The sequence below is a fragment of the Epinephelus lanceolatus genome, chromosome 9 (genome assembly GCF_041903045.1).
Source record: "Epinephelus lanceolatus isolate andai-2023 chromosome 9, ASM4190304v1, whole genome shotgun sequence".
NCBI classification, from domain to species: Eukaryota; Metazoa; Chordata; class Actinopteri; order Perciformes; family Serranidae; genus Epinephelus; species Epinephelus lanceolatus.
The window spans coordinates 32,548,082-32,692,260 of record NC_135742.1 but is presented as its reverse complement, the minus strand read 5'-3'; the positions used below and the strand labels follow the sequence as shown (position 1 = coordinate 32,692,260).

General features: G+C 41.5%; 3 protein-coding genes across 3 annotated transcripts in view; 2 read left to right on the top strand and 1 right to left on the bottom strand.

The window, feature by feature from the left end:
- The window catches only part of hmcn2 (hemicentin 2), a 58,189-nt gene extending 18,168 nt beyond the window's left edge, over window positions 1-40,021 (top strand). Inside the window, exons 21-81 of the mRNA XM_033619789.2 lie at window positions 97-256; window positions 433-592; window positions 3,152-3,279; window positions 3,441-3,692; window positions 4,899-4,982; window positions 6,784-6,975; window positions 7,074-7,204; window positions 7,367-7,511; window positions 8,700-8,826; window positions 8,917-9,074; window positions 9,572-9,850; window positions 9,938-10,080; window positions 10,944-11,094; window positions 11,203-11,418; window positions 11,521-11,634; window positions 11,720-11,907; window positions 12,008-12,104; window positions 12,236-12,397; window positions 12,524-12,637; window positions 12,833-13,029; window positions 13,443-13,524; window positions 13,629-13,760; window positions 13,845-13,988; window positions 14,101-14,260; window positions 14,774-14,898; window positions 15,970-16,153; window positions 16,248-16,345; window positions 16,448-16,726; window positions 16,843-17,033; window positions 19,001-19,082; window positions 19,849-19,985; window positions 20,083-20,224; window positions 20,328-20,472; window positions 20,782-20,909; window positions 21,120-21,276; window positions 21,364-21,485; window positions 21,567-21,731; window positions 21,869-21,976; window positions 22,075-22,209; window positions 22,833-22,967; window positions 23,121-23,390; window positions 23,472-23,662; window positions 23,759-23,972; window positions 24,545-24,679; window positions 24,771-24,961; window positions 25,638-25,719; window positions 25,954-26,124; window positions 30,652-30,804; window positions 31,319-31,456; window positions 32,015-32,136; window positions 32,263-32,503; window positions 32,627-32,686; window positions 32,779-32,898; window positions 33,836-33,970; window positions 34,883-35,002; window positions 35,140-35,265; window positions 35,992-36,120; window positions 36,207-36,500; window positions 36,603-36,722; window positions 37,411-37,537; window positions 37,671-40,021. Of these exons, the coding sequence (XP_033475680.1) occupies window positions 97-256; window positions 433-592; window positions 3,152-3,279; window positions 3,441-3,692; window positions 4,899-4,982; window positions 6,784-6,975; window positions 7,074-7,204; window positions 7,367-7,511; window positions 8,700-8,826; window positions 8,917-9,074; window positions 9,572-9,850; window positions 9,938-10,080; window positions 10,944-11,094; window positions 11,203-11,418; window positions 11,521-11,634; window positions 11,720-11,907; window positions 12,008-12,104; window positions 12,236-12,397; window positions 12,524-12,637; window positions 12,833-13,029; window positions 13,443-13,524; window positions 13,629-13,760; window positions 13,845-13,988; window positions 14,101-14,260; window positions 14,774-14,898; window positions 15,970-16,153; window positions 16,248-16,345; window positions 16,448-16,726; window positions 16,843-17,033; window positions 19,001-19,082; window positions 19,849-19,985; window positions 20,083-20,224; window positions 20,328-20,472; window positions 20,782-20,909; window positions 21,120-21,276; window positions 21,364-21,485; window positions 21,567-21,731; window positions 21,869-21,976; window positions 22,075-22,209; window positions 22,833-22,967; window positions 23,121-23,390; window positions 23,472-23,662; window positions 23,759-23,972; window positions 24,545-24,679; window positions 24,771-24,961; window positions 25,638-25,719; window positions 25,954-26,124; window positions 30,652-30,804; window positions 31,319-31,456; window positions 32,015-32,136; window positions 32,263-32,503; window positions 32,627-32,686; window positions 32,779-32,898; window positions 33,836-33,970; window positions 34,883-35,002; window positions 35,140-35,265; window positions 35,992-36,120; window positions 36,207-36,500; window positions 36,603-36,722; window positions 37,411-37,537; window positions 37,671-38,049 (9,567 nt within the window). The 3' untranslated portion in view covers window positions 38,050-40,021. The remainder of the gene's footprint in view (window positions 1-96; window positions 257-432; window positions 593-3,151; window positions 3,280-3,440; window positions 3,693-4,898; window positions 4,983-6,783; window positions 6,976-7,073; window positions 7,205-7,366; window positions 7,512-8,699; window positions 8,827-8,916; window positions 9,075-9,571; window positions 9,851-9,937; window positions 10,081-10,943; window positions 11,095-11,202; window positions 11,419-11,520; window positions 11,635-11,719; window positions 11,908-12,007; window positions 12,105-12,235; window positions 12,398-12,523; window positions 12,638-12,832; window positions 13,030-13,442; window positions 13,525-13,628; window positions 13,761-13,844; window positions 13,989-14,100; window positions 14,261-14,773; window positions 14,899-15,969; window positions 16,154-16,247; window positions 16,346-16,447; window positions 16,727-16,842; window positions 17,034-19,000; window positions 19,083-19,848; window positions 19,986-20,082; window positions 20,225-20,327; window positions 20,473-20,781; window positions 20,910-21,119; window positions 21,277-21,363; window positions 21,486-21,566; window positions 21,732-21,868; window positions 21,977-22,074; window positions 22,210-22,832; window positions 22,968-23,120; window positions 23,391-23,471; window positions 23,663-23,758; window positions 23,973-24,544; window positions 24,680-24,770; window positions 24,962-25,637; window positions 25,720-25,953; window positions 26,125-30,651; window positions 30,805-31,318; window positions 31,457-32,014; window positions 32,137-32,262; window positions 32,504-32,626; window positions 32,687-32,778; window positions 32,899-33,835; window positions 33,971-34,882; window positions 35,003-35,139; window positions 35,266-35,991; window positions 36,121-36,206; window positions 36,501-36,602; window positions 36,723-37,410; window positions 37,538-37,670) is intronic.
- A 37,710-nt stretch (window positions 40,022-77,731) lies between these two features.
- On the top strand, window positions 77,732-89,572 carry angptl2b (angiopoietin-like 2b). Its single transcript, XM_033620301.2, has 5 exons — window positions 77,732-78,146; window positions 83,689-84,584; window positions 86,777-86,970; window positions 87,921-88,191; window positions 88,338-89,572. Exons 2-5 carry the CDS (start codon window positions 83,708-83,710, stop codon window positions 88,535-88,537), a joined length of 1,542 nt encoding a protein of 513 aa, XP_033476192.1. The 5' UTR covers window positions 77,732-78,146; window positions 83,689-83,707; the 3' UTR covers window positions 88,538-89,572.
- A 19,695-nt stretch (window positions 89,573-109,267) lies between these two features.
- Window positions 109,268-123,547, bottom strand: zbtb34 (zinc finger and BTB domain containing 34). Its single transcript, XM_033619836.2, has 2 exons — window positions 123,392-123,547; window positions 109,268-115,934 (listed from the first exon to the last, which is right to left on the bottom strand). Exons 1-2 carry the CDS (start codon window positions 123,407-123,409, stop codon window positions 114,372-114,374), a joined length of 1,581 nt encoding a protein of 526 aa, XP_033475727.1. The 5' UTR covers window positions 123,410-123,547; the 3' UTR covers window positions 109,268-114,371.
- Between the last annotated feature and the right edge of the window lie 20,632 nt (window positions 123,548-144,179).

Here is a 144,179-nt window from a genome sequence, read left to right as displayed (position 1 = left end):
AAACCTTAAACCAAGCTTAGTTTCCCCCGCGCTGTTGTGTGGACAGCTTTTATCCACGGTATATTGTGTCTGGTCTTACGCCTGCTGTTCCTCCAGGGGAGGCAGCCTCTGCCAAGAGACCACTCCTCTCTGCAGTCTGACCCTGATGGATACCTCCACATCCCCCACCCCACCACTGACGATGCAGGCATCTACATCTGCACCGCCACCAGTCCTGTGGGCTACGCAAGCCGAGAAATCCAGCTCAGTGTCAACAGTAAGGCAAATAAATGTTCCACCGCAGTCACCCAAACATAGCAGTGTTTGATTTAACAAAGGCTGACCTCTGTCGACAGACTGTATGATGTTTCACTGCATGAACATTTTTAGAAATACAAAGCAGGTCAAGCGTAGAAACTACATTGCATTCTTACTTCTCTTTCTCTTTTACAGCCACACCTAAGATAGTGGGTGTGAGTGGCCATGACAACATAGTGAAAATGGCTGCAGAAGTGGGGACAGAGATTGTTCTCCCATGTGAGGCCCAGGGGAGTCCCTCTCCACTAGTCACATGGAGCAGAAATGGGCATCCCATCCCCCCCGTCACAGCTGGGTAAGTCTTATCTCACTCTGGCAGTGATGCAGTTAAATTAGTAAAATGTAATGTAACAAAAGTTCTCACCATACCTCTCATCTGACTTAGCTAACATCTGACTCAGCTCTTTACAAGGGTCTCTGACTGATGCTGGCTGTCATTCACAGCAGCTGTTTATGTTTGGAGTCCATTTAGTGATGAGTTTTGAAGGGCAGCAAGGCGGAGGCTGCAACAGTCTGCTGGAGAGCTGTGTGCGGGCTTCACTCATTGGCTAAAGTGAGGAGGAACATCTGGTCCCACATGGTTCGCTGCTTTCTGGCTTTCATGTGTGGTCACTCTGGGTGCAGACAAGGCTGGCTGACTGGGGACACAGACTGCATAGATGACAGATAGATTCTCCGGGCCAGACACCATGCCGAATGGTTTTCGGGGGTAGATAGAAGAATGACGAAGTGGGTTGAAAGCTGCAGTGACTCAGATACAGTATGACTTGTGTGGGGCCAGGAAGAAGAGAAAGGTGGGGGTGGATGGAGTGGGGGGTGCCAGGAAGAGGGGAGGAAAACGAACTGACAGAGGAAGAGATACAAGCCCTGTCTGCCTGATGTTCGGATTCCCTGGGGTGCTTCAGCAGTAAAACAACATGCTGACTCTTTACTAGTCCTGTCTGATGAGAATAACACATCTCTGTGAACAACCCCCACAACAGGCCATGCTTTGCATATGCAGGACCTGCGGAAACAAGCACACTGTGAGGGAGGGAGATTCATTCTCTCTTACTACGCCGTGGGGTCAAAGGAAATAGCCAGGGGGTGCGGATTGGTGAAATAGCTTAAATCAGTGGGCGGAAAGATTTCTGCTGTAGCTATGTAAAAGGTTAGTGCTCGCAAAAAGACAGAAAGGGGGATGGATCGCAGAGCTGTTTAACACTCAGTCAGTGGATTTTTTCGCTCCAGAACCTAATCCTGACTAGACCAATTTGTCCCAGTTAGTCTTTGTGTCAGACTGTGTACACAGATGACTTGACACCAGTGTGGGGAGTGATGGATGGGGGAGAGGGGTGGTTCATGTCCTATGTGCTCGAGCTTGTGTCAGCCTTCACTGTGGCATTGCCGGGCTGCAGCGCTGCAGTGTGAGCCGCTCAGACCACTGCAGAGGCAGTCATTTGGTTCCAATGTAGCTGCCTCTCCTAAGGCTGTTTGAGGAGGTGGGGGAGTGACATTACACCATATGTGCAGCTGAAATAGAGAGCCCTTTGTGCCTCAAACCCATTTCTACTTACATGAACGTGTTATTGTTAGAATTCAGTTGCTTAGCAGACACACTTATCTCAGATAAATCACAGAGGTGTGTTTATATTTGCATGTATTATGCATTTATACAGCTGGATAGCTTCTGGTGCAATTCAGGTTACTACACACCCCTATAAAGTTGCTGACCTACATTTGCGTACTTTTAACCTACATTTAACTCCTGCTTTTGTTTTTGCTGCAAAGTATGTTTTTGGAGTGGAGGGTGGCGCATGTGATTGCCTCCATCTGTCCACTTGTTTGTCTGTGACAAACATCTATAAAAGGAAAAGATGGTCTGGCCTAAACTTTGCTTTCCACATGGTTGTTCTCAGGAGGATGAAACATATTGACAATGGAGGTCTGTGTGACCCTCCATCCAGCGCTGCCATCAGGCTCAGCTTTTGATTTCAAATAATCTGTAGCCTGACCCTTAGTGATAAACACACAATAACTGCTGTGCACATTACTGTTTCCAACACAAAGAAATACATTGATTTTTGTGAGCCTATCACTTTTCCCATGGCGATGTCACCAGGTCAAGCTTTGGCTACCCTTTGACAGTAAAATTTCCCTGGACAACGGTAACTGTGAAACTAACAACTCACTAGAGATTACTAGGCCCTGGCTAAGGTCCACGCTCCACTTAGTGCTTTCTTGTTTATAACTGTCATCCATCACTGGATCCATTTTTCTTTCCTGCAACTAAACCACGCAAATGCAGGGACGCCATTAACAGATTTACAATTTATCTCAACTCTGTATTGCTGTCACTTTCTTCCATGCTTTGTTTTGTATTTAGAGCTCAGAGATCAGTTTAAAGTGAAGCAAATCCAGTACAATGGACACTGTAGCATTATGCTCCATTCTTTTCACAAATTGCTCAAAATGTGCACATATTATATAATAAATTTGCATACTAATGAACCATTTTATCAGTGTGCTTTTGGCAGTAGCTGTACTGGGAATACACTGTCTGATTCTGTTTACAGGAACTGTTTTCATCGACTCATCTACTAAAAAAAAACCGAAGCAAAGCTATATCTTGAAATGTGTCTTCACAGACACACAACTATCAAGGTTTACCAATACTATAAACACTGGGCAGCCTTTATAAATATTTCACTATTTATGTGCTCATATAGATGTATTGAAGACAAAATAAGACACTAGAGGAAAATATAAATAATACACGTCCTTTCCCAAAACTCAGCGGCTGTAGATCTTCAGTGACTCATAAAGTGTTGTGTGTTCTCCATCCCTTTGTCCTTGACCCCTAACCACTCCCCAGGTTCACTGTTTTGCCTTCAGGCTCTCTGAGGATCACTGATGTGCGCCTGATTGATAGTAAACTGTACACTTGCACTGCAGAAAACCCAGCAGGAAACGTGTCCCTAAGCTACAATTTACACATTCAAGGTAACTCTGTGCGGCTTTATTAGAAAGTTGAACTAGCATAAACTTGCATTTCATTGTGAACACATCACCTCTTACATATGTAAAATATATGGGATATAAGTAAATAGGTGTGTAACTGATCGGGTGAGACACGCATTTAGGATATTTGTTTTTGTCCTCAGCTAAGCCCAGAATTCAGCCAGCACCCTCCCTCCTGAAAGCCCTGATTGGCCAAAGGGTGACTCTGCCATGTGTGGTCCAGGGAGAGCCAAGCCCTGAGGTCAGTTGGTTTCACAATGGACTTCCTGTTGGGGTCAAGAACACCACACCCCTCAGGATTCAGCAGGTTGGCCTGGCTGACCAGGGCACTTACCAGTGTGTGGCCAGAAACAGCGCTGGACAGGAGACTTTGGAGATCAAGCTGGAAGTTCTTGGTGAATATCTGCAGTTCAATTCTTAAAACCCTGTTTGTTGATTTTGAGAACAAGCAGAAATTAACACAACTTTGCACTATATACAGCATTACAGCATTGTGAATCATGTAAGACATATTAAAAGAAAACATTTCCTAGCTCTGGCAATATAAGGATTTATATACACTGACAGTGTCCCAGTTTTAGCTCTCCCAGTCTTTAGAGGTGTATTCTCTTGAGGCACAGTAGCTCCATGCTGCAAGAGGATAAGGGCCCTATTATAAGTCAGAAGTATCTGTAGTTGGCCATTCTTGAAGGAGGAGTGAAAAGCAAGCCATCATAGAGAGGAGGGATACGTGATACGGTTAAAATACGGGCATAGTGGCACACATTTTCAGACAGTCTCTCCTGAAAGACATTTGTATAGTTGAATCCAGTTGTCCACAGAAAAGTGACAGAAAGTAAAAGTAGCAGAATTAGAGAAGCTGAAACCTTGGCTCCTGTGGATGTGACTATGGGATTGTCAGTGGGGGTGTCCGAGGCTACTCTGTTGTACGACAAGCACTTCTGACAGAGTATACAGATCCCTTAAGCAGAACTCACTGTTGTGGCTGATTGTACTAAATCATGCCTTTTACCAGAGGTGATGGGGTGCCGCAGGGGTCTATTTTTGGTCCATTACTATTTACATTATGCATAAATCACATTATTCTTCTTGGGCAGTACTCCAATTCCTACTTTTATGCAAATTACACATTTATCTGCCCCTTGCTCCACTCCCAGGCTCCTGGTCATCTTCAGTCTGACTTTGATGCGTTCCTGAAATCCCTGCCCTTAAGACCAAGTACATGTGTATATACTAACCTTGGCAGAACTAGTTTGCACCTTTTAAATTTAATGAACTATAAACTTCAGTCAAGAGTTTTTCTTTCCCCTTAGAGGTTTTTAAGCTGTGCCATCTGATGTTTTTAATCACTCTTTTCATTACTTTTATTAATTCCATTTGCCACTTGATTGTTAGTTATCTGGCTTCAGAAGTGTTGTTTTTGTATGCTGTTTGTGCAGTCGTCTGGTGAGTGTTTTCAGGCTCCTGAAAAACAGATTTTGATCTCAATGAGACTACCTGATTAAATACATTGGAACATCTTTTAATCATCCGACTAATACTCATTACACTTTCAATTTACTATTCACTGTGAACCAGCACTTGTTTTTCTGTTCTCACAGAGGCCCCGTCCTTTGCCGAACCTGGAGATGCCATCATGGAGAAAGTAGCAAACAGCAAGGTCATCATCCCTTGCCCTGCTGAAGGTATGAAATGATTCACGCGAGTCAGCCTGAGAAAACTGAACTCAATCAAAGGTCTGGTGTTTAGAAGAGACACAAGCTTAAAATGGATGCGTCTTTTCTCAGTTGTTTTTAGGAATGAGAGAAAATTCCACTTTAAATGTAGGACAGATATGTGTGTTCATGCACCATCAAAGGAAGATCTGCTGTCAGTGTGAACTTTTAGTTGTCAAACCAGAAAAAAAATCCCCTTGCCATCTTAAAAGGTGCATCCTCTTTTTATCGCCACACCCAAAGGCACGCTGTTGTCTCTATATTTTACTATCTCTGACTGTGTGAACAAGGTAGCGTCCTGGAGGGCTTGCTATTTTATGGAGACACATTGAGTGTCTGCCGATGCGCTGATGGATACTTACTCTCTGACAGCCCCTGCGAACAGGTATTGTTTGTGTGGAGCTGTCTCATGGTTACCAGCACGGTAAGAGAAGGTGAGGACTGTGTCCAATGTGGAGCAACAGCTGGAACATCAGTCTGCCTGCTGCCTCAGTGAGCTACATCTGCTTTCCTCTGCGTCGGGGCCTGCTGGGAGAGGAATCCTAATTACAGGCTGCTGCTGGCAGATGAAGGACAGAGATGTCTGAGGTGCACCGTGAAGCACAGGAAGAGGAAGATGAAGCCACACTAGCCCACCTTCCATCCAAGTCATACCAGCAGGCAGGCAGGCAGGCTGTACCAGGCCACAGAGGGCTTTCACAGAAATGCTTGATGCTCTTGACACCCCAGAGAGGCAGCCAGCGGCAGGAAATACAGATCCCCTCATTGTTCTCTTGAGATCTATCTGTATGAGGGAGATAAAGCACAGTCTCTGCCAGAAGGATATTATTAATTCACCAACAAGCGCATTGCATTTGATAGAGGTAATTATTGAGAAACACATGGAAGAGATAATCTCCAACTTCGTCAGCCCCAGCAAGTAAATTCAAAGTCTACTAATGAGATCTGTTAACATCTAAAGCAGAACATCTGTATGCATTTCCTCCCAGCAATGAGATAATGAATTTGCTTAGAGCTCCTTAACTGTAAACATGTGTTCGGAGAGGCAACGGACGATAACTTCACCTTTGCTGGTGCTGCGTGTCCTGCGGTTAGTATTTTTTTGGATTGAGGAAGGGCACAGTGTTTGATTTCCCTTCCTCGTCCATGGTGTTTGTATATGTAACACCTCTGTAAATAGACAGAGCCGTGGCATTTAGATCCCCTACACTCCACTGCTCTTTTATCATAGTTTGCTTCTCTGTCCTTGTCCTGGCGAGTCTGTCGTGTTGACTACAAAATCCTCCACCTTTTCCCCATTCCACCTTTCTCCTCTTGACCATTTCCACCTCTTTTCTACCCAGCAATCCACAGAACACATCTGTTTCAGGCTCCTTAATGTACACACCAGTGCCTTTGAACTGCTCCTTCGACCACTCCTATTCTTACTGCTTAAGACTCTCAGTGTCTGGTAATAAATCTTGATGCTCGTGTTTTAAACGGCACATCTTACATCTTGCCAGCATACTGTGTCTTACTTTTTTTATGTGACTCTGACCTTGAAATCTTAAGCTCGCAGGCTACAAGGACCCATTTTGGCAATGTCTCCCCTGCTGTCCCGCTGTCCAACAGATAAATGTAGTACTGGCTTTTTCTAGTCTGGGCTGCCTGCCCATTAAGTTCCCCCGTAGAGGAGCAGAGAGATGGAAGTAACTTTTCTTTCTGTCAGACGTGATCAGTAAAGCTCAGTTCATACTCGCTCACAATCCTTCTCTTGTCTCCGCACCTGCAGGTTCACCTCATCCCAAGGTGCGCTGGTTCAAGAACGGCCTGGAGATACACCCCGAACAATCAGAGCTTTCTGTGGCGAGGGATGGAGCTCTCATAATTAGCACAGCGTCTGCCAGCCACAGCGGGGACTTCAAGTGTGTGGCAACCAATGAGGCAGGCTCTGTGGAGAGAAAGACAAGGCTGAAAGTGAATGGTGAGAAGTCAGTTATCTCTATTTCTCTCCAGCCTAACATAAATACCTTAAACTGAACAGAAACATTGTGCTAACACAAATCTTTTGCACTTCTACAGTTCCCCCAGAGATCCAAGATGATGGGCAGCCACTGAACCTCACTGTCACCTTGAAGCAGCCTCTCACTCTGGGCTGCGATGCTTTTGGGATCCCCTCCCCAACAATCACCTGGACTAAAGATGGTCATCCTGTGAGTGCTTTCACCCTGAATTCCCATTTACAGTTAACGTAAAATGTGGGCTGCATGTTAATATACCTTGCTGATACCTAGTTGTACAATGCCACCAAGTGGTCATTGTTCTAATTACAATTAAAAACAAAGGATGCACTCAACTGATCTCTGTATGTCCAGGTGGACAGTCCTGGGGTCTATCTGCAGAACGGGAACAGGCTGCTGAGAATGTACAGAGTTCAGCCAGAACATGCAGGAAGATTTGCATGCACAGTTCAAAACTCAGCTGGGGAGGCCCGCAGAGAATATCACATTGTGGTGCAAGGTGAGCTCATAAACCAGCTGTCACTGGCTGACACTGATATTTAGTACATAAAAGAAGAGAGTGGAGGAAGAAACAGATGTACGGAAACTAACTACATTAAGTAGTAAAATCTCCTGGAGAAGCAGTCTAAAGCCCCCAGAGCAGTTTAACTGTTTAATTAAATTTTAAAGATCCCCTCCACTAAAAAATGTCTGACCTTGATTAAACGGACTCGTGCCTGTGCAGAGTTTGTCACTAGAGAGGTGTTTTCACATTCCTCTACTAAAGGGGGCGATGTCTGTGCACTGCCCTAAAATCTGAGATTCAAACATACGCCGGGCAAGTGAGGTTTGGTACGCCACTAATACGAAAGCTAGTCACTGTCTAATAGTCATTTTTATTCAACGAGGGAACAGACATCAACACAACACTGGCAAAGAAAACTGAAGCCTCCAGCTCAAAGTGGACTTATTACACATAATATAAAATTCTCAGCCAGACAGAATATATCTTTCTGCAAACTTTTATTACACCTCTGGTTCTTAATTACATAATAACAGTGTGAACACAGTGTAACTTCGTAGCAGATATTATTGTGTTTTACAACCATTAAAGCTGTGTCAGTCACTGCCAGTTAACCAACAATCTAACAAACAACGTAAACAAATAAAAAATGCTCATCTGAGTCTGAATCTGATCGAGGCCCAAACATGTATGGCTGATCGCTCCTATGTCACCCCTGACGCTAACGCTAGCTTTCTTGACGCACACTGCTCTTTCACCAGTCAACCTGGTGCTAGTCTCCCATAGCCAAACCTATCTCCACATTTCATTTTAGCACTGGAGACAGCACACAGTGAAACCTAGCATAAGCAACGGGGATGGAGGCCAGATCCAGAATTTCTTAATGAGGTTTTTTTTTTTTTTATATGGGAAAACCATATAAAACAAAATATTAATCATAGCAGAGTGTTTTTACATATTTAAAAATGTATCTGTAGGGGAACTTTAATACTCCACTTAATGTAGCATACGTTCTTAAAGTTGTCAGTAACCATTAAAGTCAATTCTAATAACCTCATTAACTGATGTCCCTCCGTAATCTGAATGATTTTAAACTAATGTAAATACTATCTTGCTCCGATCCCATAAATACTTAAAACTACGTGAACTAACTGATGTATGACTGGTGTGTTTACTCCGTTACAGCTCCGCCAGTGATCTCAGGAGCATCCCGACTGCAGGAATTAACTGCGGAACTGGGCCAGGAGGTGGAGTTTCAGTGTCGCGTTAGTGGACGACCAGCACCCAGAGTGGAATGGAGCCGCGATGGAGAGTGAGCATCACTCCAACTGTTTATTGACGTGACATTCAGCGCCACACACCCATAGTATTGATCTGATTCTCCGTTCCTTCCTCTCTCCAGGGTTCTGTCCCGTGATGGAGACCCACATGTGGAGTTTCTGGAAGATGGCCAGGTGCTGAAGGTGAAGTCAGTGAGACTGAGGGACCAGGGGCTTTACCAGTGTCTGGCCAGAAACAACGCAGGAACTCAGATGCGCCAGTTCAGACTCACAGTGCAAGGTCTCTACTCTAAGACACATACACTCAGAAAACACACTTTCCTGAATTCAGCTTATACTCCAATCTGTTTTATTTCTCCACAGACAGAAATAAAACAAAGATGACTAAATATCCTTAAAAAGTTATCAGAACATTAAGCTGATTTCTTTTACAAAGCTGCTGTGGTAGCAGTGTTGTTTTAACAAAGAAAGTAACTGAACATAATATTTAATTCATGTGTAGACCCTGCCTTAACGGTTTTATAATTTGACTTGCACCACACTACCTGGTCTATGAGCACAGACTGAATTCTCTTCATGCAGGGCTCGGGGGATTTCTGTGTCACCTACAGAGCCTGTGCTGTAATTGCTCAGAGTATTGCACACTGCATTTCTGTTTTAGAAGGTTTCCTGCACAAAACAGGCCAATCCCCTGAGGATCTATTCATCCTGTGCTATGTGCCAGTAAAAATCTTACTAGCTCTTAAACATTAACATATTGTTGGTATTTCTCTCCAGCTCCCCCCACCATCAAGGGCCCAAATGAGACCTCAGAGGTGTCAGTGGTGCTGGGTTTCCCCATAGTCCTCCCCTGTGATGTTGAGGGCTCACCCACACCCAGCATCACCTGGCTAAAGGACAACCAGCCTATCGTGTCCAGCCCCCAGTCGACATACACCCGTGGCGGGCAAGCGCTGCGACTGGGTTCAGCACAGGGAGACAGCACTGGCCTCTACACATGCAGAGCCACGAATCCAGCCGGCACCGCCATCAAACACTATTCCCTGAACGTTCTAGGTAAGAGACTTCTACGCGACTTACATGTTAAAGTGGCTGAGACAGAACTTTTAATGAAACACCTGTTTTTTTTTCCCCTCTCATCAGTCCCACCACAGATAGAAGGCGACCCTATGTCCTTAACGTTTGGTGGTAAGGAAGAGAAAGTACGGATCAATGGGACTTTGACTCTCTCCTGCCTGACCAAAGGTTTCCCTGAACCCAAGGTTAATTGGTTCAAAGATGGACAGGTTAGTTTGTCCTCCCAAGCTCTGCATTTCTTAAAACCACAAACATGTACTTCTAAGGTGATTTAAACTGAACAAGTTTACCTCTATCAGCCTCTACTGGCAAGCAGAGCAAATTGCAACAGCCTCAACAGAATTTACATCCTCTTGCACAAGCCGCCTCCACAGATTTTCTGCTATGAATAATTATAGCAAAGATGTACAGGAAGAATGCAGTGACTAAATGTCATGACGTATAATACTGTAATAATTTTTTCTTTACCTACATATACTTTAATGTGTAGCTTGTTGTTTTTTGTTTTTGCAACATCAACCATTCAGTATGTACGTGTGCTTGTGTGCATGTTCAGCAGGGCCTCCAATAGGGAGCAGCAGAAAATGCATAAGGATTAGGTGAATTTTAAAAATATACAGGCCTGAAATTGTTTTAAAAGCCAGACACCTGCTAAATGTTTGTTGTCCCAGTAGTACGTATTATCCAACTACTGATACCTACACTAACTTTTGAGGTGAGGCAGGAAAGTGTTAAAGAGTACTCCACCAATTTAGGATTGCACTCCTTTAACATTGTTAGCAACTGTCATTTAAAAAAAGGATCAACATCAGTGCAGCAGATTAGAGATATCATCTTTTTCGTTCCCTGCATTCTTCTTCAAGTCAAAACCTGGCTCCAACAGACAATGCAATGCAACCCCCAACAGTTTAGTCAGAGTTTCAGGTGTGTTTTCTAAGTCCTGTAAACAGACTTTGATGTGTGAGATCATTGGTGTTCCCCTTTAATAATTAATAAATAGCATTCACACAGATTGCTATTAGGAGGAATATTCCACTTTGACTATACCATCTTATGTATTTTCTTTCCTTAGTTGCTGACTGGAACCTTCCATGCCGGCATTCAGGAGAGTGGCCACATCCTCGTCATAGAGAACGCAATGCTGTCCCATGAGGGACAGTACACCTGCGTGGTCACCAACTCTGCAGGAGAGGACAAGAGAGACTTTCATGTCACCATTCAGGGTGTGTTCAAGTTTGGTGTCAGTTCAAATTAAAATGCAAATTTATTTTCTTATGCTACTGGAATACTGTTGGAAGTGACCTGACACAAACATGCTCTCATCTCGCCAGTTCCTCCGATCTTTCACCGGGTGACAAATAGAGAAGCATCCTGGGGTTTAGGACACGAGGGTGATGATAACGAGGACATGATAGAGAAGAGGGAGGTGGTCCTGGGCCATCCAATCAGCCTGTCCTGTGAGAGTAATGCCATCCCTCCTCCCAAGCTCAGCTGGTACAAAGATGGACGGAAACTCACGCCTGCTGATGGAGTGGTGCTGCTTCCAGGTCAGAAGGAGCTCCTTCCTGTGTGATCTCAGTAGAAAGCATGACTGGCTCTTCATGTGCATTGATAAATCTGCTGCTGTGTGTTGGGCTTTGTCCTTTCAGGTGGACAGGTGCTACAAATCGCCCGAGTGCAAGAAGAAGATGCTGGAAGGTATACATGTCAGGCTGTTAATGAGGCTGGAGAGGACCGCATGCACTTCGAGCTGGAGATCCTAAGTAAGCAGGCACAAAATTAGGTAGTAATTAAATGTGTGTAACTGGAAATGATGCAACATCATTTCTGTTGTCTTTTCCTCCTCAGTCCCGCCTGTGATCATGGGAGCATCTGAGGAGTTTATGGAGGAAATGGGAGCAGTGGTCAACAGCTCTGTGGTCCTTCACTGCGATGTGACCGGACACCCTGTTCCAGTCATCTCCTGGCTGAGAGATGGGCAGCCGGTGCACACAGACACACAGCACCACATCAGTGAGGATGGGACTCAGCTGCAGGTTAGTCAGTGCTGACTTTTAGACAAACACCAGCTTGTAAACAGATTCATCTGTTACTGTGTTGTATTGAGGATTAACAGGATTAATCCCACTCTTTCAGCTCCTCAGTGTCCAGGTGTCAGACATGGCTGGGTATTTGTGTGTGGCTGAGAACAAGGTTGGAACAGTTGAGAAGCTCTTTAGTCTGACAGTGCAAGGTGAGAAAAGTCCATTGTTTTACATGTAATCAGAGGGACCAGTATATGTCTTTTACATATTTTATAATGGATGTTCTTTTATGACTCAGTGTCCTCTAAGTGTGCAAAAACAACTGTTGTATCTCTTTCAGTGCCTCCAAGAATAATTGGCGTGAAGGAGGAAGAGGTTAGTGTAATTGAAGGCCACATGGTGTCGATGCTGTGTGATGTCCAGGCGTACCCTCCTCCAGAGATCACCTGGACCAGAGATGGGCAGATCCTCCACTTCAGCACGGGCATCCACATTCTACCAGGTCAGACCTCAGCCACCAGCAACCCCCAAATAATTCTTATGTCAAAAGCATTTCCTTTGTTTGAATCTAATAATGGCACAGATATTACATTTGATACTATTGTATATATATATATTTATATTATAGGTGGCCAGATGCTACAGTTGCCCCGGGCAAAGCTGGAAGATGTAGGGCAATATGTATGCACAGCCACCAACTCAGCCGGCCAAGACCAGAAGAGTATTGTCCTCAGTGTTTATGGTGAGAAAACACATGGTGACACCATCTGCACAATTCAGCTACATATACAGATGATCAAATCTCAAAACATTGTCTAGGCTAAAAAATGTGTTTACTGCAAGCCAGCTGTGACCGAGGATAGTTCAGGAGTGAATCATAGCCAGCCTGAGTGAATCAAACTGAGATCATGCCCTGTCTTCATGTGCAAACCATCAGTCCTGCCCACCCTGAAGCCTCGTCTGGATGCTGAGTCAGACTTGGTCACCCCGCAAGTTGGCTCCTCGGTCACACTCAGATGTGAAGCACACGGTGTTCCTGAGCCCGAGGTCACGTGGTACAAGAATGGGCTGCAACTGGCCGCAGGGAACGGGCTAAAGATGGATCCTCATCAGCTGGAGATCATAGGAGTTCAGGTCAGGAAAGAATTGTTTTACGTCACCCATGTTTGAGGCTACAAACAAAACACTGCAAGAGGTCTTTCAAGGACTTAAAGTGGCTCACAGATATTTCCAGATATTCACAGATATTTCTTTACACGCTAACATATTAAATATATGTCATAAATATTAAATTTTCACAGACTTATTCCATCACAGACACAGACTGGATGAGACTAGGACAACTGGAGACATACAGTAGCTGCATATGTGACAAGATACAGCACTCGCCCTTTCTCTGACCGTGTCTATTCTAACTTAATTTACCTGATTCAGAGCACAGGCACCAGCTAGCAGAGGAGCAAGGAGACAAGTCCCGTCTTTGCTTATAGCCTGTGCTCAAAATGCCCCCTCCCTCACTACGACGACCTTCTTTTTTTGGATCCTAGATGGCAGATGGTGGCACTTACACCTGCAAAGTATCCAATGTGGCTGGACAGGTGGACAGGACATTCAGACTGACTGTTCATGGTGAGAATACCTCTGTTGTCTTTTCAAACCAACACCGTAAACAACTATTTTCAAAAGGGAGCAATCAGGATGTTTGAAATGATAATGCAAATGTATATCTACAGTTCCACCTGTCCTGGACGGGCCTCTGCACGAGTCCCTAAACTACACCCTTGGCTCACATGTGGCTCTGCTGTGTGAGGCCTCGGGGGTCCCTGTGCCCAGCATCACTTGGCTCAAGGATGGAACTCCTATTGGTAAGACGCAGGCCATGATAGGGAAATTGGAATAGTACACGTCACGTGTGAAAGCTAGTGTAAATGAATGTGTTTGCTGTATAGAGAGCAGTCTGCAGTGGCAGTGGTCCGTTCGCGGGAACAGGTTGGAGCTGGGGCCCCTCACTCTTTCTCATAGTGGCACATACACCTGTGTGGCCAAGAACGGCGAGGGACACACACAGAAAGACTACACACTCACAGTGCAGGGTAAACTAGAAATTTGAGCAAAATGACATACACTCACCCAGAAAATTATACATATTACTCATGAAAGGAATGATTTTCAGTGGCATTTAGCTGTAATCTTTGTCCCACTCAGTATCGCCTACGATCCTGGACTCTGAACACCCATCTGATGTAAGTGCACCCTTGGGAGAGGAGCTGACCCTGGAGTGCAGAGCAACTGGAATCCCCACACCACGCCTTAGCTGGCTGAAAGATGGAGTGACTTTAGAGGGATCAGACGCCCGTCACATCGCGTAAGTCATTCACATTCCCCTTTTACTGCCCAGGCTTTAAATGTACACAGAGTATGATGGTAATATTAATACATTTTATGTAGCTTGTTCAACGCTGCTGAATTTGTTCCACAAGCAGCACAGGAATCGATCAACACCATTCCCTAGAGGTTTTGGAAAATGAAATATTAATCATCTTTGTCAGAGATAATGTGCATGACAGAGGGATGTGTGAACGGACAAATGGAGTCATTTATAGTCCCTTGCCTAATTTCATCATGGGGAATAGTAAGCGCAGCTGTTTTACAGCTGTTCAGCAGCTTCTGTGGTCATTGCAACTGCATCAGCCAGGGAAAGCAAATTTCTGTGTGCGTGTGTATGTGTGTGAGAAAACCGTGGGTCGATGATGATAATGATGATGGGAAAGTAATACTTATGTTCAGAGGTGGGGAGGACAAATAGTTTAGACAGGAAAAATGGATAAAGTGTCATGGTGTTAATATGAAAACATAATGAGTATTTGTAACCTGGCAGTGTGACCCCTGATGGCAGCACGCTAACATTACTGAGGCTGAGTCCCGAGGATTCTGGGACATACACTTGTTTGGCTGCCAGCCCAGCTGGACAGGAGAGCAAAATCTATACCCTCTTCGTCCTAGGTCAGTATGAACATTTCCAGGGGTTAAAGCAAGAAAAAATTTTGTGCCTGAAATGTGGAGCATGGAGGATTTGTGAGCCTGAAATCTGAAATCTTTTCCGGAGCAGGGGGCTTGGTGTTGCGGTCACAAAATGAAGAAATAGAAATGTATGTGTTGCAAAGGAACGTGTTTATTATCAAAATGAACAAAAAGATTATAGCGTTAGTCGTTACTTTTCAGATTAAACTTTTATAGCATAATGAGTTTATAAATAAAGATTAAGCTTTAAGTGGTTACCAGACTTTTTGACTTATAGCTCCTACATCTCTTTTTTGCCTTTGTGCTATTTATTTTTAGAAGCTAAATCATTTAGGCTGTTTGCAAAATTGTATCGCGCTTGATGTGAATTAAACAGGCAGTTACGTCGAAATTTCGCCTCTGGGCAAGCATGTCATCATTGAAATGGATCATATAATGTTGTGGTGGTGACTTTAAAACTTCAGCATAGAGGATTTTTATTGCAGCTTTCGTTTCTGTCTGGTTTCTGTTACCTTACCTTCAAAATTACCGCTGGCTTACCGGAGCACCTCCCGCTCCATCTGTGCTCTGTGTCTCAATGTGACATGATGTGAAAGCATGCACAGGCGTCAGTGTTGATTGGCTATCACTTGTGCCGTGTAACCAATCAGAGGGGGCTGTAGGTGGGACATTGTTACAAAGCCCAGTGGAGTGGTGACTGTAGGCAGGGAGGGCAACAGCTGTATCCGAGCCAAAGTTTTAAAATAAATTTATTTGATCAATTATTGATGAAAAAACGTCCGATGCCGATTATGGTAAACAGTAGGTTGTGTTTACTTGCACACTGTGTGCCTAAATCATTTTCCCAGTTCGCACATATATATATATATTTTTAGGGGCAAATGCGAGTGAAATGCTCGCACTGCAGAGCACTTCTGCCCGTGCCAGACAGAAACTTAGCCATGCCAGAAATCCGGCGCTGTGCCGGAGAACTTTAACCCCTGCATTTCATATGTTTGTGTGTGTTGGTGCTTAAGTTTCTAAGTGATGGTGTTTTCATTTGACCTGTCACAGTCCCACCATCCATCTCTGGTGAGACAACTGCCCCCAGAGAGGTGCAGGTGACACAGGACAGTGTTGTGACTCTGGAGTGTCAGACGACAGGAAACCCTCCACCTCAGATCAGCTGGCTGAGGAACGGGCGACCTCTGCTTCTCTCTCCTCGCACACGCCTCCTATCTGGTGACTCTGTGCTGAGGTCAGTTTAGATGAATATAAACATGATCTATTGTAAACAGATTACGTGGTTATAGGTGAGGTAATGCTAAGTGTTCCCTTTCTTTCTGAAAAAGGATTTCTCCTGTGCAGCTGTCTGACTCTGGACTTTACACATGCGTGGCGCGCAGTCGGGCAGGTCTTGCTGAGCTCAGCTATGATGTCCAGGTCCAAGGTACACTCATAACAAACCACCTACTGATTTTTCCCCTAAACTGTTTTTTTTGGGATCTGAGGGTTTCACACAGATGTGTGTTTGTGTGTGTGTGGCCCACAGTGCCCCCTGGTGTGGATCATGTTGAACCAGTGGAGCCAGTCACAGTAGTCCAGGGGTCCTTGGTGACATTAACTTGCGAAGCACGTGGCATACCCCCTCCAACACTGACTTGGATGAAAGACAGCCAGCCACTGTCCCTTCACCGCAACCTGCTGCTGGACGGACAGGAGACACGGCTGCAGCTGCCTGACGTGGCGCCTTCAGATGCAGGCCTCTACAGCTGTGTGGCTAGTAATCAGGCTGGAAGCAGCACAAAGAGCTTTAACCTCACTGTACTCGGTAATCCCAACCCAAGCTGTATATTTAATTTAATTTAATTATTACTTTATTAAGTTAAAGTCATGATGTAAACTCCTTCAACAACTGAGCCAAAAACATTCTGCTTTCTAATCTAGAGCCTCCAAAGATATCCAGCTCAAGCTCTCCAGAGGAGCTGACCATAGCAGTGAATAGTCCACTGGAGCTGGAGTGCTTTGCTGTGGGGGTCCCACCTCCCACCCTCAGCTGGCTCAAAGATGGTCGCCCATTAGAAGGAACTGATATTGTCCAGCAGGATGGGCACTTTATCAGAATTAGCAAAGTTCAGGTAAATTTTAAATGGACAGTATCTGATAGTTTTGCAAAGAATTTACTGTAAAACATGCACACAGTAGCTGTGAGCACTGTTGGGGAAGTTACTTTTAAAAAGTAGTGTTTGCTCGTTACTCGTTACTTCTTAAAAAAGTAATCCCTTACTTTACTTAGTTACCCTCTGTGAAAAGTAACTTTTTACGTTACTCGTTACTTTTACGTTACTTTTATGGTGCTTGACTTTGGGTAGAACCCCATCTCATTTCCTAAATGTGAAAAAATCTAAGTTTCCCACTGGTATTTACCACTTTGGTGATAAAGATTAAAGAGTGACAGTTAATTTGTGTTAACTAGGCTACATGAATTTGTTACATGACAGATTACTACTACTAATAGCCTATTTGCCAGACCTGCTACATCACTGAATGAGGAAAATATTAATATTCACAGACACTATCTTTGAACAAATAGTGTCATATTCATGAATAAATCATTTTCTGTTCTGTTATTATGTGTGTAACTGTGAGACTGTGTTTGTGTAACAGACTCATACTTTGCAGTAAGCTACAGACCTGCACGAATAAATTAATTCATTTTCTCTTCTGGTATGGTATGGTAGCTACTTTATTAACCCCTCAGGGGGAAATTTCAATGTCACAGCAGCAATTTAAAATACACAAAATAGGAGCTGCTGCAACAGGCTGCCGTTCACACAGCGCCAGGAAGGTAGGCAGGTTATGATTGTTCTGTTTTCTGTTAACACAATGCTGCATTTTATTGATGTTTTGGGGGTCGTTTTGATTTCCTTTGAGGTTCTGGGGTCGTATGTTGTCCATGTCTGAGGTCTGACTAGCGAGGTTAACATTACATTAAACAACACTAACCCAGCCATACAAGTGCAGTTCGCTGTCAGTATATAGTTGGTCGACTTGTTCAGAATCGCCCAGGTCTTGTACATTAGTTAACGTTCATGTTTTGTGTCCTTGTCGCTGGGTCGGCAGTACTTTGGTCCGTCGAGCACAAAAACCATCAGATAAATCCCGGTATTCATTATCTTGGACATGACCACAAAGTACAAAATTATACACATCAAGGGATTTATATGCCTTGAGTTTTTCATGCGTATAAACGCTGGGTTTCTCCACAAGATATAAAAAAAATGTCCGGCCACTGTAGCTTAGGCCATTTCGTTGGGTTGGTGACCCACTGACCCGACATTAAGTACGGGTCAGGAAACCTCACTCCGTTGCTAATTGTTAGCTTATTACAATAAGCTAACCTGTCTTCGGTTGACAAACCATTAAAATAATCAGAGGAGGCGTGTGTATCTTCCATATTCCTCATACGATTCTTGATTTTGGCGCTCCTGTCTGTACTGTTGACATGGCAACTGTCACAGTTCCTGCCTAGTGCGCAGCTGAGGCAAACAGGCAGTGTCACCGTCAAATCTGTCCCCAGAAAAAGTAACGTTGTGCCCAACTGACAAAGTAACTACGTTCCGTTACCATATTTTCAGTAGTAACGCGTTACACTACTTTTTACCTAATAAAAGTAGTTACGTTACTGTAACGCGTTACTTTGTAACGTGTTACACACAACGCTGGCTGTGAGTACATGCACTATTTAAAATGGGTGATTATGGTTTAACTTAAGGAAAGTGCAATTTGAGGTTTTTGCAAAGTTCATCTTGTTAAAAAAGGCACTTTAACATTTTAAGTCTTTTCATACAAAAACAAAAGCACATGAAACAAAGCTGGAAAAAAATGGGTTTACCTGTAATTCAGTCTTCTTAGTAGGTTGTTTACATTTGTGATGTGCATCATAGATATAAATAAAGAGTTGAAAAAACACTTTAACTCTTATCTGTAAACCCAAAATTAAATCGACAAACAACCTGATGCTGTTTAACCAGGATAAATCCAGGCAAATACAACATGGTTATGCAAGAACCACTCAAGCTAATTAGTGTTGTCTCTCTAAAAGGTCGAGGATGCAGGTCTGTACACCTGCTTGGCCAGCAGCCTGGCTGGAGAGGATGGGAAAAACCACTGGGTCCGAGTCCAAGGTGACATAAGCTATTCTTTTATGTTGTATAAATTAGAAGAAATATATCATGTCCACCCCCCTGTCTTTACTTCCTCTCTTACTTGCACCTGGGACTTGATGGATAAAGCTCTGTGTACACTCTGGAGTAAAAAACCTGTGTTTGCACAACACACTTGGTCTTGCATTAGCGTTTTCCTGCTACGGTCACACAAAGTTGTTAAGCATGCAATATGACGTATATGCAGTTATCAGGACATTTTCATGTTTTGATTGATGATACATTGTGCAGCATCCTTATCCCACTTTGTCATTTGTTCTACCTTTTTGTTCATGTTGGAATAAAAAAGTTTCTATAAATATAATAACACGCAATGCTGTTGAGACATATTAAGCTGTTGAGATTAATGCTCTGAGTAAGATTTTCCAAAGTCCTGATAAACCTTTCTTTGATTCCCAGCTCAGCCGACTGTAAATCATGTGTGGTGAAACACACATTTTTACAGCACACCCTCTTTTATAAATGTTATGCTCTGTATGGAAAGCTGTATTTTTTTTAGTGCAAACACATGATTTTTACATCTGACCCCTGATCTACCTCCTGACTTTATCTGTTCCACATGGCCACACATTTTTAACTAACTCATCTCTGTTTAAAAGGAGTGCTTCAGTCATATAGGAACTGTCACGTTTGTCAGTCTGGGTGCTTAAGTGTGCGTCGCCTCCGGAAACTTTTTGTAATTTGTACATTTGTGTCTACAGTTTAATAATCAGTGGTTGTGTTTCAGTCCCACCAACCCTCCTTGGCTCTGGTGATGTGAGGACAGTGACAGTACCAGTTAATGGACATCTGACCTTGGAGTGCCTGGCTGACAGTGACCCCCCTCCTGATATAGAGTGGTACAAGGATGAGGCCAAACTGCAGGTACAGAGTCATAAAACAAAGCAGGTACTGGACTAGAAGCAATCTCCTCTGACTCACACACTGTCTTTGTTTTCATACCCTCCTCCTGTTATATTAGCTGGGTAGTCATATCCAGCGGCTGGCTGGCGGTCAGTACCTGGAGATACAGGAAGTCAGGCCTGAGGACAGCGGCCAGTACAACTGCGTGGTCACCAACATGGCTGGAAGCACCAGTCTGTTTTTTACAGTGGAGATTCTCTGTAAGTCACACCCTCAATGATAAGATGGTTTAAATACATTTTAAATTGTTCTACAAACTAAACCCAAGTCACTACCTTAATATGTCACTTTTTATTTCCCTAGTACCACCTGTAATAAAGGAGAGTAGCTCAGTGGTGACCGCACATGTCGGCCAAGATGCAGTTTTACCTTGTGAGGTTGAAGGTGACTCTTCAGTGACAGTCATGTGGAGGAAAGATGGCTTCCCTGTAACTCAAGATAACAAAAAGTAAGTCCAAAGCTTTTGTTTTGTTGTAACATAACTCGAGAAATCTGTCCTTGTTGTATTTACTTTTCCAAGTGCCGACAAAAACAGACACAGCTACACACAGTGGTGTCGATCCATAAATTAAAGGGACAGTCCACCCTCAAATCAAAATAAAGATTTTTCCTCTTACCTGTAGTGCTTTTTATCAGTCTAGATTGTTATGGTGTGAGATGCCAAGCATTGGATATAGAGATGTCTGCTTTCTCTCGAATATAATGGAACTCGATGGCACTCAGCGCCTTTAATCTTTTGTGATGTGATGTGTTTCAGGTTCACCATGTTGTCAGAGGGCTCCTTGCGTGTACATGGGGTTCAGCTGAGTGATGCTGGTCGCTACTACTGCACTGTGTCCAATCAGGCTGGCTCAGATCACAGAGGAGTGGATCTACGAGTGTTTGGTAATTATAGAAAAGGAGACTTAAAAGTGAATTATGACTCTGGTGGTGCTTTTTCTGTAATTCTATTATCAGTCATAGGTTCAAATGTTGGTTCTGGTTGTGATTATCATCAGTTGTCATGCTTCAATGCTTTTTAGGATATCTTATTGTAAAAACACAGTGAAATACAGTTCTGTGGTCAACACCTGACTCTGTTCTGTCTCCTATCAGTGGGTCCTTCAATTAGTCCGGGTCCCTTCAATGTGACAGTAACCACAGGGATTAGAGCTGTGCTGAGCTGTGAGACAACAGGTATACCCCCACCTTCAGTATCCTGGAAGAGGAATGGCACGCCACTCGATATCAGCCAGCAGCCTGGTGCATACAGGTACATACAGGACTGTCTCTGAATACACAGTATGCATACATTATAGATCATACGGCCAGTAAAACATAAGTGTGCTGTTCTGTTCAGGTTACTGGCCTCTGGGTCCCTGGTCCTTTTAACACCGTCCACTGAGGATGAAGGTTACTTTGAGTGCACTGCTGTTAATGATGTAGGAGAGGAACGCAGGGTCATTGAGGTCATCCTGCAAGGTATTGACTTTCAGCTCTGTACAATAAGCACACAGCAGACAGCCATTTCAGGTGCTTGAAATGATGACTTTGCTCTTTTAGTCCCCCCGTCTATTGAAGATGATGTCACGACGGTCACGGCTGTGAAAATGTCTCCTGTGGTGTTGCCTTGTCACGTACAAGGACGCCCTGAGCCCACTGTCACCTGGACCAAGGGTGGAGCCAAACTGGGTGCCAGAGGAGGAAGTTATCGTGTCCTTCCCACTGGTAAGACGTCATGTCTAAAGGCTCTTTATATTAATATGCCATGGTCTACTGGAACAATAATGCTGCAGGGAAATTAATATGTGTGCTCATTACATGTGACATTAAACTATGTATCTTTGCACTTCATTACAATGCAGGAGTGTTGGAGATAACTGCTGTTTTGCCAAGCCATGCTGGCAGGTACACATGCTCAGCCCGCAACCCAGCTGGAGTGGCTCACAAACACATCTCTCTCTCTGTGCAAGGTGGGTCATAGATAGCTGCATATTGCTGCAAAAATACTATGTGTTGCAACACATGATGAAACATGTAAACACATATCACATTTTGTTCCCTATGTTAGAGCCCCCAGAGATTAGGCCAATGGCAGAGGAGGTACAAGTGGTGTTGCATCATGGGACCATTCTGCCCTGTGAGGTTCAAGGATTTCCCAGACCGTCCATAACCTGGCAAAGAGAGGGAGTTCCCATAGCAACAGGTAATGATGTATAAAATACAAGCACAACTTTGAGTTTATAAACACATTGTTACTTTATGTTATTACATGGCTTTGTTGAACACTTAAGGCATTCTACGGTCTGTTATTTCTGAGGTGCATACTGTTGCTATGAATAATAGGCTGTTGCTGTGGACACAGTTCTGAGCATAAACGCTTAGCGGAAGAAATCAAATCATTTTGAAAGACATATTTTGTGCCAAATTATTGATGTCTTTAGTAGGTAGTGGTATAATAACCAGGATTCAAGATCCCTTTGCTTCACGTCAGCATCCTGTATCACTCTCTCGGGTCATCACGTAATAATGATCCGCTTGCTGTACATTATCCTTTACATAGATGCTGGCACTGGTGCTCACATAGGCATTTAGCATCAGTCATATTCATGGAAAAATTCATGTTGAAGCGACCTATATTGCTGTTTTTAATATTAATATTCACTACATAAAATGAGGTCCATGACTCCTCCCTGTGAGGACTTTGCTAAATACATACTTTTAACATTTTTACAGACTGGATAGCAATCTGTCAAGCCAAGTAGCTCTCACTGGAATTCATGGGACAGGGTCTGATTTTCTGGCTGATGTGATTATATTTGACTACAGGTCACAGGCTTGCTGTTCTTTCAAATGGAGCTCTGAAGTTTTCTCGTGTGACGCTGGGTGATGCAGGGACCTACCAGTGCCTGGCAAAGAGTGATGCTGGTGTGGCTGTGGGTAGGACCAAGCTAGTCCTCCAAGGTAACGTGCTTTTGATCTCAAAGTTTGGAAGAAAATGATGGTTTATCTGTGATTATTCCTCATAGGCAAAGTGGTTACTCCTAATTCCTAAAAAAATAACTTTGTTAGACATTTATAAATGGATTAATATTTCCTCATCTCATGTTTCCACAGTTCCACCCGTGCTGAGTGTGCCTCGTGTAGAGTACTCTGCAGTGCTTGGCCAGCCAGTCAGTCTGGAGTGTGCGGCTGATGGACAACCTCAACCTGAAGTAACTTGGCACAAGGAGAGGAGGCCTGTGGTTGACGGCGCTCATATACATATCTTTGCCAATGGAACCTTGGCAATAATTTCTACCCAACGAAGTGATGCAGGCCTCTACACATGTACTGCCAAAAATCTCGCCGGCAGAGCCAGCCACGACATGAGGCTGGTTATTCAAGGTGAGCACCATTTCACACTCTGTTAAGACTGAATGTAGCTGCTTTAATGGTTCTATTGATAAAAATTTTGCTTATTTTCAGTGCCACCCATGATTCCTCCTGGTCAGACAGACCTGTCAGTCATTCAAGGATTTCAGGCACTGCTGCCGTGTGCTGCTCAGGGCTCACCAGAGCCCAGAGTCACATGGGAGAAGGATGGGGCCGTTGTGCCTAACCTTCCAGGCAAATTCACTGTCCTGAGATCAGGAGAGCTGATCATCGAGAGGGCTGAGGTTAGCCAGCCGCCCCATATTCTTCACTACATTATGAACTACATCTCTGTCTCAATCTGATCGTAATAATAAGTCATGCTTGATTTCTTTTCACAGCCAGGGGATGCTGGCGTGTTTACATGCGTAGCCACTAATGCAGCAGGCTCTGTAAGACAAGACATTCGCCTGTCCATCAACATGAGGCCTGCCTTCAAGGAGCTGCCAGGTGATGTAACCCTGAACAAAGGGCAGAGTCTGGCCTTGTCTTGCCATGCTCAGGGGACACCTTCTCCTGTCATCTCCTGGACTGTCAACAACAGTCCTTACTCAGGTATGAACTTCCTCACATAGTGAGCTGCACAGCAAGTCAGTACTACCAAAGTATTATAGTGTCATTGTGACAAAAATTATATTCAAGATAACCCCTTCTGATCAACAGGGTAGCTTTAAATAGCAATTGAAACATGTTTTGCACTGACTGATCAAACTGGGGTGTCTACAGGTTATAACAAGGTAAATTCAAGACTTTTAAAAACCTTGTATTAAGGGCAAACTTGCAATGGAAATACAAACTAAAAGTGAAAATATACTCTTTCATGTCAGTTCAAAATGAACAGTGAGCTAAAATGACTCATGATTCTCTGTGCTTAGAAAAAGTACACTAACAAGCAGGCTGGCTACCAAGGCCTCAGTTTAATGATGCAGACTCATCGGTGATCTAATTGCACAGAGTGGCGAAGATGTTTCCTGTAGTTCAAACACTGGAAATTCTTGTGGTGACATGACTAAAAAACATTTGAGACCCACCCAATCTTGAATTCATACTTTTTTAAAGGCCTTTTATCTGTAAATGTGTATTTAAGACTTTTTAAGGACCTGCTGCCACCCTTTAACATGTTCCAGGTTCCACTACTGATGAGGCTGGCAGGAGCTCCGTGCTCATTGACAACATAACCACGAGTGACGCAGGGACCTACGTGTGCATAGCAGAAAACAGCGTGGGGTCCATCCGAGCGCTCTCATTTGTCCGTATCAGAGGTGAGCTTCTTAAGGATTAGTCGGGGCAACTAACTTTCTTCAGATACTGATAACACTTTGATGACCTTGTAAAACCATGCTGCGTCTCCAGAGCCTCCCGTGTTGAAGGGTGAAGCCCATATGTCTCAGACGGTCATCCAGGGTGGCTCTGCTATGCTCGACTGTCCAGTCCATGGAGACCCCAGCCCAGTCCTCCGCTGGCTCCGGGATGGAAAACCACTGCTCCGCTCCCTCAGGATGCAAGCACTTCACAATGGATCTCTGGTCATTTACAGCATCAGTGTAAATACAGAGCTCCTTTTTTGTTTTGCCCTTTATTTGTTCCATTTTAGAGCAGTGACCCTCTCTCTAGGCAAGTTTAGTGAAACCAAGTTTGAGTGATTAAGCCCTTTGAGCTACTTACATCTATAAATGTTTTATGTGTTGGAGGACAATAGAGCAGTATTCATCCGACCCTAGCTCCATCTGCAGTCCCCTTGGGTGGAGGAACAGTGTGTGACTGTCCCGCAGCGTCCTGTTCCCACCTAAATCAGATTCACTTCAGTCAGAGAGGCTAACAGCATTAGCAACAGAGGGAGGAGATGAACAGAGAGCTGGATGTTCCCAGACTCTGCCCCTCTTTCTTTAGCCTGTAACCTTGTTAGGTCTCTAACTGCAGCTGTAATTGCACAGCCTGCAGTTGAGACTTTTTCACAGATGGATGACTGTCCTTCCCACAGAGCACTCTAATGTGAAATTTCCTCTCTCTGGTCCAATAATATCTATTATGACAAAGAATTCAATGGAACTGCCCAGTGGAAGATGCTGGCTTTCTTTGCTGTAATGTCAGCGTTCTTTCAACATAAAACTGTATGTGATCTCAGTTTTGTCCTGGAGGTTTGTGGCCACATCAGAGGAAAATTGTTCCTCACAGTGTCAATTAAGCCAAACTCTCCTCCTCTACCCGTTTGATGTACAGGCTGCAGATGAAGGGGAGTACCAGTGTGTTGCTGAGAGTGAGGCTGGAACAGCTGAAAGGACCATTGCTCTCAAAGTTCAGAGTGAGTTCTGTGTTTATAATTATACACATTGTCACAGGATATCAAATTAATCAGAAAAATACAACCACGCATGCCAGTAATAACACATTTTTGTACATCTCAGAATCCGGCTTCCCTTTCTGAGAACTATTTCAAATAACTAGTTTATATAACTTTTCTGTAAGCTCCTTGTTTTTTTGCAAATAATCTAGACTCACAGCTCTACTGTCCTCTCTTCCTCTTTCTCTAACACAGTCAATGGAGGCTACTCGACCTGGGAGGAATGGGGTCCATGCAGTAGCACCTGTGGACAAGGCTTTCAAGAACGAATCAGGCTGTGCAACAACCCGGAACCAGCCAATGGTGGTCGATCATGCAGCGGTCCCAGTATCGACTCTAGGAAATGTCAAGCTGGTCTCTGTCCAGGTGCTAATTATTTTTTTCTGGACCTTCCTTTACTTTACCTTTTTACACGTTTCAGCGTCATTACATATTGCAACTACTACGGACATAATCTCATATGGTCGTAACATATGCATCATACTCAATGCCTGTGAGTACGAGCTCTTGACTGTAGGCAAAGGACAGTTATCTTGGTGCTCTTCACCAAGGTGCCACACATGCTGAAAGAGCACCAAGACAACTGTCCCTTGCCTACAGTCAAGTATAGTGGTGGCAACATCATGGTTTGGGGCTGCATGAGTGCTGCTGGCTCTGGGGAGCTCGGTTCATTTAGGGAAACATGAATTCCAAGCAGAGCATGATCGCCCCTCTTCAGAAACTGAGCTGCAATGCAGTTTTCCAACATGATAATGACCTAAAACACACCTAGAAGATGACAACCGCCTTGCTGAGGAAGCTGAAGGTGAAGGTGATGGACTGGCCAAGTATGTATCCAGCCCTAAACTCACCTGTGCACCTGTGGGGCATCCTCAAGCTGATGGTGGAGGAGCGCAAGGTGTCTTCACATCCATCTGCTCCATGATGTCATCATGGAGCAGATTAAATTTTTGTGGAAACAGCTAAGAATAGTTTGGGAAAAACAAATTATACCAAGAGCATGGCGTAGGGCAGGGGGTGTCCTCATTCCTAAGGAGAAGGAGTCTGTGGACCTTAGCCAGTTCCGGATGATTTCTCTCTTGAATGTGGAGGGGAAGATTTTCTTTAGTGTAGTAGCACAGAGACTAGCTAGCTACTTAGAAAGGAATAGCTTAATAGATACCATGGTGCAGAAGGCAGGAATACCAGGTTTTTCAGGGTGTTTAGAGCATACTAGCATGATCTGGCACCAGATTCAGGCAGCGAAGATTAACAAAAGGGACCTACATGTAATATTTTTAGATCTTGCAAATGCGTTTGGTTCAGTACCGCACAGCCTCATTTGGAGTGCGTTTGACTACTTCAGAGTGCCACAGGTAGTTGTTAACTTAGTGAAAGCATATTTTCGGGATATTAGGTTGTGTCTAAGTACAGCAGGTTTCACAACAGGTTGGCAGAGGCTAGAAATAGGCATCATGGCAGGGTGTACAATTTCTCCATTAGCATTTACTATGGCAATGGAAGTAATCATCAGGGCTTCTAAGTGGGTGGTAGGTGGGGAGAGACGGCAGAATGGGTTGCATCTTCCACCAGTTAGGGCTTACATGGATGACATGACACTGGTGACCACAACAATGCCATGTACAAAGAGGCTACTAGAGAAGGTAAATAAGAACCTCAAGTGGGCCAGCATGAAAATCAAGCCTAGTAAATCTAGAAGCATCTCGATATGTAGAGGGAAGTTAAGTGATAGGAAGTTTGTCATAGATGATGAGGAAATCCCAACAATTAGGGAAAAGTCAGTAAAGAGCTTAGGTAGGTGGTACAATGTAGAGTTGAATGATAAGGAACAGGTGGTGAAATTTAGAAAAGATGTGGCTGAAGGATTGGATAGAATAGATAAATCAGAACTTCCAGGAAAGTTGAAGTTGTGGTGTTTGCAATTTGGGCTATATCCTAGGTTAATGTGGCCATTGTCAGTTTATGAAATTCCAATATCTGTTGTGGAGAGAATGGAAAGGTCGGTTAGCTCCTACATTAGGAAGTGGTTGGGCGCTCCTAGGTGCCTAAGTAGTGTTGCATTGTATGGAAAAGGGATACTTCAGCTGCCAGTATCTAGTTTAACAGAGGAATTTAAATGTACCAAGGTCAGGACAGAGCTCTTGTTATCTGGGAGTAAGGATGTGGTAGTTAGGAGTGTGGTTCCAAATCCAACCAAGGGGAGGAAGTGGAACCCAAGATCGGCAGTTCAGGAGGCAGAGGCAGCTCTTAGACATGCAGAGATTGTAGGTAATGTTCAGTTTGGCCGGGGAGGCCTGGGGCTTGGCTCAGGTAAACCGGTATGGAATACAGCAGGCCTCAAAGATAAAAGAAAGTTGGTTGCAGAACAGATACGCAGACAGAAAGAGATAGTAAGGGGTGCAAAGGTAGTGGCCCAGGCTAAACAGGGACAGTGGTTGAATTGGGAAAGTGTAGAGAAGAGGAAGCTTAGTTGGAGGGACCTGTGGAGTATGGAGGAGAATCGTATTAGATTCCTGGTAGGGGCTACATACGATGTGTTACCAACCCCCCAGAACCTAAAACTGTGGGTAAATGAGGACCCATCATGCCCATTGTGTTCACGTACCGCAACTTTAAAGCATATTTTGTCAGGCTGTAAAGTTAGCTTGTCACAAGGCCGGTATACATGGCGACATAATCAGGTGTTGAAATGTTTAGCTGCAGGCATCGAAGGGAAACGAAGACAGGTGAATTCAGAAGGTGTTAAGGATAGGGGCTTAGTAATTCAGTTTGTCCGTGAGGGAGAGAAATACAGAAGGGATAAGTTAGTGAGGAGGCAAGGGTGTGGCCGCCTAGAAGGTGCTTGTGATTGGGAAATGCAAGTAGATTTAGGGGGAAAGCCTGTTGTTCCTCAGGAAATAGTCTGTACCAGGCAGAGGCCTGACTTAGTGTTGTGGTCAGTGAGTCAACAGATAGTTTATTTCATTGAGCTGACAGTTCCTTGGGAAGACTCAGTGGAAGAAGCCTATGAAAGAAAAAAGCTTAGATATGCAGACTTAGGAGCAGAAGCTGAGCAGCGAGGATGGAAGACTAGGATTTGTCCAGTGGAAGTGGGGTGTAGGGGATTCATAGCAAGATCAACTGTCTCACTCCTGGGGGAACTCGGAGTGCGGGGACAGAATTTGAGGAAGACAGTGAGGGAAATGTCAGATGAAGCAATTAAATGCAGCCAGTTTATCTATTACAGAAGAAATAATGTCAGCTGGGGGCCAGCAGGGGGAACTACTAAGCAGGGCACATAACTCCTTGAGATCAGGTGGAGAGATCCACTTCCTGTCAGGAGAAATCCAGGAAGAGGAAGTATTTAAGTGTGGGAGTGGCCTATTGGAATCCATTTTGTTTGAGGCCATGCGGCAAGGTGAGTGTGCTTGCTGATCCTGTAAGTCCAGTTAGCTCCTTTAACTTTAGCTTATATTGTAGTTATGCTATGTAGTGTGTGAAATAGAGTATGGTGAATGTGACAGGAAAGCTAGTATCAGCATTGCTTCTGCCTGGAGCTCGCATGTATGGAGCCTGGGTTTGGTTGAAGATGGCAGTGCTGTTTGGGCTGAGAAAGCCATGTGTAAGTAAGAAGGAAATCCAGGAAGAGGAAGGTTATTTAAGTGTGGGAGTGGCCTATTTGAATCCATTTTGTTTGAGACCATGCTGCAAAGTGAGTGTGTTTGCTGATCCTGTGAGTTCATTTATCTCCTTTAACTTTAGCTTACATTGTAGTTATGCTATGTAGCGTGTGAAATAGAGTATGGTGAATGTGCTAGTAAAGGTAGTATCAGCATTGCTTCTGCCTGGAGCTCGCATAAACGGAGCCTGGGCTTGGTTGAAGTTGGCAGTGCTGTTTGGGCTGAGATCACTGTCCAGCCTCCTGGAGGTGTCATTGTTGTGAGGGCTCGTCCTGGGGAGGTAGACTGTACAGCCTAACCCGGCGGGGGAGTGTGATAGCCTAACAAGGCTTCCTTCCCTGGGTCTACCTCCTCTGTGGTAGTATAGGTAAGGTAAAGGAGGTTGTTCGGTTAGTGCGGGGAGCAGTGAGACCTGGCATTAGGGGAGTGTCTCTGGGACGCCAGAGATCACTGTCTAGCCTCCTGGAGGTGTCGTGGGACTAACTAGACGAAACACCGGTGAAAGGAGGTTCCCACCCGATGACCCCAAAGACATGTTAGTTATCACTGCTCACGGGTCTCTATAGTTAAGCCTTGCCATAATAGCTTATCGTAGGGCTTAGGAGGATTATTCACTGAGTGCTGATCCCTTTTTTTTTGTTTTTTATTAGAGCACAAACTTCTTGTGTTTATTTGAATTCATGGAGGAGTGGGAGAGGATTCCTGAACCAACCTGTGAGCTCTGGTGAATTCCATGCCCAAAAGGGTTAAGGCAGTGCTAGATAATAATGGTTGGCACACAAAATATTGACACTTTAGGCACAATTTGGACATGTTCACTGTGGGGTGTACTCACGTATGTTGCCAGCTGTTTAGATGTTGATGGCTGTGTTTTGAGTAATTTTCAGAGGAAGGTAAATCTATACTACTATACAAGCTGTACACTGACTACTTTAAGTTATATCAAAGTGTCATTTCTATAGTGTTGTCCCATGAAAAGATATAATGAAATATTTGCAAAAATGGGAGGGGTGTACTCACTCATGTGAGATACTGTATGTGTGTACAAGTGAACAGAATATTATGAAGGTTACCTCACAGATGGGGTAAACATGCCAAAAGGACATTTCCATCTGTAAGCTATATGTGTTCTAAAAGTATTTGGAAAGGGATACCTATAGATGAGACGTATCCAAAAATGTCAGTATGTTATGAGTAATTACAAATTATTCATGTGCATGTCTGATAATAAAAGGAGAAACTCCCCGCAAGACCAGAGGCAGCCTGATAGGCATGGTGAACGAGAGAGAGTTTGGCGTGTCCTACCTAGAGGCCAACATCACAGACAGTATTGAGGATGGGAGCAGCACTATGCAGGCACGCCTGGACAACATCCCTCCCAGTGTGGGTGAGTGATTGCATGTTATATTCCCCTGGGGTGATGTCACATGTTTGGAGATAAAGACCTTCATTTTAGCACCTGTTGTTGTACAACAGTCTTTGGTTGGACACAAGCGTATAAACAAAACTGTTGGTCAGTCCAACATGTTATTGAAATAGACTCCAAGGTTTAGTTAAAGTTGCTAACTTTTTGAAATTTGCACAGTATGGGTTCAGAAAGCTTTTTAAGACAAACCTTTCAGATTTAAATTCATAGGATGCAACATAGGAAATGCATCCAATCTAACTTTAAAATATAGGCTTCTTTTAAATGGAAAAAGTATGTATCAATTATTTTTTTGAGAAAAACAATATATTTTATTTTACTCAGTAATGACCTGCAGTTTCATGGAAAGTTTTTGGAATATGTTCTGTTCTTTAAGAGCTAATTTTTGGGATGTGGTCCTTATCCTGTGTAGGCTGTACGCACTGTTTTTCTGTGGTTCTGTAAGAGGCCAGGAGTTGATGCTGTTTCATTGTAGGTCCCTTGTTGCGGGTGTTGGTGTCTGCTTTTGCTCCCATCTATTGGACCACTGTGCTGCAGAGCGGAGACACCAGAAACGGCTACTCCTTCACTGAGGGCCAGTTTAGACAGGAGTCTCAGCTAGAGTTTGAGACTGGTAAGTTTTGCCCCACATGAGTTTTATTATGTAAGCATGTCAAGAATGAGTGTTAGCTAAAGGATATTAAAAGCTGTTGATTTATTTAAGACACCATTTATATGAGTCCTGCATCAGGTCAGGTACCCGGCAGGTGACCATGAAAAGGTGACTTGCGGTTGGGATTTTGTCCTAATTTGTATAAGATTTATTATTATGACAGTTATTGAAACACATGATTATTATAGGATCTGCGGTTTCAGGTCGGGCCACAGATCTTGTGTTGACAGGTCACGTTGCAGAACTCATTGGTCATATGTGTCAGTGGCAGGACAGATGCAGTATTGCACATCATGGTGCCGGGGAGGATTTTATCCTCAGCGGCAACACACACAAAAATGTAGACATAAGTTTTCAATTCATCAGTGTTTTTTCTGTTGTTTACAAAACAACCAGCAGATGGCACCACTCACTATCACTGACATTCATGAGTTTACACAGGAAGGCTGTTAATTCAAAACAGTATCATCATGCTTCCTTGTGCTTGTAAATGAGTGTTTTCTAAATCTCTCTAAACAGGGGAGATCCTCCGTTTGACCCATGTTGCCAGAGGTCTGGATTCTGAAGGAGTTTTACTGATTGACATTGTAATTAACGGATTTGTGCCTCCTTCATTAACATCATCTCATCTGACCCTACAGGTGTGTTCACTTCTGTCATTACATTGTGTATTTAAAGACCTCTGTATCTCACTTGAGAATATACTGAATATACTGTACGTGAGTTCCTCTTCATTTCTTTGACCCAATTTCTTGTGCGTCCCACAGGAGTTTGATGAGTCATATGTGCAGACGGGCCAGGGGCAGCTGTACTCGTGGTCATCACAGACCCACCAGAGAGGAGGAAACCCCATGGTGCTGCGCTGTAATCACACTATTATTTATGAGGGCCAGGAGGAGCGCCAGGGCCCTCTGCTCCAGCTGCTCAAGGTCTCCGGGTTGAACAGCGTGTACAACATGTTTACTCTCACTTTGGACTTCCATATCACTGCCAATCTTCTCATACCAGGTCTGGAGAAAACATACAGTGATTTAGAGATTTGAAACTTATCACTGAAAGTATCACAACGTCACATAAAAATACTGGATCTGAATGTTCAAACAGCTATGAACTGAACTTTTCTGCTTGCAGATGGTTATGGAGACACATGCCCAAAGGGTTTCGTTCTTGACACAGCCTCCTACTGTGCTGGTATGCTGCTTTCCCTTTTTTATGCCTCATTTCTCTTTGAACATTTGTCACTGTACAGTTTTATTATCATGACTCAATGTGTCTTTTATTAGATGAAGACGAGTGTGTGCTCCAGTCTCCCTGTTCTCACTCATGCAACAACATCATGGGAGGCTTTTCCTGTGCCTGTCCCTCTGGCTTCACCATCTCTACAGAGACCAACACATGCCAAGGTGAGACAAAAAACAACATAACATGCTAAGGTATTTGATTTATTACCATATATACAATGGTAATATCCTAGTTAAAGGGACAGTTCACTCCAAAATCAAAGATACATATTTTTCCTCTAACCTGTAGTGTTGTTTATCAATCTAGATTGTTTGTGTGAGTTGCCAAGTGTTAGAGATATCTGCCATAGGGATGTCTGCTTTCTCTCAAATATAATGGAACTAGATGTTACTCAGCTTTTGCTGCTCAAAGCGCCAAAAAATACATCTGAAAAAATTCAACAGCAATATCTCTTTCCAAAAATTATGACGCAGTTACTAAAGATAATACACAGACCTTGTTGTGAGCAGTTTTATGTAGGAACTATTTTCTGTCTACCAAACTACACCTCCCAAGCCTATCATTACGCAGAGGGAAGCTTGCATCTACTGCTACCTCACCTGGCACCACTAAGCCAGCTAACGTTACAGCTCAGCCAAGGAGCACTGTCACAAGCATGAGCCTCTTGCCCATGTGTAGATGCACACTTCCTTCTGCGTGGTAATATGGTCGGTGGGTCGATTTTGGTAAAAGGAAAATAGTTCCTAGATGAAACTGCTCACAACAAGGTCTGTGGATTTTCTAAAGTAACCAGGACATGATTTCTGGAAGAGACATTGCTGCTGAGTTTTTCAAATGTATTTTATTTGGCGCTTTGAGCACCACAAACAGTGCCATCTAGTTACATCATATTTGAGAGAAGGCAGACATCTCTACAGCCAATATCTCCAACACTCTGCAACTCACATCAAAATAATCAAGATTGATAACTAGCACTACAGGTAAGAGGAAAAACGTGTATATTTGATTTGGAGATGAACTGTAGCTTTAAGTAAAGGAAAAACCATCTGTTGTGGTAACTGTAGTATTTGGCCTTATACTTGTTTCACTTCATACCAGATATTGATGAGTGTTCCCAGGGCTCACACATGTGCCACTACAACCAGCAGTGTGTCAATACAGTGGGCACATATAGCTGCCAGGCCAAGTGTGGACCAGGATTTAAGCCCAGCATCACAGGAACCAGCTGTGAAGGCAAGTCACTGTTAAATTGTCTACACGTTTCACAAGGAGGCATAACAACTTATCCTCTACTGTAGTTGTAGGCTGGGTAACGTTTTAAAAACTTACTAATACCAGCACTAATACCAGTGCTCTTAAAGTGATACTGCTACCCACAGAGTATTTCATTCAATAGCCATAATGTGAATGGATTGGTATGTAGTATAGCCATACTATTGGACATTTTGGTGGCATCTCAGCACACTGGACTGTCAGTGCCTTCAAATACGCTGCACTTAACTTCACCACACAACAGACTATATGGGTTGTAGCTGCTTCTACTGGAGGTGTCTGTGAGCTCTGCACTGGGGACAGTTGGTGAAAGTCCACCCACCAACACACAGTGACAGAGCTAACTGTTAGCCACCACATGGCTAAGGTTACTTAATGGTTATATGACAGAGTCGAACCATGTCAGTGTCAGTGTGAGTTTGTTGGAACCATTTAATGGCTTTTGTTAGCCGAATGTTAGCTGCTGCTGCTGCTGTGTTAGCTCAGGCTAACCAGGTAGACGTTGAGCTGACCATTTGCCAGAGGAAGGCAGCTCTGGAGACAACAGCAATAGAAAGTTTGCTGATACAGAAGGGAGGCAGGATGGTCAGGGATCAGATCCCCAGCATAAAAAGGACTAAATGCAAATATTGTCTGACTGAAGATGTTTCAATGCTACTTGGTTATTTTAGTTGATACCTTAAAGGTATCAAGTACTGATACCCAGCCCTAGTACTTGTTGTCACCATACCTTTTCGTTGTTTAATTCAATTTAATTTGTTACTGCAATAATCAATAAAGACAGATCTCATTTTCTACACACTCCAGCTCATACAATATGCTGGATGTCTGCCGAAGATTAATATAACCAGATGTGTCAATTGTGTGTTTCAGATGTGGATGAGTGCCAAGAGTCTGCTCTCTCCCCATGCCAGCATCAGTGTCTCAATTCCCTGGGCTCCTTCCGCTGTCTCTGTCACCCTGGATACCAGCTATCAGGACATCGTTGCATTGGTCAGTCACTTAAACTTGGTGGTACTCCCACACGTTATTCAGAGCTTAGGAAAGTCTTGGAAATTAAGTAATTTCAAATCAAGACATGTTAGAAAAGGATAACTTACAGCTCTGTTGTAATGATTGCATTTTTCCAGACATCAATGAGTGCATGAGAAACGTCTGCCCGGCTCACAAGGAGTGCCGCAACACAGAGGGAGGATACCAGTGTTTCGACAGCTGCCCAGCTGGCATGACCAAATCAGAGAATGGAGCCTGCATGGGTTAGTGGCTATCATACTTTGTTTTGTATCCACCTTTTCTAAGTGCTAAATGGAGCATTTGACTATGCATTAATCATGACTTTAGTCATTTGGAGACACAGTGTCGACCTATTTATACTTTGAAGGGCTCATAGAAGACAACACCTGTGATTTCACTGATTAATTAATCCTCAGACACGTGACAGTTTGTCAAATGACCCAGCATTGCCTGCACGAGTATAATAAACAGGGCTGTTGCTAATAATGCTGGCAGCTTCAGCAGAGCTCTGCACTGCATTTTACATTGCGTAACACCCGGTCAGATTTCACAGGATTGCTTTAGGGCACATGGAGCAAGAGTTCACAGCTTGTTCTTCACAAAAAAGCTGAAGTGTTTTAAAAGTCTATGAATTGGTAATCAGAGAAAACCTTTGACCAAAGAGCAATAAAGATCCTCTTTATAACAGGATGCAACACAGTTTATGATAGTGAGGGCTCCTAATTATAGAAAGTCTATGGTCCGAATAGCATCACAGGTGTGAGACAGAGGCTACCAGTCATCTCAACAATAAATTACTGTTGTGTGTGTTTCTTTTTTTAATTTTACCAAAGGTATCACGGCTATCATATTTTTTTTAACTAAGATTTTTTTCTTTCATTTTGATACTGTTCATCAGAAGAATTACAGCAGATGCAAATGTAATGATGAGATTTGTGCTGATGCATTGTTAACTTCACACTTTTCAGATATTGATGAGTGCCAGGATGGAAGTCACATGTGTCGCTACACCCAGATCTGTCAAAACACAATCGGAGGTTACGGATGTGTGTGTCCCAGAGGTTACCGATCTCAGGGAGTGGGCCTGCCATGTCTGGGTACGACTGCTGCGTCAGTGTTGTTATATAACTCTTCAATGACACTTACACATGAGAATTTATCTGAGCCTTGTTATACCTCTCAGACATCGACGAATGCCAGCAGACGCCAAACCCTTGTGCCTACCAGTGCCGCAATGTGCCTGGCAGCTTTAGATGCCTGTGCCCTCCTGGCACTGTGCTGCTTGGAGACGGGCGCTCCTGTGCGGGGCTGGAGAGACGGCAGACTTTCACCAACGGTACCAGAGTCAGGGCAAGGCTCCGCCCACAGCTGGTGTCGTCTCTCGGCAGGCCGATCCTCTCCCGTACTCACGGAGTATCTCGCACCACCAGACAGAGCTGTCCTGTGGGGTACACCAACAGAGACGGCACATGTGTTGGTTAGTGTGCATCAAAACTATTAGATACAGCATTCAAAACAAAAAAGTACATCCACATCATATCATGTGGTTAACCTCGATTGTCAAATGTTCTCGGTATAGATGTAGATGAGTGTCTGCTCAGGAAGCCATGTCAACACAAGTGCAGAAACACCATTGGCAGTTTCCAGTGCTCATGTCCCCCTGGTTACCAGCTCTTACCCAATGGCAGGAGCTGTAAAGGTAAGATGTTAACTGTAATTGCATAACTGTCATCCTCCCCATAAGAGCCCTGAACACCAGGCCAATCAGTTGTTGGTCAATGTCGGGCCATCTGTGAGCATCTGTCACCCTTGTTTTTGCTGTGTGTCTCGCACCATTGGTCCCTGTCAGGTTTTTTTCAGCTGATTCAGCATGTTGAATCTGCATTGGAGTGAATTAACTGATAGGCAGTTCAGCTCTGTGCACTAGAAGAGAAATAGAAGTGAGGAAAGTAAACAAGAGACTAAAGTCAAGAGGGAGTGAGATGGAAACAAACTTCTTATATTAGGTAAGATTATTTGTTTAGTCACTGGGCTCTTCAGTAGAAATGGAACGGAAAATAAGCTTTGTTATGTCAACGTTGGGTTGTTAATGTTGTAACTGGCTAAACAGCGTCTTGAATCTGTCCTGTTGGTCTTCCAGTTTCCCTTTTTGAATGACAAATACAGACTACTGCTGCCTGCTGGTACGAAGAGTTATTTCCTCTCATGCAGGCGCAGAACATACGTGGTAGTTGGTTAGTTTGGGGTATGTTCAGTGTAACTCTTCAGCCGAGACACAGCCAACATGAGGCACTGCAACAGTTGGCCTTTGTCGCCCCTAGTTCTTTGAAGGTTTGATGTGTCTGGTCCTTAAATGATCACAGCTAATCTCCTTTCTCTACCTCTAGACATCGATGAATGTGTGGAACAAGGTATCCAGTGTGGACACAATCAGATGTGTTTTAATACCAGAGGGGGATACCAGTGCCTGGATACACCCTGCCCTGCATCCTATCAGACTGGACGAAGCCCTGGGTAAATTGCAGTGTTTTAAATGCAATAATCAGGCTGTAGATACTGTACACGTGCATGCATATTTTTGTGGCTATAAAATTTCTTAGTGCTAATGTGTCAGTGACACTTTCCTCTTTCCTGTTGACCTTTAAAGGACGTGCTACAGGCCTTGCTCTCTGGACTGTGCCACGGGAGGCTCTCCTCTGCTCCTACAGTACAAACTGCTCACACTCCCCTCTGGCATTCCAGCCAGTCACAATGTGGTACGACTGTCAGCTTTCTCCGAGTCAGGCGTCCTGCAAGAGCGTACATCTTTTACCATACTTGAGCAGGAATCAGTGACGGGTGCACTGGGCCGAATGTTTGGCATCAGAGACGAGGCAGGCAGGGGGATCATCTTCACCCTGAGAGCTCTTAACAGACCAGGACTAGTGCGCCTCAAGGTGCAGGCTACCACCATCTCGCTGCAGGGCCGCATTACCTACCAGAGCATCTTCATCATCTACATCTCCATCTCAACGTACCCCTACTGAGCCTCTATGCTGCTTTACAAATGACTTTGCTGCCCAGTGGCCTCTGGATGCCTCTTACTCACAAGGCAACTGCCCCAAAACCCTGTGCCTTGGACACATTAGGCCATGCAAATAAGCTCTAATATACAAGAGAGGGTGGACATGGTTAGTAAGTGGATCGCTTGAAGATATGTACCCCCCTCTGTGACTGAAATGTCAAAGTGAGAAAAGTCCTGTAAGAGAAAAGACCTTTTTTTTCCCCAAATGCTGATTAGATTTTGTTGCGTTAAAGTATTAAAGTGGAAACAGACAACACCCCCATGTTTTCAAGTATTATTGGTGCCTGTGCTGCTGTCACAAAGACAACTAGATTGCTTTCTGTTTTCTCAGAGTCTAATAACTTCCAACGACACAGGAGACACTACATTTTGTTTTCCCACAGTTATTTTGGTATTTCCATTGTCCGCCATTTCCGCTACTGAGAACAGTAGCTGCAAAGATACTCACTGGGGAAATCACTGATAGCTACCAGGGAAAACAAAAGTGCTATCTTCTTCTTGTTTTGGTTGCACAATCGAGAAGGTATAACTGCAGCTGAAGCAGCTACATGACCCACCCCATCTACATGTCAGTCCACAATCAGCCCCTTCGCTCTTTGGCCTGGAAGCGGAAGTCCTAACAATTTGCTAAGTTAGTGATTGGCTAGCTATGAAGTATTACTTAAAAAAAAAAGGAAGCTGAGGTTAGGGTAAGGGGAGAGATTGCATCTCCTTACTTATAAAGTAAATCACGTTTTCATGTGGATAATTGCTGCATTTAGTCTCATTCATTACAGTGTAGTGGGCGTGGCTCGTAGGGGGCGTGTAGGGGTGTGTCATGTATGCTGTAAACGAAATGTGTCTGCAGCTATACATGTCTCTGCAATGGAGCTGTAAATTGAGCCTTCGTTTTTTTCAGGAGATTGTACCCTGTGGCAGACAGGACCGCAAAGTGAAAAAGAGGCTAACAGGGAACCAATCTAAACACACATGGTGTCATTGTTCCATAGGCATTACATTGTGCAATCAACATTTACTTCATAATAAGTTAAAGCAAAAAACTTGTCTGTTTCCACTTTAAGCAGAACCTACTCTGGTGAAAAAAATCTGAACTGACGAACATGCTGGATGAACAATTATTTTGTTCATTTATTTACTATTTGGGGAAAATCTTTCTTATCAAGATCTGAAAATGCAGCATGGAAAAAAATGTAATGTCAATCAAGCACTGAAGTTATTTTGTATCCATCAGGAACTACCACAACTTTTTTTATGTTCTGCTATCTATCATTTTGTTTGTTTAAATTTCTATCTAATTCTGGGACAGATTTATTCTCATATGAAAATATGTTTGCAGCCCACACTTGAAAATATAAGTCTTTCAACAGTTATGAAATTGTACAATGTTTTCCCTACTATTTTAATTTATTTAAGTCATTTGAACATATGAATGGTTCAAACAACCTCCAGTCCTAGAAGGTTTTAATTAATAAGGATCTACTAGCTTTGTGATGACAAACCTTCAATGGCACACTGTAACAATGGCTTATAGCTAGCGACATTGTTTCATCTATCGTCTGTTTTTATACTCTTTTTATAACACTTTTTATCACGTTTAAAGTTTAAAGGTGCTAATCTGAATGTACTTGAGTGTTTTAAATACTCACCACAGAGTTGGACTGCACAGTTTCTGCAGTGTGACATTAGCTACACAATGTCATGTCTTTCCTGCATTCATGACACATTTTAGTACTCATTTCAACAAAAAGTTGGTGTTCAGTAATCAAACATGTGTCATTAATGTACAAATCTGAGAAGGGACATTATATTACAACTATAAAATGCCACAAATTGCAGTAAAAATGTTTGCTCTACTCCTGCAGATTAAACACACGTTTCCTTGTTGCTGTAAATGAGTGTCAAATATTTGTAGAAATAAAATGGACAACACTTTTGTTATTGTCTGTTATTACCATAGCATAGCATAGCCTCAGTCAAGCTTGATCCTATCCTGCCATAGACTCTAGATTAACATTTTATAAATGGCATATTGCAGCTGACAAAGAAAACTGCTGCAGACAGTTATTAATCGAGAGAGGAGCTGATGCACAACAACTCAGGAAAAGCAATTTGGCCATCAAGTTAACAAATGATGCATTAACCCTGAGAACTGACAATCTGGCTTTTAGATCATTTCTCCTCTGCCCTACTCTGACCCGAACCCTCAGTTAACCTTAAATCATTTCCTTCCTACTCTGTTCTGAGAACGCAGTAAAGTGGTTGATGGTGTAGTCTCTCTGACCTGTGTCTTGTCAATCAGTCTTTGTAGTTAAATGTATAAAATGTTCAGTGTTTGAAATAGTTGTTTGCTCACTCAAAAGTGCTTAGCATCAAAGCCAAAAGCAGACTGATTTCTGATCTTATAATGCACTTAAAAATAAAGATTTTGGCATTTACATTGATACAATGCCAGAAAGTCATATCACCGGTTGGCTTGTTTACTTTGGAAACATCTGTAATACATGGTCTTTGGCTCAGGTAGTACCTCAGCTGCTCAGTAGATGGAGCAGGGTTTAGGTTGTTGTCAAAATGTCTCAAGACTGACTAGAAGATCAACTGTTGGGCCCTCAGTGCTCTGGGTGTATTGTTGGTCTCTTAGCTGTCATCACTGTCATATGTCGAGCTGCTGTTTGTAATAACTGTCAACGCTGAGTAGATCGATGTCCACAGGAGGGAGTTTCAACAACATTCCACTTAAGGCTCAACTATACTCATTTTAGGTCCTACAGTTGATAAGTCCATTTCAAACATTGTGACTGTCACTGCCCACATACTGCCATGCCTCCTTTACGTTGGCATGGACACATCCACTAGACACTGACTAAAGGGAACTGGAGGACAGCGGTCTCACATGGACCTCCACTTTTCCTTTGCCACCTTCCAATTCACATCTAATTTCCATCCAATCTCCTCCCAGCTGTTCCGCAGTAACTGTTTGTCCCTGTGTCCAACAAAGTAACATCATGTCTAAATGTTTAAAGGAATACTTTGACCCCCAAATTACCTTTCGTATATCAGTTACTTACTTACCCCGTGTTACATTTAATACGTAAAGAAGACTTGTTCTTCCATACCTTCACAGTGAATATAATAAGGAATCCAAAAATGAAGAAAATCTTGATTAATCAAAGTTACGGGGATCCACGTTTAACAAAAGCAAAACTATATCAAAACATCTGTTTAAAAACTCACATTACTCATACAGTATCATCCAAGTCTCATTTGTCCAGTCACATGCTCAGTGCTTTCCAGACAGATGACGCTTTCTGCCAGGAAAGTGAATGGAAAATTGAAACTTAATCTATGTTAAGCAGTATCTTTACCATGACAACATGAGTTGCTGGCCAACCGTTGCCTTGGTCAGTTAATTTGTCTGTGTTATTGTGTGACTTTGGTGTTTCAAAGGGCAAATTAAGACTTGAAGTCACACAGTGACATAAACAAACTTCTGATCGAGGCAGTGGTAGACCAGCAGCTCCTGTGTTTAGCAAGGTAAAATGACTTTGGCGCAATCCCAATACCCCCTCTTGTCCACTACCCCTCGCCCTTGCCCACTACCCCTTGGCCCTCAAATGAAGCAACGAGAGGTAGGGGTTGGAATCTTTCCCTAGGAACTGGGACACCACTCACTACGTCACTGCGTCGGTTACGTTCACACATACGTAACTATTTTAAACAGGAAGCTGCGAGCCATCTACATTTCCAACCAGCATCTACAATGGAGTCTCCAGTTGAGTTCATCCTACCGATCGCGTTTGCTGTATTCATCATGCTTCGTTTGATGACACAACAGGGGACTTCTGCTAGCTAGCTAGCTAACCAGCTAACATTACGAGGCAGCATAGTTAAACTAGCTGGCGTGTTATCGTAATGTGAAAAATCCGACAATTTTGCAGAACAGGACAGATGACAGACGCCAGATAGTGCGAGCTAGCTAGCTAGCTAACAAGCAACCTGACGACGGTAATGTTAGCAAGGTATGAACTTTTTTCCCCGTCTCTTGCTCGGTGGTAGCCATGGCGACGTCTACCCCTCGCTGGCAAGTCAGCATCTGAAATCCCTCGCTCCGAAGGGCTAGTTTCATACCCACTACCCCTCGTTATGCCCCCTACCCCTACATGCAAAAAGGAATTGGGACACCCCTACCCCTCGCGGGAACATGCAAATCTAGGGGTATGGCTAAGGGGGGGGTATTGGGACGGGCCCTTTGTCAGTGGAGTCTGGCTTTGAAGTGAGCGTAGATAAGTTTCACTTTCTGCCCAGCTTCCTTTCACAGAGGGCGATCTGTTTGGGAGGTACTGAGCATATGACTGGATAAATGAGACTTGGATTGTAATGCACGAGTTGTGTAAAAGGTTTTCAAACTGATTGATATTGATATACTTTGCTTGTCATTAAACGCAGTTGCGGGTGAATTCAGTTTAAAAATTTTCTCAGTTTTTGAATTCTTCAAATCACCGTAGGCTTGTGGATACAAACAGTTTCCTTTACGAATTCAACGTAATACGAGGTGATTAATTCATGTATAATGATCATTTGGAGGGTGAAGTATTCCTTTAACATTTCTGACCAACTTGCATAATCTCCTAAAAAAGTTCTGCCATTTTTAAAATGTCTTCGTCTTGTTCTGTGCTTGTGTCGCCCTTTAACTACTGGCTACACTGCCCCCATGATTTTTTGTGGTACTGCTCCATTTCATCTGCACTGTAAGCTTTCATAAAACATGCTCAAATATGGAGAACATGAATGCAGAGTACGGACAGAAGTCTGTGTCTGTATACCTCTCTAATGTTGAACATTAATGAGCCTTAATGTTTGTTACCTGACAAAACTGTTCACTCACATAAACACCATTATTTGAGATTAGGTTATTTTTGGACTCCAGTGCCACGTAACTGACAAGGTTAAAGAGCTTGTACAGTTTGGCATCTGTAAAACAGGATTCTTTTTTTTTGCTGTTCACTTCCCTGAAATGACTAATAGAGAGGGTCATGGAAAGCTGACCTGAGCTGAGTTGAGGGAGTGTGTTTGTTGATGCTTCACTGTTGTGCGAGTGCATGTGTGGGGGACGTTGCCTGCAGTTGTTTTGATTTTTGCTGTTTCTGTGATGTGGTCATTAGCTTAGCTTGGATGTTAGGAATTACCAGGGATTGTGAAAGAACAGTTTATAATACTGTATGTGGCTTTAATACTTGTTGTTAGTGAGTTACTACTCTAAGTTGTGAATAAAAAGTCAGCTTACTTAGGTTTTACTCAATTTTATGATTAAAGTATCCATCAAACAATACCATAAAATTATTACAATCGTGAAATATATATAGATCTGTGGCAGAGAAAATAAGTCATGCTGTGGCTGTCCAACTGTGGCCTTGAATTCAATATGGGTTCAATGTAAGTAAAAAACACAAAGGATTTCTGAGCTACTTCCTGATGACTGTGTTTCTAAACAAACAGCCATTAAACGTAATTCTTTTTGACTATGGTACATGTGAGGCTAATTAAAACAGTCTGTGCTGCGTATTTAATATCTCTGAACCATACGCACTGACTGAAGCAGCCAATATAACTTTAACAGATACATGTGAATAATAAGCAGTGCTTGCAAATAATTAGAATTGGCATTAAAAAGAAAAAAAGAAAAAGAAACAAGCATTACTTTCCGAGAAAAACAGCAGGACAACACACCAAACTGGAAGCTAGTCAGTCATTACGGTTTCATAAAGCTTCCCAAATTCCCTGTAACACATGAAGTACACTGTGGGGCAGACTGCAGGCCTTTTCCTCTTTTCTATAAAACACAAAGTATTAGTGGAAATGAATGCTTAAGGCTGAGAGATGGCTACCAGTAACATCTCCCCTACTGCTTTACACAGTCAGGATGTCAGGGGAATTGGGGACTTACTGTGCTCCACTCACTAATGAGCACAACACTGCTGCCTATTAGTAGGTATAAGCAATGGAGCAAAGAGCGTCACCATTATTACCAAATTAAACCTTCAAACAAAAGAATTCTTCAAGTTTAAGTCTTGTCAAACATTTCACTGTGTCCCAGATTGTGTCTGAGATCTAATGCCCTTTCATATGCCACACCAGGTATTGTTTGATGTCAGCATTCTTTCACAGCATCACAAAACATTTGAAACTCATAGCTGCACCAAGCACGCATTTTCATGCAAAATCATTTTGTATGAAGTTTTTTTTTTTTTTTTAATTAATTTTGTGAGCTCTTATGAAAGCCTGCACACTCTATTTGGACAGACCTCCATTTCAGCTGTTTCTGCCTGCAAAAATATGAAATCCTTTGTTCCAACTGATGTCATAACTCCAGTGCATAGCTAGCTTGCTGCCAAAATGGGAGAATGTCATATCAAACAGGTTTCTCAACACTGAGTATTGTATGACTAACATTGCGACTGACACATCAACAACCAAATAAAGAACAATACGGCTTGAGACTGCCTTTAAACTGGGATATGATGAAGATGGTAGCTTATATGCACTTGCTAACACTTTATACAGCTAGTGTTAGCATCAAATTTGGGGTGTGATTAGTTTATGTACTGTGTAGTTAAAGAGACAGGCCTACTGTGCAGGAGTTTCCTAAAAATATAGCCTCATACAGAAGTAACCCCTTTCAATCATCACTTATGACCCATTAGAAGTGTGTGGAGGTACATTTATCTGCAGAGACTCTGCCTGTAGTTTCTTATTTTCTTCTTATGTTTTGTATTTGGGACGTTTAGTAGCGTGTAACCCACAGCACTCAAGTGAGGTGACGGTTTTCTAAAAAGGAAGCGGCCAGGTACAAGATCTTGAGCAGCAGGCATCCAAGAGACACAGCACCAAAAAAACAAAAACAAAACCCAAACAAATATAGCAAGGTAAAACGCCAAACACTAGTGAACCTGAGGTTGGCTTTCACTTTTGCAGACGAGCACTTCTACAAACAGTAACCAGCAATCCTGCATAGAATGGGCTCTAGTTTCCCGGCGCAGCGCAGGGCGGTGCAGGGTGGTGAACCCCGCGCAGAGCTAGTTTCGAGCAGCGCAACCCGAGGCTCGCTCAGTTTGGTAGTTTGGCAGACCGAGGTGCGCTGAGATGGGTGTGCTGCGCCTCCGCCGCGCCCAGTCTGCGAAACTAGAGCCCTATATCTTTAAAGTTAGCCCCTTAAACGTCCAGTCTGGATGGGTTTTTGTTGTGTTAATATTTCTGCACCACATTTTTGTATCGCACTGGTAAGTAACAGCTTTCGCTGATACTTTTTACATGAACAACTGGTCAAATGATGATGTGTAATATGAACAGTGTCCTTATTTATCACTAATTCAACTCACTCAATTTCCCCTTAGCTCTATGGATGATACTATCCCCTTCTGAGCACACTGCTTTGGTTTTGCAGCTGATTTTGCTTCACACTAATGCTCTCATCAGAATTGTATCCACATGCAGGGAGCTGTGAATATACCGTAAATTACCTGTCCAGCACTTAACAGCACAGAGCTAGAGTTAGCAACTAGCAGGTGATGATAGTGAAGTATTTAGCTACTAAAGAGCCATATGTTTCCTTCAGGAGTTGGTGAAAACCAAAACATCTGTGTGAGTACAAGAGACCCTCAGAAAGAGGAGAAATCAGGGGCACCTGGATGATGGACAGTTCAAGGCTTATTTGCATTGAGGACAGTTTAATAGTCTGCTGTCAATCATTGGGCCTAATAACGGTTGGTAAAATAAAGGTAATTACAAGGCTACAACAAAGGCTACGATCTGTTCAGATATGTCTTGCAGCTTGCCTAGGGCGACATTGAAAGTGAGCGCACATCAGAGAAGTTTGCCTTTAGACTTGTCTTTTCAATTTAACCCAAACCATGACCGTTTTCCTAAACATAACCATAAAAGGGCAAATTCCAAACAGCAAAGAGGCCAAAGTTGGCTTTACACGAACCATCAACAGTGAGCAACCATTTGTTGTCATCATCACCACAGAAGGCCTGCCTCTTAATTCTCCTGATTGGACAATGGAATAAAACGGCAGTGATTGGGCACTCTTTGGCTCTGAGTTGAAGTTTTTCCAACTCAAGCCCAGCGAGCAAAATGTTTCACAAAACGCTGCCCTGGGCTGCTAAAGAACACTCTGTCTGACTGGGGCCTATATATTAAACTTATATCTGTCAGATGGTCTGAAACCCGACACCAAATAAATGTTAATGTTGCTTTTCATCTGCTGGATGTGTACATGGGCGCCTGTTTGCTAACACTTAACAAGTAGCTCAGCTGCCCACAAATGGGTCTCCGTCTTAGCTCTGGCAGTTAGCAGCTACGCTCTTCAAAGTGGTTGCTTTTTAAGATCTGGGGAAAACTGCATTTTCCTATTATACATCTTGGGCTTGGAGTAAACTGCAAAGAAAAAAAACCTTTTATATCCATTAATGCATTTAGAGCACCATAAAGAATGTGGTTATGGAAGCAAGTGGTTGTTTTTCTTGCGAGACCACTGTGTTAAATCGCTGTTCCACTGCTTTAATGTGAAATTTTGGATGTCATGTTATATATGTTGTGTTTTAATATGCTGTGATTTTGCACAGCTACTTGGCCAGATCTGTCTCGTAAAAGAGATTTTTGATCTTAAAGGGCCAGTGTGTAATATTTGGCATGGTTTATTGTCAATCTGAATCTGAATCTGAATATTCTACCCATTAATATGTTTATATAAGTGTATGATCGCTATAAAATAAGATTCGTTTGGTTTTCGTAGCCTTATAATTATGCTTATATATATATATATATACAGTACAGGCCAAAAGTTTGGACACACCTTCTCATTCAATGCGTTTTCTTTATTTTCATGACTATTTACATTGTAGATTCTCACTGAAGGCATCAAAACTATGAATGAACACATGTGGAGTTATGTACTTAACAAAAAAAGGTGAAATAACTGAAAACATGTTTTATATTCTAGTTTCTTCAAAATAGCCACCCTTTGCTCTGATTACTGCTTTGCACACTCTTGGCATTCTCTCCATGAGCTTCAAGAGGTAGTCACCTGAAATGGTTTTCCAACAGTCTTGAAGGAGTTCCCAGAGGTGTTTAGCACTTGTTGGCCCCTTTGCCTTCACTCTGCGGTCCAGCTCACCCCAAACCATCTCGATTGGGTTCAGGTCCGGTGACTGTGGAGGCCAGGTCATCTGCCGCAGCACTCCATCACTCTCCTTCTTGGTCAAATAGCCCTTACACAGCCTGGAGGTGTGTTTGGGGTCATTGTCCTGTTGAAAAATAAATGATCGTCCAACTAAACGCAAACCGGATGGGATGGCATGTCGCTGCAGGATGCTGTGGTAGCCATGCTGGTTCAGTGTGCCTTCAATTTTGAATAAATCCCCAACAGTGTCACCAGCAAAACACCCCCACACCATCACACCTCCTCCTCCATGCTTCACAGTGGGAACCAGGCATGTGGAATCCATCCGTTCACCTTTTCTCCGTCTCACAAAGACACGGCGGTTGGAACCAAAGATCTCAAATTTGGACTCATCAGACCAAAGCACAGATTTCCACTGGTCTAATGTCCATTCCTTGTGTTTCTTGGCCCAAACAAATCTCTTCTGCTTGTTGCCTCTCCTTAGCAGTGGTTTCCTAGCAGCTATTTGACCATGAAGGCCTGATTGGCGCAGTCTCCTCTTAACAGTTGTTCTAGAGATGGGTCTGCTGCTAGAACTCTGTGTGGCATTCATCTGGTCTCTGATCTGAGCTGCTGTTAACTTGCGATTTCTGAGGCTGGTGACTCGGATGAACTTATCCTCAGAAGCAGAGGTGACTCTTGGTCTTCCTTTCCTGGGTCGGTCCTCATGTGTGCCAGTTTCGTTGTAGCGCTTGATGGTTTTTGCGACTCCACTTGGGGACACATTTAAAGTTTTTGCAATTTTCCGGACTGACTGACCTTCATTTCTTAAAGTAATGATGGCCACTCGTTTTTCTTTAGATAGCTGATTGGTTCTTGCCATAATATGAATTTTAACAGTTGTCCAATAGGGCTGTCGGCTGTGTATTAACCTGACTTCTGCACAACACAACTGATGGTCCCAACCCCATTGATAAAGCAAGAAATTCCACTAATTAACCCTGATAAGGCACACCTGTGAAGTGGAAAACCATTTCAGGTGACTACCTCTTGAAGCTCATGGAGAGAATGCCAAGAGTGTGCAAAGCAGTAATCAGAGCAAAGGGTGGCTATTTTGAAGAAACTAGAATATAAAACATGTTTTCAGTTATTTCACCTTTTTTTGTTAAGTACATAACTCCACATGTGTTCATTCATAGTTTTGATGCCTTCAGTGAGAATCTACAATGTAAATAGTCATGAAAATAAAGAAAACGCATTGAATGAGAAGGTGTGTCCAAACTTTTGGCCTGTACTGTATATATATATATATATATAGCAAGGGCCTTGCTTTAGAGAGATCGCCATCTTGCGCCGCCATGTATGTACGGCAGACCGAGTGGACAATCCAGCCAGCCAGAGAACACGTTTCGCATGTATAAATGAACCAATGAAGACAGCGGAAGGAAGGAAGAAGGAGGAGGAAACAGCAGAGAGTGTTAGTAGTTCGTCGATAGAGAGTAGTGAAAAGTTTTTTTAGTTATAAAGTTTGCGAATGGACCACACTTACCACGCAACAGGAGAGAATGAACCCGAACTGTCATCTGCGAGGAAAAGAGGACGCAACTTCACTCCTTGTGATGCACTCTCTGCGGCGCTTTTCCTCCTGGTGATATATCTCTGCAGCGATGGCAGCAGTAGCACCGAATCCCATTCTGTGCATTCAGCCTCTCTTCTCGCCCGCTCAGCATCAAACACATGGAGTTCCTCATCTGTATGCTCCGGCTCAAACAGGTATGGCTCTGGGTCTGTGTCTGCTACGAGAAACTCTTCAAAATCGCGTTCAAAGTCATCCATTGCAGCTACTATAGTCCGGAGATATTGCTAGGCTAAATAAACAGCTGAGCACTGTTTACCAGCTACGCTGTCAGTCAGTGTGCGGGCTGGAGATTGGTGGAGCAGAGAGGGGAGGGGGGTCCCCACTTAGTATGGTAAATGAGTATGTGTGTAAAGTTAGAAGTGTGTCTGTTACGCCAGAAGAGTCAGAGTTTGGGACGGAGTGGAGTGTTACCGGAGTTTCTGGAGTGCTCAAATAAACGGGCCTTTTTCCCGAACGCTCCTCTGGTCTCCTGCTCGTGAGGGATTCATTACAATATCGTAACATGGTTTAGATTTCTAAATAAACATTCACCTTGTCGCTAGATAGACCTACTCCTGAAAAAGTCGTGCGCAAGGCTTTTTGTCCCTACAAGGCCACCGTCATTTACCCGACGGGAGGGGTGAGCAAGTGAGCCCTGCAATCTAGAATTTGACCACTGATGTCACTGTTTCCAACAGTTTTCAACCCATTTTACACACTGGCCCTTTAATTGGATTTCCTGGTAAAATAAGGTAAAAATAAAAGAGTAGCTGATGCAGCTTTTGTTGCATTGTCTTGGTTACTGTTTTAGAAGTCAATGAATTTGGAAATGAATGGCGCAGTTGAGTGTTGTTTGGGTTGTGGGGCTTTTAAAACATTGTCTCGCTTTTCCAATATCTGCTGTCAAAGAGCAGATTAAGATATGCCATGTAAAATAGGAGCATGAAAAAAGTTACTTTAAAAAAAGGAAAAAAAATTAACATGATGTCAGTTTTTGTTCACCCAACAAGTTGGATTCGGTTTCCCAGACATTTTTCTTTGACACTGCACAAAAGGGCTGTCACTGAGAACGGCTGACGCAAACCCTTTTTCAATCCAAACCAGTAATGAACATGAGTAATGCCTCAGCTTCAGACTGTCATAACTCTACAGTCTGTAACTAAGTGTGGTGAGATTGAGTAATACTATGATGTGGTGACTAAGAAGTGATGGTAAAAGTGTAGTTGAGGATGTGGAGAGCCTGTCAAAGACTCCATGTGCAAGGTCAAAAGTACGAGATACACAAGACACGAGACAGCGAGTGTACCTGTGTTTGCATCATAGAGATGGTCAGTGTTTTACTTCATTGCCAGATCATTACAAATGTCTGTGTCAAGTTCAGAATTGGCTCTGAAGTTAAAGTGAGCTTTGAGTACTTGTTCCACCGGCTGTAGTAACAATCACAGGCCCTTGTCCAGTCCTATGTCCCCTCTATGTGTGTGTGTGTGTATGTGTGTGTGTGTGTGTGTGTGTGTGTGTGTGGAAGCATAAGTCCTGCCTCCGTATTAACTCACATAGGATGAGGCCAAATATGTAAATGTAATCAGAGTGCACACTGCAGTGACTTGTGTATGAATATAAAGATCTTGGCAGCGTGTTTTAAAGCCATTAATAGAATTCGCTAGCACACACTTAGTCAACATAGCACTTCAGTGTGGAGACAAATTTATGAAAGTGAAGTATATTTTTCCAGATGACATATTAGGTTTCTTGCTTCATACAGTTGCACTGCCAATAAACGTGATAATCAACGTACATATGTGGCGTGCTCTTACCCAGAGCATTACCCCATGCCCTGCTGGAAATAACGTGTGCACAGATGAAAAGGATGCGATGGTAATATTTATTTGTCGCCATGGCAGCAGTGAAATATACAATATATAAAAGTCTTGAGAAAAGTAGGCCAGTGGAAAAAATATAAGTGTTGAATGAATGCAATGCGATGTAATTTGTGTGGTAAAAGCTGGTTTATTTACGATGCATGTGCGCTAATTTTTCACCTTGGTGTTGCAGTTTTGTATCCATGTTGTTTCTCTGATACAGGCTGATCGCTGGGGCAGTGACAGAGTGTGCATGAGCTCATGGAGATATGCATTACAAATATGAAATAGTGCTTCAATGAAGAACTGCTCTCAAGGCTATCACCCCTCTCAGTAGGGCAATAAAAAACAAGCACACTGTGTGGTATACTACTTGACATCATTCTCTTCAGCCGGCTTGACAATATTTCCTGCACACGTAAGGGAACAGCTTGCCAAGAACATCAATGAGTTTTGGACCAGTGTTTACCCTTTACGGGCCCGTATAAGACTTCATATGGCTGTCTGTAGAATGTGCAGCCAATGATATCATTACTATCTGCTGCTGGGACAGTCGTGCTCCGCCAACCACCCACAGTGCTCCCTCACTCTAATAACTGCCATCAGGAAATGCGGGAAGTCACCAGCCTGTCGATATGTGGGATAACACTTTCATGTGTTCTAAACATGTTGGCTGGAATGTAGCTGTTGTGTGTGTGCATGCGCCTGCTTGACTTTTAATGTGGGCCAGACGCTGACTTCATCGCCACAATGCTTACCACAGTAGTTCCATCCATCCTGCTTCCCCATCCGTCAGCCAAGCTCTGCTTCCTACCATTACTCCCTGGGACTGCAGATGAGGGGAAAAAGGGACGGGTATCAAATCCTACCATTTTGTAGCTACGGGTGGAAAAGAGGTAAAAGAGACCACCACATGTTGAAACTGAGAGAGCCCGCACAGTTCTTTGGTTGCATTCCATACAAAGTCTCAAAGCTACTGTTTTGGGTTCGATTCTGCGGTTAATATCATTCACATCGGCCCAGGCACTACGGCACAACTACAGACGCCAGGTTTGCTTGTTCCTCACACACATTTTTTCCAAGCAAATTGACTTTCCAGGCCCCAATGAATAAAAACTATTATGTAAGCCTTCAGAGACAATAAGACAATCATAGCAAACTGGTAGCATCGGGTAGATGCGGAGACTGAACTATAAAGTAAGCGTGCATAATTCAAAACAACTGTGCAAACTGAGTCTTATGTTACAGTTGGCAACTTTTATGAAAGTAACTTTCTGTCACATTTGCTGAACCTGACACTATTTCCTGACAGTAGTACACAAGAATGTCTGTGGAAATAATCATGTGTCTCCTCCTACTGCTTCTGAGGACATTTTGTATAATCCACAGCAGCTGAAAGAAAACAACCTATCAGAGCAGATGAGTCTCTGATGCAGCTGATAATTGTGCCAAGTCTTGCTCATGAACTGCAGTCAAACTGTCAAACCAGGCAGCACTGATCAAATATGAATCAAGATTCTGTTACTGCAAGGTGACCTCTAGCTCACCTGGTAGAATGTGCGTCCCTTATAGACTGAGTCCTTGCAGCGGCCCGGATTTAAAAATAAATAAAAAAAATTGTGTTACTGCATTGCTTATTTCTCACCTCAAATGTAAAATATTTTAGTGTACTGTTTACTAGAGTTGGGACGATTTTCCATTTTTGCCGGTCTGGATTGATGTACGTGCTTAAAGCTGTTTGTTTTAATGTATACTAGCTGAACCAGCATTTGTCTTTATGACACGCTCTAGCAAAATAAAAGGTAGCCTACATCACTAATCCGTACTGACAGCGTCACAGTGCTAAAGCCAACTTGTATTGCATTAGTAATAAGCAATATGACAAGGTGATGAACATAATATTATGTTTGTTTATAAATGGACCAACAGAGACAACAGTGTGTGACAGGCCATAAGCCAAGCACAGCAACATAAAATGAGATCAAGTTTGAGCAGAGATGGGAGAGGAAGAGCTGCACCTACTGTTTGTTTACTATAACATTCATGTGTTTTTTGGGCTGATGAGACAAGACACGGCAAAGTTAGTCTCTCAAGAAAATTAAAATATGGCAACACTTTGGATTTGAGGCAGACAAAAGAGGTGTTCTACCTGGCTGCAGGCAACATGGTGCATTGTTTAGCACTGAACATTTTTCGGACACCCTTCTCTTTATAGGCTACCTGCCACTCACACTGAAAGCTCCGCTATGGACGAAGAACGGCTGATTCATGAAGGTAAATTGAAGAATTATCAACACTTATTTCACTATAAAAACCTAAAAAAAAGGTGGCAGCTGACTGGAGGGAGTTTGCCAGGGAGCTGAAAGTTTCTGATAAGGTAAATGGCCATCGTTACACCAAGCTGGGATACTTGCTGGTGGCTATATTGAGTGTCATTTCTAGTAAATGTCACAGTATAAAACACTTTTTGTTTTGAAATGTAACGTTATAAATTTAGGAAGATAGCAAGTAGGCTACTCACCCACCTTTTTAGTGGTTACATATCCAGTCTGATCTGGAGCACACAGTTGATAGGCCTACGTGGTTTATTTACATGATGTGACAGAAGTGCATATTTAATTATTCAATGTGGACAGAGAGCTCTGATGTGCGATGCAAAGTGATAACAGCACATTTGCTGTTGGGGCATAGCGTCATTATGTTTCAATCGGGAGCGACTCCTGAGTCAATGTGTAAATTCTGGTATATCTGGTCCGGCTCATAATATCAAAACAATTTTTAAAAAATTTACACATGCCCAACCCTACTGTAAATTCAGAAAATTTGCTCTGGCTTGACAGTTTTCAGCAGTGGCCAGGCTACAACCGTCCTCTTTTTATAGTTACACAGTAAACTGCGTTTGAGACTCCTCAGTTCTGATTGTTTTTTTCATCCAGCCACTGTAGATACTAGCAAATGCCATTTGAAACACTATGAGGAGGCGGAGGAACATTTGTATGTTTGTTAGTTATTTTTTTTTGTCTAATATACTACTGTCAGGATACTGTGACATTTTCAATAAATTAACTTTTTTTTTTTTTTTTTTTTTTTTTTAAATAAAAGTCACCAACTACAGCTTTAAGACTTGCATGTTACATACAACTATCAACACAGTTAAAGCTGCTATAATCAATAACTGGTTCACCCTCACCGCTCTCCACTCAGCAGCAGCAGGCAGCTGTTTTCAGCAAAGGTCTTCCTCAGCACCAAACAGCACACATAGGGGAGCATTTAGCACCTAAAGAGCCAAACATATCCCTCAGGAGGTAATCAAGAACAAAAGAGAGCTAGATGGAAAGTGAATATTGGACCTGGCCTGAACAACACAACACTAAATGAATGCTAAAGCTGCTCCGTGTCTGTGAGATGTGTACTGTCCTCACGTGGCACATAAATCTCTTAATGCAGGTTTAAGTAAACAAGAAGCCCCTAACAATATGACTATTGCATCAGCAACTCTGCAACTTTCCCCTTCACCACCATGATTAACAGTTGACAAAGGAAGCATGTTTGCTGCCCCCTCAGGATATTTTGCATCTGCTCCATTAGTGAAGCCAAAGCCTCCATTTTCCAGACCCGCAGTTGTTCACTAATCACTCTGCTGAGATTTACTGCCCTGTTGGACAGGTAATTGTCAATCCTGCTCCAGTGATTACTCTCAGACACAACCCATGGACTGGTGGTAAAGAAGTACTTTCTCACGCCAAAGCTGGAGCACCTTAGGCTATCTACAAAAATACCACTGCGGCAAATAGTCATATGCTACACCGGTAGTTAAAGAAAGACAGTGTTTTGCAGGTAAACTGTTAATGTCTGTCCATAATGTTCCCCATTTTAAACTATTTGGTCAGTTCTGTGTTACAAAAATGTATGTAAAAATTAAGAGTACAAATCAAGAACTGTTTGTATTATATATACTGTATATTTCAGGTTCTCCTATACATGCTGCTTTAAAAGAATGCACATACAACATGTGTGTAAGACAGGGACAAGATGGAAATCATCCTCCAAACGTGAAAAAAGGGACACCTTACCACACTTGTGTTTCCTGTTTGCAACCAGATGCCCCACCAGCCTCTGTCTGTAATCACACACTTGTAAAAATGACTTTTTAAGTCCAAGTTGTTCTTTTTGAGTGTTTTTCGACAGCTGTTCTCCAATCTGCAGACGTTTACGTGACGAGTGTTTCTCAACTTCAAGATAAGCCTTAATATGCAAATACCTTTGGTGCATCAAAACCAGCAAGTCGCAACTGGCAGAGTGCAACACTCCTGACACTCCATTCACAGGTCTGGAACGGGATGAGATGGAAATATCATGGTCATAAATAGTTTTGCAAAGCAGAGGTAAAGGGAAAGCCAAAAACAGCCCTGCAACTGTCTTGATCCACACACACAGCGGCTGTGGAGTAACTGTGGTCATGACTTTGAATGACCTGTTGCATAATGATTTGACTCGACAGAGTAAAACTCAGATCTCATCACTGGGAGGCCACGTTGTAGACAACACTTTTAAATCATTGATGGCAGGTCCTCTTATTTCCAAAAGTAACAACTGATAAAAAACACTGCAGTCATGTCGGCTTTTCCAAGGAATCTTCAAGGACCCTACTTAAGCAGCAACAGTTGTAGCTGTAACCGATTTCCCGCCTGCGATAAGAAGTCAGACATTACACAGATCATCAACAAATCTGTGAAGCGAACATAGAGAGTTAATTGCAGGCTGACATCACTGAATACACCCCTTATATAACTGCAAACACAAAATTACCTCACAAGAAAAGAATGGGCCTTTATAGTGAAACTGAAACAGTGCAATAAAGCCACGTTATACCACTTCTAAGAGTCAGTCAGTGCAGTATAGTTTTTAGCAGAAAACTTTTGGTTTCCTAAAACACATCATCCCACGCTACGAGCGCTGTTTGTCTTGGCGGAATCATCATTTTATCGCCTGTCCAACGTTCACATTTTCTGCTCTGGCTCCATTTGAAAGTTTATGAGTGTCTAGGACGTATTGGATCAAGACTTTTTCTTCCTGGAACTGAGAGCGCTGGTGGCTGACTTCCAAAACGATGTGACCTCCAGCAGTGTGACCCCAGGAAATGGGGTGGTACTGGAGGGGCTGACAGCCATCAATCAGAGCCAGGGACACACCGCGGAGCACAACTGCAGCGTGCTCTCTGGCTTTCCTCTCAGCACTGACTATTTCATGCTTCTTGAAATCCAATACACACTTATATTTAGCTTGTCCTCCCAACATTTTACAACACGGACAGGGCCAACAAAATGCCCGTGACTTTAGTATGAGACATTAAAGTTTGTTTGTGAAATAATACAGTCCATAGCAACAAACTGTAGCTGCTTTGCAGTTTCTTTGTTGCAAATAACATGCGTTGGCACATTTAGTGACCACAGATATGATGAACTAAAAAAGACTGACAGATGAAAGTCAGCTGTAGATGATAAATAAAGACACTCGAGTAATGATGTTGGAATTTTATACTTTAAAAGAACCAGCTAATATAGCTTGTGCCTAGAACCTCTCATCAACTCTATCATATATCGAGGTCAGCTCACCAGTTGTAAGCACCAGAATATCTCCTGAAAACAGAGAAGCTCTGCGTTGTACAATGTGTGTATGCATGCTTTTTTCAGCAACACACAATGCATTATCCTCTTCTGCATATCAAGACTGCATGCTCCCAGCAAAACCATTCCTTTGATCATTGCTCATTGAGTAGCCACTGGAGCAGCTGAGGATCAAGCACTACAGTAAATCACACCTCTACAGTAGAGGAACATTTGGCATGAAGAGTGTTTGATCTAACAGACTATTCATGTCTACTGATAAAATCTTAACTTTGATATTTAGCTCAGCTGCATTCCTCCAAAACAGCAATGATCAGAAATGAGCTGCAATTTTGGTTTATGTCATACACTCAGTTACTCAGGGCAGTACAGTGATTTGTGATTCTCATTCAAATAAATGTCTGTTAAGTCACAATCTATCTCCGCACGAGGTAACACAATGGGGATTGAGCCTATGGCCCACTGATGAGAGCCCATGCCTTTGCAGTATTACAAACTGGGTATCGAGGGTGACATTCCCAGGAAAAACGTAAGAGGTAGACAATCATTAGTAAAAAAAAAAGATAACATACATGCACACACACATCTACACTGTGGTAACCCTTTCATTTTACCAGTTGAAGGGCTCATAAAACAAGCAGATATAAATTAGGGATGGGCATGAGTATTCAAGTACTCGTTTGGACATCAGTATTTGTTCGAGTACTCGCTGCCGCCCCTCCCACATGTGAACATGACTTACACACACACACATATATATATATACACACACTATATATAAATGGGTAAAATCTTATTTCATGGTAGAACTGCCTGAAGCATATCATTGCCTCCTTGCCCTGCTGTCGCTCTCTCTTTCTCTGTTTATTATCATAAGACTACTGCAGTAGTGTGAGCTCCAAACCGGGCCACAGCTGGTGAGAGTCTGCCAACACACATACAAACACAGTGATAGGGCTAACTGTTAGCATCACAAGGCTAACATTACCTTGCGGTTATTAACAGGTTTACATTAGAGTCGAGCCAATTCGGTGTTGGTTTAAGTTTATTGGGACCGTTAGACGGCTTGGTGTCAGATGTTAGCCTCTGCTACTGTGTTAGGTCATGCTTACCAGGCAGAAGTTAAACTGTTAGTGAGGAGAGAGGCTCAGGAGATGGTCCTTCAGTGCTGCAAAAACAGCAGTGACGAGAAAAAAAAGGCAGATTTTTCCCATGTCAGCTTTTAATGGGTGTAATAGACATATTGAAGCCTGATAGTTTAGTAAAAGAATTTCAAATTGCACTTGTTTTCTGTTTTTGGCCAATTTACACTCCTTTTCTATTTTTTTTTTTTTTTTTGTATTTTTTTCGAGTACTTGAGTACTCTATAATGATTTAACGTGAGTACTCGAATATGGAAGTTAGTTAAAAGGCCCATCCCTAATAAAATGTTATGAATCAATCAGCACAACCCAAGCAGCAAAAATATGCGTTAATCAACCATTCAAGCCCGACTCGCAAAGCGCCAATTTAATGCACTATTGTGGCACAATTGTCAGGACTGAGGACTGAGACAAGGACAGAGACAAGAATTAAGTGCCACAGCGCAGTCAAGTGGAAGGTGGACTGTTGCACACTGTATCTCTAACTTCTTAATAACTTACTCAAAACGCTGATTGGTCACTTTTTGACCCGCCTGCTTGAACCCGTAATATTTTCTAGTAAGCTTACGTGGACCTGATTGTTTCTTTAAATACTAGCGCTAGCTAAGTACTAGCAAATCTTAAAATCCTAAAGCCAATACCACTTCCTACTTTGTAATGATACATTCAATTTAATTCTATCAACACTGGACAATATGTTGAATGAATTCATACAGCTTATCATCCCTTATATGAATAACAGATTTATATCATATTTCTCAAGTAGATTGACTGTAAACACTGCTGTAAGAAAATTATTTTTAAAAAGACATCATCCTGCCCTCAAGTATCCTCCTCCCCTCCTTTGTGGGTATACTATTCAACTCTAACCTCTCTCCCTCTGTTTATAGAGAGCAACAACAGAAAACTGATGCATGACCAACTAAAACAAATGGCCCAATGAGCTGAATTTACCTGATAACAACTATTGGATTGATTAGAAAATCCAGTTACCAATGATGCCTCTTAGCACCAGTGGCCTTGTAATTACTATGTCTATGGTATACTGTATATTTGAACTTGACACTGTAGAAAACTGGACCCCAGTCAACATATTTCAAAAGTTCTTGATACAATTTAGAATCCTTTAGGCACACTAAAAAAAGAAAAGGAAAAAAAGAGGCTGTTATGATTTTCTAAAGCCAAATGTAACACTGCAAATATCTTGTTTACTCTTACCTACAGTCCAAAACCCAAACATATTCAGTTTACTGTTGCTAAACCAGCAAAAAAAAAACATTTGAGAATCTGAAAATATTGAATTTTGGGCAATTTAACCTAAAAAAAATGCTTAAACAATTCATCTATTATCAAAATCGGAGCTGATTAATTTTCCGTTCCAGCTCTAGTGCACTCCACTGCAAACCTAACCTTTGATCAGCCAGTTCAGTAAACGCAGCCCAAGCTCCTCATGAGGACACTTGTAAGGCCCCAGAGCAACACTGTTTCCCATTTTACTCATTACTGAAAACAAAACAAAAATTTAAACTGATTGGCATTTTAAGCCAAATAGATTAGCCCAAAGCCAAACTTTTATACTTCAAAGAATCACAAAAACTGGCAGACTTAGATCAGTCTGTAAAACCTGATACCAAACTGTTTTAGCCAAGGCTGACTGTACAATCCCGACAAGCCTATGACTCAATTTTACTACTCTAATTGCTTTTCACTTTTGCGACGAAGGCTTCCCCGAAGCTAGTTCTTCTACAGTCATTTAATATTCACCGCAGGCGCTGACACAAGCTCTGCTCTTTTACAAGCTCCATGCTGGTTGGGACTGAGCTGCAGTAAGACTGAAAGTGAAGAAATCCAAGCTGCTTTTCTGTATGTTTAAAGAAATGGAAAGTTTTAGGTGTAAGACTGAAAACAAACAGGTCAAGTACTCTGACCCGACTTTTACTTTGCTCTCTGGGACATTCCTCCAAAATGACCTCATAGGGGACAGCAGGCCTGGAAAGCAATAAAACCAGTCTCAGTGGAGATGGCTTTTCCATCAGCTCTCCAGCTTTCAGTGTTCAGCGCCGTGGTTTAAACCTGCAGTCTGGGACCCCCTGTGGCAGCTTCAAGGATGGGGGGAATGGGTTGTAACAACTTAAACTACTCAAGTATAAACTCTCACATTTTAAACTTTAACTCTCTATTATAGTCACTACGGGCTGACTTTATATCCATCGGTAGCTAAGAGGTTAGCTACTGCAGGCAAACTGTGTCAGCACACAGCAAAAGTGAGCTGATCTGAAAACATTGAGGCTCCTATGTATCAGATGAACAGGGAGAACTGGAATAAAGGAGTCACTCCAAACAAAAATTATTCCTACAAAATGCACTTTTTTGTTTACTTAGGTCAGAAAAAAAACATTAAAGGAAGAATTAAAATCAAGTCTGTGGCACAGAACATTTCTGGGACCAGCCTCTGATAAATGCAATTAACTTTGCACAGATGAGTGCAATATTCTGTCCTTGAGCATTTTTAAACACTTCAAACTTTTTTTCTTTTTTTTTTTTGGCAAAAATGTCTGTATATCTTTGTAATCTACTGCAAGGATATCCACAGTCATGACCAAAACTAATATCTTTAAAGCATGGAGCACAACTGTGCTTGTTTTCCAGCCTTCTCTGAAACAAATAAGAGATAGAATCATAGAATGGTTCTTTGCATGTTTGCTTAGTTAGTCATAAACAGTTAGTTATAAACAGCTGCTCCTGACGTGCGTCCAGTGCAAGGCATTTTGGTCTGGTTTCAGATTGGGGTGGAGTGGTGGTTTGGTTCTTCAACCACAGGATGACATTTTTAATAATAACAATGTTAGTTTCACAGAAGAATTTAGTGCTTATTCCTATATTACTAATGCATTATTCCAACTGCACATTCACTTTCACTGATCGAGACCTAAAAGAGAAACCACTTAAGAAACAACTTGAGATTGGAAAAAGATAGGTCCTGTTATATTTGCAACTTAAACCAATTCTTGTATCGAGAACACTGTTCTTATTACCGAGCTTTAAAATGACATTCAGTGTTTTTATGAATACATTTTTAACCGAACACATGAAGTGAAGGGAATAGTAGTTTATTTTTTTTCTGTCAGGAGCAGTTTTTTCTTCTGCCCTGAGTGTGTCTGCAAAGCTTCCTTCACCAGGGTTTGCTTTGCCTTGCACTGGTGATGTCAGGACATGGTGGTTTGCTTGTGGAAGAAGAAAGGACATGATGCATGCAAAATTAAGGAAACATTCAGCTACAAGGATGAAATCACAGAATCACTTGGCTGAACAGTCATTCAAACAGCTCTCTCTCTCTCTCTCATCGACTTCCTCTGACTTCAGCTCAACATGCTGAATTGGTTAAACAGCCACTGATAGCGGCCATCCGAAGCCAATGGTGCTGTACACACTGGAAAAACTACAAGTGATGGTTAGCAAAACAGGGCCCGACTGTCAGCTTGTTGTTCCTGGGTACTTTTCTTAAAGGACAAAAACAGGAACTGGGTTTAAGAATATTTAATAAATCAGTTTACTGTAGATAGCTGGCAGTACATTATTTAAGTGCCTCTATATACACTGACGGTGGTTTTGTAACACAGCTATACTACATACAGTAAATAATAATTCATATATGTCACAATGAGGATATTCAGTCAGAATAGGACCTCACCATGAGGTTTATTGGCACATGTCCAACATTACCTGTGTAATATATAAATATACACTGAGAGGATGCAGACTTTGGATTTCATCCAGAGTCAGTAAATCAGCAGAACCAGCCCTGAGCCTAATCGCACTGATGATAAAGCGGATATAAACATTCAAGGTTATATGTTGACATAACACTCGACACTGTAACGCACAGAGTTTACATCATCTGGGAACACTGACTGGACAGACTGGTGTAATAATGTCTGTCTGGAGCTCCGGCCATTTAATGGCAATGCTTTGCCTGGCCAGTGGAAATAGCTGACTAAATATTGGCTCAAAGTACATGGAAGCTATGACCGACAAACATTAGGTAACTGTGGTTCTTCTCTTTCAGTTTAAGGTATTTAGACAGAGAGGCAACATAATACAAGCATAATGCTCAACATTTAAAATAATCTTTAAAGCAGCACGTCCCTAGCTTATTTTTCTGTAATGCAGTAACCCAGTAATTAAAATACTGTGTTCTTATCTTCAAATAGGGCTGTAATCAAGTATGGTATCTACCATAAATAGCCAGGCAAATGAGAGCTTAGGTTTGATTAACTGTCTGACTAGAGCAATGTGCTAAACCTGTGCAGAACAATAAAGCTTTTGAGTGAATACTTAGCAAATTGCTACCTTAAGATCATCCAAGCAGGGATACAAGAACAGGGTGCTTGGAAAAGAAACCTGACGCGTTGCTCTGGAGGAACAGCGAATGTTATAAAGTTTTACTTATGAGACAAGTCAATTGACAGGCACCCTATTGTTCCAAAGTGAAACTGGCTGCCAGTTTTGCAAAGGGAACTTAATAAAATGTTTCATTTGATTGCTGTTACCAGATGATTGTAACTTTTGAGTTGTTTCAGCAGGCATTTTATGTCCCAACATCGAGTCCTCTGCAATGAAATGTGACATTTACAACGATCTGTCAAATGGACAATAATTATGACTACGTGCTCTGCCATTTGGAGGAAATTAAACACTTGGCGCTCTAAAGTGTGCACTGTTCGCATTTATCAGCAGGGAGCCAGTGACACACAGTGGGGTAGCATTTCTTTAGTGGACAGTGACCCTGGTTTCACATCATGTCTCACTCCAGTGAACGTGTGTTGGCCTCGGGCTGCTGCAGGGAGGGCGGGGGACAATCAAGATAGGTTTCCCAGGCCTTGATTCAAGTGGGGCCCAATGATCAGTTACTGTTGCAGTAAATTGCAGAAATGAGACAAAATTTTGTCCATGTTTGTTCAGGTCAAATGTTCTAACCAAAACAAAATCTGAGGGTCATCTCTTTCATAAACATAGCTGCAACTGAAGAAGTGAAGGAACTAAAAGACTGAGCTTACACATTCAGCAATGTTTCCAAGGTGAGTTTCCAAACTAAACACAAAAAGATTGCTGGTGTCCAAAGTAGAAGTGCAGGACTGGTTGTCTGTTGTAGTCTGACCATACAGTACAAAGAGCCTGCAGATGCTCAGCCAACTCATGAGCTCAACACTGGCCTCTGAGAGCAGCCTGCGCTGCGAGGATACTAAGTGCATGCATGTGTTTGTTCAGAAGTGTGGGGTTATTAAGCTTGTCTCGTTTTCTGATGTGGTTCAGGAAATGGCTCGCTGCTCCACTTAAGCCATGTTTAGGTTTTAGCAGTAAACATTTTGTAGCCAGATTTCTCCACGCTTTGAGACTCATGGTATAAGACTCTTGTAAAGGTTCCGACAGCATGTACTCACCATAAAACTTTCACATTACGTCACTGCAAGCTGCTGAATCCAATAAACTACAGCAGGATATCACCATTTCTTCATCAGTAGATCATGTCTGAAAGCTTCATGATATGAAACTATTATTTACGTCTCAAGCAGACATTTGTGCTCTAAATAATGGACCTGTGAAAAATGGAAATAATGCTCTAGTTTGGCAGCTGAACACAGGCAGGCGCAACACGATTCGCAACACATTATCTCATGTGCAGTGGAAAAAGCAATTCCCACCTTGTGGTTCCTTTGGTTTTCTCCTGTGAAATTGGGGTCTGTCTTTAGAGCAAGGGCAAGGAGCATGCTTTAATCTGGAAAATATTACTGGGGGTGGAAGAACATGGGAAACAATAACACTAGGAGGAATCCTCTTCCATCCTCTGGGCTCTGCGATTTAAAGATATGCTTTAGTCTGCAATTTTAGCTCACCACAGCTACCCGCTTGGCCCCCTTCCTTTGCTACTCTTTTTCCACCTCCCTCTAAAGTGGGCTTTTGTCTTGGCTGTTCCATGAAGTAGAATGGCTGGAGAGTAGCTCAGGAAGTGAACAACTCCCTCAGGTAACAGTTTGGGTTAAGTCAGTCTGCACTACAATAAGCTGGCCTCGCTCCAGATCATTTTAAAGATGAATGTTCACTCAACTTTGAGCTTTCAGGTGACTCCACCATGCTCCTGCCAGTAGAGTCGTAACAGAAGACACTACTGTGTTATGAGATCTTGCTGCTCTTTGTGGAAAGCTTCCCGCGCTCAGTCAAGGACTTCCTCTTCACACATGGAGAAGTAATCAAAACATGGAGGCAAATGGAGCAAGTAGGTCTTCCTTCAAAGCAGAATGATTCCCCTCTGTTTTTGACATTGAGACAGCCAAAGCCTTCCGGCAACTGATTAACTACTGTTTTCACAGAGGAAACCATAACAAATGATTTGTAAGCTGTTGTCTAACAAAAATCACCACAGGGACAGTAAACGGAAAATCTAATCTACATTTGCTTCCTGCTGGGATGAGTTGTGGAAAATACCTCATAAAAAGGTAATGCTACTGAGAGAGTAGAAGATGCAATACTAAACAGCTGTAAACTAAAACAATCCTCTTTTTGATTTGTTCACGTAAATTATGGACTGTTAACTGATAGTTAGGATATCTGTAGATGTGGTGCACTCATGAAGGTCCATACGGGATTTACCAGAGGTGATTTATGCTGCAAATCTGCATTTGAAGAGAGTGATAATACTTGGGTCTGTTTTGAGAAGCTACTGTGTACTGAAAGGTGGCAGAAAAGTCCTCAAACACAACTTTGGCTGTTTATTTGACCCAGAGTGATCCAAGAAAAACAGTCTGCAGCTTCAAAGTATAGCTACCCTGACTGTGTGGTCTGTTTCCATCTATGGGACCGTATTGTACTCATAAAAACTCACATACCAGCTTCTAATGCACCCTGAACACAAAGGGCAAAAAAACAACAAACATGCCTAATACTGGTACAACTTCACTGATCATACTCAAGCTCATTAATTATCACCAAATAATCACTAATAAACTGGCTGCCCACAGAACAACCAACAGCATGACATAGTGCACTGCCTAATCCATATGTCATACAAGAGTCTATGTCTCGAAGTCTCGAAGAAAAAAATTATACCAGACACTAGTCTAAAATGAGTCGCTGGCATGAAAGAGGGTATCAATTAGAACTTTGATATTGTACTTAGGCCTGTCAGGATAGTAACTTTTGTTGAACCATATATTGTCCAACAAATAATTTCAATATATAATTGTTATTTTGAGACCATTTTATGCCACTGATATAATGATAATATAACAGCATTAAAATACATTACAGCCTTTCACAGTGCCTTGTACTTTTAATTCGTAAGAATGTTCAGACACTGGAAATGGAATGCAAAAAAATATATATATTTAACATATTTTTAAAAAGTAATTAACACCTGTTAAGTGCATGTAACATTATAGTACCTTTACAGGAGTAGCCCAGAGTTACTCAGTTTAAGACATAATTCAAAAATTTGGCCAACAAAACCAAAACCAAGTGATGCCTATTGTGACTTAGACAAGCTTAGCCAAGTTCCAGGAACACCACAGTTACCTCCATAATTCGGCTGGTGCACTGCAGGGGATGGACGGTCTGGAGCCAAGCAGTTTGCTGGTAGATTTACAAATGAAGTTGTTGGAGGGTAATGCTACAGACTTTTTGGCTTGTTGCCAGGGGTTGGCAAGCTAACAGGACTAAGCTATCAGGATTGTGCATCTTCTACTCCAAAAGTGGACCAACAGCACAGAGCTAAGCTACGCTGTGTTGTCTCTGAAATGTTTTATCTTTCTTTGGACTACTGGCAATTAGGTGGGGGTGATGGAGAGAAAAAAAGGGAGAATCAGTTCACCCAAGGCTTATAATGGTTGAGAAAACCCTGCTGTTTATTCTGGCATCACGCTGACTAAAATGATGGTCACACTTTTATGTAAACAAACACTCATGTAAAGACAACGGCCATATCGAGGTCAGCAAAATTACTGAGATTATGTCTATATATCATATGATGTGTCATTAATTATTGTCACAGGTCTAATTGTATTCCCTGTTGGCTTCCTTACACAAAAATGATCAAACAAAACTCCTCTGACAGGCTCAAGACTCAATATAAGCAATAAAGACACACCTTATGATAGGGTTGGGCGATATGATGGTATACATGCGATGGTAGACATGTGTCCACTGAAGGAGCAAAAATGATTCAGCAAAAATGTTTCGACAGAGGGAGCTAAACAGGGCTGGACTCTCTCTCTCTTGATCTTGTGATTCTTGCATGAGCTCATGATCTAGCAAATCTAGGGTTTTCCCTGCATAGAAAATATTTTGGTGGCCGCCAAAGCCGTTTAGCCCTCCGCCAATGGAAAATCCCCTCCGCCAAAGAGGGGTGTGGGAGTGGGGAAGGAAGGAAAAAAAAAATTCAAATCTCAGTGCAACCACTCATAGTTCAATCACCACGGTTCAGACCAATAACGAGAGCCTGGTGACGCGACGTTAGACCAATAATAATCGAGTTCTTTGATTCATCAAAGATCAAAGTAACGTGTTGAGCTACTTACAGTAACATAATGAGTTTATATAACTTTTTATTCATTGGATTAAAATGTGCTATATCGTGATATGTATCGTTATCGGGATATGAAATGACCTACATCGGGATATGAGATTTTGGTCATATCGCCAAGCCCTAATGTACTGTATTATTTGGACCTCTCTCATCTAATAGAGAAGATATGGCATCACTTAATACATTTGCATGATCTGTAAATGCAAATGCAAAGCGCGCGCCGCAGACATCACCACCAAAGCCCCTATCTGAGCCAGGGAAAACCCTTAAGGTGACATGATTTAGGCTGACATGGAGGAGGGGAGTGAAGCTGTAAATACAGAAAACTGTAACACTTTAAATTATTGTACCCGGGAACCCTAAAGCTTTCACTTTGAAAGGATTCATTGTTTTGAGTCTGTTGTTTTCAACTTATGGTGTCCTATGTAAGGCAGACGATTTTTATTTGTATGAAAGTTCCAAATAAAAGAAGGAAATTATCAAATGTGATAAAGTAGGGTGGGGTTATTTTAAACCATTTGTTGTTTGAATTGGGATGTCCTATTAAACACCATTTCAATTTTGCAGGCTATTCATGATTTCTTCCACATGATGCTTGTCTTATGCTATGTAGGTCAGTGTCAGGCAGAATAGTAGAGCAGTATTTTAACTGTGTTTACAGCCAGGCTGTGCTGGGAGTTTGGGGGTGTCACTGCTGCCATCAGTAATTCCATAAACAGCAAAGAAATGAGCTATGGTCTACCTTGAGCCAGGGTGCCGTTCTGATCATTCCCCAGGCGGCTCTTTCTGCATCAGTCATTACAGCCAGCAGACCTGAAAGTAAATACACACAAACATAATGCATCTTCTTTTCCACAGCTCAGTGTTAACATGTCATTACCACATTATATCTCATTTGTGTAATCCCTACAAAACCAGTCATATTACAATAAATGTTCATCATACAATTGATGCTCTAGAAATGCGGCTCTCTGTTGCTAAAACTATACACATATGGTCAGTGTATTCCGTGCAGCCCCGACTAACACAAAATCCACAGCTTGCCAGACACTTTTTTGATGGTGTGTTTTACGAGATCCCATCAGCGTGTTAAATCTTAAAATATCAGTGACCATCTGCCAGGTGTTTGCATTCAGCTGGTCAACAATCACTGGTAAATCGATGAGATAAAAAACACCAATAAAACAACTCAGTGAGGTGTAAATGATGGAGGCCAGGCATGACAGCACTGATATTATTCACAGCCTGGACATGTTGTCATCATTTAAACAGATAATGACATGAAAATGTAAGTTATTCCTTTCTTACTCTGAACAATATTTTCATACTACTGTGTAATGTATTATTTTCCTTGTATAATAATTACCATCATATCATATTAGGTGGGGATTGTGGAATTTGCCCTCATTTACCAATGGTATTCAGCCTTTTGCCAGCTGTTCAAGGTCAACTATCCACAGTTGTTAACATGTAAATTTCTGATTTCACGAGTTGTCAAGGCCCTCTAAATGCAACATTAGTCCTGGTCTGTGAGGAGACAGGAACTCACTGCGATGATGGATTCTCTGTAGACCGCATTATTTGGGTACCAGGCACTGTTTCAGCCAGCATTCAGTCCTCTGTAGGGTTCAAGAAGATAGTTTGTGAAATGGAGCAGCTGTTCTACAGGCACACCTTACTAAGACACTTTATGTTGATTTCTCCTTCTATTTGTCATCTAATGTCAATACACTAAGCCTAAGAATAATATAAAAGGGTGTGTTGTAACTTTTCATTCAAAATAAATTAGAGTCCACTGGCCGAGTTACTGATTAGCCTAATAAATCTTCATTCTTGGCAAAATTATTTCAATATTTATGGTGGGGTCAAGCAAACACACATGCTTTGTTGGAACACAGGGATGGAAAAAGGCCACACTTGACTGGATTTAGTCACATAAACTGGAGCGAGTACTCCCTGGGAGTTTCAGGTCAATGGCTTTCACTTGGAAAGCTGCTCATTAAGTGAGAAGTTTGCAATAAAATGCAAAGATGGCTAAAATTGAAAACAAAAGACACAGCACATGGGTCACTTTTGATTTGGCCGTTTTGCTTGTTTGTTTGTTTCATAAAATACGCACTCAGAAATCAGTAAACAGATTTTGATGAAGGCAACACAAAAGATGCATCCCACCATGCGGTTCATAAGACTCATACTGAATGGGGTGCTGTTATTTCAAGTCAAACAGGGTGGCCTAATTGGTGTAGGGACTGATTGAATTATTTGTATGGGATGCTTACAGCTGCCTTTAATTTATGGGATATTATTTAAAGGACATCAATTAACATAGAATTTTGTTGTTGTTGCATTAAGCATACATTTAGGTTGGTACCTGTAAACTCAGTTTAGAAAATTAAATATTCAGGTCTGTGATAGCAGGTTTATTTTTTCAAGTCAAAACAGTTACTCCTAAGAATACTCTTTACCTGTAATGACCATTTTTGTTTTAATTCCTTGCTTTCACATTTATTTTCACAAGCTTATTTTTGTGAGGACAGAACAGTGTCTCTAGGAGACATGGCTGAACTGGTTTTCAATATTTACATTTTTGTCTTCCAGTACCAGAGCTCTAAAAGACTTCCAGTCAACAGACCTACGCTTCTTCCAGTCAAGCATCAGTATATAAGGATTGTTCTGTGTCAGAACAACCATGAAGACAACCCAGCTCAAGATCAGGGTCAGACCTGCATGTGTAATGCTGGATGTTTGGTGAAGAAGAGGTAACACAAGGACAAGAAGAACTGGTTGGTTGCAAAACATACAAATACTGCCTGTCAGCCCCAAATTTAGTTATACCAAAGATAAGTCAGGAGAAATGGTTTTCTGGTTTTCAGTTCTGCCTCTTTGATTCCTGAGTGCAAAGTCTGGATGTACTGCTCTTATAAAGGAACCTTATATGTATGGCTGTACATGATTTAGAATTACGCCAGCTGAATCAGATTTGGCCGCTAAATTCAAATATTCGATGACTTGATTTTTTTGTTTTTGTTGTTGTTTTATTCACATAAAGTTTGAACGAGGCTCAGTCGGGCATTCAGTATGACAGCAGCATTCATGTAATATAGAAAACAAGCTAACTATGCTAACAATGGATCGGAAATGTGCAACAACATTTTGTTAGAGACACTGGATGTCAAACAAAAGCTAGAAAATGTGTCATCTTAAGTATCTGAAAGCTGGAAATTCACCAATTCTCAGCAGAAGAAGGTAATGTTTTCTCTGAACCTTACAGTGCAAAGCCTCTCCTGCTCTGTGGCGCTGCATCATGTCCGCAGCTCTGTACCAAACAGTAGCATGAAAGTCAAGAGCACTCACTCCCCAGGAAAATTTGGGGACCAGAACGTCCCCAGCAGTATACTACACAATGACTAGCAATTAGGGATGGAGGAAAAATTTGATTTCTCAGATGCATTGCGATGCAGAACTTTCACTAGTCAATTCACAAATGTCATAAAATCGATTTTCTAAATGTAGGTTAAAACATGGTGTTGACAGAATGAAAAAGTTGGAACTCAAACATGAGGGCAGTGCACCACTCGGCGGACAATCTACAGTGCTCACACACTAGAGTCAACCTATCTTGTTATTGACCTCAACAAACAGCAGTGGTTGCAATTTTAAACTAATACCTCATTACATTTGCAAGATAAACATGAGGTAAAATATGAATACTTTCTGGCCATCACTTACATGAATGCAGTGGAGCAGCGATGAGCAGTAACATTAACAAACCAGACCGGCTGACCAACACATGCTGCAGCACTAAACAACCTAAACCAACTCTGTGGTGAAGAAAATAACTATGCTCAGTCTGTTTCACCTCAAAAACCCTGTGCCCACTCAGTGTCTTGGCTTTCCCTGGAGCCAACCGTGCAGCACAGAGGCAGCTCTCCACTGCTAGAGACATGACATCAATAACAACACAGTGGAGCTCTCTGCTCTGCACTCACCCCTCATTTTGTCATTCTCGTACAGGTATGAAACTGTAAGATCATTTTCAAATTAACTGATTAATTAATTAATGAGTGAGATTAACTTTTTACAATGGAAAGGCTGTGGACCATTTATCTTAATTGCCAGTTATGTTTCATATTGCATTTCAGTGGAATAAGGACACCTGTGAATGGTTTGGCACACACTATAGCCTAATGGAGCAAGACGTTGAAAATGGTGCCTCTTTTTCTCTTCATATAATTGAAGATGAAATTTAAATCAAATCAGACATTTGTGAGGTTCCCAAAGAATCCTTGCTCTAATAGACAAACAAATAGAAGTACAAACACAAGTCTTTGGCATTAAAGGGGGTATTATTTTAGCACTGCTGTATTGTACTTCCTGTCGGTTCCCTTACACAGGAAATGATCAGACAAAACTTCTCTGACAGGCTCAAGACCCTTAATAAGGAATAAAGAAACACTCCAAGATTACATGTTTGCACCCAAATTTCTCAGTTTGGGATATCCTATTTAACATCCTTTAAATCTTGAAGGCAATGTGTGATTTATTCCACACAATGCTTCCTTAATGCTACTTAGGCCAGTATCGGGCAGTATAGTAACAGTGTTTGATGTCGGGCTGAGCTGGGAGTTTTGGGGGTGTCACTGCTGCCATCAGTAGTTCCATAAACAGCAGGGAAATGAGCTATGGTCTACCTTGAGCCAGGGTGCCGTTCCAATCATTCCCCAGGCGGCTCTTTCCGCAGGACATCAGTCATTAAAACTAGCAGACCTGAACCTAAATACACAGCTACAGAATACACCGTGTTCTCTTCAGTCCAGCAGCTTAAACCACAGAGAAACAAGCTACGAGTCCTGCTTTACTCCATGTCACACCTGGCTTGGAGGCTGGTTTGTTCAAAACTGATTCTGTTGCCAAATAAATGTCCAATAAGACTAATCAGAGCCAAGATGGTGACATTTAAAGAGTGATCACCGCAGCTATAAAACAAACCTGTCACATAAACACGTGGGATGACCATATTAACAGAACTGGTATCCAAGATTCATGATTTGCTCCTAGTGTGACTTGAAGATGCTAGCTTTCACTGCTATATATGTCTATGCCTGTCACAACTGCAAAACATACAGTACAATGGACGCTATATATAGTACATACGTATTATGTTGTATGTGTAATAAACTCTATTTTCTACACTAGGACAGTTTTGTAGGGAATTCTTTGTATTTGCACAAGCTATGGTCAATGGGCTGAGAAAGTAGGTCAAATATGCTGCTGACATAATCCACACAGAGTCATAAACTTCACTGAGAGCCAAGCTTTGTGCAACCTTAACTCTACTACTGACAGCCTCCCCTGACGACAGAACTATATGTGTTTACCATGAAAACGTCAGGACTTACTGCTGTCCTCATGAGTCTATCACAGGCCATTAGACTGCTCCCTTGAAATTCACTCACACATACAACCCAGACAGACCAACTGCCATTGCTTTTCACCAGCATATTAGGTCACACGTCATTATATTTTCAAGTTGCTCTTATGTGGCACAGGCCTTTATTTGTTGTTCAGTCCTGCTTCCATGGATCCCAAATCACAACAGCTGTTAAAAAGCCTTAAACATACTGAGTGTGTTCCTTTGGATTCTTTCCAAATGATGTAAAGACGGCCCTCTTGTAAAACATGTCTGGAAACCATACGTTAAACCTTTAGCACCCATGAGAAATAGGTACCGTAACCCTGATCTTTAAATTCCATGCTACAACGCATGATGTCAAACCTAATATATGTAAGATACTGAGCTGCTTTAGGGTTTAATGCTTGTTAATAAACAGGCTGTAAAGGGATGAACACTGAAATTTAGTAACTTCTAAATTGAATCTAACACAAATAAAAAAAGTTGGTCACTTGCTACATATGTACCCAGATCTAATGTGTTTTGCAGCTTCAGCATTGTTAGCAATATACTGTTAAATCCCTCAATGAGTTATGTCGAGTGAATTTCAGACAAGGCCACACAGGCCGCTCATGCTTTCAACATCAGACTAATGAAGTCTGAATGAAATCCTTTTCCTCAGAATTCTCACACGTTCCATATTTACTGGTCCCATTCAGTGGTTTTTGCAACAGTTGGGGTGAGCCTGACAAAATCCTGAGCCAGTCCCATTCTTTCCACTCAGATCATAAAACTCTAAATTTTCCTCCCAACAGAACGGTCCTTGTAGGTCTAGCCACCAGGCACAGTGAGTCCTACACAGTAAGGCCATGGAATAATTAAGCAAACTCTTTCCACGCCACATCACAGAGGAAAATTTTAATATTTCTATTTTGATAAATGTGTTACATGACCATCTGATTCATAATATCGCCTCAGAGAATAAACATGGCAAAAAAACAGCATATTACAGCAACAGTTTACTAAAGAGAATTCTCAGTTGTAATAGGCTTGTCACTCAAAAATGCACAACAAACAGCGAGCAACAGTAGACCAGGGGTGCCAAGGTCGATACAGGTCACCCGAGAACCATCCATCATGGCTGGCAGACAGGAACACATGCTGGCCTTGTACATAGCCATGTTTAAACAAAGCTCACTGTGGTGGCCTCACACAGCAAGCTGCTCATATTGGGTACATACACTGAGCAAAATACAACCTCATTACACGTGATATCACTCATGAAAAATATAACATGAATAAAGTTGAATATTATAACAGATTCCACACACACTGTTGGTAGTGTTGATAGTTTGTACTGAACTATGGACAAATGGGAGCTGTGCTGCTTGACTTTCTTCCGTTCAGCTAACATGTTTATGTTGATGTCAACCAAGACTGGGAGTAAGGCAACTGCATTCACGTCCGTTAGTGGAGCTAAGTAGCTTTTTGGTGCATTTGTGGCTTTTTAAATGTGTCAGTCATTTATGTCTTTCCTCTAAAAGTATTTGACACTGGACAACTTTAGAGCCTTCTGCAGACAACAGCCAGTCAGTGAACACAAACATATTTGTTTCCAAAGAAAACAATCAAGGGCAACACTGTTCTCTATCAATATTTACTTTTAGGGCTGATGACAAGGGCTGGGTATCCGTACTCAATACTTTTAAGGTATCAACTGAAATAAACCATCAAGTAGTATCAAAAAGTCTCTGGTCAAAGGATACATGCATTCGATCCTTTTTGCGCTGGGGGCCTGATCTTGGACCATTCCGACACCCCGCCAGGTCAACAAATAAGGCACTGAAATAGATCGAATGTACAAAATAGGATCACTATTGACGCACTGTTACTGTTGGGTCCCGCCCATGTTTTTTGTATATTTTAGACGCTGTTTTGTGTATGTGTTTTTTGTGGCCACAGCAGGGGTGGAAGCCCAAGCCAAATTTCCCTTATGGACAATAAACAATTTACCTTGACCTTGAAATACTTTCTGTTGCAGCCAGCTCTAGAGACACACTCCCTGGGGAGTGTTCAACATCCTCTCAGTTAACAAGAGCTAACACAGCAGCAGCAGCTTACATCAAACACCGAGCTGTTTAACAGTCCCAACAAATTCACACCGACATAGCTCAATTCTGTCGTTAGGCCTATTAACAACTGTTAGGTAACATCAGCCATGTGATGCTAACAGTTAGCCCTGTCACTGTGTGTGTCTGGCCAGTCGGATTCTCACTGCTGTCCCCAGCGAAGAGCTCACACTTCTGCAGCAGCAGCTACAACCCATACAATCGGTGGTGCAATGAAGTCGAGCCCGGTGTATTTGACAGAGCTGGCAGTTCAGCGTGCCGAGATGCCTCTAAAACATTCATCAGTATGACTATGCTACATGCTACTCTATTCACATGAGGAGTATCAAATGAAGTACTCTTTTGGTATCAGTATTACTTTAAAAACTAGAACAGTCTGGAAGATGAAAATTACATCAATTCATTGTAATTCAGCTTTTAAAAACCAGGTAAAGACAACACAATATTACAATATCCAAACTCTAAGACAATAAAGCCTTGTATCATGATATTGTTATTATGTCAATATATTGCCCAGCCCACCTCCAGTTCATAAAAGACACGTCTACCCTCTCACCTTAGATCAGTCCTTTACAGAAGTAGGGGCATTTCACGTTTAGTAGATTGCACTTAATTACTCTAGTGCTACTTCACTGACACTTCATATGGGTTTCTAGCCTAAAGGACTGCATGAATCCTATTGCGGATTTTTGGGTTTTAAGAAATGAGATTAACACATATTTTTGCACTAATATACGAATAGTTTTTATTCAGTTACTTATTTTGTAAATAAAACCTCATTAATCCAGTTGCATCAAAACATAAGTTAATGGGAGGCCTATGCTGTATACTTGTGATTCCACTTTATTTGCAACTATTACATTTGTTTTCTACCCAACAGTGTTTCTACTTATGCAGGGCACTGAAGTACTTTTCCAACCAAAGCTGTCATAATGAACAACATGAGCACCAGGACAGATCATTAGATGCAGGTTAAACAGCCTTTTTCAATAAATATTTGAACATTTAAAAACATGAATACAAATTTAAAAAGCTGTTCTGATCTAACAAAGATGTGTTTTAAAAAACAAAAATGCTTCAGGCTCTCTGCTCTTTCTTCACTTCCTCATCTGTGAGAGCTTGTTTAGTTTTAACTCCCATGCAAGTCGCTCTGGGAAGATACATAACACGATTCACTAATTTACCAGCTGTTGCCTGTATGTGAATTTTATTTTACATGGATATTAATTTTTATTGAATCTGACATTTACTTGACAATTTGGCCTGTTTATCATCTAATGGATGAGAGCAAAGAGAGCATTAACGTAGTTAATATAATTTAGAAGCAATTATCCCGTCTTAAACTCATTTTTATTTGACTGGTCACTAATTGTACTCATAAACAGAAGCTTCCCTCCTGCTAATCCCAGATGAACTGGTAAGAAATCAGAGAACTCTCTAAACATGCTCATTCATTCACCAACATAGAAGCCCATCTGTGAAACATTTCCAACGTGAAGCCACTTTCCATGATCCCCTCCCATGTGGTGCTCGCAGCTTTAAAATGCATTGATTGGTTACTATTTCAATATGGGACTAACATTTTCCCCCTGACATTTTTATGATCCGTTGTTCCTCCACCTGCTGAGGATTAGAGATGGAAAGAGAACTAATCACTGCACCAACACCGTGGTTTTGGATGACGTCCAATGAGTCACTCAAAGCACTCGACATTGAAAAGCAGCTCAGCTTCCCCGCCACTGAGTAAGAGTGCCATTCACCAGTTAGCCACAAAGTCAGCTGCAGTTTTCATTTAGGAGAGGAAAAAGATGGGTATAAACAATATAATAATACCAGCTCAGCATAACATGTGACGCATGAATCACATTTTCTTTGATCCAAAATCTCTTTAAGGGATTAACGTGTCAACTGTGTGTCCGGCCCTTCAGTCTGGCTCAATCTTGAATGTTATGAAATGAATTTGTACACTTCTAGCTGGTCCAAAATCTTCTGCCAGGAACTTTGTCTCATAAAGCCAGTTGTACATTCTCACTGTGTCATCAGGGGAAACATTTAAACGCTTCCATTCACACAAGGAAGAAATTGAATCGACCGTGGAAGAAATCAACGGCCGTCTGCCTTTAAATACTGAACCTCACATGATCTGAGCAAGGAAATTATACATGACTGTGAAACTAATATAATCCTATAATATAAACAAGGACCCTGCTCATTGCACTGATGACGTCCTTTATTATAAATATTTAGTTCTTGAAAACTACAGTCAATAGTTGCTTTCTCTTCTGCTGCTTGCATCTTTGTAGTACAATATTTTCTTTCACTTGCTACTAAATAATGCCCCATGGACATTACAGCAGCTGACATCAGAAAGGTTAAATGCTACCTATTGCAAATAGCTTTTCCAGTCTTACTACATTTGGTTAATAGTGCATGGGAACATTTCCCCAAAGCTGAAGTATGACTGTTTTATGAGACTGCCTGATAGAAAACACATGAATGCAAACTGTACGAGAGCATGATTTCAGAGACGCACCGAGGCCAATATTTAATCTATAGGCTTAAAGGGAATGGTCGATGGAAATTTAAAACAATGCAATGGAAAATGCTGATTGTACAGTATACAAAAAGAAGGAGCACGTGAGTAGCTGCACACATAGTAGAAAACAAATTGCCTTTTAAACATGTACTACCACTTATGTAACTGCCTGATATTTAAAAACTAAATTAAAGCGATGTAGCTCAAACTTTGGTACTAGAGAGAGACATGCAACTTTTCTCATGTCTTGTTAATTTTTTTTACCCCTTCCTTTCCTATTTTATACGCATCCCAACACTTTCAGAGTTTATAGTTGACACACATAAAAGTTAGTTACCATCTGTAGCATATTAGATGTTTAAACTCTAAAGGGGAGAATCACACATCTTATGTTGTAAAATAAACTCCACAGCCAAACTTAGAAATTTTATTTAACACATAGCTACAATAAAACAACGAAGAACTGTAGCTCAAGGCTAAAAACAATGTAACAAGTGATGAACATAGTTGCCATCTGGTGCTACTACAAGTTGGGGTTTAGACAATTACATTTCAATAGCTGACAAAGCAGTTAATACCAGATTAAGAAATACTTTTATTGTCTGCTTGAAAAGTGTGAAATAAAACTCCTAGGAAATGTTACTCTGAAGTTTCTCTGTGCACTGAATAGGAAACTATTAAAAACTAATCATCTTAGCAGAAACAGGAAACCCAATGACAACATCATTGGCTGGGGCGAAAACTTCTAATGTTATTGAAAACAGGAAGACAACACAGAAACAACAGACAGCCAGGGCAACAGTATCCAAAGCCAAGGCTTTGCTTGAGAAATTTATAGAGCATTGGCAGTACTGTCCACACTCTGACATGACGTGTTTCATATCCTTTTGTCTACCAAAACACATGGACAAGTAAGCACAGCTCTGCTTTTGAAGCCATTACGTAATTATGCCCAAGTGAGAGGCAGTTCAAGTGTGCTGTTTTGTACGCAGATCCAGCCCGATTAAGACATCTCACCTCCAGGCTATAAACCAGGGACAGCAACCGCTCACCCAAGACCTGGTTTAGGTCAAACACCTGGATCTGCTTCCTATCTGTCAGCCTCTTCCCATCTCTCGGGGAAAGCTTTCATTCACGGCCAATTAGGATCTGATGGGTGTAACAACGTGGCTGTCCACCACCACAAGAGCCATGCAGTCCAAGCCAGGAATAGTGGTGGTGGTGGTGAACCAGCTGCCAGGGGGCAGGGGGTTGGAAATTTGAGTAGTGTGTGTGCGTGTGTGTGTGTGTGTCTTGTGTTGTGTTGTGCATGCTTGTGGATCTCTTTTGTGACATGGGGAGGAGGGGTGAAGAAAGAAGGCTGTTGCTTTAAACAAGAATGTGTTCATTTTTAAGGGAGAGGGGGAGGCTCTGAGCTCAATTTGTCTGCCTACTGAAACACTGCAAGAGGATTTTTCATCATTTAAAAGCACCAAGGAGGGAGAGAGAGGGAGCGAGGGAGAGAGAGAGTGAGAGAGGTGCAGTTGAGAGAGACAGCCTCTTAGAGCTGTGAGGCAGAAGTGATGGATTCAGCCCACAGAAAAGTGACAGTCTTCTCCTAACGGGCCACAGGCAGTACACAACTTGCCCTGGACTCTCACCATTTATCAGGAAAACTACCTCCACCATCCAACTAAAGTTACCAGTTGTGTCTTGAAAGTGCTCCAACTTTTTCAAGTGGATTTTGGAACAATCTGCTCAATGTTTGCTGAAGAGTTTTTGGCAAGTTCACCTTCTGTTGGGCTAATGACGGTCTTTTAATAATAGGCTTTAAAAAAACCACCACCCTCCACGGTTGGATTGGACTGAGGTGACAAAGAGTAAGTAACTATACAGGCAGAGCGCAGAGAAGGAGGGGAGAGGAGGACGCAGGGGTGCAGCTTTCACACTTGGGATGACTTTCTACCAGGAGGAACTTCAATCAGCTCTGCCAGGAGGGCAAGGCAACTGAGGGAGCCTCGTCAATACTCTACAGTCATCTTGTAAGCATTGTGTAACTTTTCACATATTTATCTTATTTATTGTTTTGTTTATTTTTAATCTAATGAAGATGGTGCACATGTACATTACATTCACTCAAACATTTCTTCAACTTGCTGCACTGATAAATTGTCCACGCTTGTAATAAGTACTCTCAAGGGAGAATGATGACTTTTCTTGGTGTGGGAGAAGTTGTAAGTAAGCTCTGAATCAGTCAGCCTGGTTACATTTCACAATAGTGAAGCAATTGTTTTGTTATTTTGTTAGGCTGACTGATGTCAGACTGTGTTCACTCTGAGGCTGCTGCACCTTACATAATGATTTAGTTTGATCTGTAGTTCAGCAGACATCATTCAGCATCTGTTGTCTGACTCACAGTTTGGTGCCAAAGGGTAATTCTACTTTCTGATGACTAACTGGACAGATGACTCTGATAGACTGGGTGGAGGGGGGTTAATTCAGCGCAGGGGGATGCTGGAGACTGGGCACTCTCAGCTAAGTGCTTCTTCAGTACTGTTAAAACAATTGTCAAAACACAGGATCCAAAATGGGGTAAAATAAAGTAAATGAAGATGGTGAAGTAGATGCTACACAGCCAGAGCCTTGGATAATACCTGCTGGCAGATTTCTATTCTAATATCTAAATAGTACCATTCACGTCTTTAAAAAATAAATAAATAATAAAAAAAAAAGACTATGTCAAGCGCTCTGCAGCTTCAGGATGTTCCCCTGGGCTCAAGAGGACAGGGAAGCAAGCAGTTGAATCCCTTCTTTGTTTCTGTTGCCAGGGTAGTGTTTGGATAAGGGGGCTTTGAGGTAGAATGCAGGAACTTATCGAAACAATCCCCGAGACCCCCTGCCTCCCTGTCTGACTCAGATCACAAGTGAGGTACGGAAGAACACACCAAGCGGCATTAGACACAGAACAAAACCTGAATTTGAACAAAAACCTGAACTCCCCTACTCCATGGAGGGTCCAAACAAATACTGTCCTACACCATCAAACTGAGCAGGTAGTTGGGGTTAATCATGTTCCAAATGTCATGTTACGCGCTTACATGGATTACATGCTTGAGGTAAGAATGAGGTCACCCTCAAGGTAATGTAATAGTGCAGATTACCATGAGCAAATTGAATTTGACTCTGATCCAACACATATTGGGTGTCATGCAGGAGACTGCCAGTTCTCAGCAGAGTCGGCGCTAATTTGAACATGCAGCACAAAGCCGCCCTGCAAAGTGTCCGCTTTTTTTTCGGCTACTGACAAATTAGGTGCTGCGTAGTTGTGTTGTGATCTCCTGCTGTGGATGATGATGATGTGATTATGAAGCATTCATATAGAAAGTAGGACACTGGGAATGAATCAGGTCAGTAGATACAGTATGTCTTATAGGTGATAAGGGGAGTAGTGGTCCTGCGTCTAGAGGGTCTAGCTCTTCCCGTCTGCCACCACCATTGACTCTCCATGTGTGTATGGCAGCTCACTCTAATGAGGTGACGAAGAATGTGAGGAATGCCATGCTCACGGTGAAATGAGAGGGGCTAGGGTGAGAGACATCAGCTAGTCTGAGCGAGGCTGCCCACCTTCTAATTAATATGTGCTGAGCATGACCAAAAAGGCTGGAGCACAGTGCTGGTCAGAGACACAGTGACCTACCCGCTGCACTCACCTATCACACTTGATTTAACATTGAGTAAAGTCCACAAGGAGGAGTCGTGTAAACACAGACTTACCACCTGAAGACAGTAAAACCAAAACATTTGGTGTGAAGCAGACTTGAAGAAATCACCCAAGAGGAGCTGCCAATCAAATTAGGAAGAGAGTAGTTACTCACTGTATACTGCACACTACGCTCAGTCGTCTCTAGGCCCTGAGCAGAGAGGATGTATATGACACTTCTCAACACCAGTTAATCATTGCAGCGATTTGCCAGTCAATAGCAGCTTGTTAAAGTGTACTGATGTTGGGACAATGATGAGCTGCGGGGGCTGTTAACAGTGAAGGAAGAGGAGGAGGCTTTCTGTTGTTCCCTCTGGCAGACTGGGGATGGGTTAATAACAGGCTGTCTCTGCCGGGGCAGATGGGACTCTCTCAGGTCCCTGGGATACTGAGCACAGCAAGTGTTGTTATTTGAAGACGCACATTAACGGAACAACACTCGCAGACACGCACATTCACTCACTCGCACACAAGCACATATTTCATCACAAGCTGCAAACATTTTCCCCCGCAGCTTTGAAGTGTAGTGAAGCCTAGAGCGGGCGATTCCGGGCTAACGACATCCAACATGGGACTCCTCTGCAGCAGGGGCAAATCACACGGCATTTCTCAGAGACAGAGCTCATGTTCCAGGGGGGAGAAACCGCAGGAGCCACTGGCCAAATACAGTCATCAGCACATTGCAAGGGACAGGCTCTGGGCTGCTCTTTTATCTTGGTATGGGCTTGCTTGGAAGCTATTATTAGTAATTTCTTTAGAGCTTTATCTCTAAGACTATGAGATAATTTCAGTGTTAATAGATAATGAGTATCTCTTTACGTAATGTGAAAAATATTTATGACACTACCATTTCTGAATTAGTCAGCATTTGCTGAGGTGACGCCATATAGCCCGGCTTTGTTAGCAGGATTAATAAAATGAAAACCCTCCTACTGTGCTGACACAAGATAGTTTCATAGTAAATTTGAAACAGAAGCTACACTCGAGTTTTTTTATATTCATATCCACCATGTTTCAACCGAGGACCTGCTACTTTCATCGTTTAACAAAATCCATGTGAGAAGCAGACCGCACATTCTTCTGTACTGTAGGTGATTTTTTGTCTGGCCAGGTAAACTATAATATCAAAAGGACAGACAGGTTACAGAAGAGTACAGTGTGCAAAACCCCTTTTTCTACACAGGTTTTCTTCCAGTGAGGATAAGTGTTTACACATTCTACTCTAGACAGATAAAGCCAAAAGGGTCGAATATGCCAAGGGTCATGTTCTTGGAGAGCGCTGCATTTCTCTTCTCCATGTCTCCAACCTAATGTGCTGGCAGCACGCCCGGATTAACAAGACAAAAACATTTCTGCTCTCTACCCACTTTTGTGCCGATTGTTATATGGTAGATTATCTTTCACACCAGGATAGGCTATAACAATTGTTTGAGGACTTGTTAGACTGGCAATCCCGGCGCGGTTCTTCAAAACCATGCCAATGTAGGCACTCTCTGTAATGCTTTCTGATTAGACAGGCCCCCTTCGACTCTGGGGAGGTGTTACACAGGACCCCTCTGTAATCCAATATGCAGCAGCTTTCAATTAAGGTGCCCCAGGAGTTCAAGGCCTTGTTATCCTTACACAGGAGTTACATTCTCCTCAGAACTCGGTGGCATCTCCTAATAACACCACATCATCTACAAAAACTGCCTCCACTCATTTTTCTAATAAAAAAGTCTACACTTTGAATTAGGGGGTGACACTAAAGACTCACCATAACTTTTGAGGAAAATAATGAGTTGTGCCACCTGGTCCAGTATGGAGGACACAGAATTTAAGAGAGACTTATCTTTAATCAAATAAGGATAACATTATGTAACATCCCCTAATTAGACACTTAAGCATGCTTGATGGTTAAAGTAAGCTCAAAAGAGAAACACACATGCTTAAAGTGCATACAAACATTTCTAAAACATAAATAATATAAATGTATTGCCTTTCACTGTCTGAACACACCTTATTTTCCTGGTTTGGTAAAGGCTATGGACAGAACTGATGCAACACGATCAATATTTAAAACAGCTCCATGAATAGCATCATCTGGTAGTGTCTCAAATTTTCCATAAGCAAAGATGTCCAGGCTTGCAGAGGGGAGCAGATAGAATAGGAGTTTTTCTGTGTGTCAAGGACAAGCAGTGGCAGTGGCCCAAACCGAACCTGAGCCAGCACAGCAAACTAAACTAAACACACTCCCCTAACAGCAATGTAACTGACTAAAGAGATCAGCACATCATTAGGCAAAAGAAATATTTTTCTTAGGGGCAGCGAGGTGATTAGTAACTTTCAAACAGCAAGTACTGCATACTTTTGATAGTGGAAAGCTGATTTAAACAAACCAGGATCAAGGCCAGATGTATTTAATGAGTCACACTTTAAAGCCATGGGGAAAACAGCAGTGTGTGCTCATGCCAGTAGTGATGTGCACAGTGTATCAACCATGAGAGTCTTGATTTATGTATTACACATGAATGTAATGCGTTTCTTGTTATGGAAAGGCACAGCAGCTACTGGGGTGCTCAGCGTGACAAGTGAGCGATTTTCTTTCAGATCTAATCTTTTTCGGTAGCCCGTATTCTTAAGAGCTGTAATGACCTCCAGCCCTGTCTGGGTTGAGATGTGTATGCACAGGGTGTCTGTGCCTGTCTGCTCCTGGCAGGTAATGGACGATAGGACCAGTGGAACCTGACGGGCAGTCTTTTTCTGGTCTCAATAAGTCTAGCTGTGAAGGACTTCATTGATGCCTTGTCTAAATGAGTAAGGGAAACAGTTTCAGAATATGTACGCTTATACAGTTTCCTGCTAACCAACTACAAAAGTGAGTCAGTTATGATGTTATTTTTCTAGAGATGCATGCGAGATGCTGGTAACCATAATCTGCCGATTTTCAGCTTGATCGGCCATGACCGGTGACCAGCTGATCAGACTAAGACAGAGTCAGTCCTGTGGCGATCAAATTTACATGCAAGCATGGCGAAATGTTTCATGACGCACAGTCGCACACAGCTACGCAGACAGCAACTATTGTCAGAGCCACTGCAACCCGTTCTCAAAAGTTGTAGGCTACTTTATTGTAATGCATGTTGCATATGTTTTTATGCTACTGTGTTAAGCTAACTAGCAAACTGGGGTATACCATCCAAATCTATATTAATCACAGAGTTAATAAGTTGCTTAAAAGTGTAGTATAACAAGGCTAAAACCAACTGTTTCATATATGTGGATGGAAGATCCTAAAACACTTAGCTTTATAGTCCAGGAGGTAAAGTTATATAAAAACACAGAAATGGGTGGTCTAACCTAGTTTGCTAGCTAGTCTAGTTAGCTTTCTTACCAAGTAGGGTCCACTTGATAGATTTGGTAGTTTATCATGTGGCAGCAAAACGTTTCAACACTAGCGAATGAAGGAAAATGAAATGGTGACATTACTTGAGTTTAAAGTAAGCTGTCAATCAAGCGTGACCTGATCACACTCCCACTATCCTACGAAATGGTTCAGCAGCCAAATAAGCGGTCTTTGAACTGTTAAATTATGAACGTATCTATTTTCACTCAGATTTTAGTGAAAGCTTAACGAAACACTCAACTTTGATATCGTATGCATTTTTACTATTTCAAGCCAAGTTTCCAGAGGCTTTGACAAAGTTCTAATATGTTTGAGTACACTGTCAATCATAGTTATTAGAAAGGAAGAAAATCTGAATTGGCAGGCCAGACTTCTTGCATCTCTAGTTTTCCCACTACAACACAATTATGTTCTCCATTTTCTTCCCCATTCTCTTCAGGGTTTGGTGAGTTGGACACATGGAGCCCCCTTCAATGGTCCTGCTGGGGCTCCTTCTTGTTTATGGACTAGCCATTGGTGTTCAGCAGACTCAGGGAAGTCTGTCGGGCAGCAGCCATGGAAGGGACAGGACCCAAGAATTTGAGAGTAGTGAGGATTTAGAGAGGGAGTTTTTCTATGCTGGAAGGAGCAAGCGTGCTCCAGCTGACCAGCAGCAGGACAAATGCTCCTACACATTCATTGTGCCTCAGCAAAAAGTGACTGGAGCCATCTGTGTCAACTCCAAGGAGCCGGAGGCCATGCTGGAGAATCGGGTCAACAAACAAGAGTTGGAGCTGCTAAATGTGGAGCTACAGAAACAGAAGAGGCAGATTGAGACCCTGCAGCAACTGGTAGAGGTAGATGGGGGTATTGTCAATGAGGTCAAGCTTCTGAGGAAGGAGAGCAGAAACATGAACTCCAGAGTCACCCAGCTGTACATGCAGCTGCTCCATGAGATCATCAGGAAGAGGGACAATGCCCTCGAATTGGCTCAGATGGAGAACAAGATCCTGAACCAAACCTCTGAGATGCAACAGCTCACCAGTCGATACAAAGACCTCGAGCACAAATACCAGCACTTGGCTTCTTTGGCCACTAACCAATCAACTCTCATTGCCCTGTTGGAGGAGCAGTGTCAGAATCGCCCTCCCCCTCGTCATGTGCCCGTCCCTCAACCACGACCTCAGCCACCTCCACCTTCACCACCTCTCAACAAGCCTTACCAGCCACCTGTCCTTCCACGAATTAACAACCCAATCAGCAACGAGATCCAGAGTGACCAAAAATCTCTACCGCCTCTTCTTCCAACGATGCCCACTGGCACACACAGCCCTTCCACCACTGACAAGCCCTCTGGTAAGTCCAACAAAGTCAAATATGAACTTTTAAGTAACAACTTAATTTAAGCCCTATTTATCATGCATTCTTACCAAACACACCAGTTGCCATCACAAAAAGTGGTCACAAACAAAGGACTGTGTGTCTGACTGCACCATGTTGTGAACCTCTTCATCATTTAATCACAAGACAACAGCAAGTACCCACTCTTCCAGTCAAAGCCAATTTAAATACGGCCCACACATTCCCAGGGCAAAGGGCTCTCAGTGAGAACAGAAATGCTGTTGTCTACAGCCTTTTCAGATGCATATCATCTAATTGCCATGATTTAACCCACACAAAACACAAAGATATTAGCAGGGTAAATACATGTGCCTAAATGGATAGCTGGATGCAAGCCCATGGGACTCCTGAACATATGTTAGGATGATAAAGCTTTAGAATCGATGTGAAGGGTGTTTTGTGCTATCAGTTCCAGTGAATAGTCTGTCGCCGTTCCCTCTCATTAGGAGGCTTCGGTTTTAAAATGGTGGAAAAAGAACAAACCATTCCCAACATGACTACTGGGAGCTTTTTTCCATTGACATTTTATGCTAGCACTTGCCATTTTCAATAGGCTGTATGTGAACGGTAGCCTTTGTGTGGAATGTTTGAAAGGAGGCAAGTAATTTCCTGCCCATAGCCATACAACTAACACCCCAAAAAGTTACATAAACCCTTAACACGGACAGAGAGCTGCACACAATGTAGAAATAGAGGGAGGGAGAGAGAGAGAGACCTGACAGAGCAACTGAGAGAAACAGAGGGATGGAGTTGAAAAAAAAGGGGAGGGGGGGGTGAAGTACGAACAGCAAGAGATACCGGGAGTCAGTGATGTCATTTGTTCCAGTTGCACCAGGCAAGAATCAGTCATATGTTCCACCAAAGCAGCAGACTTTATCAGGCAGAACAGAGCAGGGCAGGGCAGCTCTCTGGCTTGTATCTGCTCAACAGACATTCCTCAGAGTAAATGGATGGCAGGGAGTAAACTGAGAGATAGATATCATCCAGAGCAATTTTATAAAACCAAAAACAACCTTGTTACTGGGAGACAAACTTCAGGCTATTCATGTTATGTGAACACTATTCCTATGTTTGACACGTCAGGGGGACCTCATGATATATTACAACAGAATTGCTTTGTTTCCTCCTCTTTCTTTATATCTCTGGCAAACTGTTGATGCACCCCTCCCCTCACCTCTACCCCTTTGTGTGACCCCTCTATTCTCTATTCATTTGTTTCCATTGTATTTAAACAGTTTGTAATCCGGGCCAGTTGGCAAACCACACACAAGTGTGAAAATCTCCAGAACTTAAACACTTTCACAGCCGATTGAAGCTGGGGAGCCAGTTGCCCCATTAGTGCTTTAAGTGGGTTTGGAATTTGGGGTAATATCGTAATGGCACACAGGCAAATTAGGCTTCACTGATTTGCACCATAAAATCCGATGAAACAATATTGACCTTGCACAAAATCTAGAACACATTTGTAGTGTAATTTTTTTCTCAGCAGAGGAGCAAAGGGCTGATGTTGCATAATTATTGTCAACATTACTCATTTGATTCAGAGGGAGGGTTTGTTCATCTGTAAACAAGAATCTTCATAACACATTGCAGATGCTATCTTGTTACTTTGCACAATGTATTGTAATATTGGAAAGACCTTTTGTAGACTTACTTGCAGAGAAGTGCAGCTTAAGACAAGAATTTACAGGCAGACCTTATATTAACTTAGTCCCGGAAATCCCCTCTTCAAAACATGATGTGAGGCCTTAATATGTATGCCTCCAGTGACAATGATGTATCTGTATGTTATAAAGTACAAAAACCTAAGTGAAAGTAAGTAATATAAAATAATCCTTCACTGTAAAGCATCCCAGATGATCAAAAGTTTATGCTTGTGTTTCATCATTCAGTAGTCAGGATTCCCTTTGCCCTCATGCCAGTGTTTCTTTTGGCTGCACAGCCAGCAGCCATTTCCCTTGTGAGAGGAGCAGCCAAAGTCAATTCTGCTGTTAAAATGAGAGCCTCTGCTGAAAAATGGGATTCCCTACGGCAGAGTATAAAAACTCTTTGTGTCACTATGGCTTTTTCTCCATTTCCCTTTCTTAACTTTTGAGATACTGCTGTAACTGAGGGGATTTGATATGCCATGTCATATTTATTTTCAGGGCCATTTAAGGATTGTCTGCAGGCTCTGGAAGATGGCCACACTGCCAGCGGCATGTATCTGGTGAAGCCGGAAAATGCCAACCGGCTTATGCAGGTGTGGTGTGACCAGAGACACGACCCGGGTGGCTGGACTGTGATCCAGAGGAGGGTGGACGGCTCTGTCAACTTTTTCAGGAACTGGGAAACATACAAGGTGCGACAACCTCACACCAAATCAAGGCCCTCATAGTTTGGAGAGGAAGCAGGTGGCTTATGTAGGTTGTTTTGCTTCTTACCAGATGTGAACCAGTAATGAATAGGTAATTGTTAAGCTCTCAAAGTGTCTGATGCAGTAACAGCCCCAGTCACTGCCACAGCCATGACTCATTAATTCCAGCAACATCAGTTGGTCTTTGTGAATGAGTACACAGTAAAATAAAAAACGTAACATTAGGTGGTTATGTCAGGATTCCTGATGTTCCGGAAAAATAACTATGTTCTGAACATTGCATCAGAAGCTGCCTAATAAACAGGGCTACAGAGAACATCAGTTTTTCTTTTCAATGAAACTTCTTTAAGTTTTCAAAGGGAAACCCCTCACACAGGGAGTAGCAGTTCACTGGTTAATATTTGTTTGCTGGCCAAAAATTCACAAGGGTCCTGATTAAATCTCAGCTAACGTCAACAATGGAGATCTTTCCAAGAGTTTTACAAAAACCTTGAAACCACACGAGATCTGCAATTGCGTAACTCATCAGAAAGGGTGTTTCCATGATTCAAAGCATGTGCAGGGTAGGGGATACCACAAACCAACTTACTGTATGACCACAGCCAGAACAAAGCAGTGAGACAACATCCAGCATGTCAGATTTCATACTATATACACTTTTTTCCTGCTGTGTTTTCAATAACAAAATAATAGTGGAAATCTGGACACCCGATGCTAGCTATAAACTTGACTCAGAGGGTCCATTTATAATAATGTTCCCTGACGATAAACAACCCCAAAGAAGAGCTAAACACATAATTACCTCTAGAGCACGAGCAAAGACCCTGAATCATCCCCCAGACATCCAAACTAACCATTCAAAGCTTTTCAAAGAGCATTCAGAGAGCATTTCCTAATCTGACTGATAGTGTTTTTCTTATCACTGTCCTTCACAGCAAGGTTTTGGCAATATTGATGGTGAGTACTGGCTGGGTCTGGAGAACATCTACTGGCTGACTAACCAGGGGAACTACAAATTGCTGGTCACGCTGGAGGACTGGTCTGGCAGGAAGGTGTTTGCAGAGTATGCCAGCTTCAGAGTGGAGCCTGAGGCCGACTTCTACAAGCTAAGGGTGGGCCGCTACCATGGCAATGCTGGAGACTCCCTCACCTGGCATAATGGCAAACAGTTCACAACACTGGACAGAGACCATGATGCATATACAGGTAAAATATATATATATAATGGTAGAAAATATTAAACTGGACAAACACTGGCAGGTTAAAACCAATGATGGAAATGTGTGTTCGGTGCAAAATGTGTGTTTGTGCATGCAGCCTGACAGTTTCATTTATTTTTTCAATGTTTCTAGGCAATTGTGCCCACTACCAGAAAGGAGGCTGGTGGTACAACTCTTGTGCCCATTCAAATTTGAATGGAGTTTGGTACAGAGGAGGACACTACCGCAGCCGCTACCAAGATGGAGTGTACTGGGCTGAGTTCAGAGGAGGAGCCTATTCACTAAAGAAAGTGGTCATGATGATCCGTCCGAACCCAAATACCTTTCACTAAGCATCCAAGGAACACATTCTGTACTGTACTGAACCTCTCACTAAACAAAACCTTTACAGCTCCTAAAATCCATGCAGTCTTTATCTTTTTTCTGTTGGAGTGGCACCACACCAAGCCAGACGACCAAGAGACAGATGATGCTGAAAGTGCAATATCAAAACATCAGGCTCTTTTACTGGTACCTCCTGATAATTCAAAGAATTTGTGCTCTTCATGCATTGTTATTCAGTTCTTTTTTTGTTTGTTTTTTACCATTTTCCCTTTTACATATGACTCAATTAAGAATGTGCTCATTGCTCAGGAGTTGTTTTACACTGTTTTTGATAAAAGCCTGCTTAGTTGACAGTGCTATCCTTTTATCTCAGTGAGAAAAACAATAAGAACCTAATTTGACAAAAAAAAGAACAGATTACAATCATTCAGTTAAGTATCCTTGAGATAGGAACCCCACAATATATATTTAGTATGTATGTAAAGTTGTTTTTGCAGTAACAAGCAAATGAGGTTGACACAGGAAACGTATCCAGTGACTTTTAATTTCATTCTAAATACATTTCTCAAATGTGTAATTTATAGGAACAGTAACATGTACTGACTTGTTATGCAGGGTTGATATTCTGGCCAGTTTTCTTAATTACAACAAAATATACTATAAAAAAAATAGTGCCATTTTCTTTTCTAACAAAAAAACAAAACTGTTAATAGCTATACCTGACGTTATTAACAGTCTGCTTATGCAACATTTTATAGATTAATGAACAAAAATCAACACACCACCAAAATCTGAGGAGGCACACTCTCTTCAACCTCCTGCTTTTTTTTCCTTAAAAATACTTGTTTTAAAATCTTGAATTGCTTGAACAGGTATCCACCAATTTGCTTGTATGAATCAAGCACTGTATTTACTGTATAAATTTAGTGGTTTGTTGATGTCAATAGATCCAACACATTGCGTCTGTACATAAGATATTTGTAATATAATGTATTAAAACATGTTATGTCACTATTACTTTGCAATAAAATATGTACAGCTTGGGTGTTTTTCTCTCTTTTGGTGTCTCTTGTTGTAAAGCATATTTAATAGCAGAAACAACATCTGCCACCAATGTAACGTTTCTCCATTTTCCAAATGTCAAAGTAAGAACACATTATTTGTCTGTTATTTGCACTGTTAGACTCTTACAACTACACTGCCTGGCCAAAAAAAAGTCACCACCAAAAAAAAAGGTCATACACTCTAATATTTCGTTGGACCGCCTTTAGCTTTGATTACGGCACGCATTCGCTGTGGCATTGTTTCGATAAGCTTCTGCAATGTCACAAGATTTATTTCCATCCAGTGTTGCATTAATTTTTCACCAAGATCTTGCATTGATGATGGTAGAGTCTGACCGCTGCGCAAAGTCTTCTCCAGCACATCCCAAAGATTCTCAATGGGGTTAAGGTCTGGACTCTGTGGTGGCCAATCCATGTGTGAAAATGATGTCTCATGCTCCCTGAACCAGTCTTTCACAATTTGAGCCCGATGAATCCTGGCATTGTCATCTTGGAATATGCCCGTGCCATCAGGGAAGAAAAAATCCATTGATGGAATAACCTGGTCATTCAGTATATTCAGGTAGTCAGCTGACCTCATTCTTTGAGCACATACTGTTGCTGAACCTAGACCTGACCAACTGCAGCAACCCCAGATCATAACACTGCCCCCACAGGCTTATACAGTAGGCACTAGGCATGATGGGTGCATCACTTCATCTGCCTCTCTTCTTACCCTGATGCGCCCATCACTCTGGCACAGGGTAAATCTGGACTCATCAGACCACATGACCTTCTTCCATTGCTCCAGAGTCCAATCTTTATGCTCCCTAGCAAATTGAAGCCTTTTTTTCCAGTTAGCCTCACTGATTAGTGGTTTTCTTAAGGCTACACAGCTGTTCAGTCCCAATCCCTTGAGTTCCCTTCGCATTGTGCGTGTGGAAATGCTCTTACTTTCACTATTAAACATAGCACTGAGTTCTACTGTTGTTTTTCTTCGATTTGATCTCACCAAACGTTTAAGTGATCGCCGATCACGGTCATTGAGGATTTTTTTCCGGCCACATTTCTTCCTCGAAGACGATGGGTCCCCACTATCCTTCCAGTTTTTAATAATGCGTTGGACAGTTCTTAACCCAATTTTAGTAGTTTCTGCAATCTCCTTAGATGTTTTCTCTGCTTGATGCATGCCAATGATTTGACCCTTCTCAAACAGACTAACATCTTTTCCACGACCACGGGATGTGTCTTTCGACATGGTTGTTTAGGAAATGAGAAGCAACTCATTGCACCAGTTGGGGTTAAATAACTTGTTGCCAGCTGAAAGATAATCGCCCATGCAGTAATTATCCAATAGGAGGCTCGTACCTATTTGCTTAGTTAAATCCAGGTGGCAACTTTTTTTTTGGCCAGGCAGTGTATATCACCTGTCATGAGCATGAAGTGAATGTAATGCAGTCATTTAGTGTACTCAGTGCTATTAGTGTTATATCAGTTTAATAAGCTGTATTAACTATATCCTTAAAGCTATACTTACAAACTAAAGAAAGAAAAAATAAAAGTTAGCATGTTAGCCATTAGCTTAGATAGAGCCGGGGCGCATAGTAGCGTCAGACCTGTTAAAATGTAAGTGAACGGGCAACCTTCAAGTGCAAAGTTAGTCCACTAAACAAGCTTTTTTCCCACAAAGACCGCCTCATATCGTTAGGATAAATGTCTGAGAACATATAGAAAACGACATGTAAACATGTTGTCTTACCTTACCGGTGTGGTGCCATGTTTGTTTACCATTTACCTCTGCTTTCCAAAGCGCGGCCGAAATATCGCGAGATCCAGCAACAGCTGGAAGGCAGAACCGGACAGTAGCCTGAAAAGTTCATTCATTTATTTTATGAAAGATTTATAGAATAATGGCTGACTTTTTGCCAGACTTCGACTTTGTGGAGGAGGAATTTGATTTTGCAGAGTTTGATGGCCACCCTTATTTATTTGAGCCAGAATACACTGAAGAGCTTCGTGAAATTGAAGAACGGAGGAGGAGAGAGAGAGAGAGGCTCAACAGGTAGAGGACGAGAGAGGAGGAATGGCTGCTGCAAGGCTGCGTAGCTCTGGAGATTGGTGGTGTATGTCACTAGTCACTTGAAATAAATTTAGGATGATAGGAGACAGGTTGAAATAAACCGAAATTTCCCTTTAATTAAAATTTTTGTTTAGTCGACAGGGAAATTAGCCGCCAGAAACATCCCTAATCAGAACTACCTTGTTTGACAGTGAGATAGCAGTTCATGAGCAATGAAGACATGATTGACAGCTGCATTAGAGACTCCTCAACTCTGATTAGTTGTTTTTGTTCCATTCTTGGAACCCATCAGCTGTATTCGGCGTCTGACTTCCAGCAGACGGCGATACAGCCTCTGGGGGCAGACCCCCGATTTTTTGGCATTCCAGTTTGAGGAGGCGAATTTCCGTTTCCGACTTCCGTTTATATATAAGTAAATATGCTGAACCATTGCGATGGTCAGAGTTTGCAGTGACACCAATTATGTTCCGCCTTGTTAGTTCACCGCACAGAGCATTTAACCTGGCAACAACTGCAGCCGGCTCAAGCGTGATTGATCAATATCACGCGGACTACAAATAGCCTACCATACAACCGGAAACCAGGGCTCTTCTGCTCTTCTTCCGGAGGCAAGATCTCCGGGGTTTGCCTACAGACTCTACATTCACTGAATGTAAAGTCTGTATATAGAGACTATTTTTGTTCAGACGCAATGGATTCTTGAAAATGCCATTCGGAGCACTACAAGGAGGCAAGGGAACATGTTTTTTATTGTTTGTTTTGTTTTGTATTTACAGATTATCTGCCTCATGTGCAACTGTGTGGATATATATTCAAAGTTTTAGTAAATATGACCAAAACTATTTTTTTAAGTTTCCAACTGTAGCTTTAAGACTTGCATGCTACATACAACTATAAACACAGTAAAAGCTGCTGTAATCAATAACTGGTTCACTCTCACCGCTGTTCATTCAGCAGCAGGCAGCAGTTTTTAGCAAAAAGGTTTTAAACAGCCTGTGTCCACAGCACCAAACAGCACACATACGGGAGCATTTAGCATCTAAAGAGCCAGATACTGCATATGCCCTTAGGAGGAGGCTAGAGAACAAAAGAGAGCTAAATGTAAAGTGCGTATTAGACCTGACTAGAAACACAACACCAAATGAATGCTAATGATGCTGTGTGTACTGGATGTGTAAATAAGTGCATTCACATGTGTGAAGACAATTAGTGGCAAGCAAAGGAACATTACTTTTTTTCACAGACTGTCTGTCTCATGTACTGCAGTGTGGATTAGTGAGAGTTTCAGCGAATGACAAAAAAAAGTTATTTTATTAAGTTACCGACTACAGCTTTAAGAAGCTTCTTAACTCTACCATTTAACTTGGGTGTCATGTTTATTCAGTGACACCTAATGATAACAGTCATAAAGATTCATAAATTGTAATTCATTATCATATCAATTTTCATGACTTATGCCAGCCTTAAGTATACATCTGCAGGACAGTTTGACACCACGATTTTTCTATGTTGGTGGATTTAGCACCTTATGGTGAAAAGGTTTTTTTGGCAATACAGATGACACTCCTATTCTCAGGTATCTTCCATTAGAACAAGACGGTGAGCCGGTGTTTTTGTGATTAATGCACGTCCCCTGTGGGGAAACTACTTTATATATAGCGGGACAGCCACTTGCTTTTTACAATTTATTTGACATGCAGTCAAATTCACATGTAGCCTACATCATTTCCTCATTGCATAATTTTTAATGCACTACTTGTTGTGGTTATTCTGCTACAAGTGTATTTGTCTCTCAATATATGAAAGTATGCAAGAAAAAAGCTTATAGAATATAAATCCATGATAAATACGTTGGCAATGTCAGATGTCATTTGGACATTATTCATTATCATTTTAATTGAGTTAAATCAAAAAAAGGATAACCTATATTTTCAATTTTAAGAGGCAAAAACTTCATTCACATTTGTTTGTAATTGGACAAAAAAAAATCCTAACATTTGAGTAAAACATTAAAAAATTAACTGTATTTAAATTAACTTAAATTTACGACAGCAATTTAAAAAAATTTTTTTCTTATTTTCTAACCAAAAACTTGGAAAGATTACTGATATGTTCACACTGAAAGCACACAGCTGACAGTAAATGTCCTCCACCATTCAGCAACCACAGCTTGTGGCACATATGCTTCTAATTATGCCCTATAGTGCAACACCTTTATTTGTTCGCCTGAATTTTCACAAAAAAAAATAAAAATAAAAAATCTTTATGAAAAACAAAGATTAACAGAATGAAATTCTTTACATGGAGTAACAATTACCATGCCAATATGAAAACCTGCGTTTCTCTTATCTATGAGAACTGGTTGCATAAAAACATGTTGTCTCAAACACTATGAAGCACAGTGTTAGCTTATGGAGTCAGCACACCAGGGAACGACAAATGAAATGTGACAGGCTTGTAAAACTAATGCATCCAACAGTCCCCTCCACTGACAGCAGAAACCACCTTTATTTTACTACGTGTCAATGACATCTCCAAAGACAGCTGGAAAATGAAGCAAAAATGACTTTACACTGCAATGAACCAAGCTCCATTAATGTCATATTTTGTGACCAGACTTTAGCGGAGGAAGGTTTAGACAGTTTAGAGAGCATTTGAAATCAATTTCGTATGAATTCCTGTGCCTGACAGCACTTAGGACAACCTGAGATTGTCTAAAGAGACCAATTATCAACGGAGCAAAACGTGACGTGTGTATTTAAACTCCCTCACTCCGAATAAAACCTAACATACCATGTTAGAGTTTTGTGCTGCCAAAGTTAAGATGGATGCGTATGTGATAGAAGCCAAAACACTTGTCTACATTAAACCGACAAACACTGGCTGCTAAAACTGGCTCATAAGTCAAAAGCTAAAAAGCTTTCTTCCGCATGACAAAGAGGCTTTGGATGGGACAAAGGAAGACATTCATCACTGCGACTGACACTCTTGTCAGCTGTGTTTCAACTGAAGATGGATGGGACAGTAAAATGCACTTTGTACTAAATCCTCCTGTCCTCCCACATAGGTCAACACTATTTTATAGCAATTACATCTTAAAACCAGTCTAGAGTCTGCTTTGTCAATTAACCTTCTCGTGGTAAAACAGCGGACGGTGTTTCATCGTCTCCATAAACAGAGACGACAGACTCTTTGGATGCCGTGTATGTCTGAGGACTCACCACGATGGAAAACCTTCAGTAAGGGTGGCCTGTGCAGCCCCCACTCCTCAACCAACATGGAAAATCATGAGCTGACACAGTGCTCAGTCAGCACAAAAAGAACCGCATTTCCTGGGCCTTCGAACCTGAACCTTTAAACTGGCCTGTATTGTTGTTTCACATCTGCAAAAGTCCAAGTCCTTGTACTTTCAATGGAACCATTTTTAACTTTCCTGTGCTCCCACGAATCCTTTTCACCCCACCTTCTGAATAAATGTAATCATACCAGGAGAAACCACTGCACAAATTATTCACTGAGGAGTTTAACCACTAACATTTCATGCTTTCACTAAAACCTCGTGCAGGCATCCCCAAAGAGAACAGACAATGCCACATAACTTAGAATTTATGGGTGATTATTAAAAGCTTTACCAAATATAATAAATGAATTAGGGAATACATTAAAAGGCTTAAAAAAAATCAATTACATTTAAAAACAATATGTGAGCCTTGGAAAACTACTATAACCTCTATTTGGAAATCACTTAGAGCTTATAATATCCTTGAAACGAAGAGGCCAGTGCTTGTGTTCAGGATGTGTTGCATATCTAGCTCTATAAAAGGACTCCGTGAGGGAGTTGGCTTTTCCACTGTGTCCTTTTCACACCTTACAGTGGTTGAGAACCAGGGTCATGCTAGTCTTTCGACAATACAACTGTAGCTGTATGCCTCTGCAAACCAGTCAAATTGCACTTAAGTTTACATCCATGTCTGTAAAAACACAGATGCTTTACACACATGTTCCCCCTGAAAGCACAGAAGATAATCAGCACAATGTCAAGGTTGGCACCCAAGATTAGTGTCACCAGTTTAGTATCTGACCAAATGTTCCCTTTCTGTTCCCTCTGTTCTGTTATGATGTTGAGTAATGTCCAGAAAAGTGCTCACTGTGACGTCACAGTGAAGCTGACCTTTGACTTTCTGGGTATAAAATGTCATCAGGTCATCATTTTGTTCTATTAGTCATTTGTGTTAGGCCTAAATGTTGTCATACTTAGCGTATGAAATCACAAGTTATGGCAAAAAAATGGATGAGTTAGGTCACAGTGACCTTGACCTTTGATGACCAAATTGTAATCAGTTCATCACTGAGTCCTTGTATTCACAAGAATGAGTCAGATGAGGTCACAGTGACCTTTGACCTCTAAAATATAATCAATTTATCCTGGAGTTCTTGAGATAACCCATTCACAAGAATGGGATGGAAGAAGAGATATGCACACAGACTGATGGACGGACAACCCGAAAACATAATGCCTCTGGCCTTTGGCTGTCATTAGCGCAGCGGCATAATAAAGTGGGATAATTATAATTAGTGTTGGGTGGTACAAACAAAAACTTATCACACTATTTTTTAGGATTCTGACTGTTTTGTGGTATATCACAGTATTTTTTTCTGTTTATATAGGTTTATAGTGGATTATTCTACTGTCGGTGTAATTCTGTAAATATACAATAATCAGTTTTACAAACTGTTTTTCTGTCACACATTTTTGTGTGCCATGGTGTTTTGCCCTGTCGGAGAGTTAGTTGTGGGTTATTAGTTGTTAGAGGGTTAGTAAGAAACATAAACATTTAATATGCCTCCCCTCAGACTGTAGTGCTCTTCACAGTGAACACTATAATATATTTTGCTGCCTATTTAAGAGTTGCAGCAATTGTTTCAGCTATGCATCAGTATGACAGTATATGACACAGGAGATGAAAACCTGCGCAGGTAATGACAACCAGTAGGGGTGTGCGATATAGGCCTGAAACAATATCTCGTTATTTCAGGGTATTTTTGTGATAATTATATTCCTGACAATATGACAAATTAGTCACTTTAAGTAAGTAGCCCAAGTCAATTTAAGAAAATAGAATTTCAACAAATTATGTGATAGTTTTACATGATAACCTAACATTCATGGCCGTCGCAACCGCACAGGCAAACTAGGCAATTGCCTAGGGCCCCGAGCTGGAAGGGGGCCCCCAGAGACGGCTGACATTGGTCCATATCAATTACAATATGATGGAACCCCTATAGACACTGCAACAACAACACGTTGGAATCCCCCCTAATGGGGCCCCCCTACTAGCTGCTGCTTGCGAGCGGCTAAGTAGGGTGACCAGACGCCCCGCACTGTGCGGGACTGCACAGCATTTCTGTCTCTTTTCACGCATCACGCAAATTGAGACCATGTCCTGCATGATTAGTTGCCACCCGCACTAGCATTGTTATGGAGCTTTATCCCTATCTTTATTCAAGAGAGTGGTCTATCAGTTTGAGAGCATTATTTATTGATTTCACATTCAAAAACCCTGCCCTCACACTCAAATAGCCTCTGCTTGCGCTTGGATCTACTCTGTTTCTGCTCAAACTGTGTGCTCGCACTCAGATACCATGTTGTACGCACTCAGATACCATGTTGTACGCACTCAGATACCATGCTGCTCGCACTCAGATACCATGTTGCACGCACAGATTTCCTTCTCGAGCTTCGGCTTTTCTCCTCGCGTTCAAACTGTTTCTGTGCGCTCGCGGAATTTCTGCTCTCAGATTTCTGCCCTGCACTTGGATTTTTTTGTGTAACAACCCTGTCAAAATCCCCCAACCAATAGAATGCCAGATTTACTGTTGACCAATGAAATGATCCCTGCCTCCTTGTGGGTGCGCTCGCCTTAATGTTAGAGCGTCCCATCCGGGCGGGTACTCTTTAACCGGGTTCATCCACTCCCACCCTCCAGGGAAAGCCCTGTAAATTAAATGTTCTTCCCTTGCTTTCCTTACCACTTTTGCAATAAAGGAACTGTTAATTTACACACGTGCGCCATATATATATGATATCTTTAAAGTTAATACTCTTTTGTCCCAGCTCATCAAACGTCTCTGTCAGTGCCGTACAATATACCCGCCCACATACGGAAGTCGCCACGGAAGGCAGAATTTCATCTCCGTAGTGTTTGTTTGGAACTGAGCTCGCAGGACACAGCATCTCATCGCAGTTGGTTTCAGGTAAGCTAACTGGAATAAATTGGCAGAAAATAGCTATGTTGTTTATTCTGTGACCGTTAAGAGGTTCCTGGTGAGTGGCGAGACACGACTGGGTGTATATAGCACAGGTCCCCACCAGCTAACGTTATCTTTCGTTAGCTGATAGCTAGTTTAGCTCATGTTAGCTAACAGGCTACAACTGTGGTGTTTTCATTTTATTTTCCCTAGTTGATGTTATCTGCTCATCTGGTTATCGTGAGCACTCTTTTGGTTTAAAAGTAGAAGTGGCCCGTGCTGCCACCCGTGATCTCGGGCAGGGCTCGAGACTTGGGATCCACTCACCTATGGTCCCGCCCGGGCCTGACCTCCGCGGCCTGGACGAATGCTCAAGTGTGGGGAAGAGGAGCGGAGAGGAGCGCGGAGGTCAAATAGTGAAATTTAAGGATGCCTTCGTTTTCGATATGTTGTTAGTGTGATTTTATGGGCAATTTATCAGTCGAACTCTCCTCCTCTGCAAAGCAAACTGACCCGGTGGCTACAGGTAATAGCGCAGTTTTGAAACCACTGTTTTTCCGAGATGAAGGACTGATTGTTGAGCTGCTGTAAACAGTTAACGGATCCCGTTATTCAACCGTTTCAACACTAAATGAAGCAGAGTGACAGACCCAAAGCCTTCAATATGGCTAACATACATCTGAAATGCTAACAAAAAAAAATACAGTGGTGAAGTTGGGATTTGTTTCCTGAAGTTATGTGCTCATCATCTTTTCTGTCTCTTGCAGGCTGCCAGGAGAAGCAGACTGGCCATCAGATATTGTTTGTGGAAATTTGAAAATAAAGTTTGTCAAATTGACTTTTGTCTCTTCATTGTGCACACTTACACACAACATAGGGTAACAGTCAGCTATTTTTGAATGTTAGCATTGATTTCTCACATTGAATGGTGGAATATTTGTAGTTTGAAAGGTCCAACCTAAATGAATAAAGGTCGTAGTTAATGAAACATATGAATATTAATATAGAAGGAGCGCCCACTGAGCGCAGCTTCATTTATTGATCGTTTGAACGTCGCGTGGTGGTCATTTTCAATTAAAGGCCGACGTCTCAGCGACGTCTTGGTAATGAGCAAACGCTCTCCCTGCTACGTCTTAATGATCTAAACTTGATACATCGGGCCAACACCAGCCAGGTGTGCTATCTGGGGTGAGAGCTGATATAGAGTATAACATCACTCGTTGTCACACTTGCTACACTGATGCAAACTGACACTATAGCGTTACACCAAGTAGATGGATATTTTCCCCAAAATGACATTTGAAATGAATTATGAGTGGTCACCAGGAGAGGACGAGGAACAGGAAAGCCAGGACTCTTCAGTGCAGACCTCCAGGTGTGTTTGAATCTGGCCGTGCCAACATCCAGGTTTGCCAACGTTTCATCAGCCGAACTGGACGAAGTTACACAGCTGCAGATCAATGTAAATACAAAGTAGTTTGTGAGTTCCTGGCGTGTGTCAGAGCAATGGTGCCTCTTGCCTAGGGCCCCCAGAATGTCTTGAAACAGCCCTGCTAACATTTCCCTTCAAATATTCAGTAAAACTACACAAAAATCATCTCTTATTTCTTTAGTTTGTAAACAACAACAGTAACTCAGAGTGAGATTCAGATTCTGTATACAATATCAACAGTTCAACAAAATAAAATCTACCACAAATGATACATTCAAACAGCTCCCAAATACAAAAAATGTACCCTGGGATCAATACATATAAATCAACAGGAGATTTCCTTCTCTTAAAAAATCCTTAATAATGGAGTTGGTTTTATTTCCCTACCTGGACCTTAATGCGCTGCCATTTCTCCTCCAATATCACACTGTAACAGGCTGTTACGCTAAAATAACTATTAAAACTATAACTATTAAAAAAAACATATACGTGAACCACGTTCACGTATATGTTTTTTCACGTAGGTTTACATTTTCAAAGGTTTACGACAAAATCACTTGACGACGCTGACTCCCGGGTGCATACAGCAAGAGAGGAGAGGGAGAGATGCTGTGCTGCTGCCAGAGGAGCCGCTGAATGAGTTCCCTCTGAGCATTAACTCGCTTATAGAGTCTGAGAAGTCCAGGGCTGTTCATAAAACATTCAGAACGCCCAGGCCTAATGTTGCACAGTTTATTCCACACTACTGAAGCTGCTCCTCTTTTTTGCAACCACTGCGGAGTCTAATTTCACTTTCAGCCATGCTTGTTGTTGCCGTGGGTAATAGTACAATGTCAATATGTCAACAAGTCGAAATATTGCAAGTATCGCAATATGAATTTTTCATGATATTAAAAATGATACCGGTATTATCGTGAACAAGATGATATGGCACATCCCTAACAACCAGTATACTGGATACTGCAGAGCACTAGGCCTAAATACTATACACTAACATATGCTTTTACATATTTAAACAGAATCCAGCCTCTTGTAAAAAAAAAAAAAAAAAAAAAAGCCCTTAAAACACTTTGACACCAGCAGAAACCATAAAATGTCTGCAAACTGAACACACCACATTTATCTTTCTGTCATCTCCCTTTCATCTCTCTGTTCTTTTCTCCAATGTGATCACTCCATCTTTCTGTCACAACTTACCAAAGACTAAGACGTACTGATGTACCACAGCTAAACTATCATTTCAGTGTCTGGGTACCTTCTCCGTCTCTTTCACATCTATGTAATGGAGAATTCCACTGAGGTGACAGAGCTCTAACTTGAGCACAACCTACCCTTGTCGTTGTCACACTGCAAGTCAGCAAAAACACAACTCTGAACAACTCTATGAAATACTAAATAGTGAGATCCAACAAAATGCTGCCCAATAAAAACGTAACCAACATCTTTTTCCAAGTCATTTATTCAAACGACTCCCCATTACTGCTGTGAAATTATTGTGATGCATATGGGAGTTATTAAGAGATGCTTAAAATAGAAACGCATAATAATGTGGTGAGGCTTCTCTTTGGGAGAATAGTCACTTCATTGTTTATTACTTACATAGTGGAACTATTGAATTCGGGATTTTTCCGTTTTCCAAAAGCTCAGCATTTGAACTGATTTCCAACTGCGGGGACGTGCAGATTTGCTTATAGCTGCACGGCCACGTGCCATGACCATTGTTTCATCTCCTTCCAAAACGTCTGTGAGTCCTCTGCAGGGAACTTGTAAGAAATCTCTTAGGGATGGAAGACAGAAATTTTCCTTAGCACAATGGAAATTTTATTTTGTAAGGTATTACTGCACTGTGTCTACTCCAGCGTCGCAGTATTTTCCTGCTTCAACAAAACTTTGTTAGCGTGGCATCCTCACTGTTAGACAAAACCCAGCCTGTGACCTTTAAGAGCTAAACTCTGTTCACTCATCTTTAATCCCACAGCTCCCTTTATCAATAATTGCACACAGACGCAGCACACAAAGACTCACATGCAAACTTCATTGGTATCTGGCATTATTCTGATAAATCCATTGGAAAAACGCTTTCAACCAAAATAATCACAAAAGTGTGCCAAAATATTAAAATACCATACAAGACCAGAGATCAGCTCGCACAGAACATGGAAAGGATCAACAACAAAAACATTCACCAGTGTACTATGTCTGTCTTAAAAGATTAAAATGGCATTTCCTTTCAAATTATAAAATTCTCAAAAACAAATAGTTCTTTCTGCTTATGAATCATTACTACTTACTGTCAATGCATGCTCTGTAAGGACCAAGCTGTGGTCAGAAACAGCCGTACAGCGAGCCTCTAAACCATTACTGGACCCTGAGTCAAAATTACTGCGCATGGATCATCTCCAGTACAACAGATTGACTCAGTTTTAATAAAGGAAAATATGAACAACATGAAAAGGCTTATATTGGGAAAAGGAGTGGTTTCTCAGAATCTGACAGATGTTCCTCTTCCTCTGGGTTGTGGTTAAAATGTCACGCCAACTCAGCACGACACGCTTACCCCAACTCAACAAAGCTTTTTCCTTATCCAGGTAAGCACATGTAATTATAGGTATTATAGTGTATGAAGATTATCTACCAGTACAGACTTAATTTACCACCCTCCTCTGTGCCAGGAGTTGCCAACAGTTTACTGAAATCCCAGCATTAGAATGGTGACATCTGAGCTTGTTTTGAATGTTGGACATTTCACAATCAGTGGTGGAATCTGTAAGAACATTAACTCAAGTACTGCACTTAAGTACAAATTTGAGGTACCTGTAGGCTACTTACTTTACTTAACTATTTTATACCTCCTGTCTGGTGAAATGTTCCTTTATGGACTGAGAAAATTCTACTTCTTAATCTAAATAAACTACATAAAACCCTCTCCGATCAGCTGAAAAATGAATCGTCACAAAGCTGTAGATTAAACTACCAGACAGTATATAAAATAGTTCAAATAAGCACAACCCTAAACATCTACAGCAGTAAAATGCAACATACACATTATTGCAGCAGTAATATTACAAAATATAACCAATATATCAAAAGTTATGGAACACACTCCCCCTCAACATCCAAACGGCTGAGTCAGTTCCTCAGTTTAAACAGTTGTTAAAATCCCACCTGTACAGACTGGCATTTATATAACATTGTATGACTTTGAAGGTGTGTATGTGCACTCATGTATGCATACCCATATATACATATGTGTGTATGCTTGTATGTGTGTGGGTATGTGTGCATATATGTGCATTTGTGATGCCTTTATGTGTATGTATGCGCATAGCCTAGACATGTATGTATGGACATGTGTGTTTAAGTTTATATTTAATATTTGTATAATTCTTAAATTGCGTTTTCTGTGGATGATATTCTTTTACTTGGTTGTTTATCATATTGTATGGTACGGTACTATAAAGCACTTTGTAACTCGGGTTTGTAAAAGCGCTATAGTAATTAAGGTTATTATTATCATCACTACTATTATTATTACTAATCCAAAAGTTAAACACTGACAAGGACAGCGACGTACGTACCTAGCACATTTAGCGCCCCAGGCAAGCTCCCACTGGCATTCCCACACCAACCCCCACCCCACAAAAAGCACTGTATCATTAAATCACTTCTTAATAACTATTTATATACAAAAACAAAGGCATTTATGCTGCCTATGTCACCTAAAGGAGGATCTGCCACTGGATCAGGAACATTTTACGGCACAATGACTACTTTTACTTGAACAAATTGAAGTACATTTTGCTGATATTACCTTTTACTTAAGTAAGGTTTTGAACGCAGGACTTCTACTTCTAGTAGAGAATAGATATTTTCAGTATAGTGTTAGTGCTTTTACTGAAGGAAAGGATTTGAATACCTCTTCCACCACTTTTTAAAATAAAACATTATAAACTCATTAAAACTGATGTAGTGAAGTTTGTTTTGGGAACTGTTTCAGGTTATTCAGTCATTACTGCAGTTTTTCCTTCTTGATGAGACCAATGATCCAGGTGACTCATAGACTTATGTAATTCTAAGTAAATTGCACAAACCTCCTGAACAACAGCAGCTACACATTAAGGGGCTGTCCACACCAACGCGGGTATTTATAAAACCGTGACTCTTTGCTCACGGTTTGGCCTTTCATCCCCACATAACCGCAGTTTTGGGGCCCTGTAACCAGAGTTATTTGTAACCAGAGTCCAGGGTGAACTTTTTAGAAAAGTCCGGTGTCAGCAGTCATGTGTGGACAGGATAACCGCAGTTATTTTGTCTTGTCTCCATTGTATGACGTCACAGTGTGCGATGTAAACAGAAAACAGCTGTGTTATTACCCGATCCAGTGTGTGCGAGAGACGATTTGAGGATGGACCTAAACAAAGTACTGCATATCAGCACTTTGTGGCTGTATCATACAACTAACACTACTCAGTGACATGATGACACAGTGATTCTCACGGAGCTGCTGAGGAATCAGAATCTGGAGTTCTTTCTGCTGAATTGGTGTGGGGGAGGGGGAGGGGGGGGGGAGTTCAGAGATTGTTGTTTTTACGGTAATGACGTTTTACTGCCTTCTGATTGGCTACAATGGCCTTACAGTTAGGAGTTATATCGCCACCCACCTACTGCTTTGGCATGTGTATTACATTGCTTGATAGTGGAATTTGCGGTGTCATGTGGAAGGAGGTATTTCTATTACACCGCTCGTATGGACGCAGATATTTTAAAAACTGGAGGCCAAAAAAGTTCCGTTTTAAAAATACCCATGCTCATGTGGACTAGGTCTAAAACTCAGCCAAGTGCATTCACCTGCTGTATTACTTTTGTTTAACTACAAAACACACAACTGCTTCCAACATCAGCAGACTCTGTTAGTGTTCTGGTTACTTTTTAGTCAAACTGTCTGTATGAAAAGATGCAGATACCGAAAAAGGAATAGTGGGCACAGGATTAGGTAAATGGTATTCAAGCTTAGTGCTCCCTAATCTTTTCAGCCCCTCTCTATTCAAGCCTAAAATGTCCGTAAACACTGTCATAATAGCATTCATACAAGTAATTTATTCATTTTGTAAGCTCACAATCTCAGTTTTTCCCCACATCACAGCTGAGACTATGCCCACTGTCAGGCAAACATGTCCTGTTCCTGTTTTTGTAGTGATAAGCATTTGTCTCACACTGTAGACATTTGACTTGTCATAGCAGGAAAAGCACAGATGTGACTAATAACATTAACAATGGCTCTCTTGTATTAAACCACGACCATGAGCCAAACTGCACAATACCAGGACACTGGAAACAAAGCAGCACATCATTCATTTTATAATTTAGACCTATGCGTTTGCTACTGTGCTGCGTCACAATGCCAAAAGCCATTGTAACCAGGTGGAGCCCAGTATGTTTAGGACAAACACAGGGGCACAGCAATACAATAGTATCACAGGCCTACTATTTTTATCCACATAACACAGCAACAAGTGTTCAAACTGTTTAAACTGAAAACATGGCAACTTCTGGAATGGCCACGTCAACATTAGCATGTTTAGCAGTTAGCTTCACTGGAGTTTGCTAACTACTTACCGTTTTAGCATTAATACACCTGCTAGCTAACAAGCAGCTGAATTCACAGATACTTCACGTTACTTCTAATTAGCTGCTTAAAAACGAACCAAGCTTTGCCAATATTCAGCTTTAAAGGGGGAAATGGTACCCTACCTGCTAGCTGCTGTGCTTCCTTGGCTTCACTTTCATTGTTTTTTCCACTCTGTCGCGGCCTTGATAGCATTCACACGTGCAGCGCACCTGTGCCCTGCAGCCATCGCACGCGGGGGGATTGCGGCGTTGTGTGAGTCAGGCCAACAGGTCAGAGTTTAACTTCCCGCAACTGTCGCTGTACGCATTTCCTTTTGAGCGATTTAACACTCTCATGGTTGAGGTAGACCAGTAGTTTCCAGTGGTTTCTTAGAGAAGGAGTCCCTTCAGGAATAAACGAACCTAGTAAATCACAGGATTTTTATCCTGTGTGGGTGGGGACCCATCACCTGTTTTCCTCTTCTTCCTCAGTAGCTGCACTCCTGACTCCCAGATCCCTTGTAACGTGGCAGTATTATCTCATTCAGAGAGCAAAGGAGTAACAACATTATGAGGAAGAAGCCAGACAGGATGCAAGATCCATTATCCTCCATTGTTGTATGATCAATGAGGTCAACTGGGAGTATCCTTAATGCTTTAGTCAGATACAATATGTTGAAGGAAGAGCTTGAGTTACTCACACATCGGCCCTATTGCAGTAATACCAGATAACAGAGGGATTAAGAAAAATCTAAAGGCACAATGTGTTTTACAAAAGCCCCTCAAAATGACCCCACAGGCAGTGGCGCCTCCACAGGGGGCCAGGGGGGCCATGGCTACCCTGATACAGTTGCTGGCTCCCCCACTGCCAAAGTACTTGGGGTCAACATTACTGTCTTTAATGGGCTGTGTTGTGGTCATTTATAAAGCTAGCATGAAGCTTAGTGGTCTCTTGTGAAACTAGACAACCTAAGGCAGTAGTTCCCAACTGGTGGGTCGCGAGTCCATTATGAATGGACCGTAAGTGACTCGCCAAGGTGTCAAGTTTGTACAAAAAAACAAAAAACACACTTTATTTTGAAGTACAGCGAATTTCCAGCACAGAGCGAATATACATCGATCAGCCAAAACATTAAAACCACTGACAGGTGACGTGAACAACACTGGTCATCTTATTACAGTGCAATGTTCTGCTGGAAAACCTTGGACTGTGACATTCACATGGATGCCACTTGACGCGCTCCACCCACCTAAACACCAGTGCAGACCAGGTACCCCGCCTCATGGCAACAGCACTCCCCAGTAGCAGTGGCCGACCCAGCAGAACAATGTGCCAAGCCACACCACAAAAGCGGCTCAGGGATGGCCCGAGGAGCATGACAGAGACCTCAAGGCATCAACCTGGCCTCCAAATTCCTTGGATCCTGATCTAATCAAACATCTGTAAGATGTACTTGTACCCACAGGACTCAAAGGATCTGAAAGTAACACCCTGCACCAAAGGACACCCTCCAGAGGTCCTGTGTCCATGCCTTGACAGGTCAGAGCCAAGTCCGGTCCAAGGAGGACCCACCATGGATTGGGGGTACCTCTGGGGTTACAGCACATTCCTCAGATGTTCAATCAGATTGGGATCCGGGGTATTTGAAGGCCAAGTTAATGTCTTGAGCTCTTTGTCCCATTCCTGGGGTCATTCCTGAGCAGTTTTTGTGGTGTGGCGTGGTGCATTGTCCTTCTAGGGGGGGCACTGCCATCGACAACTGCTGTTGCCATGAGGTTTACTTGGGCTGCAATGGTGTTCGGGTGGGTGGAGCACATCAAGTAGCATCCACATGAATGCCAGGACCAAAGGTTTCCCAGCAGAACATTGCACTGTAACAACATGATCAATGTTTATCACTTCACCCGCCAGTGGTTTTAATGTTTTGGCTGATTGGTGTATTGAACTGTGTGGACCTTGAACTTATGACAAAGGAGGAATCTGGACCCCGTGGTTGGACCAGTTGGGAACTACTGACCGAAGGCATCCACTGGCACCAAGTATGTCATGTTAGTTTGACAGGAAGGAGGCTAAATGATGCTCCAGGGCTAGGCAAACTTTTGGCGAGGGAACAACTGACAAAGTCATTTTCCCTTGAAGGTCCCTTCAACACTCACCTCAGATATCCCAATGAAAATGGGTTCTATGCATACCCACAAGACTCCCCTAAACTTAAAAAGGCTTGTTTCCATTAAATGTTTTGTTCCCTAAAGTCAATGTACTCTTTCAAATGAAAGCTGTATATTTGATTTCTAAGGACAAAGAACAACCAGCCTATTTGAAGAGCAATGACTCACCTAACATGTATAGATACATACCACATTAAAACAGGATTGTTGAGGAACTCAATATGTTAACTGTATCAGTATTAGTCTATGCACATCACATACTTAGTAATATTAACTGGAAAATAAGAAACCAAAGTATATCAGAATGCATTCCTTAACTCTCATATTGGCTATTGCTTTAACTGCATAATAAAATTTCTGAAATTCAGTTGTGGCTTTTGGTTTCGGTGTGCATTTTCACTGGCTCCATCTGACCACCCCTATGAAAACTTTATGGGGGCACCACTGCCCATAGGTAAAAAAAAATGACAAACATCAAGCTATCTTCTGGATTAAATTAATTAATAGGTCACATTATCAAACTACAAGGCACATTTTTGCTCCAGCGGCATTCCAAAAAGGTAAGAGTACATGCCTGAAATGACCCTGTCTGAGCTGTGAGATGCATAAGAAGGCTGCAGCTTCAGGACTCTGTGGGTGCATTGCTGCATGAGACAGACTGAGCCAAAGTGCAGCAAACGTGTGCAGGCAACCGAGGACCCACCAGTCATGTTCTACTTGCAAAACTGCCATAACAAAACAAATGATCATCCCAAAAGTACATATTAACGAATGTGTGAAACAGCTATACCTACCAATTATTCACTCCAGTCCAACTGGTAGAGTTTGTGTTACAGAGAGCCACAATACATCATTCCCATAGAATGCAGTTAAAGACTCCTTGTGGAAACATGACTACCTCGGGTTTCCTGGCCTTGTATTCTGTGGTTCTTTTTTATTCTCATATTCCACTGCACAGGGCAATTTAGTCTATTATTTTAGGATCAGATGTCTGTGCGGCCCTATAACGCTGCCATTTAAACAATTCATCCAGTTTATTAGAATTTTCAGCAATGAGTGACTGATGCTTATTTTGCATCATGTGTTGCAAGTATTATAGGATTTACTGATTGGTAGGTATCAATATATTAAGGTATAAAAAAGCTAGATACTTTTTTTCTCAATGAAGTCAAACTGCAACATGCAGCCTGAAAGAACAGTTGCAAACTATTTAAAGAAAATGTCAGCTAAGCACATAGCTGGCCAATTTGGTGGTTTATTAGTCATTTGGTTCCCTCATGTTCTTACTTTCTGTGAAAGCCACAGACAGTGGTAACACTATGGGAGGCTGTTGCACAGCTGTGCCATTTTATGAATATATGTCTCCCTTTGGGTGCATTTTTTAACAAAGTAGGGACAGGAGCAATAACAGCGCTGACGATTGGGCAGAGAATCTGACTGCAGATGCAGCAGGGAACGGAGCCTGTTTGGTGATAAATTAATTTTATTAGCCATCTGAGACTAGACTAATTTATTGTTTTAGATTCTGCTACTTGGCCTCTGTGACTTTGTGAATGGGCTATTTTCCACAAGCACCCCCTGAAGCAAGAAAACTCTAAGCAAAAATAAATTATTTAAGTCTCGAAAGAACTTAAAAGAGGAAAAGGTGCTGATCATAACCAAATGTAACTTAATTTTCTCAAACTAGTGGCCTAACATTTACTCAGGGCTGTTTGTATTAGTAACATTTTAATACTGAGGCATAGTGTTTTACATCACAATGGTCAATGCATTCTGAGATACATCCTTGTTTATGTTTAACTGAGTTTCTGGCACATGGGGATTAGTGACCCTTTGAGGTGTATTTGTTGTACTCTAGCTCCCTCTAGAGGGTAAAAGTTGCACATACATGTGCTTCTTCTCCAGATGGCATGCCTTCATAATATGATGACAGTATCATGTGAATTCCATGCATGTCAGCAATCAATTTTGCCCATATATTGGATGCCTTGTTGTTCAACACCTTGTAAACAAGACTGCTAAAAGCTGGCTGAATATAACAGTATGTTTTTCTCTTCCTTTTAACACCAAGTGCGTTCCTGTGGGTCATTCAAGTTTGCATGCACATGTTAAACACACATACAAATCCATTTTTGAGACACACAAAAGACAAATCAGAGCCAAATGAGCGTCTTTATTTTACAAACGCATTATTCTATTGACATTTTTTATATAATAAAAAAGCAATTTACAAGCTTAAGAACCAAAATGAAGCAGCACAGAATGATTATGAGTAAAATATATAATTTGAATAAATATATTTTATTTCATGCTATAAAATAAATTCATAAATGGCAAGAGATACAACATCAGCTCTAGCTAGCTTCATTTACTTCATAGTTGTACAAAACAGTAGAGTTCTGAGGTTCACAGTTGGGTTGTGAGGTTGTGTGTAGAGTGGACAAAACAGGAGTTGGGGTGTTTCTGCTATCATGGTTCGGTTCGTGGTCTCCAGCGCTCCCCATGCTTCAGCTCTGTGGAAAATATGGGCTCATTGAGACCTTGAGGCAGAATGTTTGGGAACCACTGACTGAGGACTTGTTTCCCCACCTGAAGAGAAGTGCACGATTATACTATGGACATTAGTAGTATGTCCAATGAGACCACTTTTAACACTATATACCCTGAGTTCTAAGGTTTTTTTTTCTTTTTTGCCTTGTCACCAAATACATATGAGCCAGAGACATTATAGTGCAGAGGTTAGGGAGTTGTAAAAGGAAAAGGAACAATAGCTGGACTGAAAACTTCCCCCTTGTCCTGAACAACCACAACTACAGTCTCAGTGCGCAAGGAGCCGAAGGAGACCACTTAACCTCAGCATGACCACAGATAGCCCGCTCCCAAACAGTGGCTATACAGCCCAAAAATCCCTTTCATTATTTGACACAGCTGGAGGTGCAACTCTGAACAGTGCCACTGAGTTAGATGACTGAACCACACGCTCAGTTCCTGTGTTGCAGTTTTCTGACTACCACTGGATTTTGATGAGCATTTAAGAACACCAGCAAGCAACACCACTTTTTTCCCCATTTATATATATTTTTTCTGAAGTGGAAAGTTTCCAAAGTTTCAGAAAATATATAAAAAATAAATCAATATCAAATTGTCCTGGTCCTACTTCAATTCAACAGCTCCCTGACATTCACTTTGTTTGATATATGACAGGCCAATATTTCAATAGGCTTGATGATCCCAATACACCACTTTTTTTAAAAAGGTTATTGCTTTTTCTTATAATACACAGTGGACAGAAACTGACAGAAAAGCTATGGAAGACTTAAGATTTTTTTCTAAGCCTGTATCAGTGTTTGTAAACTACCTGAAGTGAGTTTATTATAAAAAGAATAGGACGAGCTGCAATTTCAAAAAGTAGTCTGACAGCCTTCCCTGTAAACACTTCCTTTTGATTACTTGTGGCCCATAATGCATCTCCCGTTCCTCTCAAGAGGTGTGGAACTAAGAGTTGACAAAGAGTCGATTCGAGTGTGTGTGTCAAGTTCAGTTGGTTCTGAAGGTGTGTGTCACGTAACTGTAGTTCATGAAAAGCATTTAAACAATTTCCCCTCCGTTCACCTGTGATGATTACATGGACTTGTCTACTTGTTTGATAAATAAAAAAAGAATCGGATTAGTCTAAAAAGCACCATTTAAGGGGTAAAGGTCCCTACCAAAGTGATTGAGGCCATCATAGCTGAGTCCCTTAAGGGTAACTACAGAGATGAACTAAACTTCCCGGATGGAGGTGGTATTTACTATCAACAAAAAACTGTAAGTGCACAGTCGATGACACAAATACAAGAAAACTCAAGTTTTTTAAAAAAAATTATCCATTGGCAATTTCATACAATTTTGTGGTTGAGCAACGTGCAATTCAGCTACAGTATATGAGGGTAAGCTTTTTTTTGCTTTTTTTTAAACTCCAGATATATTCAGTTTATTATCTGCTAAATACCCAAGCAGCTGTTCCCTTGCCAGATGCTCCGAGACAAATGAGAGGAAGTAGAATTTGTGTTTCTCATGCATCTCCTTCCTTTGTTGAAATGCCTTAAACTACAGTACAATGTTAAGATTGTCCTCAGTGGTTAGAGAGGAGGCATACAGTATAGTCTCTAAAACACAGGGCAACAGCTTGCAGGGAACGAGTCTGCCTCATTTGATTGTTATCAATTGCTACAAAATCAGTGAAACCTTAAAATCAGTCCATTCCATGACAAAAAAAAAAAAAAGAGAGATAAAAGCAAAAACGGGGGTAGGACTTGAGCTGAAAATAACGACAAAATGAACAAGAATGACGTGAATTCATTTCTATTCATTCTTGGTACCACTTTAAAGGATGTTTGTGGCCATATTCGGTTTATAATCTCTTTTCAATCCATTAGAAAATGAAAGAGGCACAGGAATCTAAGTGCCAGAATCTAAAATGTAAAGCTTGTGGCAAGGCACTAAGTTAAAGATGCCACTTTTTGTGAAGTATTCTCTCTTTTGTTTACATTGGCTTAAACAATTACAATACCTATTGCACAACGTTTATATTGTCTGCTTTTGTATGGCTTAATATATTATGTTATTTATGACTTGGCTGCTTAATGTCTTCTTAGCAAATTGTTCAAATTTTACACAAGTGATTGTTACAAGCTGGGAAACATACATTCCTTACAAATAGCAATGTCCTAGTCCTACATTAAATTAAGAACCTCTTCTCCTCGCTGAGCATTCAATTATGCAATACAGTCAAAATTTATGCTTAAAAATCACCTACTAGTCTTTGGTGTGTGAACACTTGGCACAAAAATGTTTTAGCAGTTTGTACCTTTTACTCACAAAACATTACTTACAATGCATCTCCTTTTTTTTCTGAGTGAAGGGCAAGAATCAATTTAGTCAGCTGCTGATTTTGGTGAGTTCAGATCAGCCGTCAAACCTGCATGTCGCATCAGCGGCCGACAGAAATGAACTGGACTGAGTAAACATTCATCTAAAATGTACTGATAGACTGTGGGTGTGATGACCGAAAGTGTTTGTGATGACTCCTTGAACACAAAGATAACGGAAAGCTAGCTATACCGATTTTTGCAAAATTCCCTACATTTTGGTTCGCTATCTCGACTGTCAATGAGTGAAGACGATAACCGCACATTCAGTGGAATAAAAAGGACTGCACTCTTGACATTAGACATAAGCAACAAAACACAGTATTTCTCCCACCAAACACACACAAAGTAGAAAATCATATGGAAACTGTGAAATAATCAAATCCAATTCATTGACACAAATTCAGCATGGACCAGATGGGACAAAAGCATATAGCAGGTGCTCTCAAAAAACGTATTAAACAGCTGATTGGCAATAAGAAAGCAGGAAAGCACAAAAGGGACAACCCGGCTGAGCTTTAAATTTCCAAAATATGACAGAATAATCAATCAGGCCCTTGAATGGCCTTTTAGGTATTTACTGTGAATGCACTTTAAAACCAAAGTCTCTATAAACTAACAACACCCCCATCCCATTTCCCCATGGTTCAAACAGTATAGATAAAATAGGTAGCCATATGCATGACTTGTAGCCAATAGTATTCATGTGATTGCAGAGTCTTGTCAAAGTTCACAACATTTTTATTTAGAGTAAGAAAAAAAAATCACTGCTGTGAAACTAGTACTACCCTGACACTGCCGCATCAGAATTAAGACAGAAATTAGCACATTTTCTCAATGGGACAGCGCTCATCCCTCCCACCAACTCTGCAAAGTGCATCAATGCTTTGGATCATCAGCTACCTCTCCTTAATCTAGCAATGCTGCATCTATGTCAACACCGTGAAGTAGGATTGAAGAATGAGGAAAACTTGTTCCGAGTCTGCATCTGACCCCACCCAATGCAGAGAACAAAGATCACAGATCGACCGTCCCATCGTAAAAAGGTAGGACAGAAGGAAAACAAGGAAACAATCCTATAGCTCTTTCAAATAATGGAAGAAAAACCATGTCAAAATGGCTGAGATTCCTTTGTTCTTTCTGTTTGCATATTATTCAGACTAGTATACTATACTGATTTATGTGAACAGGTCCAGAGCTGTTCCTACTGTGCTGAGTTGACAATGAGTACTCCCGTCTCTGTTAGACGCTGAGTAGTAACCTAGAAGCCTACCTCAGGACAAAACAATTTACACATACAATAATTCAGTATAAGTCTGCCATCAGAGTATAGAGAAATACAAATGACTTCACTGTATGGACGTAACTCATCCATTACATGGATGACAGCATCTAAAAAACCACGCCTTGGCCAACAGAGTGAGATCTCCAGTAGTGATGAGAGATATCTTAAGTGTTTTGTAGAATAAACGTTATAAGACAGCAAAATCATATCTTGAAAATATGCAGGGCCATTTTCTTACTCTATTCTCCGCATTTGCCAAAAACAAACACACAAGAAAGCTAGCAAATTTAATGTACTCCTAACATAGCACCTTCTTAATCATCATTTTAACCTGGCTGACCATGAAACATTTGACAAGGACTAAGTCCCCAATCCATACAATCAGCAAGGAATATTTCCTCTAAGTATCAAGGCTTTGTGTTGAGAGAATATTCTTTACAGGGTTTGGCAATAAGATAATGTACATATACAACCTAAAACGGATTTCCAAACGGTGAACACGTCTGTGCCTGGTAGGTTCTTGGCTATGAGGTAGAACCTGGTGAGTTTTATTTAAGTTAAAATACTGTCTGTTATGAGTATGTAGTTGCATCATGAGGTATTGAACGGATATGTCACACGAAGCTTTGCACTGGCAGAAAAATCATTCCTTGTGAGTAAGTGACCTCTTGTGGCCACATGTGCAAAAACAGGTCAGGTAAAAAGGTGATATGACAAGCATCTTACCAGAGCTTTCACATTATCAATTATTGCAACATGCCTATATAACTCTGTAAATATGTTTTAAAAAACATGGAAAGATAAAAAGAGAAATCAATTAGGGGGTCTTGATTATTGGGACCTCCTCAAAAATAGTAAGTTGTTACTCCCTTTGCTTGAAAGAATCAAATTTCTATAAAGCACCCATTTGCTTTCTGCATTCAATGTCTAACTTTCACAAAATTGACAGAAACCCTTTGACACAAGAAATGTCCATAGTAGAGGGAGCTGATTCAAAAAGAAAAAAAAGTCCTTTAAGTTGAGTTAAGATAAACATTTCTTAAAGCTTCCTTAACCTGAAGCAGGACCTAAAAATCACATCTTGATGCTTGAGCCTCCTCTGGACTGCATTTTGAACTCTCTTCCATATCATTGGCTGGTGCCTCTTCTGCATATTGCGCCTCGAAGGCCATCCCCTCAGACGTATCCTCTTGGTCCTTCTGACCTGAGCTTCCCTCCGTCCTCTCTGGAGAGTCTATATGATTACTGCCCTCTGATGCTCCCATGTGCTTCTTCCTCAGGTGCTGGTTAAGGGTGCCCTGAAATGGGAAGCATTTGCCACAGATCTGACAGTGGAAGGGCTTGTTGTCCGTGTGGCCACGGATGTGGTACTCCAGCTGGTCTTTCCTTGTGTACTTCTTGCCACAGAATTTACAAACAAATGGGGTGATTCCCATGTGCAGGCGCATGTGGCGATCCAGGCTCCCTTTCTGATTGAAGGTCTTTCCACAGTAGATGCAAATGAGTCTCTCATTGTAGGGGTACCACTGGCTCCGCAGGCTACGCTCTCGCACATCGTTCTCCAACCCTGTGGCTCCCACAGCTGATTCGCTATCATCTGAGCCTGTTTTGATATGACTCAGCACCCCTGCTGGGATGGCCAAAGGACGCTTTGCCCTGGCTCGCCCACCTCTGAAGCCACTGAGCATGGAGCGGGAAGGACTGGAGTTGCTAAGGTTGACAAAGCATGAGGAGGACAGCCCTGAGTAAGAATAGGCAGCAGACTGGATGACAGGCCCGTAAGAGCCCACACTGACAGCCAATACCTGCTCTCCATCTACCAACTCTGTGTGGTAGCCATCATCACCAGCTGAGGAACTATCTGAGTAAGTGGGTCTATCGGTCTTCTCTATCTTCACATGCACATCTGTTACTTGCCCGTCTTTGCCGATCAGTTCCACTTGCTCCGTTTCTCCCTCTATGGGAGCATCATGCTCTGACACACTATCACTACTGCCTCGGTCTGACTGGCCTTCCTCTTGAAGTTGTCGCCCCCGACCCAGGCTTTTCCCTGCCAGCTCAAAGCGCGCTTCGTGTCCTGCCTGACTCTGCCGGGAGTAGTAAGGGGGGGAGATCTGGGTAGGGTTTACAAAGAGGTTGCTGTCGTTGACCCCATTGCCGCTGGTCTGTGAGTCATCCTTCTCTGGGCTGCAGACACTAACTGGGAGGCTGATCTTGGAGTGGATGCTCTCAAGGATTTGGGTGCACTTGTCAATGATGGCCTGCATCTGCAGAAAGCTTGCAGCAGTGAGGAAACTGATTATATCCTTGAGCTGCAGGGACATGTGACCTGTGTAGCAGAATGCAAGAAGCTGCTCAAACACCTCAGGACTTTTGATGACCGAGATGGAAAGGCCACTCATGGTGCTGAGAGCTGAGTGGTCACGAAAGTAGGGTGAACTAGCTGCCAGCACAGCCTTGTGGGCTCGAAATGGCTGGCCCTGAATGTGAACGATGATGTCACACAACTTTCCTTGCAGCCGCAGCTCATTGAGCTGGGTAAGAACAGTGTTACTGAACTCCGGCACATCGAACTCGATGTAGCTGCCGTCGTCCATTTCTTGGATATGCTTCTCCAGTTTGTCGGCTGCCTGACAGGAAAATGAGAAAAGAGAAGAAATCATTAGATTTTGAGACAGTGCATTCACAATACACACCGCATTTTAACAATTTCACAGGTAACAAAAAACTATTGTGCTGTATATGTAAAACAAATGAGACAGAAGACTGTTTGAGTATTTGATACAGGTTAACCTTATACAGAACTGCATATGACAGATTCTACGATAAAAGCAATAATCGGGGCTCCAGAGTACGACCAAAAATCTGTCAAGTGCAACTAAACATTATCATTAGTCATACCAGTGCACCTGACATTTAACAAATCTGTCTCCATGTGTGTATTAAATATGTGTAAGCAGCCCTGTACTCCTCCTCAAGCAACATCACAATTGTAAAACATACCCCCAGTTTAAAATGTAAGGCATTAGTGGTTGTTTTGTCATCAAGAAAAATGCTGCAGTGCCCATTACACCTGTCCCCTGCCCTGAAAGGCCCAGCCCAGACCCGACATCACTAAGCGGAGGTAACCGCTCCACCACCTGTCTCCCCTGACCCCGGTAAAATGCCGAATCCCAACCCAACATCTTCGGCTTTTACTGCATGGCTGTATGATGAATGAAATAACTGCAGTAGCACAAGTGGCACAAGTGGCAGCTCTGTGCTGCATGTGTGTGTGAGACAGAGCTGCCTGTTTGTTTGAGGTGAGGGTTTGTGTGCTTGTTTGTGTGTGAGGTGAAGTGATAGGGCATCACTATTGGTAGTTGTAGTCTAACATGCAATGGTGAGACAGCACTTGGATGCTGGGGACAGATGCATTTATGAGTCAGCTGTCACTGTTTTTATGTTCATGTACTTCACTGATAAACTAGAGAATTGAACATTAACACTGGTCTTCATAATCAAATAAAGTATCTCTCTCTCTTCACAAATACTCGTGTGCTATACAAGAAGTCTGAATCCAAGACAGAAAGGGGAAATACAATAAACTACAGTGGACTTACTTTATACATTTATACTCCAGCTACAATTTTGTAACCTGTGCTGATAAACTTTCAACCTCTGTAGCACCAGCAGTATGTGCAAAAATGCTAATGTACAGCCCTATGCAATCATTTACATAATGAGTTAAGAAATTACCAATGTGTATGGGAGCTGACATAACAGTTAACACTTTAAAAAAAAGTAGTATTACGGCAGTGCCTAAACAGGTGGTGAAAAAATTTGGGTGCACCTAATCTATGTGCTGATGCACCTAAATAAAAAGTTAGGTGCATCAGTGCAACCAATGTATAAAGTCTGTCTGGAGCCCAGACAATACTGAATGCACTGCAGCAAACAGCACTTTATAGGCTACATCTGAGGTACATTCTCACCTCAAGTGTAATATATTTTGTTGTGTTTTGGTTGTTTTTCTTTCTTTTTATCTTTAATACAGGGCTTGACAATATGATAATACATGCCTTCAGACAACATAAATTTGTCAACCAAAAAAAAAAAATCTTGCCTCAGTATTGAACAAATCTTTCGTAACCAAGTTTGAAGGATCCTTACAATGTTAATAACTCAGCCTCCTTTCTTAATGGGCTACATATTAGTTCTACGAGTACTCAAGTACTCGAGTACTCGAGCCCATCCCCAGCATAAACTTAACATTAGAGTGTCTGACCACTTCACTATGTTTTAATCTCAAAGATAAAAAACAAACATCTGCAAAACCAATAGTAACTGGAAACACACACAAAGTCATTTTGTTGTGAATTTATATCCAGAAAATGACCGACATTATTCCCATTGAGCATACATAGTATATGTTTTCATAATAGCTCCAACAGTTACCCATTTGGCAGACAGTTTGTTTGGAGCAACATATATAATGTGCAAAGGGAGTGGCTGTTTTCTGGGAGTGGCACCACTTTCACAGAATCAAGTTCAAGTAATAGAGGGTGTGCAAGAACAAGGAAGAGAATGTAATCCATAGATAGATTCTGAATTTAAAAACCCTATCTGCATATTTAATTCTTTAATCGTCAATTATTTGTTGCACTTTTCAGTGATTATTCATCAGTAGCCATTATTGCTCAGCAAGGAAATTGAGAGGGAAGTAAAGGCTATCAAACAGTTACAACTGGTTGAACAAACAGTCACAAATGAGGGAAGCTGTAAAGGTATGCTGCATTTGGAAGGGAAAGAATGAAATCTTAAGTTTCTTACAATGCCTTTCTTAACAGCTTCTTTGATACACCAGATTAAATGTTTGTCAGTAATGACACTGACGCAACCGCTCCTGTTGGCTTTTGTTTGCCTAGTGCTTTTTGATCTTCTCATCCAACTGACAGCTACATCTCCCTGTGGTAAAAATCCAGTGTGTAGGATTCAGGGGAATATATTGGCAGAAATGGAATATAATGTAATAAGTATGTTTTCTTTAGTGTATCGACACCTGAAAATAAGAATCATTATGTTTTTGTTACCTTAGAATAAGCCATTTATAATTACATAGTGGGTGGGTCCTCATCCATGGAGTTCACATGCTACACAGCCATGTTTCTACAGTAGCCCAGAATGAACAAACAAAACACTGGCTCTAGATCAGGCCATTTGCATTTTTGCACCAGCCACCGCAGTTAGCAGCCCCTCCCTGACAAGTAGAGTCAGAAAAACAGATTTTTTTTTACGTGAAACTGCTTTATTGAGTGCTTTTACCAGTTTAAATCACTAGAGCCATTTGTTTTGCAGAGGAAACAACCTCTGCAGATAATCTGGCTACCTTTAAACCTCCTGAACGTCTGGATCTTGAGTTGCCAGAAAACAAAAATGTGAGCACACATTAGCAGGTGCTGGGCTAGCGCCTTATCTGTGATGAGCCAAAAGCATCAGAGCATCTATCAAGCTTTGACTTAAACCTAAAGGCACAGTCACACAAGTGGCACACTAACCTTGCACAATAATATACTGACTTCAGCTGGTTCATGAATATTAATAGACAAAGGCCCTGCCTTCTCAGCAGAACTAGTTAAACTGCACTTTGGAAAGCAGCGACTGTGAAATCCAATTCCACTGTACCTTCTGTGTAATTCTGTTTGTGAGAGCTTATACTTCCTTGTTGCAAAACCTTACTATCAGTCAGTTCTCAGGCTTAACCCTCCTCTCCCCCACTCCATCTGCCCTTCTCTCATCTCTCCCCCTGCACCTCATCCTCCTCCCTCCCTGTCCCTTGCTGGCAATTCAGCATGATCTTCTGCGCATTGAGTCCCTATCAGCACTTTGGGAATGTAAACACTTCCTCCAGTTGCCAAAGCTTGCCAAGACACCTGTCCAACAAACCATATGCTCCCATCCTGGCACATGAGAGGGAAAGATGTAGCAAAACAGAGAATCGTAAGAAGGTGTACTGTATATTATTTTCACTCCCCTATTACCAGCCTTCAAATACAGCATGTTCATACACTAAAACATACCAGTAATGGCTGCCAACAGCATTCATGCTGTATGGAGCCAAGTTGAAGGGCAGCCAAAGAATGTATGCTCAGTAGTTGAGATGCACATGCTGGGCGAGGGTCACATGCATGGCTCACGTGGGAAAAACTGAAAATGATTAAACTCAGCTCAAAACTTCCATCTGTGGCTCAAGCTCCCTGCCTGGTAATAAACCTTTTTGACACAGCTGCTTCGTGTAGGTGGGTAGAAAGGATGCTGAGTACATTGTGAGAGTTTGGCTGACCATAAGGTCAGCATAACTCTGGTGGTAAGACATTACCTAAAGCCTATAACTTAGGCATGCCACTCAAAAAAAGAGAAGTCAACGAAAGGAAGGGGAAAAAAAAACATTAGAAGAAAAATCAAAGTCAGCAAGCAAGCATTGTATGCTTTCTTCAACATCAGCAGCATTTCACCTACTTTGAAAAACAGCTTGTGGGGCAGACCAGACGCAGAACAGAATTGCTTAACAAGCAAAGGTTGGGGGAGCAATTTCAAACAGATAGTAGAAAAAACAAGATAAAAATAGACTAGATACACTAAAAGGGAAGGTATGATGTGAGGAACTCTGCTGGTGTGAGAATTACGTGCATTGTGGAAAATGTTAAAGCTTAGTGGGAGCTCAGTTGCAGAGCTAAATATTGTACGCTTCGCCTTCGGGTGTGTTCTCATATTTGATTTGAAGTAAATAACTGGAAAACAAGAAAATGCTCATCTTTCATTTCAGCCCACTCACATGCTTATCAGATGAAGACAAGTGGATGACTTAAAAGACCTCAGCCCCTACTTATTATATGTTATCCTTTTCAACAGCATATTCATTATCAAACACTAAAAAGAAACCATAACAGACTAACAGAATTATACAGTACCATGCAATGCAATGCAGTGAAGTAAGTTTGCCATGATGACACAATTGAGTACTTCCTGGTGACATGGTTACACTCAAGGCTGAGAAGCCAAAAAGGAATCAGCTAGGTATGTTTTGGAATTTTAATTAAGAAAAAATCTAAAAGTAAGGCATTCACAATGACAGCCAAACATTATCTATCGTTTCCAACGTCTGTATCCTCTACAAGCAATAAATGATGCAATCAGATGATAGTAAATAGTTGTTGAAAGGAAATCTAGTTGAGCCACAACAGTACTCTGAGTCTGCCCTTCATAGTTCACCCTTTCCCTTGTGCATGCACCAGTTATCCTGCATTTTGTCTACCATCAACCTTGACAAATTTACCATGTCTTGTTTGCGGTGGGAACAGTGCTTTTAATGATCAGCGCTAATTAGCTAGGATATCATCCTGCTACACTGCCTTTTCACCTAGAGCCACCCTGCAGTGATTCCACTGTTGCAATTACACTTGGCAATGATAGATTTTATTCAATGCCCTTAAAGGGCCTTAAACTTCAGTATTTCCCAACCTGGACCCTATTTTCACGTTTTGGTGTCGAAGTGACTGACAGCAACAACAACTTTTGGAAATGATCCAATACTGAGCGACAGGGCTGCAGTCAGAAGCTGCTAAACAGGCTCCGGGCATATGCACATTGTCTGTTTACATCCACTAGTGTTACGTGCTTCTTTTGCCCACTGACAGGCTTGAATTGAAAAAAGAAAAAGTTTATTATGGGACGGATCCCTACAGCGAAAGATATTTTATTTAAAGAGTAAGATCCTTTTTGTTTAATCACAAACAGTACTGTTGCTGTTGCCAAAACCACCAGATTCCATTTAAACAGACCGTACTTTCATCATTTTAAAACACACTTCATTTAAAGCATTAAGAAACAAAATAAAATTCACAGAACCCATCTTTGGGTCAACAATGGTTTGGTTGAAATAAACTCTTAATTCACCCAGTAAGATGTGAAAATATGCTGGCTAGATACATGCTTAAATTTCTGTTTATTTAAATGGAGTCTGGTGGGTTTGGCAGTAGCGATTTCAGGGCTGTTTTTGGTAAAACAAAAAGGATCTTTCTCTTTGACATAAAGGTCAGTCTTTGTAGGGGTCCTTTCCATATTTTTCTTTAGACACTTAGAATAACAATCTGAGCATGTCAGTGGCAAATCAAGCACTTCTGGAGGATGTAAACTGATGATTTTATCACCACCAAATGGTCAGATTTTGCTAATGGTAGGAAAGAATTCAACAAAGACAGCCACCATTTGCTGACATGTAGTTTCAGTTTTACTGAATTCTTTAGGTAAGTTTTCCACATTTCCAAAATGTATACGTACGAAAAATACTGTATATCACACTGCTAGAGAGTAAATAGTTAAGATTATTTTGACTTGCAACATGCATTTAACTTTTTACATTGTGAGTTAGAAACAGTTTATGTAATGACATCTATATCAATGATAAAGTGATAACTATTACAATATTATGGGCATTGAACAACATTTTAAAAAGGTTGCAAATATATTAGGAAAATGTGTGAAGTTTGCAAATCTACAGATTAAGGCATGGTACCTGCTCCTGCTACAAACAACATCTGGCACTGCCACAGCAATTTCTGAATTTCCAAATTACCAGGATAAACCACAGGGCCCTGTCTACACCAGAAATTACCAGCATCAATATGCTGTGTATTGCACAACCACTAATTTCAGCTCGTGGTACAAGCCAATACAGTTTCATTGCTTATCCCAAACAGAAATGGGACTATAATATAGGGTTGAATGGGTGCAAAGCCATAATGCTTGCTCATGCAAGAGTGGTAATTGGTTTGGCCCCACTGTGTTCTGACATGCCTTACAGTTAAACCATTTAAGATAGTTTCAGATGCAGTTGTCCTAGAATAATGCGTGCTGTTGGTTTCAAACTGGGCAGACTGGGAACATTTAAAGCTGATAGTAGCTTAACACAGTGCCTGCCTGGTGAGCTAGGTGAGCCCAGGTGTACAGAATAACCTAACAAGTCCCTGTACTTTGTCCTTTCCTGACATAACATCAAGTTACAATAGGTTTACAGGTAGGCTAACATTACATTTATTGCGACAAAAAACACTGATAATACTGCTATCTTGAGTCTTTCAGCTTAACATATAAATCCACTGTAGTTAACGTTACAGGTTAGTTTATGACACGCTGCATATACGGGCCTGATGCCATCCCATTAACGTACAGTGGGTGCAAAATAAAGCGTTTTATTTCAAGTCCTCGCTATATATTCGGTACGTTAACTTATTCATTAAGACTGGCATTTATCCGTGCTTGCTTCATCGTGCATAGACACTGAGGGACATTAACATGTATTGTCGATCCCATCGTAAATTACGTGCATACAGAGCCGATACAGTGGGGAGCAAATGTGCAGTCTCTCAAACTTTATTGCAAACCATTTTGCTAGTAGTTAGTTAGCAACTGATGGGGGTCTATGCGACCTAGCGGAACAGCTAGGCTATCGCTAGCTTGACCGTCACATCCACCTGCTTTTTAGTTGTCAACCATGTCTGATTTCTACTGCAACTTATAGTTAAATCAACGTTAGCTAAAAAAAAGCATCGGCTCACAGGGCCGAACCACCAACTATCAAGCAGCACACAGGCACCAGCTAACTAACAGCGCTAGCTATATGAGCTAGCTTAGTATCGGGCAATTATGTCAGAAAAAGCCAAACTTTCACAGTGACTTCCCACTTTCACGCGTGGTGGAGTGTTTAACGCTTTGGTCAGGCTTTCTCATATTATAAATAAGCTTTAAAACATCGTATGGTATGGTAGCTAAGTTACAACGTCGAACGCGGGTACAAACTATGTCGGCTGTCATGAAATAGCTACTATGCTAGCTAGCTTCTGCACCCCGTTAGCGCTAGTGTAGCTAGCAGCCATCCCATATCAGCAAATGCTAAGTAGCGGCTAATGCTAGCTAGCATTTAGTTGCTAGCGTACGGTCGCAGGCAATTATTTCCCCATTTATTTCGCTGTCAGAGTAAAGACGCGCCGGCATTGAGAACACATTACCGTCACCAGCCCGAGCCAAAGTTGAAGTCCATTAAACTCACCGTCTTGCAGATTAGCATTAAACGTTGTCCATTCCCCTCAGTAGTTCGCTAACACTACAGCCAGGCCTCCCCCCCTCTCCAGTCCAGATGTGTCAGACAGTTGCTGCTGCAATTTTTGCATCAACAGGAAGTGTTCTTTTGGCTCTTTGCATTCATTCTATCAGTGTGTTTTGCACCAGCCCCTCCCTTGCTCATGTCAGTGTTATTTACTGAGACATCATGTCCTAATAGTACAACGTGATGGGGAACATATACACGCGGAGACATAAATGTAAAGTAACCTACAGTCGGTCTCCACATTGTTTAACGTGGCTAACGTATACTCATGCCCTTATCTGCTGACTACACCCATGCCATGACAATATACATAGTTTCATCTGCTTCCAGTGGGAGGGAACACTAAATGTAAGTGTATTTAGTGCATTTGTTCTCCTGTTTTGTAGATGTTGTACTTATTTTATAACTTAAGTTCATTAAAATCTGAGATGACATTGGTCAGTACCTGTCCAGCTGTGCAGCTGCCCCCCCCCCCCCCCCCCACTGTCACACGCATAAACACAGAGAGAGAGAGCTTTTTTTTTTTTTTTAATAAAATTACAACATTGCCAACATTTACATTATGTTTATTATATAAGTTGTTTTGTTTGTTTGTTTCATTTAGCCTTTATATTCCACTATAAGTTAGGGTAGGGTTAGGTTATTACCAAAAAACTGAGGTATTGGACCCTCCAAAAACACATTTTTTAATTGAGCTGAGTTGTGTCACCATCACAACTGCAGAGGCATTGGCTACCTCTAAACCCATGAGGAGTTTTATTCATATTTTTGTTTAGTTTATCCAGCTTTTTGTCTAATAAGAGTTTCATGGAATAAGTGGAATAACCAGTTTTTATTAACTGAAAATTGAATTTATGGAGTTCCGCATGGATACCACAAAGGGGCGCCAGAGTCTAAATTGATGCTGAAATGTCAACTTTGCATCCCACTCCCCCCTTTTATTATAATACACAACTCTCAAAAGGTTGAAGTGAATCAGCATTACAAGGAAACTATGTTATTCAACTAATCAGATGACAATATGCCATAAAAAAAGATATAATTATAAAATAATCTTAAATGATGAAGACACATATCAACTATATTTATTTGCCATTTCTTTCTTTCTTTCTTTCTTTTTTTTACCACAATAAATACCTGTTTGTGTGAATCTTGTGTATATCAACTAACTTTGTGCATCATGATTGATAATGCATTCACAAATGAGGGAAGTGTTGGCAGGATTTCATGAGGAGCTCTGTGAGAAAGATCGCAGCATTTCTTCAAGACAGTGGAAAAATTGTTCAGATCATCTTTTCCATTAATCCAGTAAAACTTCAAAAATAACAAAATGTAAAATCCTGTAAGTGTAACTGTTGTGCAGGATCCTGAACAAAAATAACCTAAATTTAGCTTTTTAATGTTTGGCCATCACCCAATGTAGACTGGAGAATTGATTATTGTAGTAATCACTTTTATGTGTGGTATATAGAGCCTCGAGAATAATAACCAAGCACTTGAAGTATAATTATTTATAAGCACTTTGCACTTACACCAAAGCTGGGTTTACATTATTATATATGTCATAATCTTTAAATCCTTATTTTATTAACCATTATGTTTGTAAATGGCAGCTTGTTTCGATTTGTGCATATTGCGACCCCTACCTGAGGCTGAAGTTCATGCCCATGTTCCACTTAATTTATTATAATAGCTGCATGCAAACATTGTAGTCTATGTGTGTTTTTCTGTTGGTAACAGAGACAGGTAAAGTCTTGTTTGCTGTCCACTGTTGGGAGCACTAACATGAAATGAATGTGAGCTGTGTGTGTTTCTTCTTCTTTTTTTTTATTGAGTGTGAGTGACAGGTTGGCAACTCATGTGAATATCTGACCTAATCTGTGTGCAGGTGGGTGATCAACGTAGAGAAAGGAATCGCTTTGTCATTGCACGTGCGTCTTGTTAAACAAGTCACTCCTCTATTCTCGACTGTAATTTGCTTCTCTTTTTTCCCCCCTCTTTCTGGAGATTGATGCACAACTGAAGGTGCAGCCAAGGTATGGTGATTAGAGATGGTTTTGTTGATCCGCAGGAATGATCATGGTATTGATAACATTTCAAACAAACTCATAATCAAAGGGTTTCCTGTTGAAGTTGTAATCTTTTCTGAAATGGGGCTTTGTTAGCTCAGTGTCATTTGGTTGACCAGGAATTATTTGGCGGTAAGCTAATGGGGCTGCTTGTGAGTGGTGCAGCGCCAGGGATCGTATAGGGGCTCCAGGTGGTGTGGCCCGGGGCTCTGATGTGCTGCTCCTTTTTAATCCCAGATGACATTGCAAAATCCCCAAACCCCCTGCCCCTGTATAAGACGGTATAGGAGCAGAGACCAGATGATTTGTTTAAAGAGCACATATCATGTATCAAACTGAGGGAATAAGGAGCTCCACTGTTTCATGCTAAGCCTGAGACTATAGGTCATGCTTAATATGAAGAATAGGTATTTATTCTTTATCTGAGAAGAACATGTGTGTTTGTGGTATTAACCCCAATAACACAATAGTAATTTAATTTTTTAATAATTCAGATATTTTGGTTTTACTTTTGGGATTTATTTAAAAAAAAATCCACATATGAGCCTATTTTATGGAACATGTAATTTTTGCAGTTTTATTGCAATATTAAAAGCCATCAAACAATTCTGCCGCCGTCAACAAATATCACTCTAACCGCAGTTTGTTTGGTAATGTTGAATAAGTAGCCCAATGTTTAAGCTTAACATGAATAACACATTGTTTTCTATGTGTGCCAAGAGTCCCAGAATACCTTGGCTGTCAGTGCTGGGGAGAACAATGGTCTCCCAGTGCTCCTGTCCAGAAATAGTCTATAGCTCACTGATGGAGAACATATTTCCCAATAGCAGGTGTCTGAGTCAGTCAGTGCCTGATCCTCACCATGACTGTAAATGAAAGGGCCAGCTCGTCCAGGTGCGGGAGCACCTCTTTGGCCCTCTCAGGTTTCTCCTTGATGGAGGAGCTTTTTATGGAAGAATGAACAACTGAAATATTGACATTAAACTATGTATATTACTGTTATCAAAAGCATATACATCATTTCCTTTAGTGCACGTAATATTCTATAGTATATTCTAAAAGTATAATAACACAGACAGTTATCTACTCTGTGTGGATGATTGACAACCTTTTATTAATAATATAAGTCTTATTCTTACTACTCAACACATAAGGTGCATGAGGGTTTACTCTTCAGTCTATGCTCTGTATCAGACAAACAGTAGAGACTTGAAAATCCTTTTGTGTTTTTGAAACTGCACTATTAAAGCAAACACAGCATAAGCTTATGAAATATTTATATACCACAATGATAGTCAGTTTGACATATCTTCATTTCATTTAAAAATCAGCTGGACTCCAACCAAAACCATTCAAGACACAACCTCGAAAGCTAAAAGAGTTTTACCAGTAAGTACAATAATCACTTGCATTGCAAGGATAATGAGCCCTCAGATGTGTCATATATTTGCCTGAGAAATTAAGCCAATTTGTGGAAATGGTGGCCTGGGGTTGAGGGAATACAGAGTGGCTTGTAAAGATGAGTGATATCTGGCACAGCATGAAGAGAATGAGAGGTGTGCTGCCCGGTGCTTAGCTCAAATGAAAGCTCTGATTAGTGGAGCAAAGATCAAAATGACAGAGCGGTGGAAGCTTCAGCTGGGCCTTTGTTATTGATAAGTCTGTCATCTCTGCTGATATTGGAGCAGTAATGGCAGCTGATGATTAGGCCACTCCTGAGCTATTAACTACATTTCTTATCCTTTTACTGGGGCCCAGGAGAGCCTGTTTGAGAGACAAAGGCGTCCTTTATGAAGCTGGCTCCTTAAACGGCATCCACCTGACCTAAAAGGCACAACTGTTACTGTCTTTCTGCCAGGCCAAAGAAGTCAGGGACGAGATACATGTCAGAGGTCGCGGTGTGCTGCTGTTTGAAATGAAGGGGTTCTGAGTGAGTAAGCTGCTGAAAGACGGCCGCAGCAAAATTACAGAAAATTGGCTGTTTTGTCAACATTTCATCAGCAGATTTACAGAAAGCTGACCCCGACCCTTTCTCTCCCCCTCTTTCACAAGGCTAAGGAGATTGAGTAGGTCGGAATTGACTGACAAACAAATCTCTTCTTTATTTCTTTCTCGCTTTCTCTTTCCCTCTCTCGAAGTGATATTCAATATGATCTCTTTTTAATGATCCTAAGTGGCTGAAATTCCATATCCTCAACACATATTGTTGAGGTGGTTTCAGTCTGATTCCAAGGCACACAAAGAGCATAAAAGGTAATCATGAAAATGTTTCAATTCTCCAATGAAGAGAATAATACAGATATCATTTCTTATCTCTCAGTATTGTAGTGTAGGCTACATAGAGAGAGTACATTTATTTTAATATTTAGCTGTTAATAGCCTATAAATGTACAGTATGACAGCATCAGACAATTACTATGCGTGACCTGGGAAAGATAAGAAGGGTAATATATTTAAGTCAACTTGCTAGTGTGCAACAATGACTGTACGGTGTGCACTAGATCAGTGATTCCCAACCAGGGGTAGTTGTACTTCTGCAGGTGCAAGGGAGTACATTGAAAGACTGTGGAGAAGCATAAGCAATTTGAAAAATATAAATACTAACTGAGATTTGATTAAAAAATATACCCATAGTTGGCTGTAACACTAGACTACATGTGATCGAGATTACAAAACTAGTAAACCTTTGTTAAACAGTCAGCTAAGAGTAACGGATAAATGGTTGAGATAGAACAGAATTTGTAAATAAACTGTTCAAATATAAATGAATAAACTAAAAACATAATGGTGAAATAGATAGCCTAATGCAGGCTAATGGATAGGTGGTTAAAGTTAGCCAGAAGTAAAAGGTCTAAATAGATAGCTAAAGGTAGGCTAAGTAGGCTAGGTATTTTAGCTAAAACTAGTGGATTAAAGGGTCAAATACCGACGCTTTGGGTTGGTGATTCGATCTGACCACCACCCCAAGATGAGACTCAACAATGAACTGTCTTTCTCCAGAGTTACATTCAGCACATTTAAATAGATAGCTAAAAGCAAACTAAGTAGTTAAAGCAGTGAGCTAATAGTAGTGTTACATTTTTTGGACAGGGTTGCCATCTTGTGAGGAACACACCTGTCGAGAAACACATGTCGTCATGTGCCTGCTATGTTGGTCAAGCAATGGCATTTGGACAAATTAATCATGATATCCAACACGGATTCATATGGCTGGGCAGACGAAGGCTGGATCACAGACCCTGATGCACTACCTCCACTCACATACTCTGAATGTAGACTGTAAAAATAATGAATGTAGCTACTGTGATGTCACCCATTGGTTTGTGGACTCCCATTTGAAACCTCGAGTTTGGCATTTTTGTCCGTCACCATCTTGGTTTTTGGAGCCAGAAGTGATCATATTTGGATGAGAGGCTGGCGCTGTGGAGGAGCGAGGGGTGGATCTGACTGAGAAGTCAAGGACAGCCTGTCACTCAAAGCGGCCCGCCCTTAATTATGCGTAACTTTAAGCCTTAGTTAAATGTAAATTGGTGTTATATATAAAAAAATCACTCTCACTGCAGTTGTCATAAAGGTGGAAATAAGCTCTAGGGAACAAAACCGGGTTTTGTACCAGGCTGTAAACATGTTTATTTCTGATTGGACATTTTAACATGGCTGTTAATGGGGACTGACTGGCTTCCCAAGGCCTGCCTTAAATGGCCATTCAAAGAACTGCGGATTTTGGCACTTCCGTTTTGGCTTCATTTTTTCAACCCTAGAGGCTGCCACTTGACTCAGCATTGCAAATGATCTCATTTTTGGATTGAGTGCATACCAGAACACATCCCTTACAAGGTGTCACCCTCTTTCCACATGGTGTGACTTACCTTCACATTCTCTGAGGATTTTTCCCAAATGTCCTTGTAATGTCCTTGGGGAATTCTGTGAATGTTCCACAATAAGGTAGCTGTAATGGCCTTGGGATATTCTGCCAAAAATCTGTGAATGCCTCGCAATAATGTCCACGTAACATAATGGAAACCCAACACAATAACCTTTAGTGGACATTTGGATGTTTGCTGGGTAAGTGCTTAAAATTGCTGAAATTAATAGATTAAAGGTTTAAACTGATAGATTAAAAAGATAGCCTAATGTAGGCTAATGAATAAGTGGTGACAGTTAACCACTGGATGGTTAAAATATATAGCTAATGGGTAAACAGTTGAAATAGCTAAATGTAATGGATAGGTGGTTGAAGTTGTTAGCTAAATCAGTAATTAATGCTGAGCTAAAAGTAACCAATAAATGACTGAAACATTCAGCTTCTGCATCTCCAAGAGGTAGCAGCCCATAGATGTCATTATATTATATACATTACTGTAGCAATATCCACTTATATAATTAATAGTATTAACATCCCATTTTAAACCACTTAAGATAAAAGCGTTTGGAACATGACGGGTGGTGTCACTGAAGAGGGTATGTCTGACAGGGCTGTACGTCTGACAAAAAAAAAGGTTGGGAACCACTGCACTAGATTGCATACAAGCTTTTTTTGGGTGCAGCATTTCCATCTCCAGCTCCATGCTTTGTCTCTGACCTCAGTTCAGTCCGCTCTCTGCCTTTGGTATTCCCCTACAAAGGCCAACAGGAATCCTAGGCTTGTTGATTTAGCCCCCAGTGGCCGGAGGCAAAGCATCTTTCATTAACGTCTAAAACCTCAGGAATGAGATACTGGCCTCACGATAAGATCTGGTAATGCAGTAACATGGAATTATGGAAGAAGAAAATTGCCATTTTGTATATAAGCACCTGTGATCTCCCATGAAAGCCCCCTGTTCCCCGGGTTGGGTCAGTCCCAGGAGAGGACAGGGTCCTGGAACTCAATCCATCCTGCAGAGGAGAGATTTTCAGGCTGAAGGCCTGGAGCAATGGAAGGTGCTGCTGTCTGAGGAAGGTCAGAGTAGCAAGACAGTGATCCTGTGTGCCTGCCGGAGAAAATCATCTCCTACCCACAGGAGAAATGCCCCCCTCTTTATAGTTCTGTTTGTGGTCAGCCAATGCTTTAAGGTCAATACAAAGCATTTATGAGACACTCCAGAAGTATTGTCACAGTACTTTATCAGTTTACCAGTAAGTGTGGACAAATCAGAGAGCTGCTGTGAGAATATGGGAGTTCTTGTTTCCTCCATTGCTCTTAGAAAGGTATGTCGGCCTCGTCGCTTTTAGAAAGGTGTTTCTTTATCTGAGCCTCTGTGGAGGGAACATGTCAGGAACAATAGAGTTATGTGGCATTCTGACATTTTGAAGAAGTTGGATACCCTTTTACTCGTACGCTGAGGTCAAATTCGGAGTCCTCCAGAGAGCCTGGAAAGAATGCAGGTGTTCTGCTTGCAGCAAACAGCCTGAAGAAGAAAAAATCTCCCCTCACCATCCCTGAGCCTCCTTCATCCTGCAGTGTGTGAAAAGGCACAGGCAAAGCTGTTCACATGGCAGTCGCAATGATGAACTTTCCAATATCTCTGCTTTGCAGTCTTGGCGTGTAAAGCTTATTGGTCATTTGCACATCATTGTATCAGAGAACTATCTGTTGGAAGCTAAGCCAAGGGTTTATTCATTTCATCCAAACTGGAGGTCCTGCAGGGATTTTACAAAGAAAGCTTCATCTCATTTTCCCAGGATTTCTATATATACATAACCACAAACATACATTGCAAAAGTCAGTTGTCCTAATTTCTAAAACAAGTTCAAACGGCTGGCAATGAGTGTTCAGGGTAAAACAGATCAAGTGAGGAGAAGAGGCTGTGAGGAAGGAAGAGAAAAGTCTTATTGTGGCAGAACTGATGTGTTTTTGTCTCCTCTGGATAGTTTCTTCATCACCTCTTTAAATTTTAAAGCATTTGGCACGCAGCCTGTGGCAGGTTCTCTTGAGGAAGCAGCAAAGCAATGAGGGTCAATGGTGCCATAAATCTTCGACTGTCCACTTTGGAATCAGACGTGGACACTTGAGATATGCATATTTAATAGAATGTTCATGTCTGTGTGACTTGAATGTCCAAGTGAAATGCATTTTATATAAGGGAACTGTTGCTAGATGCTAACAAGTAAGAGCGAGGCTGTTTATTCGCAGGGGGCTTGTGTTGCTGAGGGGTCTTTGTCTTTTGTTTTCCGATGATGCAGAATGAATAACATGCATGACATGACATATAAGTCCTGCCTTTGGGTTTTGAGCAGCCTGAGGGGGAAGAGAGCTGGCAGCCATGTTTTTGCACCTCATTCCAGAGCAATGCAATAAGTGACATAACTTTGGCCTTAAAATAAGAATGAGGCTCATACTCAAAGACAAGCTCTCTCCCTTCAACCTCTGTCCCCCGTCCACTAGATCACAGCTCTGGGTTTAAGTTCTGCGTGCCCTTGTGCGTTAAGCTTTATGGAATACACATAAAAGCCATTTTAAGTGGAATATATCGGGGCCAAAACACAGCAGGTGTTTATTTCCATATAATCAAGTAAAAAGCCTGTTGACTTTGTCTTCAGACAAACCTGCTTTGATTTTGTTTCCCCAAAAACCAGCATGTGCTTTTATCGTACGCAACATATGAAGGACTTTATCATGTGGGCTCGATTTCATGACAACCGTATTAAGTAACTTGATCTTTTATGGTCCAGACGTATAGTGCAACAACATTCAGCCCAATTGTCTAGTCCTTGATGAAGTAAAACAACCATTCTCCGTACCAGAGCCTAAAATTAAATTGCAGTTAAGTCAAGAAAAAAACTCTCTAACATATAGAATGTAAATAGTTTCTGGCAACAGAGAAGGGTATAAGTTCAAGACAATATTTGGAGGCTAGTAGACTGACAGTAATTCAATTAGACAGGAATCCTCACCCGTTCTGTGGGTCAAAGTTATCCATGTTAATCAGTAGAGACCGGAGACATATAAGCTGCTGGTTTCCTGCTGGGGCTGCTCTGTCTGACTGTGCACTGTGACCAGGCTTTGCTTTTAATATTAAAACTTGTGTCAATACAAATTCATTATTAAAAAATGCACGTTGTTAAGAAACTTTTAGTGAAACCAGTAAGCTCTCAAATAATACTGAACAATTAAGCAGAGCCAACGTTAATGTTATTAGGAACAACTGTGTTTGCGGTGAAAAAGTCCTGTGAGTAGACTCTTTTGTGCTCAAATGAATGTTTAATATAATGACATTTTCCCCAATTTTATTGCATTATTCAGTTTTAAAATATAGAAATTTTGGAATATATGGAAAATAGTATACTGTGAATAGGCAAAGTGGAAATCTCCATGTAATTTCTAAAGATGTTCTCTTGTTTTTCAATTTACTTAGAATGATATATTTCCGGATAATTATTGAAAAAAATCAATAACCTAAAATGCAAACTATAAAGCAAAATCAACATGATTAAATAGGTTCACAATTTTTTAAGTCTGTCTAAAAACAATATTGACATGCCCATATACAATGTAACAGTTATTGGTTGCTGTATTAATCCATCATGTCTGCACTGGCCATAAAAAAAAATCTTGTTATGCAATTTCAGTTTATGTGATGGGGAATAAACCCCATAGTCCTTGTTCTGAACTATGGAAAAGGTTTTTATACACAAAACGAGGACTTACATTAGAATCATGTTATGTCATGTTATCTTGTTGCAGCCACTATGGAAATTAGGAACATTTACAGTGACCAAAATGACTTAAAATTTACGTCTCACATCATTTAGAGGGCATTATTGCTACAAGGCAGGGGAAACTGAATGACTATGAAAAAAGATGGAATAGATTAAAGCCAAGTTTAGACAAAGGATGATAATTATGTCATTATTTAGTTGTTTTTGGCTGTTAGTTTTGTTATTGATTTGGCATGTCAGTGGTTTATAATGTGTTATAGAGTAGTTGTGTAATTTGTGTTTGTATTGTTTAAATAAAATTTAAAAAAAAAAAAGATGAAAATCATCTTGATACGTGAAAATTGTTTTAAGACAGCCTTGAAAAAAATGTGAACCTACCCTAAACTTAACTGCTTTTATATTATATACTTATAATATTTATGTAGACCTATAATAGTTACCATATGCAATGTATTGACAGATTCATAGATTATTAGCCATCCAATTTCATTTGTCACTAAATAAATTTTTCCTGATGTTAAATCAATGAACCGCTTTTGTTGTTGTTGTTGTTGTTGTTGTTGTGACAAACTGAGCTTTTAATTTCTGCATTTCTTAAAAGCTGGTGCCAGTGAACAACATTTAGAACATGTGACATCTATCATCTGTCATCACTCAGCCCGTATTGTTAATCTCTAATGCAACACCTCCTTATGTCGCATTCAAAGCTAAAATTGTTGTTTGTGTTGTTGTTTTATATCCTGTTTAATGCCACATCTAAATGAGGGGACTTCTTTAGTGTCGCACATTTTCTCTAATTACCCGTCTAGGTTGTGGCAAGTTGTGTCATGGTCTGGTTATTTTTCCCAGTGTGAAAGCAAAAACTTTCCTACCAAGCCTAAGTGGTTAGCTTGATAGCATTTAGCATTCAGCATAAACAATCTTAAAGACTGCAGCTCCTCTTTTGTGTCTCAGAAAGGGCTGAGAGTATTATCTGAATACTTCAGAAGAGGAAGTGGCACGGTGAATACAAACATACAAACATAATGTATCATAAACATAATGTTTCTAATGGCATTCTGAACAGTCCAATTTGGTACCAGAGTGAGCTCGGACCATGGGAGTGCCAGTTTGAGAATGCATTGGGACACTTTGTACCCTCGGAGGTGTCTCCAGAAAGTAATTACTTCCAACAGGACGCTGTGAGCTTAGAAGCAAATGACAAAAAAGTAGTAGTAGTAGACTAATATATCAATTATTAAAGGAATACTTCACCCACAAAATTATCATTTATATATCAATTACTCACCCACGTTACCCCAAATTCATTAAGAAAACTTCAGGGAAGGAATCCAAAAACAGAGAAAATTATTGATTAACTGCCATAAAAGGGGGCCATGTTTAACAACACCACAACTATATCAAAAAAATCTGTTTACAAACTCGCAATACTTCACCCATACTTCATTAATTACTCAATATGTTGAATTCGTGAAGCAAATTTTGTTTTTTCCCACACACCTCCACGGTGAACGAAGAATCCAAAAACAGAAAATTCTTGATGAATAGCAGTAAAAAGGGGGTTGCGTTTAACAACAGCAAAACATCCATTTTACAAACTTCCCCACAGCTCCTGCAGTATAATCCAAGTTTAATTTTTCCCAGGTGTATTGTCAGTACTTCCCAAACATTGCAGTTTTGCAAAACTACTTCCACATTAACATTCTCATGTACGGATGACTAGCCCTACTCATATGTGGAAGTCTTTTAAAAAACAAGGTTTTAGCAAACATACATGTGTTTGGGAAGTACTGAGCATACATCTGGATAAACAAGACCCCAATTACACTGCAGGAGCTGTGGGAAAGTTTGTAAACGGATGTTTTGCTGTTGTTAAACGCAACCCCCTTTTAGTGCAATTCATTAAGAATTTTCTCCGTTTTTGGATTCTTCGTTCACCGTGGAGGCGTATGGGAAAATTTTTCTTCACGAATTCAACATAACGTGAGTAATTAATAAAGTATGGGTGAATTATTCCTTTAAGACAACTCAGTTTGGAACAATAGGGGGATATTTAGAATTTAATATGGGTATCAACAAAATAATTTATTGGAGTAACTGAGCGTGAAGATCCCAGTTACTCCAACAGTTAGTCCTACCTGTCTACCTGCAGAACAAGTGGATGCTGTTGAAAATCGAAGAGTGAACACAAACAGAGAGAGAGAGAGAGAGAGAGAGAGAGAGAGGACAAGAGCCAGAGCTGTCATCCTGACTTTCAGATGAAGTGGGGGATTAGGATGGAGGTGAAAGCATGCTGAGGACCATGGTGACAGCAGATGAAGGGAGATAGCGCAAACTCTTGTGGAATTCACAAGCATTCATAGGCAGAGTTGCGGGTGGGTGGGTGGGGGGAGTTTGAGGGTTGCTACGAGAGAGCCGGAGCATTTTCTGTAATGTAAATTTCATCACAAAATGTCAATAGTAATGATTGAGTAGGTTTTTGCTGCAGAGAAAATTACATTTCTGCAAAGATCTGAAAGGTTAAATATGCTTTTCAGATGACAAAGTCCTCCAGGGAGCATAACAGATTGTTGACAATCTCCCTCTGTTTTGAACTGTTATGAAATGTACCGTGTGTGTGTGTATGTCTGTGTGTTTGTGCGTGTGTGTATGTGTGACCAGAAACCAGGAACACCACCAGTCACCATCACTGACAACGCTGATATTAATACCAAAAATGATGTCTTACAAATTACAGCTTGTGCTTAGGATATTCATGTGTGTGTGTGTGTGTGTGTGTGTGTGTGTGTGTGTGTGTGTGTGTCTGTCTCATATGTCTTTTCGGGTGTTATGGCTGTGCTGGAATGTGCTTCTCAGTGTGTTTCTTCTCCTGCCGGGTCTAGCTGTGGTGGTCCCGCGGCACCAGCCATTCGTCCTTCCACAGACACGCTGACTAGGCCAGCCTGGGCTCAGGTATCTCCACTAACCTCCCCTTTGTCCTGCTTTAAAATAGGCTCTTTTGTCTGCTGTTTTCTGCAGGTCATTGTGAGGAGCGCTTCTTAGTGTCAGCTTTAATTCACACTGTAACCCTAGCCGTGATGCCTCCCAACTATCCACGCTGCCTGCCTGGCATTCAGCTGCTCCTTGGAGAGCTGAGGCTGCATTACCCAGCCCACCCCCATCCCCCCCCAGTAACTGCACCCAAGGGACAACTTGCAAACTTTGTTGCTTAAATATTTAAATAGCCCTTTAATTGACATCCGTCAGACCTCACCCAGAGCTCCGACCTGAATGCTGCTCTGTGAACATAAAAGAAAATGCTGGTGCTGTTTTTTATTTTACTCATTGTCTCCCAGTGCTGCAGAGATTAGATTATAGAGTACTCAATTTTTTTTCCAAGATTGCAGATCGAATATCCAAAGCTACAATTCATCACAGCAAATTGATCGGTGTCTGCTTTGTTGCAGTGCTTCTTTCTTCTTTTGAGGCAATAGTTTTTAATGGTAACAGATAAAAAAAGTAGCTTCTTTTCATTCAAACAGGTAGATTTATGCCTTTAAATGACACCGAGTGCAGCTAAGCAGCTGGTATTGACAGTGTTTTCATAACCTCTGACCTTAGAATGAACTGCTGTCAAAAAAATAGCTTAAATTAAAGTAACTAGATTACAACAACAAAATCGTGTAATAGGAATCGTCCAGTGGATAATGTGAACTAGAGTTGCAATGAAGGAAATGCACCAAAAAAAGTCAACAGCGGTGGTATTTTTCTCTTCGGAGCTTAACCTAAGGTCTCAGCTGGGGAGATGCAGCCCCCGGCTCTGTCTGCCTGTCTACCCTTGAAGAGGAGAAGAAACAACAGGAGAAAAGAGAAAAGAGGCTCATGTTAAAACAGCAAACATCATAACCTGATATCGACACTCAGCTGGGGTTCACTTTACTTCTGCGGTCTCTGTTTATCTCTCCTGGGAGGGTGCAATCTATAAGGGCTTCCTCAAACTATCTCCATTGCTAAAAATAAATCATACAGTACAGTTGGGTTCAGATGTTAAAAGAGTGATTTGGTAAAAATATGAATGTTATCCTGATATTAATTTGACAGACGATTAGCTTTCTATTCAGGGTATTTTCCTCAGTATGAAAAACTGGATATCTGTGTAGTGATGTGTACTGTGAAGGGGAATGTTTTATATAAAAAACATTGTTAGGAACTGTGATTACAACACACTCGTTAAGTACAAATGTAGGCATGGCACAGTCAGCTCACATTCAGAACTAGTTTTAAACTGATCATTAAAAAGGTAATGCTGCTTGTAAAATAAATGTCTGTCATACCTGTGTGACAGCTATAATTATGTGTTTTTATAGCTATTAGGAACTGTCTTTATTGTTTGCACTGGATTATCTTTGTTCAGTGTTCAGATGAATTATTGCTCTAAATACAACAGTAGCTTTTTCTTTTATTTTCCCATTTTATATACATTTGGTCAATTTCAACAAGAATTTCCAGTGGCAATATTCTGTTTTTGTTATTGTCAAAAAAATCCCTTTAAAATCAACTAGGTATTACTGTGTCTCTGCATTGATCCCTATAAAAATCAGATATCTTTAAAAAAACAAACAAACAAACAAAAAAAACAAAGAAAATGGTCACACAAATATAGTCTGATTTTTACAAAAAGCTTAGTAATCTCTTAAAACAGCTGGGCACTGCACTATTTAGCAATGGTAACGCTAACAGGAGTTAGTAGTGCATTTATTGGGAACAATTTTCAGCTACGGATTAATGCACACTATCTGAGACCTCCAAGCTACAGTGCCCATGTTCATTGTAATGAAGAAACATGTCACCCAGTGCAATGGTGTGGCACATTGTTATGTTTATATTGGACAACAATGGAACTCAGCGGCACACAGGTATAAGCCATATCAGGATTTGACTATGCAAAATACTTGTCAACTTTAAAAAATGAACTGATTGTTATGTAAAGATAGAGTGGAATAATGGCTTCATGTGCAGAAATTGGGACTCACTATCTCTGTTTGTGTTGTAATGCAGGTCTTTCTGTGGTTTGTTGTGGTAAGCTGTTTTGGCTTACCACAACATTAACACAACAACAGTGCGTGTATCCTACTTACCAGCTCTGCGCTCATATGGTGGTTACCGCTAATATTAGGACAGTGGCCGTGTGAAGGTATAGCCCCCACTTTCAAGTTAACACTGTTAGCCCTGTTAGCACTTTTGCTCTGTTTATGGAGTTAGTATTGTTAGCTGCTGGGGGGCCACTGCAATGTTGAGAACCGTGTCCAGACAACTCATATGCTCTGAATTTCGAATAGAGCCCCTTTAACAGGACCTGCAGCTATTCAGGGACTTGGTTGAATTCAAATCTTTGCGAAATACAAATCTGATGTTAATATTTTTGGATGAAATATGTTTTACTTAAAATATACAATAGCTACCAAGTCATGACAGATTTAACTGATGTTAAATGTGTGCCTAAAATGTGAACAAACCAGCCTAAACCACAGCTATTGTGACAAAGATCTTAGATTTAGATGTAAATCAGATCCCAACAAGTAACCTCAGCAAGGTAGAGTTTCCCTCTGACAAGCTAGAGCCGAGTCTTTCAGATGGGCTTGCAGTCTTGAGGAATGGAGTGGAGTTTTGTGGGAGCTCGTCTCGGCCCAGTTCCCCTGCTCAGCTCACATTCTCCGGGTGAACCCGTGTCCTGGGGCCAGTTGGGCGGCACAGTCTCATGTCTCAAGTCCTCACAGTTCACTGGGCCCTTTAAAGTGAGCACACCCACCAGGGACCCTCAGAACTACAAAAACTACAAACACTGGGCTGTCCAGGCTCCTATCTGAGGCACACAGATGCACACTTGCATGCACACATGCACACACACACACACACACACCAACTCTTAACAGCCCATTTATCTTTGATACAATGGAGAGAGAAAAGCAAAGACAAAGATACTATCTGCATTGGTTGTTAGCAGCACGCGTTTGTAATTTCGCACCTGAAAGTCAGAGTCAGTTCTGGGCAATATTCATCTTTTTTTTTTTCTATGTGATTTTGATCCTGAGATGGTTATGGGAGGGAAATGTCAGAGAGGGGATCAGTTTTCAGACACGGCACACTCCGGTGAACATACGCACTGAGATCAAAGCGACCCCTTTGCCTACCGCAGTGCATCCCCAACAGATCTGACAAAGTGCCCCCATTGTGTGACCCTGACCCATTACAGATAATGGATCGCCTCCAGAACCGCCCCCCTCGCAGGCCGGACTGGTCCTGCGCACAGAGCTGCGGTCTGTGCTCCGAGGAGAGCCGCGGCATGTTGATGAACACACATGATATGACATGTCAACTTTCATGCAGTGTGACAGCCTCAAACAGACTGGGAGCAATGTGAAGTTTTTCTTCCGCTTTGGCGTCTCCCTTCAAGAATGTAGCTGTCAGTTCTGTATGAATTATTCTCCTACTATCATGATTCATCCTGATCACTCTTTTGCTACAACTGTGTATTTATTATAACATGTGAGCATGTAGAACCTCAAAGACAAAGAACAATTGCCAAGTTTTGCCGAGTTCCTTCCAGTTGTTTGATATTTCTGCTGAAGCAGCAATGCACAGGATTTGGTTTCCATCTGAGCTATTTCTTTCACTTGCGAAACAAACCCTCCACACATCTGTGACCGCTCAGTGCTTTAAAATCTGCCTCATTTCATTTAGTAACGCTGCAGATTATTCCAAAGCCAAATGTGCTGTCGCTGTGTGTCATTATGTTGTTTGTGACCCAACTGGTCCTACTTGAAAAAACGTTGCATCTGGATAAGTCATGACATTATAAACCTTAGATTACACTGCTGTCAGAATGATCTGGGTTAAACTGTGAAATATTTATTGGGTGTTGCTTGTGTTCTGTATGCAAATTCATGCACACACCCATGCCATCCATATAAACATTTACACCCACACACATTTTGCTCTCCTACTCTGCCAGGTTCGTAGCCTCTGGCATGTTCCCAGACCCTCCCTCCCTTATAATTACTCTGGTGATCAAGGTTAGAGCAGTAGTAAAGCACACTAACCCTTTCACCTTCTGTGAACTCTCCCATTAGTCCACCTTGGGAGCTGATGCATGGTGTCAAACATTGTCGCCCACAACAAGACAGCGAATTAGTCTTAGCATGAATCTAAGAGACAGGTCCAAAGGGCTGCCGATGCCCCCGCGTGAATCAGACGCTGCTGCAGAGACAGCGGGAGCGTTAGGGGGTCAAAAATGCAGCGTTATCAAACAACTACCCCCCTTCCCTTCCTCTGACCCCCTGCTTGGGCTTACAGAAACAGGACAGACTCCCACATTGCACCCTACCATTCTGCCAGCCCCGAGGGCTCCTCCAGACAGCTCAGGAATTCAGGATAGGGATCCGACAAGGTCTACAGCTGGGAGGAGAATTTCGACCATCCTCCGTTTCGCCCTCTTATTGTCTGGGCGCTGGCATCCCAGCGTTCCCTGTCTGGCTCCGTTGTCCTCCTGGCTCAGTGTTTTGATATTGTTTTCACTCAAGGGCAACGGTCATGTGGGTTGTGACATCTGAGTTTGACGGGAAATGAATTGCAAACAGTGATCATAATAAAGGTGAAAATTGAAAGCTGCAGTTGACTTTGACAGAAAAAAAAAACAACAGAGTGGATGAAGGGAGCCTTTGTTGTTAGCAAGTATGCTAATTAAAATGATATCACCCCCCCATGCCTATTGAATATAATCCTTACAATGAACACATGATTAGTCTGGCTTTATATGTGTGGTTTAACAGCCATCTTGACATCATTGTGTCCTAAAATGCCCAAAATGAAAGTGCCAACATTGCCTGTCCAGAACTTCACTGGAGGCAGATGGGAGGACTAAATGATGGGTCCAGGGGGCTGCCATCTTTTTACACCCTGATCCAGCTTTGTCGGCCGCAGTACCTAAATTATATTCCAGGGGGCACTATTGAGCTAAGAGAGACACACTTGCACTGCCGAGCCAGAGAGAAACACTTCAGCTGTGTGAAGGCTGAGCACATGGAAGGCAAATAATCAAACCCTTACTGATAATTCTCAGCTTGGATATATATTTTAAAACATTTATACTATTGCAGCAGCTGAACTAAGTGTTAAAGTGTCACAGGATAGCCACCATCATTTGACTCAAACAACTTTGCTGATACAGAGACCTGCCTTTTTTTTCATACAGCACCTTAAGTTTGTTATGTAAAATGCTTGTGTGTGACTGTATGTGTCAGATCAGATAAACCACAGTAATTACACAATTACAAAATTCTCCTTAACTTCAGAAGATAATTGCCGTTTTGACAAGCACGACAAATCTTTAAGATTAATTTTTGGAAAAGTTATAAGTGCTTTGACGTTTCTACTCTTTGAAGTTTTATTGGGTTAAAAGAATAGGGTGTTGTTGGGACTGTAATCCACAAGGAGGAACTATAATCATAATGTGAACAGGAATAAAACAACAACATTGGCCACCGATCCTAATTTTCTATCTGGGGGACTTTGAAATTTGACATGTGAAAAAAACAACTGTTTAAATCACTATCTGAGGGGAGATAAAAGATTGAAAAAGTCATTGTCACTGCTGGATCTGAAAATCAGCTCGGCAACAGCTCGGTGACAGAATGAAAGGAGTGTTCACAGCTGAGGCCATAGTGTTGCCGTCACATAGAATTTAGGCTGTGTGATGGACAGATCCGATGGACTGGGCAGATATTAGGAGTGGGAGTAGGATATGACTGGGATGCAGATGAGGCTTGTCAGAGCTGGGGGGTGGTAGTTGAAGTAGGCGGAGGGAGGGAGGGAGGGTGGGGGTTCATATCCAGGGAGACTGGGCGAGCAGCAGTATGCAGGTGGTGGCTGGCTGGTGCTCCTCAGCTGGGCCTGCCGCCAGCTTGGCCCCTGGGTGCCCCGCTTTTGAATTCAGCCCTTTGTGCTGCCCCGGGGAGGTCAGACAAATTCACGTCTCATCATACACTGAGATAGCAATGATACAGGGTAATGACTCAGCTGCAATTTCAGCCCTGTCGCCTCTGCTGTAAAAAATGTTCATCAAAACAGCTTATCTCATGTGGTGCCATCAGCTAATAGATTTCTTTTATAGGCGAAAGACATTTTAGATGAACTTATTTGCATGTTTTTAATTGTGCTTTGGAAACACATCTTTTTATCTCCTGAATTACAAGTGACAGATATAAAGATAATATGTGGTGCGTGTATTTTAAATTTGAGCCATTTAAATCAAGGCAGTAATTATAATATATACTGGAGGGGACACATGCCCCTGATATTAAAAAAATGCAAAAAAAAATACAGCTAAAAATATGCAAACAAAATAATTGCAGGTAACCATGCACAGCTTTCTAGAAAAGTCATCAGCCATTCTAACCAGAATCATAAATAAACTTAAAAAAATTGCCTTTATTTGTACTACCAGTTCTAGTATTACAGTATACTGCAGTTCTGCATGTGGTTTGTCCAAGTGGTGTTGCCGTACCCCATCAGAACACAGCTCACAGGCGCATTCAGCTAACATTAATGGCTTTATTATATTATATTTGTCAGATAGCCCACATGAAGTCTGAATGAAGTGTCAATCATTTATGTTGTGCTGCATGTGTAATTTAGGTAGACAGTAGCAGCTTCCATTTATTGCATATTCGTATAGTATCTGTACTTGCTCATGATAAATCATATGTGATATGTAATATAATATAGCAAGACAAGAGTTTTTGAATTTTTATTTTATTTTTTGATTTCAGGTGGGGGCTCAGACTTGATTTGTTGCCCACCAAATGTTGACTCCATGGCTACGGCCTTCATATTAATCACTTTAGTGCTGTTCTGCTTGGTCCACTGAATTGACACATGAATGTTTTTATATGAAAGCAGTAAAATATTAACTCAGCACTAATGTTGCCTCATGCCAAAGTAAACTGTTTAATTAGTGCAGTTGTAATTTCAGTAAAATATGCATGCATGCATATTAATCTGACAGTAAATTGAGATTTCTTTTCTATCTGAATTAAACACTGACAACTTCATCACTGCTAAACTTGCTCGGAAAATCACACAGTCATACAATGATTCTGCACACACACAGTATTTTATGTCTTTTTTTTCTTCTTCTTCTTTTTTCTCAGAGAGACTGGTGCGTCAGTGGCCTGGGTGGCGGCCTACTTAGACCCAGTCAGACTAGTGGACAGGCTCTAATGAGAAGCAGGAGCAGTGAGGTGGGAGTGGGACTGGCTCTAGGGAAGGGTCACATGGGGTTAACTATCAAAGATGAGTGCAAACCTATCCCTGTGGAAAAGACTCAGAAGAAAACATCACCCTGCACATGCTAAGCTCCCTAAACTGGGAGTTCCTTGGTTTAATTAATCCAAGACACAACCCCCCTACCACCCCCCACCCAAACAAAATTTTTTGCTTCAATCCACAGAGGAGTGAACGCTAACACAACTTAACGTCATGGTCACTTAGCTCGTAGACATTTTTTAGGACTGTGCTGTTCATTTTTATCAACTTTGTCTGTGTCCGACTGGAAACAGGCTAAAGCTTTAAAGTTCTTCCATCATTAGCTGATCATCACTGGTTTCTTGTCAGTGTGATTTATGGTTTCTATAAAAAGACAAACAAAGCACAAAAAGAACAAATGAAACATTTGTGTATTTAAATATTTACTGAAAAAATATCTGGAAGAAAATCAGAAGTGTATATGGTTAACCACAAGGGGAAAAAGAAAGTAAATTTATTACTGGAGCTGGAAAGATCTGTGTGGGTACACTGAGTAACACCCAGCAAATTTTGGAGACCACATTGTGATAGACAGTTAAAACCCATCGGAAAATAAAGACAGATGTGGAAGTCAAGAATTAAGTTTGTCAGAAACAGTGGCTGCGATGAAGACGTCTAGGCGGCTAATTTTTATGATAAAAATCTGTCTACTGCACATTAATGCAACACAGTCATTAAAACCA

Bases quoted from the DNA above. Each gene is read 5' to 3' on its own strand.
- angptl2b (XM_033620301.2), top strand. From the start codon at position 83,708: ATGGAGCCCCCTTCAATGGTCCTGCTGGGGCTCCTTCTTGTTTATGGA. The intron at 84,585-86,776 runs GTAAGTCCAACA...ATTTATTTTCAG, and splicing joins CACCACTGACAAGCCCTCTG to GGCCATTTAAGGATTGTCTG. The intron at 86,971-87,920 runs GTGCGACAACCT...TGTCCTTCACAG, and splicing joins GGAACTGGGAAACATACAAG to CAAGGTTTTGGCAATATTGA.